The 118,633-nt window shown below is 31.9% G+C and overlaps 8 protein-coding genes and 1 long non-coding RNA gene across 21 annotated transcripts; 3 read left to right on the top strand and 6 right to left on the bottom strand.

Annotated features, from left to right (window-relative positions):
- Positions 1-24,468: 24,468 nt before the first annotated feature.
- LOC129284800 (cysteine protease RD19A-like) lies at positions 24,469-26,559 on the top strand. Its single transcript, XM_054920272.1, has 4 exons — positions 24,469-25,073; positions 25,202-25,321; positions 25,705-25,951; positions 26,058-26,559. The coding sequence occupies exons 1-4, from the start codon at positions 24,612-24,614 to the stop codon at positions 26,333-26,335; spliced, it is 1,107 nt and encodes a 368-aa protein (XP_054776247.1). The 5' UTR covers positions 24,469-24,611; the 3' UTR covers positions 26,336-26,559.
- Positions 26,560-27,503: 944 nt separating this feature from the next.
- LOC129285943 (DNA replication licensing factor MCM4) lies at positions 27,504-33,915 on the bottom strand. The gene is made up of 18 exons (XM_054921939.1): positions 33,791-33,915; positions 33,038-33,709; positions 32,811-32,939; positions 32,645-32,726; positions 31,749-31,881; positions 31,596-31,667; positions 31,352-31,477; positions 31,161-31,274; positions 30,833-31,045; positions 30,648-30,746; positions 30,373-30,533; positions 29,318-29,414; positions 29,069-29,230; positions 28,701-28,781; positions 28,536-28,614; positions 28,306-28,442; positions 28,168-28,218; positions 27,504-28,060 (listed from the first exon to the last, which is right to left on the bottom strand). The coding sequence occupies exons 1-18, from the start codon at positions 33,825-33,827 to the stop codon at positions 27,986-27,988; spliced, it is 2,520 nt and encodes an 839-aa protein (XP_054777914.1). The 5' UTR covers positions 33,828-33,915; the 3' UTR covers positions 27,504-27,985.
- A 3,175-nt stretch (positions 33,916-37,090) lies between these two features.
- On the bottom strand, positions 37,091-38,743 carry LOC129285032 (protein SHI RELATED SEQUENCE 3-like). The gene is made up of 2 exons (XM_054920578.1): positions 38,411-38,743; positions 37,091-37,743 (listed from the first exon to the last, which is right to left on the bottom strand). The coding sequence occupies exons 1-2, from the start codon at positions 38,616-38,618 to the stop codon at positions 37,364-37,366; spliced, it is 588 nt and encodes a 195-aa protein (XP_054776553.1). The 5' UTR covers positions 38,619-38,743; the 3' UTR covers positions 37,091-37,363.
- Positions 38,744-42,892: 4,149 nt separating this feature from the next.
- Positions 42,893-48,685, bottom strand: LOC129285896 (coatomer subunit alpha-2-like). Of its 3 annotated transcripts, none has more exons than XM_054921857.1 (4): positions 48,553-48,685; positions 47,830-48,069; positions 46,581-47,075; positions 42,893-46,283 (listed from the first exon to the last, which is right to left on the bottom strand). In XM_054921857.1, exons 2-4 carry the CDS (start codon positions 48,035-48,037, stop codon positions 43,333-43,335), a joined length of 3,654 nt encoding a protein of 1,217 aa, XP_054777832.1. In that variant the 5' UTR covers positions 48,038-48,069; positions 48,553-48,685; the 3' UTR covers positions 42,893-43,332. The 3 variants fall into 3 exon arrangements, with proteins under 3 accessions (XP_054777832.1, XP_054777834.1, XP_054777833.1); XM_054921859.1 differs by having other exon boundaries at positions 47,830-48,082; positions 48,553-48,647; XM_054921858.1 differs by lacking the exon at positions 48,553-48,685 and adding an exon at positions 48,382-48,541.
- A 1,285-nt stretch (positions 48,686-49,970) lies between these two features.
- On the top strand, positions 49,971-55,011 carry LOC129285427 (uncharacterized). 8 transcript variants are annotated; one of them, XR_008587204.1, is made up of 3 exons: positions 49,971-51,437; positions 51,536-51,593; positions 52,607-55,011. It is a non-coding gene; the product is annotated as an uncharacterized LOC129285427 (long non-coding RNA). The 8 variants fall into 8 exon arrangements; XR_008587203.1 differs by having other exon boundaries at positions 51,536-51,766; XR_008587207.1 differs by having other exon boundaries at positions 51,536-52,836; positions 53,631-55,011.
- Positions 55,012-57,138: 2,127 nt separating this feature from the next.
- LOC129285425 (coatomer subunit alpha-1-like) lies at positions 57,139-62,756 on the bottom strand. The gene is made up of 3 exons (XM_054921132.1): positions 62,151-62,756; positions 61,013-61,501; positions 57,139-60,649 (listed from the first exon to the last, which is right to left on the bottom strand). The coding sequence occupies exons 1-3, from the start codon at positions 62,356-62,358 to the stop codon at positions 57,708-57,710; spliced, it is 3,639 nt and encodes a 1,212-aa protein (XP_054777107.1). The 5' UTR covers positions 62,359-62,756; the 3' UTR covers positions 57,139-57,707.
- A 5,226-nt stretch (positions 62,757-67,982) lies between these two features.
- LOC129285426 (uncharacterized) lies at positions 67,983-74,080 on the bottom strand. Of its 3 annotated transcripts, XM_054921133.1 has the most exons (11): positions 73,883-74,075; positions 73,541-73,617; positions 71,448-71,553; positions 70,857-70,955; positions 70,696-70,761; positions 70,486-70,602; positions 70,040-70,114; positions 69,612-69,714; positions 69,060-69,107; positions 68,493-68,614; positions 67,983-68,387 (listed from the first exon to the last, which is right to left on the bottom strand). In XM_054921133.1, the coding sequence occupies exons 1-11, from the start codon at positions 73,970-73,972 to the stop codon at positions 68,286-68,288; spliced, it is 1,005 nt and encodes a 334-aa protein (XP_054777108.1). In that variant the 5' UTR covers positions 73,973-74,075; the 3' UTR covers positions 67,983-68,285. The 3 variants fall into 3 exon arrangements, 2 of the variants coding, with proteins under 2 accessions (XP_054777108.1, XP_054777109.1); XM_054921134.1 differs by lacking the exon at positions 69,060-69,107 and having other exon boundaries at positions 73,883-74,077; XR_008587200.1 differs by lacking the exon at positions 67,983-68,387 and having other exon boundaries at positions 68,487-68,614; positions 68,770-69,107; positions 73,883-74,080.
- Positions 74,081-79,634: 5,554 nt separating this feature from the next.
- On the top strand, positions 79,635-81,149 carry LOC129284945 (B-box zinc finger protein 20-like). 2 transcript variants are annotated; one of them, XM_054920468.1, is made up of 3 exons: positions 79,635-79,948; positions 80,139-80,543; positions 80,784-81,149. In XM_054920468.1, the coding sequence occupies exons 1-2, from the start codon at positions 79,763-79,765 to the stop codon at positions 80,541-80,543; spliced, it is 591 nt and encodes a 196-aa protein (XP_054776443.1). In that variant the 5' UTR covers positions 79,635-79,762; the 3' UTR covers positions 80,784-81,149. The 2 variants fall into 2 exon arrangements, with proteins under 2 accessions (XP_054776443.1, XP_054776441.1); XM_054920466.1 differs by having other exon boundaries at positions 80,139-81,149.
- A 6,940-nt stretch (positions 81,150-88,089) lies between these two features.
- Positions 88,090-99,725, bottom strand: LOC129285680 (kinesin-like protein KIN-7D, mitochondrial). The gene is given in 26 exon segments (XM_054921455.1): positions 88,090-88,345; positions 88,430-88,519; positions 88,626-88,755; positions 88,879-89,610; positions 90,047-90,193; positions 90,353-90,400; positions 90,578-90,628; positions 90,751-90,870; positions 91,298-91,438; positions 92,651-92,854; positions 93,546-93,728; positions 93,836-93,967; positions 94,088-94,195; positions 94,445-94,549; positions 94,972-95,076; positions 95,175-95,231; positions 95,522-95,589; positions 95,698-95,776; positions 96,083-96,142; positions 96,420-96,473; positions 97,212-97,277; positions 98,400-98,452; positions 98,578-98,667; positions 98,840-98,937; positions 99,075-99,321; positions 99,324-99,725. Coding segments are annotated over 25 exon segments (3,240 nt in total). The 5' UTR covers positions 99,400-99,725; the 3' UTR covers positions 88,090-88,345; positions 88,430-88,433.
- Between the last annotated feature and the right edge of the window lie 18,908 nt (positions 99,726-118,633).

Genomic DNA, 118,633 nt, shown 5'->3' with positions numbered 1-118,633 from the left:
TATATTTTTTAATAATAAATAAATGATATGAGGGTGACTGGCTGAGAGAGAGTTGACTTTGGAGTCCTGTGTATCCACGAAGACTTGTATGAGTATGAATCATGAATCATGATTCGTTTTCATGACGTGTAACGAGAGTATGTTTTGACCGACGGCACTTTTTTCTCTAAAAAAAACTGATTTAGGAGGAGTTTTCTCAGGCAAACGTATTATAATTGATGCCATATGCCGTATTTAATTTCCAACAAAGTTTTCATTACCATCATATTTTCAATTATAAGGGTTTGAATGTAACCATTCTTTATTAGCAAATCAAGTGATCAGGGCATCAGGCCTGCCATATTAATAATTGATAAGTTATAATAAAATGCATTTCCTAGTAACAAGATGCATTCGCCAGGTTAAAAACGGAAAAAAAAAAAAAAACTCCCCTTCTATGAAAAATGAATGGGGATGACAAATAGCAATTAGTATATTTCAACGCAATTGTTATTGCAATCTTGCAATTATTTTGATTTGATTTCAAATTCAACTTTTTGGGTGTGCTTAATAAAAAAAAACTAAAAAATATGATTAGTAACTTTAAGCTAAGATCATTTATACTATAATATTCTGTCATGTGGGATTTTATAATATATGGTTTTTAATATAAATCATTTTTAATTTATTCTAAATATAATTATTTAAATTGAAATAATTAAGTTTTACTATTAATTTCCTGTGATTAAAATTATCTAGGAATTAATTAAGACTTACCTTCAAGAACAAACAACAATTAATGTGCTCCTCAGGCTAAAAATAAACAATAAAAGGAAAAATAATAATAAAATTTCTTGAATTATATAAATAGCAACTCTCAAAATATCATAATTTTACCGAAGTATAGGTACTTATATGTCGATAAATTTTAAATTGAAAAATATTATTTTACCTTTTTAATAAGTTATGATTTCTTATTCAATTTTTGAAATTCTTTGAATGAAAGTTGTTATTCTTTAAACAAAAGTTATGATTAGGGTTTATTATTTTAAAAACTTATTTTTCAATAATAAAAATTACATTTAGTAAGTTATGATTTTTTATTCAACTCTTGCAATTCACAAAATAAAAGTGTTATTGTTTAAATAAAAGTTATAATTGAGACTTGTTATTTTGAGACAAAAATTATACTTGACAAGTTATAATTTTTTGTTTATTTTTTACAATTTACAGAATAAAAATTATTATTCTTTAATCAAAAGTTATGATTAAGGCTTGTTATTTTTAATAAAGTAAAATAATTTTTTTATTTTAAAATTTATTCACACAGAAGCCTCTGAAGATTTCAGTAAAATTATGGCATTTTAAAGAACTAAATTATTATTATATAATTAGGGAGAATTTTATTATTATTTTTCTAAAATAAAAAGCCCATGTGCTCCTACCTCCAATTGAAGAGCACATGGTTTTCTAATTAAAATTGACGTAGGACTACTTTCTTATTATAAGCCAAAAAAGATGATAATGGCTAGGATGAATGGAATTCAAGCTTCTACAACATACCTAAGATCAAGATTCTTGATAAATTTAAAGTTAGCTATAAGATGAGTTGGAAGAAATCCAGAAATGTGAGGAGTTGAAATAGTCCTAAAAGTATCGTTGTTAATGGGTGCATGAGGTGGATAAAAATACTCGTTATTGCCACCTGAAAACTAACATAAGAAAGAGGAAGAACAGGGTTAAAGCATTGAAGAATGGGGGAGGTTTTGAAAGTCTGCCTAAAAGAAAGGTTAATTGGGTTTTATAAAAAATTGCTAATAAAATTAAAAAGATGAGATTAGAAGATGGAGGGAAAGGAAGAGAAGCTAGTATGGATATTTACCCTAATTTAGCTCTAACCACTTAAGTTTATGTCCAGTTTTCAAGCAATAGTTAATATTTTCTTCACTAAATCCACTAAGATTAATATGGGCTCTTGGTAGCCTCAATACAATCTTAGACTTATACTAAAGTCTGAATTACTTCTCTTTACAAAGGTAATGATTTATCCCACTTAAATTCCTTGAGTTTAAGATACTCTATTTCAATAAAGAAAAATTGAGACAAACAGAGTTGATTCAAGCATGAACCACTACTGTCAAACACTCTCCCTTAGAGTTGATATGTAGTTAATGAAGCTCACTTTTAATCAATATAAACTCAAAAAGTTGGTAAACAATAAATGAAAATAACTCTTGTTTGTCTGTGTTAGTTCTTTATATTTTGTCTTCATAAATGATCATATTTATAACTTGACTTCAAAATTGATCTATTACACTTAAGAAAATTGCCCTTAAACTCATCATTTGTCTTTCTTTTGAGTAATATGAGCATTCTCCTAAACAAGGCCATGTAATAGTACTTTTCAACAGAGTTAGTCTTTAAAACACGGCAAATAAGGAAAATAACGTCTCTCTTAAGGTAGGCAAGAGACTCCTTCAAAATAATCAAACTATTTAGGAATAAGAAATTTATGAATCAGATTAAAGTAAGATCAAATTATCCCAAGAAAGTGTTTACAATGATTCTAGAAAGATTATATTACTAACAAAGCACACAAAACATGAAGGGAAATGATTCAAAAGAAATTACGAAGGACCCTTATTTTTCTCGCGTGAAATAGAGCAAGAGTATTCAAGTTTATTTTAGAACAATGAAGCTATTTTGAAATAGTGAAGAAGATCACAACAATGAGACAAAGAGACCTATTTTGAAGTCTAAAAAATATATCAAAAGAAGTTTTATGATGCATTGAACTGAGGTTCTTTATTTAGGAATAAGTTAAGCTATTCCCAAATAAGATATCCTTAAAGAGAAGTTATTTGGAAAGAGCACAAAGAAATGCACATTGTTTCAAAACAAGGGAGCTTCTTTCAAAATAACATGAGGCTATTTTGAAATAAAGAGACATGTTGAGAAATAAGCCAATCTCATGCACGATATTAGTTCAAAGTGAAGAGAGTGTTATTTCAAAGTAGGAAGGACTCTTTTAAAATAAATGCATTATTTCAAAATAGGAGAGTCTTATTCGCAATAGGCTATTTTAGGCTAATAAGTTTGGAGTCTAGAGCATAAAGCCATAAATGCATTTAAAGGACAAAACAACGTCATTTTCACCTCCATAAAGAACTATGGAAAAATTTCATTAAAGACCCTTAAACCATATTTAATGAAAAAGAGAACCCTTAAATTTATGAAACTTCACTGCAAGTCTAGGGCACTGAATTGAGATTAAAATTCTTTAAAAAATGGCAAGATTGTCCTTATTAAAAGAGAAAAGAAATTTAATCAAGAAAAAATGAACTATAAATATGTAGGGCTATAAATAAGTGAAGTAGGGTAATAAACAATAGTATAAAAGGTAACAAACAACATATAGCAGGGTCACAAACAAATCATGCTAACATGAAAGCAACACTTGAAATTAATTCCAGTGAAAGTGTTGTAATGAATAAGTGGAGTAGGACAATAAATAACAATTTGAAGGACAATGAACCACATATAATAGGGACACGAACAAGTTATGCTAACAAGAAAGCAACATTTGGAATTAATTCTAATGAAAGTGTTTTAATGAACAAGTAAAGTAGGATAATGAATAATAATTCGAATGAACAACATATGTAGGAAGATGAACAAGTCATGTTAGAGAATTTTAATAAAGACAATTTTATTATTTCTTAGAGAATTTTAATTTCAATTCAATACTCTAAACTTGCAGTGAAATTTTAGAAATACAAGGGTTTTCATTTTTATTATCTTTGGTCAAGGGATATGCAATGAAATTTTTCCATAAACCATGCTGAGCTAGCATGAAGCTCTTGATTTTTCTCTCCTTGTCCCTATCCTCTTTCTTTTGTTTGTTTAATTATTTGAATCTTGAAAGAGAAACCAAATTGTTGATAAAAAGAAGAAAGAAAAACTAAAGGAAAAATTTCAGGTAAGGATCCTTGACCCAAGATAATGAAAAAGAGGACCCTAAAATTTTTGAAATTTCACTGAAGGATCCGTACAGAATTTGTAACAGAAATGACAAAATTGCCCTCATTTAAATAAATAACATAAATGACTTGTTCATTCCTATACTGTCTGTTGTTCGTTTCCCTACTTCACTTGTTTATAGCTTGAGTTTCACTTGATTTCATTTCAAGTATTGATTTCATGATAAAATGACTTGTTCATTTCCATATTGTATGTTGTTCATCTACTTATAGAATATTGTTCGTTTTCATACTTCACTTATTTACAGTTCTTGGAATGAAATTAAGTGAAAGCAGGATTACAAACAAATAAAATAGGAAAACGAACAATATTTCATAAGTAAATGAATAACACATGATATGAGAACGAACAAGTCGTTTATATTGTTCATTTAAATGAGGGTAATTTTTTTATTTCTATCACAAATTTAAACAAAATTTTGCATGAGTCCTTCAGTAAAATTTTAATAATTTTTAGGTCCTTTTTTTTATTATTTTTGGTCAAGGTTCCCCATTTAAAATTTTTCCAAAGCTAAATAGAGTCATATGGGATTGAATCCACTGTTTCAATGTCAGCCCTATACCTGCGAGGGTAATGTTTGCTGCTAGAACCATCCACCATGTGCTATCGGAGCCGCCATAGTCCTACATTCAGGATTCAAATCCTCCTAGAAGCTCCTTCCCTCAATGTCCCTTAGTGTCTCTAATTTCAACCCTCCAATAAAGATCTAATATCTCATAATTTGCCACATCATCTAATATAAAAATAATTTTACTTTAAAAATTAATTCTTTCATGAAATTGATTTGTTATTTCATTTTCTATTTTTAAAACTTCTTCTAAAAGATTTTCACAAAAGAACTTATAATTTGGCTTATTCAAACCTTAACTTGACTTATTTAATAAAAACTTGTTTAAAAAAAATTACAGAGTAAGTTAAACTTTAAGCAAATATTTACAATCTAGCATATTCAAACTTTGACGTGATCTATTTAATAAAATTCCATTTAAAAAATTTACATAATAAATTAGATTGTTATTAAATATTTATAGTCAGGTTTATTCAAACTCTAACCTGATCTATTTAATAAAAAATTATTTAGAAAATTTTTAGAATAAATTAAGAGAATTAATTTTTAAAATAAAATTATTTTTATATTAGATGATGAGGCGAATTATGAGACACTATATTTTTATTGGAGGGCTTAGATTAGAGACGCTGAGGGATGCTGAGGGGAGGAGCTTTTGAGAGGATATGAATCCCCTACATTCATGCGCCTTGATATTTCTCACGTTCACACAGGTAGTGCCTTTATTCAATCTACCTATTAAAAAAAATTTATCTTACATACATATATACAATATTAAATAAATTAATTATAACATTAATGATAGTAGAGAAAAAAAATACAATAAATTAAACATACATTCTGTTATAAGAATGAAAGTACTTAAAATAAAATCGCATAAAATTTTAGTCAGATTATTTGAGATATTTTAATTTAATTATATTGGACAGACCATAAATAATGTAATAAACCCCGTTCTATTTAAGAATTTTTCAAAAAATAATTGAAAGAAATCATATTGCTCAATGTTCAATACCATTGTTGTCAAATTCTCAAGTCAATTGTTTGAGTTTATTGTTTTTATCTTTATAGCTTACAAAATCTTATTAACTTGCTTATAAATTTGAAATAGATACAAATTCAATTAAACACTCAAGTTAACTCTCCAAATTTACAATTTTTATGTTTTTTGCTAACACAATTATGTTAACTCGCTCATAAATTTGGATTAGATGTGAGCTTTTTAAACTCATTAATTTTTTACCAGGTCAAGCGAATTAGATATATATTTTGTAGAACTCAATTCATAGAAGCAGTAAAATCCAATTCAAATAAAAATAAAACTCAAAAATAAAAAATTAATATTAATAAAAAAAATAAGAAATACTAAAAATAAGGGCCAGTTTGTTTTCAGTTTTTTAAAAACAATTTTTTCTTTTCTAAAATACAAAAGTTTAAAAACTTGTTTGTATTAGTGTTTTTGATTTAATTGTTTTTAAAACTATTTTCATTTTTTGTTTTAAAAAACAAAAAAATGGAAACAACCTCAAGTTATTTTCATTTTATTTTTCTTATTTTTAAAATATAATTTATTTGATTATTGAACATTACAGCTACATTTATCAATTTCTATCATAAATTATCGCTATTAATTATCTATAACCATTACTATTAGTCTATTTTTAATTTTAAAAATATTTTTAAAAGGTTAATGGTAAAAATAACTTGGATCATTTTTCTTTAGGGGCATATGGCATCATAAACCTTTTTTTAAAATATTTTTGCCTTAGAAGTTAACAAAAAAGTATTTTTGCCCTATTGTTAAATATGATAAATGTTGACTGTTAACTAAACTTTGACTAGGATATCTTATGATTTTACCTTCCTTTATTTCTGTATTTTTTGATCTTTTTTTCATTTGTTGGAAGAAGAAAAGTTAAAAAATTCATTGAAGAACAAAATCGGAGACTAAACACAAAAAGAAAGGAAAAAATACAAAAATATCTTTGATTAAATTTCAATTTAACAATCAACATTTCCAATTTTTAATAGTGAGGTGAAAATGCTCTCTTTTTAAAACTTCTGAGGCAAAAATGATCTAAAAAAGTTTAGAATGCTACATGCTCCTAAAAAAAATTTGGAGCATTTTTGCCCTTTAACCCATTTTTAAATTAACATAGCCAAATGAATTTCCATTTTGTTTTGTTTTTAAAAATAATTTTAGAAACTACATTACAAAATGGTTTTTGAACACAAAAAATGACAACAGAAATCAAACAGACTAATTTACCTAATTTTAAAATTTTTATATTGAGTATGATAATCTATCAATGTAGATTGATTTAATTTCAATGATCTATATTTAAAATATATTTAAATTAAATTGAAGTTATATTTAAAATTATGTTAACTCGTTCATGAACTTGGATTAGATACGAACTCTTTAAACTTATTAATTTTTTACCAAGTCAAGTGAGTTAGATATATATTGTGTAGAGCTCGGTTCATAGAAGTAGTAAAACCCGATTCAAATAAAAATAAAACTCAAAAATAAAAAATTAATACTAATAAAAAAAGAAAAACAAGAAATACTAAAAATAAGGGCCTGTTTGTTTTTAGTTTTTAAAAACTGTTTTTTCTTTTTTAAAATACAAAAGTTTAAAAAAGTTGTTTGTATTAGTGTTTTTGATTTAATTATTTTTAAAACTATTTTCATTTTTTATTTTTAAAAACAAAAATATAGAAACAATTTCAAGTTATTTTCATTTTATTTTTCTTATTTTTAAAATATAATTTATTTGATTATTGAAAATTACAGCTACCTTTATCAATTTTTATCATAAATTACCACCATTAATCATTTATAACCATTATTATTGGTCTATTTTTAATTCTAAAACTATTTTTAAAAGGTTAAATGGAAAAAAATGTCCTGGACATTTTTTTTTAAGGGTGTCTAACATCTTAAATCTTTTTCAGAGCATTTTTGCCTTAAAAGTTTCAAATAAAAAGAGTATTTTTGCCCTACCTTAAATATGAAAAATGTTGACCATTAATTAAAATTTGACCAAGATATTTTATAATTTTACCTTCCTTCATTTTCACATTTTTTTGTCTTTATTTTCATTCGTTAAAAAAGAAGTTAAAGAATTCATTAGAGAATAAAATTGGAGACTAAACATAAAAAAAAGGGGGTTTAATGTTTTTAATTTTTAATGGTGGGATAAAAATGCTCTAATTTTAAAACTTATGAAGCAAAAATATTGTAAAAAAGTTTAGAATACTATATGCTTTTGGAAAAAAAAATTTCAAGACATTTTTGCCATTTTACCTATTTTTAAATTAATATAGCCAAACCAATTTTCATTTTATTTTGTTTTTAAAAATACTTTTTGAAACTATATTACAAAATAGTTTTTTAACACAAAAAATAACAACAGAAATCAAACAAACTAAGTTGCCTAATTTTAAAATTTATATATTGAGTATGATAATCTATCAATGTAGATTGATTTAATTTTAATGATCTATATTTAAAATATATTTAAATCAAATGATAGTTATATTTTATATTTTAACCATATTTAATTATATTTTTTAATAGTTATTTATTAATAAAGGTAAATTCATGAGTTTACAATTTGATTTTACATACTCTTCACATATTTTTTCCCTGACCAACAAAGGAACATACCATATCATTAAACAAAGAGAAGGAGCAAGGCCTTACAAACAGAACATAAAACAAGTCATAAGCCCAAAGGCAAAGACTTAAGAACTAACAAAACATGAAGGAAGCCGCAGAAATTAGCCGATACCTTCTCTGTCCTCGTTGGTCATTAGAGATGCATAATCATTGGTAATGGATCTGAAATCATCAGAAAGAATGCTACTCATAAGGAGTGCAGGTTTAGTCATCCAACCTTTAAAATAACCACCCCCTTCAGATATAATGCTGCTAAATAGTAATCAACAGCAAAAATCGTCCTCTCATTTTACTCATCATAAATTTATTTAAACTCGTGAATTTAATAACTTATTTAATAAGACTCACATATCTAATGTTTTCCTTTTCGTTTATAATCCGAAGTCTTTTTCAGAGATTATGCCAACCTTTTCATTTTATTAATTAATTGACCGATTAATGGATGAATGGATGAAAGATGGGCTCGAGGATTGCTGGGACCAGATGCTCATTACTCATTAGTCATAATTTTTCCCCCGTTAAGAAAGCCAGTCACTTTTGATGGTACTCCCCTTATCCACTTTTATTCACATCCATTCGTGGGATGTATCATGTTCTTTTTCAAAGGTGCATTGATGGAGCAATTATGATTTGATTTCATTGCTTTAGTCTAGATTGATTCGAGTTGAAACTTTTAACAGAGATAATTAAATTAGATTACATCTTTGCGAGTGCATCAAATTGACTGGCCTGGTAATTTGTTTTTTTTTTTTAACAATTCATTCTATAAATATTTATACAAGATCTTGAGGCCAAAACAATTACATAACATTTATTTTGTAAATATAAAATATAGCTTATAAAGTTTTTGATTTTATTAACGATTTTTATTTTATGAAATGATTTTGCGCCATTGTTTTTTGAATTTTTTTCCTTGAAATGATGTTGCTAATCGAGCTAGATACACCCAACCCAATGCCTACAGACATATTTTTGTGTCCTTAGACGTTTCAATGCTCTGAATTTGTTGAATTGGATTAAAATGTAATTTTATTTTAAATTTTTTTTTGAAAGAGTTCATTTGTGTTTTTAAGAAAATTATGGAGTAACGTATTATATAGTCTTTTAAAATGGATGCGCAATATGTCGCTTTTTATAAACATCAATGTTAAGTAACAATTTTTTATGCAAGCTTGGAAACAATTTTTTAACCCGCCATTGACTAACAAACAAACACAAATAATTGAACAACGAAAATGGCATCCCCAAAAGTCGGAATCTAGCTAGCTGTGTTTAGAGAAACTAAGTGCATATTTGATTTTTTGTTAGTCAAAAATTTATTTAATAAAAATCAATTGTTATAATAAAATTTATATTTAAACATATTTTTTAAATATTAGTTTAGCAAACTAAAAATTATTTAGATTATATATAATAAAATGTACTTTTGAATATATAATTATAAAAAATTACATTGTTTATGATAATTTGTAAATTTTGTTATATAAATTAATATATGAGTGATGTTTAAAAATGTGATAAAATTTATAAGTCACATAAAATTTGATATGTTTGAGAATGAAAATTACTTTGCATATACAGAGCATTACACACACACAAATGACAATTATTTTACTCCAATAAATCATTATTTTAATTGTTAAAATATTTGAGTTATGACATTTTAGAAAGAATCAACAGCTGAACATGAAGAAGAAATTAAGGAACAGGAATTTGTCATCCTATGTGGTATATGTTTTTCATAGGGGTATCATAGGAAAATAATAGGATAGTTAAATTTCATCTACAAAGTTAGTTTGAAGAGTTGGGAAAATTATATTGGCTAGATGTGGATTCAATAATATTCTCAAAATACTTTTAGGATCCCTTCTCATATCTAGTAAATTTTTTTTCAAACAATTTTTAACTTTTATAAAATGCCAAAAGTACTTTCTTAAAATTAAAAGCTTTTATACTTAAAGATAATATAATTTATTTTCTTTTGCATGGACTTCTTTTAACCTCATGTTTTAAAAAAAATGAACATAGTTTCTACTATTATAAAAAAGCTTATACTTAAACAGTTTTTTTTTCCTATTATTTAATGTATTCTAACCATCAATCTTATATCTAAAAGTTGGTAAACCATGAATAGTATTTGAATAGTGCATTGCCAAAAGCGCCTTCCAATTTCGTCTCTTCATGTGGTCACCTAAAGGACTTGCACAATAAAATACCAAAAATGGCCTCCACTTGTCAATGATTTTCTTCCTTCTTGCATTTTTGCCGTTTTCTTCCTCGTTAATGTTTCATTGACACTACGACAGGTCTTGTCTTCCGTCCCCGACACATGTCCCACAGGTTCAATTCACTCTCACCCTCTTGCCTCCACTTTTAGTTTCCTCTCTCTCTCTCTCTCTCTCCCCCCTCTCATTTTTCTTTCTTATTCTCTAAGTTTTGTGTTCTCAGACTACCTGGGTGTGGGTACCCTGGTTAAGGTTCTTTGTCTTGGCGTTCATGTTTGGTGAGCCTGATGGGGTTCCAATTTCTTTTCTCGCCTTGCCTTCTTTCTTGAGCCATCCCATTTGTGTGGTGAGCAGGGCTAGGGATCCATTGGCGTGCAATTGAGCTAATTACTTTTCATCTCTATTGCTCCACATGTTTCAATTGGCACAGAGCTTGCTTGAAAGTCTGTTATCTCGAGCCATTTGTCATCGTTTATAACTTCTAACGTGTGCAGTTTTCATTCGACCAACTTTTGCCCCTCCTCTTTTGTCTTCCCTATTGCAGAATTCAATTCTAATGTCTGCCCCAATCAGTTTGTCTTCTAGCTAAAAGTTTGAGAAGCTTGAATTAGAGACTCACAAATAAAAGACTTCACCTTGTAATTCTTTGCAATACCGTTGCACACCTTAACCCCCCTTATATGATGAAAAGCACTGTTAACTAACTTATTTTGTGTTGTTGGAATTGCCTGAACATTTTCTTCTTCTTATGGTGGTGCGTTGCGAATAGGTACAGGTTTGTAGGTTTGGGTGTATTTTAGTTCAATAATTATTGTTTGTAATGTGATGTCTGGTGGGTGAATAGTTAGTGGGGTAGTATTGTGGCTTAAGCATGTTTGCAGCTATTGAGGGGAATAGAGATAGATGATTCAGCCAGTTTTGCCTTGGAACTTTTTCATTTTATACTTCTTCCTATGATTTTCCATAACATAATAAGTTGATTGTTGAGAGGAGGTATTACCTTGATCTCTTATTTTGACTAATAGGTTCATGAGTACAATAAATCATCTTTGTAAATTTATTTAGGGCGTGACAATTTGCCAACTTTTTCTTGTCATATTTTGCTGTTGAGTACTACCTTTGCCACCTATCCTGGGAAAAAAGAAATAAATGAAGGTCTTGGAATTACTATTACTATTATTAAAAAAAAAACCTGTTAGTTTTATTTAGTTATGGCAATTATTGAGATGCGATGAGCAAGTAGTGCTCACCAAGTTATCTGCATTATTATGTATGTTATATTTTAATGAAAAGTTCTCTTTCATCTACTCTCACGAGCTCATCTGGTTTACCTATCTATATGTGAGAGCTCTATATAATAGAACCCTCTTCAATCCCATTGATAGATGAGTTATGAAACTATTTTCTAGGAGATATGGTGTTGAAAATTATTATAATTTTCAAATAATGTTCCAATTAGAATGATGATCAATTCATCTTCGCTTTTCTTTTTAAATTCATATGTTTGAGCATTCTAATTAATATAAATATTTAATCAATAAACATTTTTTTTGGCTACCTAAGGATAAATTTATAGGTTCCTGGATCTAGTATGGCCTAAAAACAAATTCTCTCAAGATGAATCACAACCCAACAATATGATTGTAATATATACTTCTAAACTCACTTGTCATTAGTTTTCACCTACATTGACATTATATATGTAAATGACAATAAAAGCAGTCACTTTAGCATAAATGTTTTTTTTTTCATACATCTCCAAAGCTTTGGATACATAATTCAATTATAACTGCAATTGAATATACTAGACATAAGCCCGTTGATTATAATCCCACATTCTTTTTGCTGGAGTACTAGGCAATAGGCATTCCCATGTTTTGAGAATTATGTATCGGAAGCTCTGCTAATGTTTGACAAAAAAAAAAACATGTAAGCACTATGAGTGTTTTTAATGACTTTTGGAAAAATAGCAACTTCTTGTGATAATTATATATAGCATAAATTTGATTTAAAATAGCAATTAACCATTCCTCTAATGTATATTTATCATGGCACCTTAGTTTGCACATTTATTATGGAGGGGGCAAGAAAGCTGTTCTTCTAATGAAGAGATCAATTGTACGATTAAATAGCATACAAGTAACCATGTGAATATCAATTTACACAATTGTAACAAATTGAAACAATTTTTATAATTGAGTTTTAAAAATACATGTGATAATATTTGTATATGTTGAAGTTATTCATGAGCAACTACATTTTTTATTATGAAATAGACAACAAATTTGCTATGACTAGAGCTACTTAAAAATATGTGTGATAATATATGTATATGCTATAGGTTATGGTGTTTGTTTTTCTACCGCTCCCCAATTCAATTTGAAGTTCTATGGCTTGGAACATTAATTTGCCTTGGATCGTCATTGGTTTCCACCTTTAGGTAGCCAAGTTTCTCTACCCTCAACTCTAATCATCTCTAAATTTGTCTTTTCTTTAGAGGAATTTGACTAAAATAAGTAGAATATATGTTATAATACCCATATGACAATTATATAGTCATATGGGTATTATAACAACTATCAAATACTTCTATATTCCTTGATTAAGTGTCCTTCTAAATAAATAATATTTGAAGATCTATATGTGAGAGCAACATATCATAGAAACTTCTTCAATCCCATTGCTAGATAAGTTATGAACTATAAATTTGTGCAATAAGGCTTGATAACACATTTCTTGGGCTTCACTTCCATGTTATGATTGTTGATTTGCTCTTCTAAGGTTATTAAATGAGAATCCCTAACAAAACTATTTTCTTCTTCAAAGGCTATTAAATTCATTCAGAATGTAACCTGAATTTTTTTCCTAATGTTTTCTTTCACTTTATTTATTTATTCTTAACATTTGGTACTTTATGTTTGATAGTCATTAATCTTTCTCTACCTCCCATGTTTCATCTACACTCTTTAGATCTTCTATGTAATTGAAAGAGATTGGAAAGATACATGGTGTCCATTTCCTTACACACACATGGAAAGAATGGAGCAGTAAAATACCCAAGATTTGGTATCCTAATGATGCTGAGGTTGCAATAAACATCCTATCTCTGATATAAAATAAAGAATTAGTATAAAACATGTTAGTTCAAAACTTCTTCTAAGGTTATTAAATTCAATAAACGCCAATTTATTTTCTAATGTTTTCTTTCTCTTTATTTATTTATTCTTAACATTTGGTACTTTATGTTTGATAGTTGTTAATCTTTTTCTACCTCCAATGTTCAATCCATACACTTTGGATCTTCCACGTGATGGTGATTTCATAACTTAGGGATATTGTCTTCAAATCCTATATTTTTACATGGGATGATTCTTATATATGCAGGGACATTTAAGGTTTCAGCTTAGCGGAGAACATTGGATGAGATGCACAAGTCTGATGCAAAGTAGTTGAAGAAAATTGTGAGGTTCTAATATGATTGAGCAAAATATTTTCTTTTGTATCTATAATGGAATTCAACTGTTTTGTTTCATATTATAGATTTAAACTACTTGATGTCTTATCTATATTGTATTGTGAAGAGTAATATGTGATTTTTGGTTATGGCACATCCAACTAAAATTCTTATTTAATATTGAAAGTCATTTAAACATTTTAAATTAAGTAAACTCATTAGCTGACTAAAAACTACCATGGATATGGCAAGTATTTGGGTTTTAGATATATTTCAAGACTAATCAGTTACAGAGTATGGTTTTCATGACCTGAGGATTTTTCAAAAAAGATTTATATGAATGGATAGGTGCTAAGGTTAGTTGAATTCAAAATCACATCTAAATATTGATACATTAAAATGGTTTAGGGATGGGGATTGGTGCAAATTGTTGTAATACACTTGTATGATGTCAATTTGATGGTTTAACAAACTGAGATCTATCAATAATGAGTTTCTAGATTAAAGTTTGAAGCAAGTTAGATATGGCAAATTTCTTGTTATTTTAATAACATGATGACATGTCTACATTATTGATTTTTCCCTTAAAAAGAAGTTTGAAAACATATGGCTTAGATGTATACAATGACTAACATATCTAACATGTAATAGGTTTGTGTGCTCAGTGTTGTCACTTTGATATTTTCTTTTGATTTTTAGTCCAGGTTGTATTATAGCACTATAATAAGATTATTTTTTTGATGTAACAATTGGAACTCCAAAATTTTCTTTTCTAGGATATTATGATATTGTTTCCTAAAAAAGTCTTCACACAACATAATTTTACATATAACTTTCATAAGTTTTTCAATACAAAATTATTGCGAGATAGTTGAGGGGTGGTTCAGTTTACCTTAAAGGAAATAAAAGGGGAAATGATAGTAAGAGTGAAAGAATGAAAGCAACTAGACATTCAAAGTCAAACACCATGGATAAATTTAATAATCAAAATTTGATAGACTTGATATTAAATCCTTGTTTGTTTAATAGGTTGGATAAAATCAACATCCTAGATTTCAAAAATGTGAAAACCTTTTTGGTTGGATAAAATCAACATCCTAGAGACATATTTAGGGAATTTTGCATGTATATGGTAGTGAAACTTCTTAAGAATATTATAGATTATGTTTTAGGTTGGTTTTGATTATAGTCTACTTAATTTGTTGATATGCCTTATTAAAAATATTTTTGTTTGTCATTACATGTTATTTATTTACTCTCTTCGTTAAAAAATGGAAGGTATTTTTTGAGGGATTAAATATTCAAAATGTAAGTATTTTTAGTCTTTCAAGATATAATCATTGCTTTTTGTTGTTGCAAAAGTTTTCCTATTGAATAAATCACTTTATATTTATTTTAAGATGAAATACCCTATTAAATAGAAATAAATATGAAAAGATATGGTTAATTTGAAGATAAATAACTACTTTATTGGGAGTATAATTTAGTTAAAAATACCTTATATTTTTTAGTGGAGGGGGTAATCTTTTTTCATGTTGAATGTATGTTAATATAAATTGATATAATCATGAGTTTTCTTATAATTTCAGTTAACAACAACAAGTTCGCTGCTTCACAATATGACCTTCTTGTATTAAGACATGATGTTCTTATATCATAATCATTTATTAATTTTTTTAATATTATAAAACAAATAATGATCTTTATTCTTAAATATTTGCATTTCACTCTATGCATGAAAGGGCTTTAAAAATTTTGTCAATTCCACCTTGTTCTTACATCATGGTTTCTAACTTTTTCATTCTCATTTTATTATTCCTTTTAAGATATTTATATTTATTAAATACAAGTAGAAGTTTTATTTTTAGCATTTAGATTTTCACTAAATTCTGCATTACTACCCTGAACATTAATTTTTTACACATAACTTAAAGTTTAGGGGATTATCAGTATGTCAATCAAAGTTTAAGGGCTTAAATACACACAAAAATAAAATTTAAAGGGGTATATAATTAAAGACTAGGGGTTATTTGCATAAACCTAAAAGCTTAAGCAAATTTATTATTAAGTTTTAAAGGTTAACGAGGTTATTTGTACATGGTTTAAAGTATAAGGGAGTTGTGTGTCATTTAGCCTTGAATTTTTACTCCTTGATTTTTTTTTTTTGGATTCCTTTTAAGGCTTATTTTTAGTATTTATTAATGCTTGCAATGACTCATTTAAACCCATAGTTGGTGTAGCACATGTTGTGTCATTCATGCAACCTTATGGTCTATTTGATGTTACTGTTGTTTCACTGGGTAATTCCTTAACTCTCTTTTCATACATTGGTAGTGTATTTGACAAACTAGATTTTATAGGCATAAACTACTGTAGGTAATAATAACATTAATAAATGCACTATCTGTATTAGGCTCATACTTATGTAACTGTTCTAATATTTAGGAAGTTGTTTCTGGTGTGGGGATGAAACATGCGGAGACAGATAAGTACAAATCTGGTTATAGGGTATATCCTAATGGCTTGTATTGCATGTTGCTTCAGTTCCATGAAAGATACAAACATCTAAATGTTCCATGCATCATTACTGAAAATGGGGTATATAATGAGACAAATCTAATTCAAGGTCCATATTTGTTGGAACATTTTTTTGCTATATATGCAGCCATGACAATGGTTTAGACTCTGAATTTACCATTGATTAGTTTTAAATCATGCAATTTTTTATATTTATTGATATCATGTCTGGCCTTCCTTTTTTGGTTTTATAAGGTGTGCTTATGCTTGGTTAGCTATTTTGGACCATTTATGATAACTGGGAGTGGACTGATGGATATGATCCTAAGTTTAGACTTGTAGCATTTGACTGAGCTAATAATCTTGCAAGCAATTGATGCCCTTCTTACCACCTATTTTTGAAAGTCAGAACTCTTTCTATGGTTGTTTTACTTGACACTATCTTTCTTTGAATAGACACCTTTAATATATCCTTAATTCCAGATTGTGAACATAGGTAAAGTCACACGTGAAGATAGTAACAGAGCATGGAATGCACTCCAAAGAGCTACCAATGAAAAGAAAACAAGACCACTTTATTAGGCTATAGATAAGTATGGATTTATATATGCAAGTATCTATTGAGAATTTGAGTTTGTATTATTTTTGGATTTTGATTCAATTTTCTACCAAAAGAAGATGGTTGTTGTTGCCTTAACAGAATAATGTTTTGAAAATCAAAAAAAGAAGTGCAACAAAAGAAAAGAAGAGAGAGAGAGTGTGTAGAATATTTTTAAATCCAAATTATAATAGAGCATAGACAAGAGAGAGAAAGAATTTCAAGATTAGTATATCACTACTATTATTATTAGCAATAGCAGGAGCGACAGTGACAACAGCAACAGCAAGAATAAGAGAAGCAATAGCAATAGTGGTTTTCTTTTTTGGTTTGTATAAGGTTCCTTTTATATTTTATACTTCAGAGTGTAGTTGGCTATTGAGCACATGTTTTTTATTTATGTTTGAAAATTAACTATTATTAATTTTCAAGTCTACAAAACAGACTTCATTGTACACTTCTTTTTAAGATGGGTATATGATTACTCAAATAATTCTTATACCATGTAAGATTTTAAAAAAGAAAGGGGAGTTACAAAATCCTAAAAAGAATAATGGCGCTAGCTATATCTACTTTTGCATTATTATTGTAAATTTAAATTTCTTATTTTTTTAAATAGTTACAACTTAAAATTGGCATCCATTTATGATTAGAGGCTCTCAAAATTCATCTAGTCACATTTAGTGAGAATACATGTAAATTAATATACTGTGATGATATTAGGTAGGATGTTAGTTAAGTATAAAAATGTTATATGAAAAGAGATAACTTACTTGATGTTAATAACTATCAAATTAGGTCTCCCTTATTTGACAATTAATAATTGTTATTAAAAAAAATCATGCATGGTTTGCTTTACTAAAGGTCATGGCTATTGTTTTAGAAATCAGACTAATTATTGAATCAGTCGAAGCACCAGTTCACAATTCATTGGTCAGATCATAGTTAAATCATGGTCAACTTAGTTATAATTAAAATAATATATTTTAATAAAGTATTGATAGTTTAATATTAAAATAATAATATAAGAATAAAATTTCAAATAGTAATAAAATAAATTAAAAAGTCAAAAAGATTTTGATTTTTGTCAAATTAAATTTCTATTATCTAACTCTTATTTTGAGAAGAAAATTTCTATTATTTAAATTAAACATCATTTTAGAAAACTAATAATTATTTAAGGTAGATTTTATTTTTTTATTAAATCTTAACATTTATTTTAATAAAATAAATAAATCATAACTAATGTAATCCCACTTCCCACATTCTTAGCATTGATAATTTACGCTATCCAAAGCAACTTTTCCCCATCTCTTCACATTTTTCTGATGGCTTTGCAATGGAACCTATTTGCATATTTTAAAATTTTAATAGCTCTACAAGGCCTGGTCTAGTTCTTCAAGATTTCAAATGCTCCATTATTTTCGATGGGTCACAATGCTCCTCCAGTTCTGCCTTCTCCTCCATCTTCATCTTCAATCATGTTTGTCCTTCTCCACCATTTTTCTTCTCTACTGTAGTCTTTATAGATTTCTCCTCTATCAATCCATCATCTTGTTGTTGCCATTTGCTGGAGAAGAAAAGGTATATTACCTCTTTCTCCAATATTTTCATTTGTTTCATCTTGATTTATTGTGTTTTCTGAGCTACTTATTACCTCTCTCATTCTTCTCTCCTTTCTTCTTTTTCTCATTCTTATTCTCAATAACAGGAAGAAAATGCAACCTGTTTAGTTTACATGCACCTCCTCCAGGTTTCGGCTCAGCATCTGGTTTAAAGCGGTTCAATCCTGGTCAACCATCTAAATAGCCTGAATCTGCAAACAGAACTGCTATGTTGGACAGTTGGAGGCTGGACAAGTTGGATTATTTGGCTCAGTTCGAATTTCAAAATGATGGTCACGACAAACATAAATTTAAGGGAAAATTTTATCAAAATATTAGAAATGTGACTTAATTATTAATGAATTTTAAAAAAAATTAAAAATTTAGTTCAGTTTAGAAGGACATAAGTAAAAATAATTTCAATAATAAAAAAACTAAAGTACTCTTTATTTTTTAATTTTGTTCAAAATGTAGAATCATTAGTTGTTATTTTTTCCACTTCACTTATTAATTTCTCAATATGAGTTGTAAATTACATAATTTGACCTCTCAATAACCATACAAGATTTAAATATCAATTGTTCAATTAGTTTGTCAGACAAGCACCGAGATTTGTTGTTAATTTTGCTAACTTTAGAAGTTAGAAAATTAATAATTGATGTTGCTGCTTGTCTAACAAACTGATTGAACAACTAAATGTTCAAGTAATGTTCAAATTATGTAATTTATAACTCATATTAATAAATTAACAAATGAAATAAGAAAATTTAACAACTAATAATTCTTCATTTCAAACAAAATTAACAAGTAAAGGATAATTTAATCCTTTTAATATTAAAATTATTTTCACTTCAGTCATTTTAGACTAAACTAAAGTTTTAAAATTTTTTGACACCTGTTGATAATTAAGTTACATCTCTTATTCTTAATTAAAATTCTCCCTAAATTTAATCAATTTTTTTTAAAAAAGGTTATGTACTGTCTATAATCAATTCCATATCAATTATAGTATCAAAATATCATATACAACTTACAAAAAGTCACAATATTAATAAATCATGAAAAATACAACTCATTTAACATTTTTAGTTCCATGTAATGTATAAAAATACATGCCTGACTATGAATAAATAAAAATTAAATAGCTAGTGGCCTTGTGTCATAATGGTTTTAAATAAACAGATCTATTAAGTGTTTCTTAAGTGTAAGATTGGGGTGGGTTTGACCCTCCATAAACTTGGCCTATGAGTGAATTCTTTTGGCAAAATCACTATAATGTCCATACAGTCATTTTAAAAAACCCAAAAGCCCAATGAAATCACCAAATGCAATTACCAATTTGCCCTCTATTTAAAATACAAGAAAAATATAATTATCAATTTTCCCTCTATTTAAAATATGCTTATTTGATGATTTCATGCGACTTCTGGTATTTTGCATGCTTGTATGGGATTTGATAGTGATTTTCCCAATTCTATTCTCTGATTAAATGATGGAAACAAAATAAACAAAGAAAGCACGGTAGGCCTGTAAGAGCAGTTAAGGCCGAGCTTGCAAATCACATTTCTGGATCAGAATCCTATATTTCAGGCCATTACTTTAGCCCACTAACATGGGAGGCTGAGGTGGACTAGGCCAGTCCAATAGGCCTAAGAATTATAAAACGCCGATGATAAATAAGGATGTGTTGTTTAGGAGACGTGTCATTCATATTCCTTTTAGATAGATTGTAGGTTGTGTTGTACACTAAAAATAAAGTGAATAACATTATTCATAATTTATAGATATTATGGTTTCTTATAAATACTATATTATATATAGAATATAGATAGTTGCCTTTTTTCGTACGCATGAAATTTTAAGGGAGTTCATTCTGTGTTGGATCATTTCAGTCCAATAGGCCTAAGAATTATAAAACGCCGATGATAAATAAGGATGTGTTGTTTAGGAGACGTGTCATTCATATTCCTTTTAGATAGATTGTAGGTTGTGTTGTACACTAAAAATAAAGTGAATAACATTATTCATAATTTATAGATATTATGGTTTCTTATAAATACTATATTATATATAGAATATAGATAGTTGCCTTTTTTCGTACGCATGAAATTTTAAGGGAGTTCATTCTGTGTTGGATCATTTTAATCACGTGAAAATTATATCTATCATCACTAATAAATTATTATTTTAATCGCACGGTACAATAAGCATTACCTCCAAACGAACAAGACTTTTATTTATGTCGTGTGGTTAAGTACACTATTAATTTGGAGTTGATATTTTTTTTTTTTATATCATATTTAACTCAGACTTGATAGCATTTTTAGAGCCAGGTGAATAGAATACTATACTTCAGAGTATAAATGGCTTAAAGTAGGAGTAGAAGTTAGAGCCAAGAGAAACTTAAAGATTAAGTCTTGGACTCTTGGTTTGCTTTACCTCGACGTCAAGCCAATGATGTCAGAGCACAGGCATGCATTTAACTTGTTCAATACCCCTTTTTTGGGGGCCTTTTGTCTGCACTCGAAAGTCAGCATATATCTTCGCCGACCACAACATATATCATTATTAATTAATTCATGATTTGCAAAAAATATTAATTAAAATCTTAATTTAAAAAAAATTCTACATCTTTTCATTATTCTCATTTTAAGAGGTTTTAGTAACATATGCATGTTTAAATATAAAATATTTAAAGACAAGGAATAAAAAAAGCAAAGGTATAACTTAAAAAACATAAAATTTAGCCAATATCCTATATTTTAAATTGAAGAGTATTTTTAAAAAATAACTTGTATTATAATTTATAAGAAGTATAACTTTGGAATGCCGATAGATAAGCAAAATATTTGAAAATTAATTTTAAAATTAAGAAGGTTCTTATAGATATGGGTATTTTTGTACTTATATGTGCACTATGAATATGGACATTGTTATAGATATTTTCTTAAAAAATTAAGAAGATTCATATTGTTATACTTATATTATTTTTAATGTGTAAATATCTCAAAATAATCTTAAAAATGTATTTTAATATTGATTATAAAATTTTAAGATCCACAATTTTTCTTTAAAAAAAATACAAAACTTTACTTGGATGGAATGAGACATCTTAACATTAAAAAAGAGAGCTTACTTTTGATTAATGATAATGTAAAAATTTTATTAACTCAAATGATATTAAATTAAAGGAAAAATTAATTACTTGATCCTTTAACTTTTAACTTGATAATAACCTAATTTTTTAATTTTAACATGTCGCTCTCAACTTTAGTCAATCTAAAACATTTATGCTTACCGTTGGTGAATCAATATAAACCATGTTTATGTGTCACTAATTGAGTTAATTCCATTAATTTTTGCTTATGTGGCCTGTACATTTACACAAATTTAAATTTAAGACTTTATGTTGAAGTGACTAAATAACCCATTTCAATAGAACCAACGCTTATTAGTGGAATTGATAATTTTTAATATCTCAATTATATAATATATTTTTACAAAATTTACTGTTTAATGATTATAAACATTGTATAATATTTAATCTTTTATTTATTTTTAGCTAGTATAAAATAAAAACATACCCTATACATCGCATGAGTGTATTGCTAGTTATAGTTTATAAGAAGTATAACTTTGGAATCCCAATAGATAAGCAAAATATTTGCAACATGTATTAGTGAATTATACGCACCAAACAATAATTGAATTGTATCCTCATAATTAATCATCATCAATGTAAAATATAAGAGTCATGCTAAACAACACTATTCATAAGTCGAGTAATTTATTGTATCCATACACTTATAGGTAAATAAATCTAACTATTTGAATAAAAGTTTTATTTTCAGAAATATATTACAAACAATAAACTAATTTACTATAAACAATAATAAAGAAAAATATTTACTAAAAAAAGTTACTAACCATAATATATTGTATTTTCTAATAGTAAAGCACCCATGTAGTGCATGGGTCATATACAATAATTTTTTATTTTTATAAATAACATATCTATCATTTATAATAAATTTTTTACATCAAAATATTTTATGGATACATTCTCTATATTGTACGATCTGTATGTATTAGGAATGTTTAGCTATCATTAATAATAGGTTTTATTGTTTAAGATTAAAAAGTAAGCAATTTTTAGATATTTTAGAGATCTTATAAAAATATATATTTTCAAAGAATCTTATAAAAATTGACATTATTTTTTGTTTGGTTACAATGATAAAAAAATAATTATTAATTTATTGTTTTTAAATTTTATGATATCTTCTTTGATTTCTATTTTATAAAAATAATTTATTATTTAGTTATTTTAAAATTTTATGATATTTTTGTATATCATGCACATTTTTAAAATATTCTAAATGGGCTCATTATGTGAATTATGTGTGAGTAGTAAGTAGAGCACAACAAAATGATAAAATTATATGTTGTAAATGGATAAAATGTGAAGTAAATTATGAAAAATTTATTATTTTATATTGAATTATCCAAGACTTCACTATAAATAACATTTGAAATTCTAACGGTAAAGAGCAACCATATATTCTCATCAATAATTAATATTTTTAAATATTCCATGCTTTGAACACCAAAAAATAACAACATATAATTAATTGTGAGTGAAAAGATGATAAAGTAAGTATAATTTAACATGACACAAATTTTGACCCTAGTTTTATTAATGGTCATGGAAAAGGCAACATGATGAAAAATTACCTCCTCGTGGCAACATGGAATTAAATGAACATATAACAATATGAGGTATTCATATTTTCATTCCTTTATCTGATCTAAACATCTCTTGAGCCACAAAAATATATTTTTCAATTCATATAACTTTTAGATATATGGCATTACACAACTCTATAAACTTATCAATTTTTTATATTAAAATAATTGAGACACCCATTTGAAGCCTTATTTTATGATTTGGGAGGCTTGATGTTGAACTATAATTTAGAAAATCTATAGGGTAAAAGTCTTCATGTGAATTCACATTTCCATCATCTTTCATGTTACTATTAGAGCTCAAAAATATAACATTCATGATACTATTAAAGTTCAAATATATATATATATATATATATCAATTATCTCTTTATTTTATTATATTCCACTATAGCAATTAATGAGAGCATTTTAAATAAATAAAATATCAAATATCATATTAATTATTCAAGAATATAATTAAAAAGATGTGAAATTTTTAAAAAATTAGGATTTAATCTATTTTTTTTAAGAAACATCCATTAGTTAACAAAGACTTACTCCCTCGAGTTTCTATTATAAAAAGTTTTCAACTATCTTAATAAAATTAAGAAATGATAGTTAATTTATTAAATATGTCTTAAAATAAAAAAAATTCTAACCTTATTCTTGTTAAAAATAAGAAGAAAGTGATACAAAGCATATAATAAACTATAAAATTAAATTTATAACAGGAGTAAAATTAAAAAGTAATAATAAATAATTTTTTATATATTTTATATTAAGAACTAATTTTTTTTTAAATATGCTAAGGGGAAACGCAAGAAAGTATGCAAATTAATTAAAATATTTTAAAAAGGAGCAGGTAAACAACCACCTACCAGATTGGCCAAAGAGAAGGGAAAACAACGAACCACCATTCAACTCTGACATTCAAGTAAGACACCAGTCCTCATATATTTTGGGTTAAATTGCCCTCACGCTTCCCCCAATAGTAGATAAGGCAGAATCGCTGGTGTAATCAGATGGGGCACTTCATAAAACTACCAATCAATGCTGTCCACCAGATAGGTGGTTATACCTTTTAAACGGTTTAAACTTGCAGGACCATCATACTTAGTTGGGCGAGATCACATGCTTAAACACAGTCTGATAGTATAAAGCGTCCGCGAAGCAACCCTTCTGTCCGGTCCAGCGATTCTCATTCAAGCCAATATGGATAGGAGTCTTTCTCTCCTCGTTGTTTTCTTTTTCATATCGGTTTCCACGATCTCGTCAGAGACAGAGGATTTGGCGGCCGCGAGTGATACAGAGCCGTTAATCCGGCAGGTGGTCGACGGCGGAGACCTTCGATTGGGCGCAGAGCATCACTTCTCTTTGTTCAAGAACAGGTTTGAGAAGTCGTACTCCTCTAAGGAAGAGCATGATTACAGGTTCAAGGTATTTAAGGCGAACTTGCGCCGAGCTCAACGGCACCAGAAGCTGGATCCGTCGGCAGTTCATGGCGTGACTCAGTTCTCGGATTTGACTCCGTCCGAGTTTCGGAAGAAATTTCTAGGTCTCAGAGGTCTCAGGTTGCCTGAAAATGCACACAAGGCTCCCATATTACCGACTGATAATCTTCCGAGTGACTTTGATTGGAGAGAGCATGGTGCTGTTACCCCTGTCAAGAATCAGGTTTTTTTTTTCCCCTTTTGAAATGTTGTCTCTTTCGTTTCCTGCGTGTTAAAAAGTACGTCATGATATATTCTTTTGTTAAATTTCATTGGTGATTTGTTATTCTAATTTATTGATCGGGAAATCAGGGTTCATGTGGTTCATGTTGGAGTTTTAGCGCAACTGGGGCCCTGGAAGGTGCTCACTTCCTCGCTACAGGACAACTTGTCAGCCTTAGCGAACAGCAACTTGTGGACTGCGATCATGAGGTTTGACTTTCTTTTATAGTCTAAGTTTTAGTGTGCTTTTTTATTTTTTTGGGAAACTGTTATTCATATGGATTGGTTTGTTATTTTCACTTTTTATTAGGATGAATTATAGTGTGAAATTTCGAGAGGTTTAATAGAGGTTTAATCTGATATATGTCCTGAATGATCATTGCTATTGATTATTGCATATGCGAAATTTGGTTATGTCTATTGACCCTTTGTCTATTCTACATTTACCACGCCTATAGATATGTTGAAGTATATTATTAATTAACTTAGATATATAACATATCATATTCAAAGTCTTAGGATTGATCGGAGAATTTATTAACTATTAGATGTTTCCGCATGCATTTCTAAATTGAACGTATGCCAATGTGCAGTGTGATCCAGAAGAACCCGGTTCTTGCGACTCTGGATGCAATGGCGGACTGATGAATAGTGCTTTTGAATACATCCTTAAAGCTGGAGGGATAATGCGGGAGGATGACTATCCTTATACTGGTACAGATCGTGGGGCCTGCAAATTTGACAAGACCAAGATCGCGGCATCAGTGGCAAACTTCAGTGTTGTCTCGCTTGACGAGGATCAGATTGCTGCTAATCTTGTGAAAAATGGCCCTCTTGCTGGTAAGTTGGTCGATCATTGTGTGAATTAGTCGCGGCTTCTTTTTCCTGTCTCTCTTCTTCAGATAATGATGTCTGAAATGCTGTAACTTTGTATGGATAAACGCAGTGGCCATCAATGCAGTATATATGCAGACATATGTGGGAGGAGTATCATGCCCTTACATATGTTCAAAGCGGCTAGACCACGGGGTGTTGCTGGTGGGATTTGGTTCAGCTGGCTATGCTCCCATTCGGCTGAAAGAGAAACCATATTGGATCATTAAGAATTCATGGGGAGAGAATTGGGGAGAAAATGGTTATTATAAGATTTGCCGGGGACGCAATATCTGCGGTGTGGACTCAATGGTATCCACCGTGGCTTCCATTCACGCAAATTCTGAGTAGTCTGTTAGTTCTCCTCAACTACAGCTATCAACTTTCATTTGTGTACATAATGTATCTCGACATTATACCAGGGATACAATATCATGATTAAGGTGTAACTTACAGGATATTTGCTCGAAAAAGCATTTAACTATCCTCTAATAACATCGCAACAATTTGTCAGCTTCTTCACAAACAGTGAATATTTAAATTGATTTTATGCAAGGGTTGGAGTGTTTCAATTCTGACTTATGTCTCAGAAATGATGCAATTATGTTCTCAAATTTTCAGTCACAATCATATCATCCATACCTGCAATTTAGACGCGTAGAAAATTGAGCAGGCTCCTTGATATGAGCCTAACTAGCTCATTATAAAAAGTCCAACTAGGCCAAACTAGCTCATGACCAAAATTAGAAGTCAAGTATTCATACCCTTTTAATATAATTATAATAAACCAAGCTCTTCATCAAAATCATGCAAATTAAATAACCATTATGAAGTTAATTGTATACAAACTCTCGGTAGCTTGTTGATTTCAATCTGCATAGGTTTAGGGGCAAATGTTCTGATAGTGATTATATTTTCCGAGATGAATAATTATAGTAACGGTAGCTATTCGAGTAGCACTTTCAACTCCATGACATCTTAAAATTTTTAATTTGATCTACAGTTATCAGTACAACAATGTAGATGTACATAATTATTTTTAATCTCCTAACAAATAAAACATTTATAATTAACACACAAGCCTTGAATAACAAATGCATATTCTAAATCTAGACAATCAACGGTCCAACTTCGCCATTAGCTTGGTGTTTTAATTTGAAAATACTGTGTGTTTTTATATACAAAAAAAATGTCACAATTTAAAAAAATTAGTTAATTATAATAATTATATTTAAAAATAAAAAAAATGAACTAATGCCCTATATAAATAAGCATGTATTAATTATTTTTTATTAATGTAAATTATAAAGGGCAATTTAGAAAATATATAATAAATACTTATTGAAATAAATAATTTTATTTATATAAAAAACAAGTAAAAAGTGAGAAATATGTCCTTAATCAAAAATTGAAGATTCGGGATAATATTACCCTTTTTATTGTGGATTGTGTAACTGAGGTGAGGAATATAAACGGCAACACTTGTGCACACTGCTTCGGCTTCGGCCAGCATATGAAGTTCAGGTAATTAACAATTTGACAACCTAACAGTCGGCAAAGATACAGCCACTTTGGTCTTAGCTCTCAACATTTAATGCATTCTGTTTAAAATTATAGATTTGCGTCAGGCTATCGAAATATGGAAATCAGCTACCACGCTGGTTTGTGACAGTCATAAATCAACGTTTATAAATAATTTCGCAACTCTTCATAACAGGTGCTAGTTAAGAAAAGAACACATTCAAATATACTTCAGCAGCTATTTTGTTGTCGAAGTTGTGCCGTTTTACTCGTATTCCATCCTTTCAACCACCCAAGATAGCCTTGAGTCGCACTTGGCGGCTATAAGAAAAAGGACAGCGATGAAAAGCCTAACAATGCAACCATTTACAGGGCGCCGTACTACTTTCCTCAGCACTCGGCTTGTGACGTCTAAAAGAACTGCATCAACTAGTGGCTTCTTAAAATATAAATCAAAGGGTCATATGGTACGCCATTGTATCACGATCTTTTAATACTGTCACCATGCAGAGAAACAAATCCTTCGCTGGCCAGAGTAGCAACTGCATTTCTTAGCTGCATTAACATGTATTTGCCTAATTAATAATGAGATATTCCAAATGGGAGTATGCAAACAAAACAGAAAACATTATTTTGGGAGGGGGAAGGGAGGGCAGCCTTACATCACTGAGGTGGAGTTCGCTGGCGTTCTGTTTCTTCAACTCTTCAAGTAACTAAATGATCATATGTAAACATAAACGTCATTGCACGCTCAGATAATCGGCAGGATACCTCAAAACATATAGAGTAAGCTAGCATACCTCCAATAATCTCATTGATGGCCCCCCAATTTGCATCTTCTCCATAACTATGTTGCGAGTTGCTTGTACCAGACTTTCTCGTCTCATCCTTTCACTTGCAGAAACTCCAGTAGTAATAAGATCCATGTCAATGGTTCCTGGGAGTAACAAAGGACGTCAAAAGTAAGGACATTTTGATCTAGTTTGTCTGTTACATATAAAAGAACAAGGTTCATCATTTGGAAAGCTACCAGTGGAGTGATCTGTGGCTGACTGCTGCATTGCAACTTCCAGAAGCCGAAATGCCTCCATTACATCCCGCTTTTCCACCTGTGCGCATCAGGTATTTTATGAGGACGGCAAAGACTTCCTTACTTGTGTTTAATTAGGAAAGGAGCTAAGCAAAGATAACTAACCCATTCTGAGAAGCGAATCCGAGCCAGGGCTTCACTAAGCCGTATCAGACTCTCAATCTGCCTTGGTGTTGCTGTTATCACCTGCTTAATCCATTCAAAAGATTGGCATCCACAGCAGAGGGTTGAAAAGCTTTTAAAATTGCAATATTAGGGAACAATCTTATAATCATTATAGAATCAGAGATGATAATTTCCCGGATATAGGGTTTTCACAAAAAATATAATAAATGGTGATGTCAAAATGGAAGAACATATTTATCCTCTAGAATTTTCATTTCTATTTGTGTGGAATCATTCATTTTAGTTTCATGTCACAAGTTCATGTATGGTCAGAATCTTGCCAGTTAAACGAATGTAAAATACTTTACCTTCTTGCTACTCCCTGGAAAATTTCCTCTTCTCCTTATCTCAACATAACCTCTAGTTAATTCTTCAGCAGCTTCGTCAGATAGTTGTGGGTGTATATGCTTTCGAGCATAGCTCACATAAGTAGTTAATGTAGGAAGATCCAACACATCTTGCTCTAAGCTCTACAAATAGACATATAACTTTATTAGTAAGCCAAAACAATGAACATTGGACCTTAAACCTTGAATGGGAGGATGTCAAGATTAGACCTCAGGATTCTCAAAGTGTAAGGAAACAATATGCTTGGCAAGTCGTCTATCTGTCTGTTCATCAGCCTTGTCAAGAATTAAGTAGATCAAATCAAACCTGAGCAAGAACAGATCACCTCAGTTCAGTTCACAACTACTACATCATTTTCAAAAATACTGTTAATCTGTTATCTTCTCAGCCCTCACCATGCCTTGAATTAATCATCAATGCTTAGAGGGTAGAAGCAGTTAGGGACTAGCAGTGACCTACTTGCTTCATAATGACTCACGAACACCATAAAGGCCAGGCTGAAGTTTGCGACTGCTAAATGTTTATTATTTTACTTAAGCTGTCGAGATACTGAAAATTGCATGACAGGGCAGCAAGTCTGAAATTTGTCTATCAACAGTAAAGTAATTTTTAGTCCTCTAACTTGACACTAAGTTTCACTTTAGTCAATTTTATAATATTTTTTTAATCCTTTAATTTTGTAAATATAGTCAAAATTTTCCTCTTTAACATCTTTTTGACAGGATCATCTTCTTTAACATTATTAATTTACTTTATGGAAAAAGACTTACACAGAAATAAACTAATTTACCCATCGTTATTCGAACTTCCTCATTATGCCAACAAAGTTAATAAAATGTATTAATTCTTTTTTCTCTCAGCTATGATAAGAATTTTAGCTTTTGTTTTTTTTAAATAAGCCTCAAATTTGCTAATGTCCAAATCTAGCGGCACCAGGGGATATTTTGGAAAATACCAAATCTGCTTTTTCTTATGAAAAATTTGAGGTTAAAAAATAAACATTATTTTTTATTTGCTTTGCTTCCATGGTGAAGTGATTAAAATTATTATAGATAAGTTAACTGAATAAGCACTTTTTGTTATAAAAAAATTAACTATGTTCAAGAAAATATTTTTTTTGTTATGTCGAGAGAATTTGAAGCTTAGAAAGAAAACAAATTTCTGCTATATTTATAAAGAATGAAAAGAGCAAATAGAAACCCACGGTAAAATCAAATTTTTATCTTTTAACAATTATTATAGTTAATATTGATCAGCGACCTACCTGGACAGAAGTGTAGGAGGAAGTTGTATGTTGTCAATGACGGACAAGCGAGGGTTGTATCGCGACCCGCTGGGATTTGCGCAAGCCAACACTGAAGTCCTGGCATTGAGAGACGCAATAATACCCGCCTTTGCTATTGAAACAGTTTGTTGTTCCATCACCTGAAATAAATCAAAACTCAGGGCTATAGACATTTAAAATGCAGAGCTAAAAAAATCATGACACCAGAAATGCTTCAGTTACAAGTACAAGGAACGAGAAAACATGCGACCAACCTCATGCAACATGCTCCTGGCATTCTCGGACATTTTGTCAAATTCATCTATACAGCAGATGCCCCTGTCACTTAAAACTAGAGCACCACTCTCTAGAACCTGAAAATGGAGCAAAAATGTTTAGGGTCGTCTATGTTTCTTAAACAAAAGATGATATAGTCGTATCATGTGAATATAGTTTATACAGTTTCGCCTGTTTCAGGATCTTTGGTAACATAAGCAGTCAGTCCAACTGCAGAGCTCCCCCTTCCACTTGTGTAAATGCCACGTGGAGAAAGTTTATGTATGTATTGGAGCAGCTGGGACTTACTGGTTCCAGGATCACCAACTAATAAAATATTAAGGTCTCCACGGAAGTTAGCACCAGATGCCAACTTCAAAGCATTTCCACCAAAAAGCTGTAATGAAGGCAGTTACACGCCATCAGTCCAAGTACCAAAAAGAGAGAGCGTAAACAAACTAAAAGCAAATCAGTGAAACAAGCTATCATTCTGCAAACAGAAAATGCCTAACCTGGCAAAGAAGACCTTTCTTCACATCATCTAGCTCCCAGATGTTTGGAGCCAACGACTTTGTCAGTCTTTCGTATATATCTGGCTGTTTTGAGAGCTCTTTTAGTTGAGCCACCTGCAACTCAGACAAGCATGTGACTAATATGCATAAAAACAAGCAATAGATTTCATGATAAATAAAAACAACTTCACCTTCTCTTCATCAAAATGAATTTCTCCTGTATTTCTGTTGCCCAGGCTAGTTTCAACATCCATTGCATCCTCTGAAAGCATTCTTGACTTATCAGTCTTCTTAATATGAAGACAATCGATATAAGTCTAAAATATGAAGGGGCAAAAAAAAAAAAAACTCTAGTTAGACAATATTGATAATTTGATGATGAACTAAGAAACTACAAATATAATTAAATTAAGGATTTAAAGCCATTATACATGCCTTGAACAGTGATTTAACAGTTCTTTGAGTTGGTCCAACCCTGACACTCATGGCCCTATATATACCAGTCACCTAACGAAGGAGAAAAAGATCAATGACACCAATAAACCAAGGCAGTTATTTGAAACAAAGCATACCAGGGTATGGTCTGACCTCAACTCTGTCACCCGGCTTTCCAGCATCCACCAGCTTGTCATGCATCAGCAAGCTTACTGTGTGTGGTGTTCCCCCTTCAGGTATCTCATCAGGTGTCTCCTGGAGCCTCACAATTTGCTTGTCTGTGAATCTGATTTTGGGGCAAAGAACTATTAAATTCCATGGTTTGCAGAACTAAACCCTAATCTCAAATGAGGAGTACCTATGAAATAAAATAAATACAATATAAACAGGGGTTTTAGATGCAATCCTCATTCCTTTTATTTTGTATCTATAGTTGTATTCAACCCACATATTTCATTTGTGAAAACTGTAGAGACGTAAGCCTAACATCAAGCAATGCATGTATGTTAAAATTCAAGAAATTAGTCTAAATGACAAGACATCTGAGATTTTATTTTCAAGCTTCAGCTGGATTACTGCACTAGACTTCGAAGCAGTTAACATTCATCTGGACTGAAGATAGGAAATTCTTGGGTATCATCACAGAAAAGGTTAAACTCTTTTCACTAGAATAATGATCCGTTACTATAAGAATTCCACGCATAGGATTTTTTTAAGTTCTTAATTTCAGAACATGTACAGCCGTAGAATCACTTATAAGTCAAAGGACATAGACAGTTATGAATTACCAGTTATATGCTTATTTTTTAGTTCTTCACCTAACCCAGAATCCTTTCAATTGTGCCCCTGATATTGATTGGAAGTTAATATCAAAAGAAACCTGACTGGCATTCATACATTAGAAGAGCTAAAATGTAATTTTCTGTTGTTATAGACTTCGAAATCCAACTCCTTCTTGATTAGACTTATTTATCCAACAGCAGTAATAAACTCTTTCAAATATCAAATGACGAGTTCTTTTCCCACAAGCAAGCCATTAGTTGCATTACCTGCATCGGTTGTGAACCAGTGTCATGGAGTTTCTGGCTTGACACTCTTCCCTCAAACATTTAGTAGGTTCAGATATTCGCCCTAAAAAAGTCATCAAATTATGACGACGTAAAATGGCATAGATTGCTCGTCAAAGCACTATGGAGAAATGTCCACTAGAATTACCTCTCTCGACAGCAACGGGTTCTGAGCAGTATCCACACACGAGGCATCTGAATATAGCTTCCCTGATTTCCGGTATAATTGAGCTACATCGAATAATCATTCCCTTCAATGATACCATCCTCTCAATATCTAAGGAAAAAGGTAGCATTGTTAACTTACCATTCGTAATATCATACAAGCACCACAATAAAGTTAGAAAAAAAGAGTGAATGATAAACCAAACTCACCAGATGGATTCAAATTTCTCATAGAAGTTGAGGATTTTAGATTAAAAATTCGAGTTTGAATGTGCTTCTCGAACAACGGGTTGATTCTACTAACCATATTCATCAGAACCAAATCAAAAATTGCAAGAACCTCGAGTGGGTATCTGACCATTTTTGTGTACAAGTCCGGATCATAATCAAATACATCGTGAGCATCAACGTCTAGTGAATCCCCCTCAATTTCAATGACTTGTTTGATAGCCGTCTCGTATTTCCCCTCCATGTGCAGCCCATCACTCTGAGATGAATGCTCTCTGAAGTGCTTTAAAAACCTCTGAATCGCCTCATTCACGTCTTCGACGCTTATATTAGTACCCCAGACGAAGGTAGGCCTAACATCGTCCGCACTGTAGCCCTCACCTCCTTCTGATGACAAAGGCACGTCATCCGTGGATGTGGGCGTGGCTGCAACAGGGGTGGACATGGACCCTCTCCGACCACCTCCCCTTTGCCTTGACCTCGATGGAGTTGGGGTAGCATCGGATGAGGCGAATCGAGATCGATTAGACGGAGGAGTTGCGAACGCAGACGGTGTTGAAGAACGCCCGCGCCCTCTGTGGCGAGCAGCATCACCGGGAGAGGATAATGTGTTGCCAATTGGGCTGGAAAACGAATCATCGGGAGAGGAAGGACCTGCATAATTTGGCCGAAGTCGTAAGCACGCAAACGAAAATGAAATCCTAAGAAGAAAGTCGAAGGAGGTTGGATGCTAACCGTTATTGAAATTCGTCGGAGAAGAGTCAGAAGCCATGACTATCTGTGAAAGCAACAAGCACACCAGCAGAGAAAAAGGAGGGAAAGTGCTAAGTGGAGCTCCGAAGGCGTTCTGCAGCCAGATATGGCGGGAGGAAGACATGATTTTCCCGCCAGAAAAGTTGGGTCAACTTTGTTTGAACGTGGGCTTTTAAATTGGAATAGTAAGAGACTGGAGAAAGGCCGGGTACTTGTTATGGACCAATAGAAGCCTGTACTCATAAAGTTGGGCCGACTTTGTTTTCGCTCTCTCGTGTATTTCTATTTAATTTATTTAGTCTGGGCTTTGCCCACTCTTTTCATCAGGAAAAAAAGAAAAGAGAGAACGAGGGGTTCACCAAAAATAATAATAATAATAATAATAATAATGGATACGGTATTAAAAAAAATAAAATCTAATTAGTGAAGGATTTTTAAACAGTCATTCAGTATTTAATATTTCCAGCCAGTTCAAATTTAATATGTCGTCTTTATATATTTATGTTGCAATTTCTGTTTAAATATCTTACATTACGCACGTTTATTTTTTATGAACGTAGAAAATTGGAATTAGGCAGTTAGCATTACAGCAACTGCAGCGTCTACACATGCTTTATTATCTAGCTTTGCTACTTCTTCCTCTTGTAAAAAATCCAATGACACCTTCTAAAAATTATTTATACCATGTTTTATTTATTGTACGTGATTTGGGCTGAGTTATAGCATTGACAGCATCAGTAAGCCCTGTGGTTTGTTACACAGTGATATTTAATTAATTGAATATGCTTCTTAAAATATTTGATAGCAAGCGTATTCTAAAAAAATTGTTGGTGTGATTCCAAATGGATGCATTTATGGTCTATTTGTACTAGCAAGGGCCCACGAGGCTTAAGTTTGGCATGCAGGGGTCCACATTTTAAGTAAAATTAGGGATATATTCTTAATAAGACTGTGTGTCATAATTGAGAGGGTATCAATCAATTCCTTGTAGAAAAGTGAGACTAAAAGTTAACAGAGCGCACACAGTTTATATGATGCTTTACCCTAAAAGCTAACCTGAACTCATTCCCACTTCCCACAAGATGCTTAACCTTGCATTCCCATTTCTCTTCTTTTCTTTTCTCCCATTCTATGCATGTCTGTTATTCGTGTGGTTCCCACTAGCTACTCATGCAATGCTATATCTCCCATTCACAGTGTCTGTTAATGCATTCCATTAAAATGTGTAGCTTTTTAAGGCCTCATCAGTTGCTCTTTTTCATGCAGAACAGAGTTTTGATATGAATATGAAATTTGCGTGGTTCGGTGCTTCCCCAAAAGGTTAGGATAGAGATGTTATATTTCCCTTTTCAAACGTTTTTAAGCATAAATTTTTAGTCCGCCTGAATCATATTATTGGCAAAAAAATTCATAACAAAATATTTCATATATCAATATATAAATTTATGTGTGTGTATATACCAAATCTATAATGTGTTGAGAAAATTAGACGCACACATGAAGTTATAATTATAATGTTTTTTGTTGCTTACAGATATATTTTTTATTATAGGTAATTTTGTTTCAAATATGGTTAAACACTAAATGTGTGAATACATCTTTTAGTAAAGATTCAGTTCAGTTCATCATGTTATGAAAATTTAGCTCATTTTGGTAAATTCAACCTATCAATAGTCATAATTATAATTTTAGTAAAAAGTAATATAGAAATATATTTTCTCTTGTCTTATTTATAGATCACTCCCAATATATTTTATGAAAATTGAGAAAAATCTTATATCTTATTAACTTTATCTTAAAAATTAATAAGTTTTCACTTTTATCTTTAATAAACATTTTTAAATTTTATTATTGATATTTTTATTTAAAATATTTAATAAAAGTAAAAATATAAAGATGAGTATTAAAAATTAATAAATATCTTATAAATAAAATTTTACAAATAAAATTAGAGGAGTAAATAATAGGATGTTGCGAGTATCCAAATCTCCCTGTACCGACGCGAAAACTGTTATGAGTACTAGTACTTGAACTACTTCCTGATGTGTTTGAGTGGCCATGCATCTTTATTCTTTAGCAAACTAGCCGGGTTCGAACAACATCTAGCTCTCCAAACAGAACATTAACTTTTAATTATATTATGATCATATATCGTCGTTGAGGCACCTGGGAACTTCAGGGTTCGAGGCCGAAGCGATACAGAACTGACAATTTAATGATACTAAATTAGCAGTCCTTCGCAACTTTTATTTGCCCAGTAAGCTGCCAAAGTACGCACCATAAAAGAACGGGGACAAATTTAGAAGTGACACGAAGTTCGGTAAGGGCATCATGATCATGATATGACAAACACCTAAAAGAGACAAATTAAACTGCGAAACCAGCTTCATTCACATTGTATGGGACACAAATGCCAGATTACCTGTCAGGAAAAAAAAAAAAGAAAAGAAAAACAAAAAACCGATTACATTACTCATATGACTATGACTGTCCAAAACCTTTTCTTGTGTAGTCTAAATATGTTACTGTATAAATTAATATATAATGCATATCTATGTTTCAAGTGACATTACAGATTTTACAAAGCATTGATTATTATTTCTTTCCAATAACGTCCTTTTATTGAAATACTTTACAATTATCTCCTTCCAATATAACATAATGTGAGGAGATAGATTATGAAAGTAATACAAATATTGATAGCGTTTAATAATTGTATATATAGTTTTGAAAAACTGTTTTTATTTTTTATGACAAAATTAATTAATACCATTGACCAATTTTAACCAACTTTCTCAACAAATGTGAATTATTATTAAAAGTGACTCAATAGAAACTAGAGGGAGTACTCATGAAGTATCAGTATCTTTTGTAAAAATGAATTATCACAAGACTTTAAAATAAATTGCTGCTCGCCTCTTCTTCTTTTTTTTTTTTTTATGTAAGATACTGTTACTTTGCAATGGAGCATGAGCGCATGTCCATTTATTTCGTGTGCATGTACTACACATATACACATAATTGAAAGACAGTCAAATGGTTATACAGAGATTTGGACGAACTTGTAATCTCATGTGTTAGGATTTGAATTTTCTTTCTTTCTTGAAAATGCTTATCCAGGAATATAATCAATATCAACGTTGATTGTGCACTCCTCCAAGATTGTAAACACGTTTAGCCACTAAGTTGAAGTTGACTTATTCTCAATTACGATGTCATCCCACTCATAGAAACAACAAAATTTATTATATCAAATCCGTAGGTCATTGGTTTTCAGCCTTTCACAGGTAAAGTACTTGAATCATATGTATTTATATGGGTGTGATCAGCCTACTCAAGAAAAATCCTCCAGGGATAGCCGTATAGCTGTAACAACAGGTGGATCATATATCGGCTTAATGAGAGACAAAGTAACTATTAATGTCTCCAAAAGAAGGACTAATTAACTACATAAATTATCCACCAATTATTGAATACTTCCTGGGGGTACTCTAAGATTGATGATGCCATCAACGTCTCTCTCTTTGTCGGCTTGAGTTGAGAGAGAAATGATGCTTAAGGGTGGGGGCTCGAGAAATAAGGCATAGAAGGAAAGGGAAAAGAATATGTTGGATGAATGGCAGAGTCACGAGCAGAAGACGATGATAATGGAGGAGCCACTATTGTTGCAGCATCAATATGGGTGTCTGCTGGCACGTTGATTGGATTGTTATGTTGAAGAATAAGAGGGACTGATGAGGAAGTCTCACCAACAACACCACCATGATCTTGAGAAGGTCCTTGATCATATACAAGACCACAGAACACACGTCCTCCAATCGTCACCGACGTATGGTACGCATATTCATTCACCCAATCATCCCTTGATCTCACTTGTACGCACCGAAACATAGCTGTCATGCTCAACCAACCTGGAAACTTCAACACCTTTTTGTCTGAAACAAACCACACAGACTTACTCAAGTTAGATTTATCATTCTTTTATGAGTCCCAACACATTGGGGGTCTCACAAGATAGAAGTTTATAAGTTAAAAGGCTCTCATATCCAATAAGGTTAGTAATCTTTAATTTTGGGAAAAGTTTTCTTTTAAAATTGTGCTTGTAATATTAATGTTTTTATTGAAAGGCCAATGTCCATGAAAAATATTACTCACAGCAAGTTCTGGCTAGTCAGGAGCGGAGTGAAGCATATCAAGAAAGTTTACAAAATAAGTGGGGGGCTTATAAGTCTTATGCGGTTGTCCCACCCAAATTACTAGTCTTTTGGATGGACATGCTCTCTTTTTAAACTTATAACATATGTTTAATTAATCATCATTAACCCAGAACCTCACTATATTACCAATCCAAAAATTTCGAATTCGATCATCATCGTTCTTCCGGTTCTTTCAGCTAATTAATTAAATTTCGGAGTCCAGTAGGCATATTTATCAGATCATGTAGTAAGGAGGAGGAAGAAAGCAAGCTCAGATCAGTCTATCCTAGGTCATAATCAAGCAGAACTGAGAGATACGGGTTCGAATTATTCTAGTTCTAGCCAAGTTAAGAAACCAAAATGAAACTGAAGACTGATGAGAAAGTGAGAGTAAGCTAGGGCAAACCTGGATAGGGGTTGTTGTGGTTGTGCCTTGTATGGCGTCTTCTCCGATCCACAGGAACCCAAGTGCTGTGAACATGTGTTTCGCACTCGAAGCCTTTGTTGTTGCAGCAAGTTCTGCATCTCTTGTATTCACAGCCTTTCTTCGCTTGGTTCCCACAGTCTTGGCACTTATTCCCACTCCTCGCTAGTCGTACTTCTCCCCCTTCCATTTCGTATGATCAATTATTTCAGGATATTAATTTCCTAGGGCCACTCTTTCAACTCCAGGTCTCATCTTCACCTTTAATCTCTGTGGTGGTGGTGGTGGTGATGATGGGTCTAATTAAAAGGAAGCAAGAAAACTTTCTTCTTTTCGCGTTTCAAAGAATTGTATATTAATATATTGTCACAAGCACTACTTGTATTCAGTTCACGAACACAATTACATTTTCACCATTATTGCAAAGCTATTCACACCAGCAGAATCAATTCTAATACGTATCAAATTAATGTCCAATGTGTGTTCTGCATAACAAGCAATATATTGATTTATTGTGATTCTAATTAGAATGATGGGAGGATTTAGCGTGTGATATATACAATACAACTCTTGATCTGCAATTCTAATAACAGTTGATGTGTGTGGAAGTACTTTCATAGTACTCCTACGTAAAAACATCATTAATATTAAGAACTCACCGCACCAACAGAAGTCCATTAGATAGTGAGAATCGAAGCTACACACACACACACGAAACTTTATTTTACTTCAAATTCCACTTAAATATTATGCATTTTTGTCACATCAAGCTAGATGGCTTTTATACGCTTTCATGGTTATGTTAAGTACAGTATTTCCGTTTATTTGGAACAATCTTTTGAAGAAGTGGTCATTTATATATAGACATAATGGAAAAATGTAAAAGTACTCAATTATTTGGTACATGATAATCAAATATTCTAAAGAATTAACTCTTAGCTCCTTCTCTCAAATAAGAGAAGTATGCAAATGTGTCATCCTCTCCCCTAAAATGGGTCCCATTTGCCAAACATAACCCAAGGGGAAATAAACGAGGTAGGCAGACAATTGTACAATATGGTCCTCTTCCTATTCTCAAAAGGGGAAATTATTAAATTACTGTTATAGTATTGAAGCATATTTTCTAATGGAGAGATAAATGGACTCAGGACAAGAAATTGAAAGATGCTTCAGCTGTGTTGTCAGCACACGGAATAAACAAACACTTGCAGCATAAATTGACTTTCCACAATGATCATATATTTTAGCATGATAAATATATGGTATTTTATTGTATGCTCTGATTGTAGGCTTGTTTTTATAAATTATAGATGTCTCGTGTCTCTTGATGCTACAACACTAACATATTTTAACATATGGGCATAAAAATCAAATCAACACCGACCTGACGAAGACAGTGCTTTCCGACTTCGGAGCAAATTACGTCTCATGACAACATTATTCGGATTTAGTGCTGTTTTTTGAGGGGGAAAAATGTGCTGTTTAGGTTTAGTTTGGCTAAATTTTATATTTTTATTAAATCAAGGTGTTATTTTCAGAAACTGCCAATTAAAAATTATTTTATTTCATATCTATAATTTACTTGCCCTAATTTGACAAAATATACAAATCAATTGGAATAAAAAAAAGGTGAAATATCAATTTAGGACAACTGGAGGTATTTCTTATCAAACTCAAGATTCTGATTTTTCATTGCACTTCCTTGGTCCTTAGTTGAAAATAATTTTTTTATAGAAAATGACTTAATTGCCTCTCTTAATGAAAGAAAAATGAATAAATAAGAATTGTTGTTAACGTCTAAATATGTTATTGTCAATCATGAATTAGTTATTATCAAAACCCGAATTGCTTATTATTTATGTAGGGTGAATACTTATTCTATTAAATCTATATTGTCAATTTTTTAATCTTATGTTAAAATTCAAATGTGTTGTTGTGAATCACAAATTGATTATTACTAAAGTCGGAATGGCTTGTTATTGATGCAAAGAGAACATTTGTTCTATCAAAATCATGCTATTATTTTTTCAATCTTATTAAATTCTAAATGTGTTATTGTTAATCATAAATTGATTATCATCAAAACCTGAATGACTTGTTGTTTATGTAAAGTAAACACTTATTCTATTAAATGTGTGCTATCTGTTTTTCAATCTAGTTAAATTACAAATATATCATTGTCAACTGCGAATTTGTTGTTGTTAAAATCCAAATGGCTTGTTGTTTTATGCAAAATGAACACTTCTATTAAATTTGTGTTGTCAATTTTTTAATCTTATTAAGTTTTAAATGTGTTATTGTTAATCATAAATTAATTGTTATAAAAAATCAAATGACTTGTTCTTCATGTAGGGTGACGCTTGTTATTTTAAACTTTAGAGGTAATTTCATCATTTATCATAAAACTTATTTTTAGCTAAGGATGAAGGGGGTGCATTAAAAAACCAAAATCTTAAGATCCTTTGGTGATATAAAATACCTCTAGTGGTCCTTTGATGATATTTTCCTAATAAAAATGTTGGCAGAATGTAATAATTTTTGTTAAGAAAATTAATCATTTGATCCTTATAGTATTGGTCTAATTATAACTTAGTTCCTAAATTTTGATTCATTGTAACTCAATCCTTATAGTTTTAACTCAATTGTAACTTAATCTCTTATAATTTAGTTTTTATAGTTTCAACCACTTAAATATTAGTCTCTATATTTTAAAAAATAAAATTATAAAAATTTAAAATATTTTGAACCTTTAGTATTTATATTATTTAAAAATTAAAATATTAAAATTATAATATTCTAACCTTTTAATATTTATAATATTTATGATATTAGTAATAAAATTATAAAGATTAAAATTATGTTAAAATTTATTACTAATATTTTAAATTATTAAATCCTTTTATCTTTATAAATATTATAAATAATAAAGGTTCAAAATATTTTTAATCTTTAAAAATTTATTTTTTAAAATATAGATACCAGTGTTTAAGTAGTTAAAATTATAAGGACTAAATTGTAAGAGAAAAAGTTCAAGAACTCAATTACAACCAAGTTAAAATTATAAAGATTGAGTTATAATGAATTAAAATTTAAGAATTGAGTTACAATTGGGCTAAAACTATAGGGACTAAATGATTAGTTTTCTTTCTCTATTTTTTCTTCCAAATTTGCACTCTATTTAATGTCACACTATCTTAAATTTTAATTACTTTCATAGATTTTTAAAAAGTATTATTAAAAATAAGTCATTATTATAATATTTAAAATTTGAAACAGTAAAAGTAGTTAGGAACAAAATGAAAAAGCAAAAAGACCAATTGAGAAAAACTATAACTATATACTCTCTTTATTTTAAATTATAAGATACTTTTAAGAAAAATTTACTATCTCAAACTATAAGACACTTGGAGAAGATTAAAATTTTATTAAATAAACTTATTTTAATATGATCATTTCTCTCTTTATTTAATACTAATTAAGTATAGATTTAATAATATTATTTTTTTGACCAAAATAGATTTAATATTATTAATTAAATAAAAAATATTTTTTAAAGTTTATATTTTTATTTTAAAAAAATAAGATTGTTAAATATATTTAGTAAAATTTATTGACATATAAAATTTTATTAAAAAGTATTTTATAATATGATATGAAAGCATAATATGTGTAAAATTGAGTCAATGGCATTGTCGGTGAAATTGAATCATTTGCACCTCACGCATGAATAATTGGGTCTCAGTCGATAGTATTCATAGAACGATCTTTTTCGTTATGAATTTAAAAGCTGACACGAAATTATGAAAAAAGCATTTGTAGCTACAGTTGGCAAGACATTAAAGATGGAATGACATCTTGATAATGCAGTCGGAGTTCTTATGATGGCGTTGGGTAGCCTGCCAATGTTTTACGGGGCAATAAAGCCGTTACTCATTTCCCATCAGATCCTTATATATAAAATATTTTTAATTAAATTATATAAATTAATAAAAATTATTTATTTAATTAAAAGTACAATAATATTTCAATGTTATCCCTGATGATTATAAATAAAAAAATAATTTTTTTAAGTAAATTAATAATAATACTTTTTTATTTTTTTAATTCAATAACAGTATAATGGTCTATTTATTAAAAAAATATGTTAATAAATTTTTATATTTAATGATAAAAAATATTTTAAAATTTTTTTTATATATAAAGATGGATAGAGTATATTATATTGAACGGAGACACCTATATAAAAACTGCTTGTAATAAAGCAATACTAGTTAGAATTCTGAAATTTCAGCACGCAGATAGAAACTCCAAGTCCGACAAGTTTCTATGTGAAATAAAATTCAAATCCTGACATTTAGTCAGATCCATTGATGAATGATCATGCGTAACACACACACACGAGATTACAATTAAATTATTAATCATAGAGGACGGATGATCAATGAACTGGCACTGACGATCAAATAAAGAATAGGGAGTTATTTAATTATGATAGAGGAAGCAATGTCTTACAACTAAAGGAATGTAACCTCGACTAGAAACAAATGAAATGCATTTCGCCGAATAAATCTGCAAGAACCGCAACTCAAGCAAGTTTTGTACCCGAGAACCCATCATCGCATCAAAGTGCGGCCCCTCACCCTTCTGTACGGAAAACTAACCCAACCAACAGTGTGACAGTTTTGTTACAATGAGAAAATTTTCAATTTAATAAAAAGGGGAAGTAAAAGGAGGAAATTAAAAAAAAAACAAAAAGGGCATGAAGAAATTCATTCAAACAGAATTTCTTCCGGGACTATATCTAATTCCTACCAGGACATATTACTTGACCAATGGGCTTGCACCTTTAGCAGAAGCCTAGCCAGAAATGAATTGAAAAATGCTCCTATAGACCAACAGAGCAATCATCTTACTTGGGAAGGTGAACAAAGTAATCCAGAAGCATCAGCACCTACCACCGCAACATCACACACAGCACAAAGCTGCCCTTCCTGGCTTGGCACAAAACGGGACATACAATATGGGCATGAGGCGTCCTTCTGTCCTCGATAGATTGGCACATAGGTTGCACCACAGGTCACAAATGGGTTTCGGAAATCATAGTTCAGTTGTGTGGCATCAGTCATATTCCTTTCTGCAGCTGCCAGTACTTGTCTAGCTGTCTTAGCCTGGTTTTCAATAGTAGGATTAGTCTCGAGGAGCCTCCTGGCAAAGTTAGCAGCTGTGGCAAGGTTCTTTGCCTTGTAGCAGACAGACATTGCATTCAGCAAAGCCAGCCTCAAGTGAGGGGCCTGGAGGTTGCAATGGGTGAAATATGCTGCAAGTTCCTGCTGACGTGCGGGGTCATCCTTAATTTCCCTCCTCTTCAGCTCTATTTTCAGACCCAAAACATACTCCTTGACTACGACAATCAATTCCTTCACATCATCGACATCTCTCCTTGACTCAACAACGATCAAAGGGATTGTATAAAGGATATTAATGAATGACCGTAGAGCTTCAGTGAATTTCCCGGCCGTTGTTAACTTATAACCAGCTTTGAGCTTTTCATCCAACTGGGACAATTTGAAAGGAAGAGCTGGTGGGCCTCTTACATTAGGACTAGATGAGTCAGTCCAACCTCTTTCAACTGCAAGTGTTATTATCGGAGCAGATGAAAATCCAAGCAGATAGGAATGACTGCTGGTATAAAGATCAAGAAACATGGATCTCAATGGGGCAAAATTTTTTATGCCAAGTTGTCGGTTCAATAGCCGCATTGCAGTATCAAAATTTCCAGCAGCAGCATGATCAGCTGCAAGAGATGACCTCTGTATCCATATCTGGCTAACTGGCATGCCAGGTTGTGGGGCAATAAAAACTGAAGATCGCATACCAGAGGAAGCTTTTGGAGTGTTAGCGTCAGGAGGCAGCTCTAAATCTTCCATCTCCCATCCACCCTCTTCATCATTATCTTCACGCACTTCTCCATCCTCCAAAATTGCGGCAACATCTCCATTTTGTAAACCATCCACATCAACCATGTCAAGCTCCTCCCCCCAATCCCCCTCAGCAGCCTCATACTCTTCATCAGCAGAAGCCTGACCAATATTGTCAAGGCCCCCTTCAAATATGCCTCGCATGACCCTTAGAAGTGGCCAATCACCACCACACATGACAGGTGATGGTGGAATCAAAAGGGACGGCGTTTTTTCAGCAGGCAAAGGTGGGACATTCTCCCCAAGTTCAGTTGCAATATGTTCAGCAACGTCATGTAGCCCATGGATTGATGCAGTGACATAAGCAAGAGGCAGGTGGCCCACCGATTCCAAAATCTTAACACGCTCGTAGACATCACCCAGATACAAGGCATTGTGAAACTGACCCATCACATCATTTTTAACTTCAGCGATTTTCAGCATCTTGGAAAGTTTTTCCATGTTACCGGTGATGAGATAAAGGAAAGACAGTCTCTCAAAATTTTTGGTCCTCTGGTATGCATACTCTACTATACCTGCATTTCCTTGACGAAGTGCCTCAACCCCCAAACGATACCAATGATCTTTCTCATCAATTGCTGTAGCCGATGCAACTGCAGTTTGAATGTTCCCACTCTCTAAAGCCAAATTAAACCGAGTTCTCTCATCTTTCACGAAATGGAGGGCAACCTCAGGAAATCCTTTCTGTTGTAGATAAGCAATCATAGCCTGCCCGCAAAGCTGTGAATTCCTTATCACACTCATGACAAGGTCATATCTTTTCTTTAACAGAGAGAGTTTAAAAATATATTCAGTTGCATCAATGACAACAGATTTGGTTTTACCATCCCGATCCAAGCAGAATATTGTGTTCCCAGAAACCTTCGTAATATAAATTGGGACATCAAGTGTTTTAATTATTCCACTATCTCCATTAGCAAGACAGTATTTTAAGTGATTTAATGTTGTGTAAATAAATACGCCATTGTCATCCCAGCCTCCACTTTTTACACGAATTGTTTCATGGAGTGTGCACTGGTGAACAAGCTTCTTGCTTGCAATAATAATGGCATGTTTGCTGAGCAAGGCAACATTTTCCATATCATTAGACCAGATGACATACTTAATAAAAGGGGTTTGAAGATCACCAGCAATAATCCTCTGCTGAAGATCAAATATAACAACCCTGTCTTCTGACCTACACAGCAAGTTCCCTGTTCCTGCATAGAAAACAGCATCGGTGGGAATTGGGAGAGCACTTTTTTTAACGAGCTCATTCTTCAAATTCTTTACTAGGACTTGGTTGCTGCTTTTGTCAAGCACAGCAAATCTGTTTCGAGCCACAAAGACAGCAGATCCTCCAAGTCCTCTCCTTGCTTCTTGCATATCACCCCTGCCCAAACTATCCTTGGATATAGAGTACAACTCATAAGATCCACCATCAACATCTGAACATAGAAGAACTGCATTTTCAGTTGGGCTGTAAGAAAGAGTCTTTGGGCTTTGATTGAGGTTTAAAGAACCAGGTCGTCGAATTGGGAGTACTTGTGTCTCTCTGTGTGTTGAAAATTCATGAAAACGCAAGAACCTATCTTTCGTGAAGAACAGAGAGTCACCACTAACTGCAAAAGCTGGCCTTTCTCTCTCCAGCTTAAAGACAATCATGCCACTGTCATGACCAGCAGCCAACAGATTCATTTCAGGATGTGCTGCAAGTATCCAAAATCGGTCATGCTCACGGCGGAATGTTTGAATTCCAGTCCGCTTTGTTGCATCCCATACCCGAATGCTTTTATCCTCAGAATTTGACACAATGATATCATGTCTGGCATGGAACATAACGCATGAAACATTATTCATGTGCCCTCTCAACGTGTCAACTTCCCATGCTTTAGTGTCTGAAAAAGAAAAAATATATTTTATTATAAACATAGAAAAGGTTACTTCAGATTTTCAACTGCACAACGCCCTTTTATGGTAAAACAAAGCCTATGAATTTTAATTCATGTAATAACTGCCTTGGACCTGCAATTTATGCAAGTTCCTCAAAACTAATCCAAATAATCAGACTAGCATCAATCGCTTGGTAAGATTGTAGCCTGCTCAAAATTTAGAATAAAAAAATGAAAAGGCCACGTATGTTTCCATTTAGTAATTATTCAGGACTAAAGTAGATAACTAAGTTTTATACCTACCATTCATCCTCCAGAGTTTCACTTGCCGGTCATCAGCTCCTGAGACAATGAGAGGCAAAGTAGGATGAAATGAAGCCCAATTGACACCACGATCATGACCTTCCAAGACATACTTAACAACCGCATCAACGCCACCAAAGAGATCTGTGTTCATTTGACTCAGTCGCAGTACGTCATCTGCCGGAGACCCTGACTTCCTCTTGAGGGTACCAATATCCCATACACGAACGGTCTGATCCAACGAGGCTGACACGACAAGATCCTCTTTTGGGTGGAACAAAGCGCACATAACGTAATGGTTGTGCCCAGTTAAAACAGAAATACAGGCACGTGACTGCCAGTTCCAAATGCGAATGGTCTGGTCATCACTAGCACTCACAATCCATGGGTTTTCGTGATGAAATTGCACTGTACGAATATAATCAAGGTGTCCTAAAAGAGTAAACAAACATCTGTGCAACTTGTAGTTCCAAACCTTAATCTTGTAATCATCCCCTGTCCACAAGAAAAAATATTAATCATTGAGAAGTGAAATCCCTCCTTGCCACATGCACACAATAAGAAATGAAAATATTCCCCACCCTAAGCAACAAAAAACAAAACAAAACAAACAAACATAAAAAAATCCAAACATCAGGGCAACATTTAACGTATAAATGTTTTGTCTACGCCTAAATTGATATGAGTTAAATAGCTTCCGGTCAACATAAATTATGGCCCAAGTACATCCCATCCATTAAAGACAGCTCAAATAGATCTTGACAGTCTATAAAGCTCATTCCATCTCCTTATTGCTCTTGGTATTTATTACTTGTTGCTCAATCCTGGGGCAAGTATAAGACAAAGGAAGAGTGGAACGGAAAAAGATGGGGCAGAAAAAGTTAAATTGACATGGCAAATTATTCCATGGAGGACAAATGAATAGGAGGCATCTTGTACGTAATTTTTCTAATCCTATATTGTTAAGAACTAAAGAAAGCAAATAATTCTGCTCTAACTTCCTCCCCTTTCTTCTCTGATACGTCAATAGTGGATATTGATGTTGACGCAGCATGCTATCATATATTCTCCTTTATGCAGCTCAACATAGAAATACAAAAGAGGGAAGCGAAAGCAAGGACAACCATTTATTCTTCATCTGATAATCACTCAGATTTAGAATCAATGGATCAGATACGAAGCAGTCTGCGAAGCTAGTCATCAAACATACAGAAAGCACAGTAACACAGTGGCGCTGTAAAAGAGGTACCTCCAGAAACAAAGAGAGGCTGAGATTTATGGAAATGAACACCTCGAACAGGCCCGTCATGCTCATCGAATCTGTCAATCAGGGTCCCCATTCGGTAGTCCCATAGCTGGATCACGCCACTGTGAAGACTCGCAAGGATCCACGGTCTCTTGCTGTGGAAACTAAGTCCCTTCACTCTATTACTTTTGGTCTCGAACTTCGTCAACATCTTCCTCAATCACCGTACCACAAGCACAGTCTCTGCACAATCCAACTGCATTAGAATTCCCATTCCATCATAATCAAAACCAGATCAAGCAGAATTCCAAACGCAAACGGAATTCACACGTAAGATCATCAATAAGGTTTATGTTGAATTACAAAAAGAACTCTGTGAAGTCAAATGAAATCTCGGGATATAAAATTTCCAATATAAGAATCAAAATTGTCCAGCATTTTCCCACATGTAACAACTAATGAGACAGGGGAGGGGTGGGGAAAAAAAAACCCACCGCATGGAATCACCCAATTGATGTCAATCCCAATGTAAATATGACAACTAAGAATCTTTACCTCAGATCTAATTACTGTAAAGAAATCACGTTCAACAAACAACTTAACGCATCTATAATCAAGTTCATCAACAGACCCGCATTAACATGCATATATAAAAATAGAAGTTGCATAGATTAGCAAAATAGGAGAATTGGATCGAAAGCGGAGAGAGGAGATGGATTTTTAGACCTCTCTTGATATGAGATCTGGGTCCGGCTTGTGTAGTGTCTGTTAGTTTTGGCGGAGAATGGGAAGGAAGGTGGGGGAGAGAGATTGGAATATTGTAACTTCAGAACAGCACACATGGAAATTTCGAAACGCTTTTTTATTTGCAAAGTTCCATTTCAACCTGTCTTGTTCTCACTATTGTTTTTTTGTTTTTTTGTTTTTTAACTTTTCATTTTACTGTGACTTGGGGAACGATGAGGGATGAATAGACATTTAACGCCATGATTTTTCGGGTTGTTTTGTTTAGCTTACTTTTTAAGTATGGTATGTATGATGAAGAAATTGGTACAAGATTAAAATAAAAATATTCAGTGGAAAGAAATTGGTGCAGGCAAAGTACCGAACCCGAAGAAACCAAGAAAACCTGAAGAATACAAAAGCAGGCAAAACTTTTTTGTTTAAAAAAAATAAATTAGGGACACTTTGCAGTTTGCATAAATATTAAAAGAGGGAAATAATAAATTTTATAAACAACAGGGTGTATTTATCTAATAACAAATTTTTTAACATTTTCCTACTAGTTTAAATTCTATTAAAAGATGTACTTATATTTAGTATTCAATATGTTTTGAATGATCATTTTTAATAAAAATATATATGTATTGCGCATGCTTGATAAAAAAAATACATTTCCCATGATTTAAAAAAAAAACACATTTTATTTATTAGAAAACACGCACGCTTATGACCAAGCAATCTAAACACAGTAAAATTTCAAAAAACAATTTGCCTTTTCTCGATCAAAAGCATTATCTGCTTTATAAGAGAGACAGGTAAAAATATGCTTTTTCATCGATTCTTTTATAGCACTCCTCCTGTATTTACAAGGAAGGGAAGAGAGAGGAGAACTATGTATAAATTGTGTTATTAAATTTTATATCATAATTTTTTTGACCTACTTGAAATGTATCGGGAAAAAAAGTCTGTTCTTGAAATATATTCAGCAAGTATTAAAGTTAAAAATTTATTAAACTTGAATTAACAAGTTTCAAAAATTTTCTCAAATCCTATAAAAATATGTTATAACTTAGAAAATATTTATAAATAAGAATATTCACTTTGTTTTCAAGATAAAAAAATATTCTATTTATTTTAAGGATTAAAGGATAAAAATACTCTGAAATTTTTTCTTTCGAAATGTCTAGCACCTTAATTTTTTTTTGAAGCGCTTTCACCTTTAAGATTTTAAAAACAAAGCATTTTTATCCCATTTGATATTAAGAAAGTTGATTTTAAGTTGTAATTTTAATCTCAAAAATTGCCACCTGGCATTTTATTTTTGATTTTCATTAACAAGTAAGCATTAGCAATTGATCCACGTGTCTTAGCTTGTCTTAGATGTAAAAACAGAGAAGAATTTGAGGGGTCGGACTCTTGATTTGGGATTGAGCCATATGGTTAGAGTTAGGGTTCGAGAAGTGAGGATGTGGAAAGCTCTAAGTGTTCAACTTGACCCATCAGGTGCGACATTAGGTTCGAAGACAAGACGCAAAGCCTTTAAGGGTGCGAGTCATGGTTTGAAGAGGGTCTAAGTTCGAGGCTTCAAAAAGTGTGCGAGTCATGGTTTGGAGAGAAATTAAGTCATGGTGAGCATATGAGCAATTGAATATTTAGGGTTTCGTCAAGAGTACATCATAGTAAATCGCCGGCTTTTATAGGTAAGGAATAATCTCACCGTCTCAAGGATTTTATTAGCACAGTGATTGTCCCTTAAAGCCCCTATCTTTTTCCATTTTAGCATTACCTATTGAGATGGCTGATAAAAGGGAAGGGGGTATCGAATAGAACATAAATAGATACTTTGAGGCAATTGATAGTATTACCCAAGTATGGTTTGAGGTGAGAGATCAACTTCGAGAAGGGTATGACTCAGTAGTTGATGACATTTTAGTTGATGCCAATAGAAAGAGTAAGGGAAATGAAGGTGAAGGCAGTAGAGGTAATCAAAAGATTGTTGAAACTGGTGAGTGTTCTCAAGGTAAACAGAAAGTGGGAGACGTTGAAAATGTCTTTGTTGACTGTGATGAGGGACGAATTTCTTATGACTATGAGGATTGTGCTAATGAGGATGAGGAGACAAATGTCGTTGACAATGTTGAAGGGAGGGTCGAGGTGACTAATTTGTTTAATAATAATAGATGAATCAAGAAATGAGGATGAGGATTTCATTTGGGGAAAAGAAAATGAGGACTCGTATGTTGAATATTCAAACAATGGTTATGAGAAAGATAAGCTGGATAGTGAAATAGGCCTAGATGATGATTATAGGCCTACGGAAGAAGAACGAAGGCCTGTAGATGAGTTTGGATATGATTCTAGGCCCATTTTCATGGTGGGTCAAACATTTGTAGACAAGGATAAGGCATATAGGGCTGTTAATAGGTATGCAATTAGGGAGGGGGTGCATTTGAAGATGAAGAAAAGTGAGCACTTTAGATTAAAGGTATGTGTCAAAAGATGGATTAAACCCCGGAATGATGGTAAAGACACTATGTTTGAAGCATATGTATAATAGGGTTTATAAGAACCTAACGGCATCAACAAAAGTGGTTAGCTTCATACTTCAAGAACAAGGTGCAAGAGAGGACTTGATACAAGATCTCAAATATGAAGAAGGATATGGAGGATGAATTGAAACTACATGTCAGCTTACACAAATGCAAGCGTGCTACAAGGATAGTCATAGAGGAAATGAAGGGAAAATATAGGGATGAGTTAGAAGCTTATTGTATGAGGTTAAATCTTCTAACCTAGGTTCAGATCTTAGTGTTAAAGTCAGCAAAGAGTATTTGTAGAATGTCAAAAGGGATTTTAATAAACTATACTTGTGCTTTGATGCTTTAAAGGTAAGATTACTTCACACGCACATTGGTTATGTATTTTGTATGATTTTTTCATTAATTAAGACTTAGATTTGACTATTATTTCATTTTTATTGTTCAAGGTTGGTTGTTGACCAATTATTTGTCTTGATAGGACTTTCCTCAAAGGCCATGCTCGAGGTATTCTGCTCACTAGCACTAGAATAGATGATGATGATGGTTTGTTCCCTATTGTATTCATTCTAACTCAAAAACAAAATACTGTGAACTGGATCTAGTTCATACAATGGTTCTAAAAGTCATTAGACCTTGGGGATGGGCTTAAGGTTATTATAATGTCAGACATCTTAAAGGTATTTTTTTTGTATTGTTTTGGGCTTTATTTTTTCCTTGCATTTTATTTTCTATATTAATTAATGAACTGGAACACTATTTTACAATTCTACATCTTAGTTTTTAAGAATAAGAATGCCCTATTTTGTGGAAAAAATTTGATTACCTGCTATACTCTATTTGAAGTTCCCTTCCTGTTTTACGAAGAGGAAGCTTTTGGAGTAAATTTCTCTATTAATTACACAAGTGTTTAATTACACTTTCTCCCCAAAAGTCGTTGTTCTTTTAGAACCAAGATGATGATATTATAGTTTTCACTCGTGTGACCTACCTACTTTCATTAGCATTCATTCATTTTTACAGAACTGTCCTTAGTGCAGTTGCTCTTTTTGGGTGGGAAGAAACTTATCATTTTAGATGCATCTCATTTTAAGTAATAAATAATTAACTTGAATTAATGAAAAATTAGGATATAGAATTTCATATATAGTTTCAATAGCCTGTGGTGCTAATTCCATATTATTGCTGAATTACCTAGTTGAAAATTGCATAGCAGCCAGTGATACATCCTGTTTATGTTTTTCTAACTGCTTGTATGACAAAATTGCATATATCTACTTGAAAATTTTGACTACATAAAATTACTATAACCTTTTATATTATTTAATAGCCCTTCTAACCACCTCTTTATTTTCCGTAACCATATTATTCTAGTCCATCAATTTATAGATAAATAGGCTTGATAATCACCCATCACAAAATCTAAACGCTCACATTCTCTTTGTCTTGTTAAATTAATCATTATTTGTATTGCATATTCTGTCCTGTATTGATCTAATTTTAGTGTTGATTTATTCAAGGCTTGATAGATACTGTTTAGAGTATACCTCCAAAGGTCGAGTATAGACTATGTGCTAGGCATATCTATGCCAATTGGATCAAGAGATGGAAAGGCAATAACTTGAAGAAGAAGTTTTTCACTTGTGTATGGAATACGTTTGAGGAGAAATTTAAGGACAATTTGAAAGCATTGGGCAGCTTAAGTGAGCAAGTAGTTGAGGTAGCATTTCCTTATTCTCCAAACAGTTAGGTAAGAGCATGCTTTAGTACTAGATGTTTATCGTGAAATGTTGACAACAATGTTAGTGAAAGCCTCAATGCATGGATAAATGACATTAGGCATTTGTTTGTCCTTAGAATGTTAGATGGAATTAGGATTAAAATAGTAGGGAAATAGGCTGAGGCTGCAAATAGAAAAGTAAAATGGAAATTTTAGCCCTGAATGTGTGGGAATGTTTGAAACAAACAATCATCTAGCAGCAACTTGTAGGGTCTCTTTTAATGGTGATAAAGGTTATGAGGTCACCGAGGGTTCTGATAGATATACAGTGTTTCTAAACACTAAGAAGTGCACTTGTAGAATTTGGGATCTCACAAGAATACCTTGTTAACATGTCATTTGTGCACTTTGAGATGCAAAGCTAGATCCAAGCACTTAAATCTCTCATTACTATAACAAAAGCACATGTGTTGCTAATTAGAGGAGTAAGCTACAACCTGTAACAGGAAAGCAATTTTGAAAGGCAGATCAATTTGATCTTATGGAACCACCATCATTGGTTAAAATGCCTGGCCGACCTAAGATAAAAAAGATTGAGGATTGGAGAACAAATAAGAAGGGTCATTAGTGCTAGCCAGCAGACAGAGGCATCATATTCCCTTGCCATCCCTAAGAAATTAAGTAAGAAAGGCAAGCGTATAACATGCACCATTTGTAAAGGAGTTGGCTATAATAGAGCAACATATACAAAAGTATGTGTCATAGCATTTATTGTCTTAATTTATTTTACTGGTTATGATTGATTCATTTAATTGGTTATGCAGAAACATATATGAGTTCACAAGGTAGAGGAAGTGTTACCTCCTTGTCATCTCAAGCAGGCAATGAAACAGCCCAAAAATTTGCACCACGTTGAGAGGGCATTTTATAAGACTAGAAATGACAGTGGTATGGGAATAAGAGTAGATTGGACACTGGGAGGACTGTTTACAATGTATGTTTATGTGTTAAGTTAGTTTTGGTCATTGGAGTAGATTTGCTGCTCATCATGTGTTAACTTTGATTGATTTATGTTTCCTTGCAACTTGGGATGCGTTCAGAGGTAGTTATTAAAGAGGGCACATGGCAGGAGTATCTGCAAAATTATGCTGATCCTGAGACACACTTTCCCATCCCTCATAAGAGAGAAATGAGAAGACACACAGTGCAAGGTAGTACAATTGAGAAAAGCTCTAGAAAGATTAGATTCAGCAATGACAAGAGTCCTTCACAGTTTCCTTTTAATCCACCAAAGCTAACGTGGAGAAGACATCCCAGTGTTACAACCTCCCATCTTATGGCTCAGAGAGGGGAAAAAAAAAGAATTGGACAATTGAGATTTAGGTCTACCTGTGGCAGCATTTGATATGGCAACTTAGAATCCCAGTAGTAGTATCTAATTAGGATCTTTTGCTTTATTAACATTTGTAGTATGACTTTTGTTAACTTTATGCAAGACTGTCATAATTTATAATTTTGGATTATAAAATTGTTGCCATTTTAGGGCTATGTGAATAGCTCTAGTATGAACTTTAGGCTATAATTTTGGATTGTCAAAACTAACTTACCTTTTAGATGGTGGCTATGTGGTGCCAACTTGGAATGTTAATGGAATGTCTCGTCAGTATGTTACCTAACATCCTTTAACCTTAATATGTAGAAGTAGAAATTATAATTAATGATAGAAAGACTAGTTCCTTTAAACATGTCAGTTTTGGTGTGAGAACCTCGATATTATATTGTTTCTCCCTACATCCAGTTGCACCAGTTGCTAAATTTATAGATTAGTCTTATAGGTTATGACTTGTTCCTCCTTAGGTTCATCTACATGTAAGATTGTATTTATTGCTCTTTTTGTTGGAATTGAAGACAGTTACATGATGCTCCTAGCACAAAGATAGCATGCATTGCTAATAGCCATCGATTTCTAAGATTGCTTGTTATTTTCATTTTTTCTGACTGGAGTTTAGTATTGTCTTTCCTAGGCATGCTCATTACTAGACAAGAATTACACCATTAGCTTTGGTTTATAGTGGTGAAAAATGTAGTCAATATGTTATTGACACAAATAATGAAGGACAAGTTCCAAGCCAACAGCAAGTGTTGTCAAAAGTTTCCTTTTATTACTACTTATTCTTTCAATGAATATTCTTTTATGGATCCTTAGCTCTTGTGTGATTGAGCTGTGTATGTGTATGAATAGTTATGATTGTGCCTTCTGAAGTGAGTATATGTCAATGTTTTTAATCGGTTATTTGGTTTTGTTTTCTTCATTTTTATTGCAACCATATATTCTCTTTCAAAGTTGAATTTGAAAGCCAAAGCACACAATTACTGCTGCAACATCATCAATGCAAAAGACACACTATATTTGTTTTGTTGAGATGAACCCTTTGTGTTCTTGGCATAAACAGTTTGAGAAAGTAGAATAGAAATCTTATGTGCATGTGAGAAAACATTATTCTGATCCAACAAGCCATGAGTTGGGAACTTGATTGTGATGAGTTAAATTAATTTGAAACTAACCGAAACTCCAAAGTCAATGTGCACGTGGCTCTAAAATACTCATTTGTTTTCTCATAGGACCTCGTGAAGGTGAAAAGTATGCATATGATATATTGAAACTTGCTTAATCACTTGTGTTTAGTTTATAAACTAGGTGGATTTGGAGCTACAAGAAGATGGGAAACTAACTACAAGATAAGTTAGTTTTGATATTTGCTTAATTGGTTGTGCTTGGTTTTCTAAGCCTTTGAATTTGGCACAGTACTCATGACAGAAAGAAAAAGCCGAGGCGTCATCTTCAACTCATAACATAGCATCAATGTCAGCATCATTGTGACTACCTCTGACATGCCTTCCATGTCCATTATGCTCACCAGGCATACGTTCCATATATTGAAGCAATTCATTAATTACTTTTTTCGCCCTCTCCCCCATTTCACCATTGTGCCAAGCAAAAAAACCACACCCTCCCTATTAAAATAGACAGCAAACCTATTTAAAGAAGATGAAGAACACATTGAAAAAGATCAAGAAGATGAAAAAAAATATAAAAATACTCAAGCCTGTCAATAGTTGGGGCACTCATAAAATCTTTTTCCTAGATTTTCCTCACTCCAAGAAGTCCATCGTGGAGCCACCATACCATAATGACAATACCTTGTCGAACTATTGTAGGTCACCTCTCCTTGGTGTCGCCTCAGTGTAGCTAGCCTTCATTGAGTTCCAATGCTTGTAGAGGACGTTGATTTGGCCATGGCTTCACGCAACTTCCTTGTTCTCCTATGTGACTTTGCTTTTTCCTATTCGATATGGGTTGAAACTATTCGATAAGGTTAGCGAGGAAATTTAATGGATAGTTAATGAATTTCACCAAAATCAGTTAATGAATTTTCATATGGACAACACACATGGTAGTTCACATATGAGAAAAAAATTCTAAGTGGTAATTTTAGAGATCAAAATTACAATTTAACAATTAATATTTCCAATATTAAATAGTGGGATAAAAATGTTTTGTTTTTGAAACCTTTAGAGCAAAAACACTATAAAAAAAGATTTACGGTGTCAGGCATATTTAGAAAAAAAGTTTCATAACATTTTTACCCTTTAACTCTCATTTTAAAATATAGATCTTTTTATAAGAAAAGTTTTATTTTATTTTACATGTTTTTTTAAAAATTCAACATCACATCATACCTATATTTATAACGTCAATGCATTATTTATAAATACTCTAGTTCCTTTCTTTTCTTTTAGTTAGTTATAAAATGAATTAAGGGAAAATTGCTGCATGTTACCCTAGAAAGAGAGAGAGATTTGCCATTAAAAACCCACGTTTGTTGTTAAACAATAGAATTTACTACATTTATTTTTTAAAAAATTAGAAAAATACACACACAGCATGGCTAGGTTAATTTTATGTGCAAAGACTTGAACCAAAAGGGGGAAGAAAAAAAAAATTAAACCAATTGAACCAATAATCTGACCAGTTTTCTTAATTAAACAGTTCCGTAAAGTGTGACTGATTCTGGCAAAGATTCACCGGTTTTTAATCGATTTTGATTGGAAAAAACTACAATTGCTGACAACAGTCCATAGCCAATTCATTTCTAGCTTATTTGCCAACTCCAACATATAAACTCCTAATAATTGTTCAGTCCCATTGGAAACTCATTTCCGACTTATCAAGCAGACAACCTACCTCCGAACCTACAACGATTTTCCCGCCCTACCACATTTCTGGGCCCTCCTTCTTTGTCAACACCCACCAGCAAATTGTAATGCTAATTTCAGCAAAACATTCGCCATCACCAAATTTATTGAACAATATGCAAAGCATATATCAAAGTGGAAATTATACAAAAGTTATCACTGCTGACATAGCGTCGCTCACATACAGCTCTGATAAACTGCCATCAATAATAACACTGAGCTTCCGGTAACTTCTCAAACCAAGGTATTTCTTTCACAGCCAATCAATTGAAACATTGATTTGTTAGAGAAAAATAAGAAACATTGCCCAATGGCATCTGCTTGTATTCACAAGTTTGCCTCCCTATATGAAACATAATTTAAAAAAAAAAGGGAGAGAGCATTCTCGTCTTTGAACAACAAACAAAAATTACCAAAGGTTGAATTACCAAAATGTGCTTATTGCCTTATTATATTAAAAACCATTATCAGCTAAATAAAAGCAAGAAGATAGACATAAAAAGGGGATGAACAAGACACGGGGAACTTGTTTGCCATTGCTATCAGTTACCTTCATATGCTAAGAGTCGGATCAAACAATCTCATCCCTTCTAAATAGCGACCTGAAACTATGGTTGACGTATGGTCCTTGTCCACTACTTTAATCACCGTATCTGCGAAGAAGAACATAGTAAACCAGAAGCATCTGCACCTACAACTGCAAGGTCACAAACAGTACAAAGCTGCCCCTCCTGACTAGGCACAAACCGAGAACTACAATATGGGCAGGAAACATCCTTCTGGCCTCGATAAATTGGCACATGGGTTGCACCACAAATCACAAATGGGTTCCGGAAATCATAGTTCAATTCAGTGGCATCTGTCATATTCTTTTCTGCAGCCGTTAGCACTTGTCTCGCCATCTTAGCTTGGTTTTCAATGGTGGGATTAGTCTCAAGTAGCCTTCTGGCAAAATTAGCAGCAGTGGCAAGGTTCCTTGCCTTATAGCAGACAGTCATTGCATTTAGCAAGGCTAGCCTCAGGTGAGGCATTTGAAGGTTGCAGTGAGTGAAATATGCTGCAAGCTCTTGCTGGCGTATTGGATTATCCTTCATCTCCCTTCTCTTCAGCTCCATTTGCAGACCCAAGACATACTCTTTAACAATGATAACTAACTCCTTCACTTCATCAACTTCCCTTCTTGACTCAACAACAATAACGGGAATTGTATGAAGAATGCTAGTGAAAAGCCGAAGAGCCTCCGTGAATTTCCCAGATGTTGTTGCCCTATAACCAGCTTTAAGCTTCTCTTCTAATTGAGAAAAACTGAACACAAGTGCTGGTGGACCCCTCACATTTGGGCTAGCAGACTCACTCCATCCTCTTTCTACTGCCAGTGAAACCACTGGAACTGCTGGAAATGCACGCAGATATGAATGGCTACCAGTATGAAGATCAAGGAACAGAGATTTAAAGGGAGCAAAATTTTTAATGCCAAGTTGCCTATTAAGCAACCGCATTGCAGTGTCGAAGTTGCCAGCAGCAGCCTGCTCAGCTGCAAGAGATGATTTCTGGATCCATATCTGGTTCACTGGCATGCCAAATGTTGGAGTAACAAACACCGTGGAATGGCTATTTACAGAAGTTTTAGGGGTATCTAATTCAGGAGGAAGTTCAAGATCTTCAAGATCCCATCCTCCTCCTTCTTTTTCTTCAGCTGCATCTCCATCCTCCTCCAGAATGCTCGTAACCTCCCCATTTTGTAAGCCATCTTCACCATCCACGTCTAGCCTCTCACCCCAATCACCATCAGCAGCTTCATCCTCTTCGCCAATCCCATCCTGACCAATATTGTTGAGTGCACCTTCAAATATGCCTCGCATAACCCGAAGAAGAGGCCAATCACCAGCAGACAAAACAGGGGGTGGGGGCATCAGGAGTGTTGGTACTTTTCCCTCCGGCAAAGAAGGAATATTGTCCCCCAGTTCAGCTGCAAGCCGTTCAGCAACATCATTCAGCCCATGAACTGATGCAGTGATGTAAGCAAGAGGCAGATGGCCTGCATTTTCCAAGATCTTAATGCGTTCACTAACATCACCCAAATATAAGGCATTGTGAAACTGACCCATCACATCATTCTTGACTTCAGCAATCTTCAACATTTTGGAAAGTTTTTCCATGTTTCCAGTTATAAGATAAAGGAATGACAATCTCTCCAAATTTTTGGTCCTCTGGTATGCATACTCCACTATACCAGCATTACCCTGGCGAAGAGCCTCAACTCCTAGTCGATACCAGTTATCTTTCTCATCAATTGCTGTAGCTGATGCAACTGCTATTTGAATGTTCCCACTCTCTAGAGCCAAATTGAACCGAGTTCTCTCATCCTTAACAAAATGAAGTGCAACCTCAGGGAAACCCTTCTGTTGTAGGTAAGCAATCATAGCCAAACCACAGAGTTGTGAGTTTCTTATCATGTTCATAACAAAATCATACTTTTTCCTCAGCAGAGAAAGTTTGAATAAATACTCGGCAGCATCAATAACTATGGCTCTGCTTTTCCCATCTCGATCCAAGCAGAAGATTGTATTTCCAGAAATCTTAGCAATGTAAATTGGGAAATCAAGTGTTTTTATTATGCCACTATCTCCATTTGGAAGACAGTATTTTATGTGATTTAAAGTCGTGTAAATAAAGACACCATTTTCATCCCAGCCTCCACTTTTTACACGGATTGTCTCATGCAAAGTACATTGATGCACAAGCTTCTTGCTAGCAATGACAATGGCATGTTTGCTCAGCAAGGCAATGCGTTCCATATCATTAGACCAAACAACATACTTGACAGAGGGAGTCTGAAGATCACCAAGAACAATCCTCTGCTGAAGATCAAATATAACCACCCTATCCTCTGCCCTGCATAATAAGTTACCTGTTCCTGCATAGAAGAGAGCATCTGTGGCAATTGGCAGTGCACTCTTCTTAACAATCTCATTTTTCAAATTCTTCAATAAAACTTGGTTGCTACTTTTGTCAAGCACAGCAAACCTGTTCCTAGCTACAAAAAGAGCTGATCCTCCTGCTCCTTTCTTTGCATCTTGCATATCACCCCTACCAATGGCATCCTTGGATATGATATATAACTCATAAGATCCCCCATCTACATCTGAACAAAGGAGGACAGCATTTTCAGTTGGACTGTAGGAAAGAGTTTTTGGACTTTGATTGAGACCAGGTCGTCGAATTGAAACCACTTGTGTATCATGTTGTGTTGAAAACTCATAGAGTCTCAAAAACCGGTCCTTAGCATAAAGTAAAGAGTCTCCACTAACTGCAAAGGCTGGTCGTTCTCTCTCCAGTTTAAAGACAATCATGCCACTATCATGACCAGCTGCCAACAGATTCATTTCAGGGTGTGCAGCAAGAATCCAAAAACGGTCATGCTCCCGTCGAAAAGTTTGAATTCCAGTCCTCTTTGTTGCATCCCATACTCGAATACTTTTATCCTCGGAATTAGAGACAATTATGTCTTGTTTTAAATGGAACATAACACATGATACATTATTCATGTGCCCCCTTAAAGTATCCACTTCCCAAGCCTTTGTCTCTGAACAAAATAAGAAGCTGTTCTGTTACTCTTGTTTTAAGATAATGGCATGCTTTACAATAACAACAACAACAATAATAATGGCAGGCAAAACAGATAAACAAAGGAGTTAATATATTATTGCTAAAAACAGGAAACAGAATTTGAATGTGCTTACTTCACCCAAAAATCTCAGCAACAATATCCTTATAACACTCTTTTTTACAGGACTTAAAACCCTCATATTCATCATAAATTGAGTAAATGGCCACAGGAGTAGAAAAAAGGAAACTATTAACAAGGATCCAAGAAAAGATCCAATAGCAAAGCTGAGATAGAAGATACACAGCAGTTACATAGATTTTTCTTGTTTTTGAGGCTTACCATTCATTCTCCAAATTTTAACCTGCCTATCATCTGCTCCTGAGACAATGAGAGGGAGCGTGGGATGGAACGCAGCCCAATTGACTCCTCTATCATGACCTTCCAAAACATACTTGACAACAGCATCAATACCACCAAAAAGATCTGGACTAAATCTCAACAAGTCATCTGAAGGAAAAGGAGTCTGCTTTTTTTTAAGAGAACTAATATCCCAAACCCGAACAGTCTGATCCAATGAGGCAGAAACAACGAGATCCTCTTTAGGGTGGAAAGATGCACACATTACATAATGATTGTGGCCAGTCAAGACAGATATACAGTTACGTGATTGCCAATTCCAAATACGAATAGTCTGGTCATCACTGGCACTCACAATCCATGGGAACTCATGATGAAACTGCACAGTGCGGATATAATCCAGGTGCCCCAAAAGAGTAAACAGACACCTATGCATCTTGTAGTTCCAAACCTTTATCTTGTAGTCATCCCCTGACAAAAGAGAACAAAAAGAACTTCCCATAATCATTAAATTATGATTGATGAGAAGAGATTAACTCTTATCAATAAAAAACATTTCATTCTACAGCATTACCAGCAGAGAAACTTCCATCTCCTAGCTTTCTTTAAGTAATCATTGGGTCGACATTAATAGTGAAACAAAACTAAAACCATTTACAATGTAAACATCACGAGGCACATCAATCAAAAATATTTATTCTGAAGTGATCCAACCAAACAAGGAAAACTGAAATAACAAGTAAAATATATTATGCTCTGATATATACATACAAAGATATAGGAAGTTGATAACGATCTCAACTTTGTCATCAGACAACGACACACTAGGTCTAGTATTGTCATCTCGACCTGAACCTCGATCTCATGGTAGTTGGAGGTGTATGTTAACGTTCAAATATTACATATTAGATATTTTTTTTTTAAAAAAAAAAGGGCCGTAATCACAATAACTAAGCTAGATCTACACGTCTTCGACTAATCTAACTAATATGAGCTCCAATTTTTCCTCCAATATCAATAAGATTAGCGCTACTACCAAAGCAGCATATTTACAAGTTTAAATGATCGGACTCGCAATAACAAGTTCAAAGAAAAGGGAAATGAAAAGTAAATCAGATACCTCCAGAGACAAACAGCGGCTGAGATTTGTGAAAGTGGACACCTCGTACAGGTCCATCGTGCTCGTCAAATCTGTCAATGAGAGTGCCCATGCGATAGTCCCATAACTGGATCACACCACTGTGAAGACTTGCCAGGATCCACGGTCTTTTACCGTGGAAACTCAGTCCCTTTACTCTATTACTCTTGGTTTCGAACTTCGTCAACATCTTCAAGGATCACCTCGTCCCAAGATCAGTTTCCGCGGTACCCAAGTCAATCAGACACCCTGAAGAATCCAGCAAATCACACGAGCCCCACTCAGCTAAATCAAACCAAATCGAACTCAACAAGAAACGCTAACCACTGATTCGACGTTGAACAGCAAAGCCGTCAGACAGAGAGCTCTACATTAAACTTCCAAAGCTACGCGATGATTCAAAGACAAAAGCAGAATATAAATCTATTAGCTTGAGAAAGCCCCAACAGGAGACGAAGCTCAAACAGAGGATTATGGAAAGTTGGAGGATTTGCTGGCACCTCCTAGATCTGAGTGTTTTCATAGATTGTGTCCTAATTTTAGAGGGAGAAAGCAAGAAGATGAAGGAGAGGAATTATTGAAGGCAATTTCCGAGGGTGTTGGATTAAAATGCCTTGAAGTTTGTCAGAATTGCACTGATTAAGGCCGTTGGATTCCATCTCAGGGGTCATGATCTACTCCATCGATCTGAACAATTAAATAAAATGTCGGGTAATTTTTTTCATGGGACAAAGAATTCATTCAATTATCAATTAATAGAAAGAATTTGGACAATTTTTCATGACAATGCGCAAATTTTTATTTTTAAATCATATTGCGCTTCTGAACTTTTTTGTCGATTTTTATTTTTTTAGCAAATTGTCGATTTTTAATTAATCTGATGAAATTTCAAGGAAAAATGAATAAACAACGATTGAGCTATATTGGTACTGTAATTCCTGGCCTAAACGATTAAAGAATCAGTCGTATTGATCTTAAGATGCTTAGAATCATGTTGGCTAAAGCCGAAGTTTGGTTTTGATAGAAAATATCTTCAAAATACTTTTATAAAATTGTGATTTTAAGTTTTAATTTTTTTGATAAATAAGAAACAATCAAAACAAACAGCAAATAAAAACTAAAACTCCTCCATGAATGAAGGAATAGAGTCACCAGCTATTACGTGAAAACCCACGAGGAGAGATAAGGCACGTTTCGCTAAGGAATCAGCTTCTGAGTTGAACTCTCTTCCAATGCATCTCATATCAACCTGCCAGTCTCTTTGAAGTATTTGTTGAATTTCAGCAATAAGCTCTCGATCTTCATAAAGGTCGTAATTATTGGCTCTTAACAGAGATAGTGCTTCATGACAATCACTATGGATTCTTACATGCTTGGTTTTGATATCCCAAGCACGCTTTAGACCCATATAACAAGCCCATAATTCTACCGTCAGATTATCCCCCTTCTCTAAACGAAGCATGAAAACTTCAATGATATTCCTTTTGATATCCTTAACTAGACCTCCACAACCCTTAGAATTAGTAGCAACCGCAAAAGCCCCATCAACATAAACAAAGAGCTCATCAGTAGCTAAGATAGTCATATCCACCTGATTATTAGGACGAATGCCAGCAATAGATGTATTTTGTAAATGACAGTTAGCCACGTTCATGCAGTTAAGGATAACAGTAGCTTGTGCGATGACACTCACTGTAACATCCTGATTTTTATATAATAAAGAAATTGTGGAATTTAGGTTTTGAGGGAAAAAAAATGATAATAATAGAAATTTATATTATTTGAGGTTATTTAGAAATGATATTATGGTTAGGTATTTAATTATAAATTTAAAAATTTAAATTTAAAATTACATAAGCAATATTTAGTTAAGATATAATACATAAATAATTTTTTTTATGTGTGTGTTAAAAAAAAGAGAAGGTAGAAAGAACAAAAAAAAAGGGGGTGAAAGGTTGTTGTTTTTAAGTCCCACATTGGTTAGATAAGGGAAGAGAAGAGGTGCCTTCATGTATAAAAAGGAGGGGGTGTGTGCATTAGGAAGCATGAGAAGCTAAGATGCAATTTAGAGGAAATTGCAACTTTTGACCCAAAGGTTTGAATAATTAAATTCAAACCTATAATTTTTTTTAATATAATTTTGGGACTCACAATCCCATTTTTATATTATTTTTCTCTCTTCCTCTCACGTTGCTCGGCGTTTTCTCATAAGGGGGGATTATTTTCTTTTTCTTCAGGTATGTTCTAACTTTCCTGTTTAGATTAGCATTTAAAAAATTTATTTAATTACAAAATTAATTTTATAGTTATTTTCTAAATAATATTAGCTTTTTAGTGATATGATTATTTTGTAGGATAGAGTAAATATTCTGATTAGGATTTTTTTATAGGATAGTTAATCTGATGATATGATGGATTAAAAATATAGGTTAAAACTCTTAGGGATATAATAAATATTATAGAATATTTTCTTGAGGTTAAAACTCATGTTTAAGAATTTTTGAGTTAAAATCTAGATCTATATGGTTGAATTTATGTGGAATCTGAGGTGTAGAGATAAACCTCTGATTATTAAATATTTATTTAAGTATGAATAGGTATTTTTGAGGTTATAGAAAGGTGATTTGAGGTTTCAGGATAATTTTAAAATTTTTAATTTATTTTTGGACGAATTTTTAGAACATAGAAGGATGAAATTGTGATATTAGAAGTGATTTGAGGATAAAAAAAATAGTTTATTAGGGTACGAGAATTTTAGAAAAAGAATTTGAGAAGTTAAATGAGGCATAAATCTTAAATTAGAATTAATATGGATTATAGATCTAAGACTTTTTAATTCTTTAAATTAGAGTTATTTATTTTAATGTAAAATTAATATATAGTATTGTGAAATAATTATGTAGATTATATTGACAAAGATAGTGATGAAAAAGGAGTTGTGAAGGGGAACTTGTTATTCAAGACACAAGGTAACCATTATTAATGTGTTGTGATGAGTGTGTTTGTGAATGGTTATGTGTTGACTTGTTGTTTGGAAAAACTATGAATTATTGAAAATAAATACTGTTATATACTTGTTTGAAATTATTGCCAAGTGGGTTAAAAAATTTATTTTTGTTTATCATGATGAGATATTATTGTTCGGATATATTCTTATTTGGATATTTGAATTATGCATGACTTGTCAGGGTATTTGATGTATGGTGTTAATGGGAATTTCTGTTCGGTTAATTATTACCACGTGGTAAGCCCTCATTGGACCCAATGAGTGGCGTGTCGCTTGGTCCAACTCACCTTTGGCCGGGTGATTTGGCGTCCGAGCATGGCGAAAGAAGGATATAAGGTGCAGTCATGCAAATTAAATACTTGTTCGGTTTGTTTGAAAATATTGTTCGGTTAAATGTTTTGTGTGCCCACTTAGCAATCGCATGATTAGTTACAATCGCATGCATCATTACATATTAATTTTTGGTTACTGGGACTTTTAAGTCTCATTCCCCGTGGTTAATATTTTTACAGGAGCGAGTCCGGTCGAGAAAGCACCAGAGGTGTAACTATGGTGTATGAAACACCATCTTTTACGTTGCCTCTCATTTTGTATTATGCAATGTATCTTGTGCCAACCTAGGACATTTCTTATTTTGACAACATGTAAACTCTAATCCTTTTTATTAAATACAATTATATGACCAAGAGGATTATGTTTGTCCCTATTGATTCATGACCTGATTTAAATATCATGCCATGAGGATCATGTCTGTCCCTCATGGTTCTAATTGTTTTTTTGAGATATTTTAAGACCTGTGGTATATTGTTTTGGATTCTACCATGATAAGAGTATGATAAGGGTTCAATGAAAAAAAAATAATTTGTTAAATTAATAATTTGTGAAAAATCGGTTTGTAAATTTTGAGGGTGTTACACTCACTGTAGTCAATCTTCATCCCTCAAAAACTCTCTCATTCCTACGTTTTCATATTGCCCAACACAAAATAGCAAACAAATCACACTACTTGAAATTATTAACTGTTACCTGAATCTTGAGATTCATCTTGCACCATTCACGTAAGTCTGTGGTAAAGAAAGCTTGTCTTTGAGAAGGGCCTAATAATTTTATCCACACTTTCTTAGCTTCAGGGCACCATTCACGTAATAATTTTAAGTTTTAATTTCACGCTAACGTAATTTCGAATATATTTTTAATCTTTTTTTTGGGGTCAATCAGGTAAAAAAAAAAAACTGGAGTAGAAGTGTAAAACAAGCTCGCTGCCACTTGTATTACATGTATTCCTTTACATTTAAAACAAAAAAATGTATTCCTTTACAGCTTTAAGGTGCTAATTTGAAGGAAATAATCATATATCGTTCCGGCCAAGGGTGAGTAAAATTGAATCAAAATTAAAAATTAAATTAAATTAAATTTTATCTATTTAATTTGGTCTATTCAGTTTTTTAATTCGATTTGATTTTTTTAATGAAAATTTTGGTTAATTACTTTGATTTGGTCTAAAAATTCAAGAATCAAATAAATCGAATTGAACGAATTATCTATATTTTTTCTTTCATATCTTTAAAAATGTGAATAAAATTTCATTTAAGTGAGTAAAAAACATCTTTCTACTACTTGCAGTAATAGTATTTTTTTTGGTTTAATATAATATTTTAATTTTTTATTTTTATAATTTAGTTTTTAGTGTAATAATACTGAATCTTATTAATTTTTTTATAAGTTATGATATAAGATTGTTATTTTTTTGTTGGGCCTTCAACATCAAGGGAAAAAAATTGGATAAAAGAATATATGAACAATTAAATTTTATAAGTTCAAATTAAAGCCCATAAATTGAATAGACCGATCGAACCGAATCATTAAAATTCAATTCGATTATGTATTTTAATTCAATTCGATCTAAATTTTTTATATAATTTAATCGATCAATTTTAAAAAAATTAAAATTGAACCATCTGAATCAATCGAATGCTCACCCCTACTTGCGGCAGTGGACCTCACTTTGCCAGAAAACAATCTATTACAACATGCATGCCACTCTCTTGCAATCGCAAGAAAAGACAGTTTACTATGTTCTCAAGTCTTTTTGAATGTAAAATGAATGTATCATTAACTCAAAAGTACAAGGCAACAACAGGCTATCAGCAAAGAAGTCTTTTTTTTTTTTTTTTTGGCCAGGTCAGCAAAGGAGTCAGGAAACTGGAAAAGCAAAGAACCAAAAACAAAAGAAGTTAATTCAAATTGTCATCAATCTCCACCATTGAACAAGGTGGTGATTTATCTTGAGTCTCCTTTTACAAGAATTTCTTGTGATTTGATTTCATTTGTTGGCAGAGAACAAATAGAATCATAGAATGCATATACAATTGTGGTCTTAAATATATATTAATTTGCCTGAGTTTTTGAAGTAATAAACGTTTTTTAAAATACGGTTTTTGTTGCAAACTTCAAGTAAATTTATAGGGAGAATATTTTTTATGTTTAAATAATTGTTAAAAGGCGAAGACAAAAGCTTCTTTAATCTCAAGGTTGTTTTAACAAGTTAATTATTTTTTCAGTTCCAGACAGCCAGTAAAGTAATTAGAAATAACCAACATTCTGGATAAAAAGGAAAAAGTTAATGATTTTTTTTTTCACCCATGGTTGAATAAAAGCTTGTTTATTTAAAATTTAAAAATAAGTTATTTCGATATTGTTAGTTAGCAGGACATGAACTCGTGTTCTCATAAAATGAGTCAATTCCTTAAACCAACTTTTGATACCTATATATTCTAAAACAGAGAAATAATAGATTGAGGATCATGTAGACAAACATTTCCCTCAACTTAGAATTGCATTCCACTCAAACAGATTAAGATCCAGATCCATGCGCCAAGTATACAAGAAGAATAATTTATCGCCAGATTCCAACAGGAGATATAGTTTAACCCCTAGCCTAGCCTATTGTATACATTACAAGCTAAAAGTGACCAGGTTTAAACTTCTCCACGCGCGCCAAGTGTTGATTCGCTTTATATCGTCCACAAAAGAGAGAATTACCTCTTGCATCAAGCAGAAACTTGCCATGATAAATGGCATCGAATTGATCTTCAGGTATGTAAAAAATGCTATTGCTGTTTCCCCCGAAAAGCTTGAACAATGTCCTCAGCTCTAGATTCGATGCCTTTCAGATATTCCGTCAGAATGCGCTGCTGGTAAGAACCTCCCTCCTTTGTTTTTCATGGACAAATCAAGGGAGTGGCATCAGCTTAAGAGGAAGAGAAAAATACAAAGAATAATTAAATCTCCAGCCATGAAGCAGGCTTTTGTCTCACCGTTCTAATCAAAGTGCGCTCAATTCGTTTCTTTAATACAGCATCGAGTTCCTCAGGTGAAACTTCCCCCGCGCCAATTGTCAACCCTTTGATCAAAATATTGTTCCATTCTTCTTCAGGGGCTGCAAGAAACCAATAATTGGTCAATGGGACAAATGTAACTGCATATGCAGATAAAAACGGGCTCGTTATCAATCTAGATACTCCGCTCATAGCGATGAAATTTGTGATCATCGAGAGGCTATAACTAGAAGCTTGCAGGAAACAGCAGATATACCAATTTGATGTCTTTAATAGATTAGTCTCCGATGAAGCCTTTGCACAAGTCTTTCATCTAACCAGAAATCAACTCTCAATCACAGGCACAGTCAGGAGACTCTCCAAACTGTGCCTGCCATTCTTTTCATAATATCATATTGATTTTACCTTGCAAATTTATCAACTTAAATGAAATTCAAATACATCAAAGGATATTCTTTATAAATGAACTCCAGCCTGGGAACCTTCACTTGAGCACATAAATAAGATCATTTCCTAAGACATGACATTCTGCGGTGATGAAGACACCTTGGATTATAGTTTCAAGGAACTGCTCGGCCTTCAAAACTTCCTCCCCTGCAACAAGAGCACACAGAGCTTCTAGATAACTAGATTAAATATTTATGCTAACTGCAAGGACATGCTGCGGTTAGATGGTCAATCACATGAATAGATTAGATTAAAATTCGAGCTTTGCACTGAAGAACGGCAGATACCAAAGAGAGGGAGAGAGAGAGGAGAATTAGGAGAAAATAAATTCTCAACCTGAACCAAATATCAATAGACGATTATTCAAACATGGCAAGCAATGAAAATCTTTGTGACCCACTTACGTCCCTCCCGTTCACTTAGGTCAACATATGTTTCCCAGGGAAGAGTATTAAAGAACGCGATACATTAGATATTTTCATATTATTTACCTAATTCTTCTGAATATAAATCATGTCACCATTAAAATCCTGTAATAAGCTACATACGTGCCAAGTTCTCAAGTAGGTCCACGATTCCAAAGGCAAATACGCATCTCGTTAGACATAAATTTCCTGTGGTAAACGTGATGCATCAGCAAATAGAACATACCTTTCTTGGCATAACTACGTTTTGACAGAACCTTGGAAGCATAGAGCTGCAAAACCTTTTGCAGCATAGCCTCAAGCCCTGGCTTATCTCCATCTTCTTTTGCCTGCACATTGCAGGGAAGATAATAGCAATACTAAAGAATATTGAACACATCATATGTTGCTGCATTTACACAATGAACTTACAAGGGTTATTTTAATAAAACTTGAAATTCTAAGAAAACCAAGCAATAACATGCGAGAAACTGAAAAAGACACTAAAGCAGTTTAACCCCCTCCCCTTTTGTCACTGATACTTCATACATGTTATATTTTTAACATACAAGTGATTAACATAATAACATTATTCTCAAGAATTTTAAGGGTATCATGAACCAGCGATTGAAATCATTACTGGTTGAAAAAAAAAAAACAGTAGAAGAGATTTACCTGTCGTAGTTGTGCACTAACTTCTGAAAGAAACCCCTCATCCAGTTGCCCTTCTTGCTCCCTTTGACTTATTTCCTAAGTATTTGAGATTATAAATTGGGAAATTGATAGGACTTGTTGAAAGAATATATGCTTGATGCAACTGATTAACATATATGCTCTTACTTCATTTAGATTAGAAAACCTCAACACAAACTATACTCATTTGCATAAAGTGTGATCACTTTTGCCTTTAGAAAAGACCAGATGATGCAAGATTCATTTATGTTAGTAGGCAACTATGTTTAGACTTTAGATCACTCTGCCGTTCCTTATTATGGCTAACTACTTTCAGTCCTCATCAAATTCAGTTTCCCCGAAAAATTGCAGCCTTTTGAGGGGTATAAGATGTCCCATTGTGCAATAAAACATGTCACTCTCAAAACAGAGAGAAAGTGAAAACTTACTTTTTCCATCAACGTGAGGGCTTGACGATCTCTGGGAGGCCAGGGAATCTCTTCAACATCATCAACTACAGGTTTTAGTACTCCCTTGAGGACATCTGTAGCAGATTCTATTTTTTCCTGAGTCAAATTATATAAAGGATTCTTATCAAAAGAAGCATTGATGGGAATAAAACAAGCACGGCGACAAGGTTAACAGAGGTAAGAAAATACTTTGGTCTTATGAACCAATTGATCCACTATGCTCATCACAATTAAAGCCAGCTCCTCATAATCTTTCTGCATATTCACAATAAATGAAAGCTACTTTTACGTAATGGCATGACTATGAAGGGACTGAGTAAAGAATCATTCTAAGGGATTAAAAACCCTGCTTTATCATTCTCAGATTTGCAAGTATCAGTTCTTGCTGCAAGGCGGATCCAAAAGCTTGGATTGAAGGCAAGGATATTTTCAACAACGAGTTTCTGAAGCTGTTTGCAGAGGAAAATAAAAAATAAAAATATGTCAATTTAAAAGAATTATGAAGTAAACTCAGTAAAAATGCTCATGCTTTTGAGTGAAAAGAATAAGTTCATATATAACCCCATTCACATATGAACACAAGATTGCATTGGCAATTTGATGCAAAGAACAAAGAGTAAACTTTACATGAAACCCCAGCATTTCAACAAGAGAAATTCAGATCAGATCATTTTGTTGTCTAATACGGAAAATATTACATCTAAATTCTGTATGGTAAACAAACTAACTATCCTTCCATGAATGCTAAGTAAAAGCATTAAATTTGATAGCCAGGTAATGAATAAGGTGTATTATGTCAAGGGGGGAAATTATAACAGCACCACAGACAACTTAAAGACAAAACCACAGTTTGATATCAATGTGATTAAATACAAATACTGAAAGTAAGGACAATATGAAAAGGAAGGATGGGGTAGGGGGAACGATATCTATATCCTTACGTCAGGAGGATTTGAATCCCTCAGCATATCTATGAGCCTATCAATTTCCACAGTCTTCTTGAATGCTTCCTCAGCATCTTGATCGACTGCACATATCAAAGTTCTCCTGTTTTAGATCCAAAAATGTAAATTTACTAATGATCCCATTATCAATATGAGAACTGTACAACGAAACACTAGAAATTAAAATAAACCATACATGAGGCTCATTTGATTTAGTAACTCAAGCGCAATAAGAGCAGGATGTCACGGCTTTGGAACTCCCTTGTCCTTTAACCATGCTAGCCTTAGCTTGATCTTTGCTAAGTTAGCCAAACCCTCAGATTGTAGGCAAAGAAACTAAGATACTCAAACACAAGAGAGAAGAGAGCTTGGATGAAAGAACTTAAAAGCTTTATTGATTTCCTTGCTTTGTTTGTTTGCTTCTTGTTAGTTACAAATGAGAGGTGTAGGGGTATTTATAAGCCTCCCCTTTCTTCCAAAAGATTCCCACCTTCTTATTAGATAGTAGAGATCAATCCAATCCTACGATTTACATTCATTCTCTAAAGTATTGAATAAAAATATCTACAAGAAATTTCTAGAGACTTTCTTCAAGATATTTGTGGAACATTCTAGAACATCCTAAAATATTCTAAATATCTCCATGTTCCTCCATAAGTTTCTAGAATTTTCTAAAATCTTCTAGATTTTTTTTTCAAATATTTCTAGATTGTTCCAGATGCTTCTAGAACATACTAGATTCTTCTCAAACATTTTGGATTCTTCTGGAATTCTCGTCCTGGACATTTCCGAAAACACCCTAACGTTGTAAGTTCTTCTCTTTCTGGACACATGTTGTAACATTATCCCCCACCTAGTCTAATGATGCACTCGTCACTGACTTGATTCATGTATCAAGGATTTCTCTTGCAAGGATCCTTATTCTTCTTTGTCATAAGGCCATTATTCTCTCCTCAAAAAGTTAGCTCATCAAAGTGCGGCGCAAACCTCTCTCCCCTTCTATCCAGGGGGGCCATATCATTCCATCCACAGGAGGTCCAAGTATCATTACCTTCTCTCCTACAAGTTGGCTTAATGGGGTGTGCAGCGCACCCGCTTATATAGCCAGGATCCTCCCCTAGCCCCTCCAATGTGGGATGTAATAGCTCCCCCAGCCAATCTGTGATGCCCCCATCATAGGTGGCCTACCAGAAGAGCCCACCGACTCGACAAACTCAGGTCTGACTTAGACCTTCAACACAACCCTTTACCCCTTCAAGTTTTCTAAGAGTATGATCTTCCAATATACTCATATCATTTTCAATCTTCTCAACCTTACTAGTTCTTTAAAAGGCATCGATTTTATCTGATAAAATAGCAAGGTCCTTGATGCACACTGTACTGGTTCCTCGTGCCTTCTTTCCACCATGGTGTGAAGGTTGAGATTCCCCTCTCCTCTCTTCTACGTTAACAAGAGTCTCCTCAATTATATCCAACATCCTTGTCTACAAGTATGAATTTGAACCGCGGCTCCCTCAAACCTTAGCTATGATAACACATTATCACGACCTTGGAACTCCCTTGTCCTTGAACCATGCTAGCCTTGGTTTAATCAACCTCTTGATCTTTACTAAGTCAGCCAAATCCTCAAATTGTAGGCAAAAAACTAGAGAACTCAAATACAAGAGAGAAGAGAACATGGATGAAAGAACTTGAAAGCTTTATTGATTTCCTTGCTTTGTTTGTTTGCTTCTTGGTGGTTACAAATTAGAGGTGTGAGGGTATTTATAGGCCTCCCCCTTCCTCTAAAACATGCCCACCTCCTTAAGGGACAGTGGAGATTAATCAAATCCTACAGTTTATGTTTATTCTCTAGAGTATTCTATAAAACTATCTACAAGAAATATCTAAATATTTATAAAGATATTTCTAGAAACTTTTTTCAAGATATTTGTGGAACATTCTAGAACATCATAGAACCTTCTAGAAAGTTTCCAAAAACACCTTAACCTCATAGGTTCTCCTCTTTCTGGACACATGTTATGACAGGGAGCTGGCAAGTAAACAAGTCAAATTATTACCGGGACTAAGTGTCGAGCCAGGAATATTACCTCTTCCTCCAATTCAAAGGAAACAGTCTCTGCCTCTTCATCCAGAAAATAGCATGGCAACGTGGAGCCAGAAAACCCTGAATTTGGAGAAGAAAATATGATTAAGCAGGATTACTTGAAAGGTTCTGTCAGAATCAAGAAAGAAAAAGCCTCAAAATGTAGTGAACATCAAATAAATACACGATATGGGTGAGGAATCCGTATATATGAACTCTGCTCACATCAACTGCTTGGTCTCAACGACCAAGAATCAAAGAAAAGCATATATTGCATAAAATTAGGTTTTTATCCTTATCAAGTGCAGAACATGATAAAAACCAGACGCAATTGATGATGAAGTACCTGTAGATGTGAAGAAAGCGAAGGAGTCGGGACGCAACGTCGTCGAAGAAGATACGGAGAAGCAGAAGTGGTGACAGAGAATGCAGCCATTGCGGAAGTTAGAGCACTAAGCACTGTGACTCTTTGGCGGGAGACCCTCTAATGGCCGTTCAAGCCCGTGCAACCAAATCTCCACGATACGCCTTCATCTGAAAGTTTGTTCATACATTTTTTTTTTAACGTTTTCTTTTTTTTTTTCCTTCCGATGATAATAAAATTTTTCTTTTACATTTATAAATAATAATTTACTTTTTTAAAATATTATAATTTTTTAAAAAAAATTATTATCAATAAATCTATATAAATTATTAAATTATTCTTATTAAAAATAAATTATTTATAAATTTTATCTAAATATTCATAACATTTATTTAAATAAAATTATCATTTACTTTTAATAAAAATAATGTAATAATTTATATATAAATTTATTAACGATAAAAAATTTAAAAAAATTATAATATTTTAATAAAGTTAAATTATTTTTTAAAGGATTTTATTATTATTTATTATCTTTTTCTTTTGGAGGTATCTGTTGGACTTTGTCGGGAGGCCCAATAGTGAAAACTTCAGGCCCAACATGGCAAACAATAAAAGTCTTGTGAAAAAATGGTGAATCAGAAGCCGACATTTTGGCCCGAAAGTAGAAAAGCCCATACTTAACAGTTTCCTACACTTTTCTATCTTTATCCATCTATATAACTAACGAGGATTGAGTATAATAAAAAGTGTCCACATTCAATGGAACAAGATTATCCTAAATAAGAAGATTCATGGATGCAACAGGAAAAATATATATATATATATTATCCGTCTGTATGAACTAGAAGACATTAAAGGAACAATACACGCAAACATCCTCGAGTATTGTGTCATCATTAAAAACAACAAATACCAATAAAATGATTGAAGATATAAGTTATCAAATACATTCGAATATGAAACTTGAATAATCCATATTTTTCTAAGAACATGAAAAATTTCACATCAGAGTGAGGTTGCATTCCATGCACTTGTGCCCATGTGAAGTATGCACGCGGAATTAGTAAATAGAATACAAACATGTTTCTTGCCCTGGAAGCTCTTCAAACAGAATAAGATGGGGACTTGACGGACAGACATCACATTCATGCCCATTGACTACTTTTACCTCTCCCAGCCTTCACAGTCCACAAATGGGGATATGAAAAGCGAAAACAGTTCACAGTGCTGGGAAGATAAAACTTAACTCTTATGAACATTATTGATTTTTTGTCATGAATTCTCTCATTCAATTCTTATAAAATTGATACTTTCTGTTTGACTAATTATAATCGCATATATTTTCAATTCATTCGTGCCAAATATAATAATTATAGATAATCTCGTTATATCAACATGTTGTGCGAGAAATAACAAATCAGAATTCTTTTTTCTTTTCTTTTTGCACAATAAGTCAGAGTTCGAATACGCAGGAATCAAGGACCAAAAGAGATAATTAATGCGATGGTTGGCCAAAATACAGTTAATGCAATGACATGTACAAAACATTTAGTAGACTACTACTGTTTTTTTAAGAAAATGTTGATATTGATATTTAAAATATCATAAATTCATTTAACAAGTAAAAAATTTAACTGAGTTGTGTTCCGATTGCTCATTAGAATTAATATGGAAAAAATTTATATACTTAAATTTATATATTTAATGTATTTGTATTCAATAAAATCAAGATATGTGAATTTTTTTAGATTATTTTTATAATAAATTTTTGTTATTAATTAAATTAATACATTAAGATCCATATGTTATAATTTGATTTAATATAAGTATATTAAGTATATAAGGTTAAGAATATAATTCTTACCCGATTAATATAGATATTAATAAGTTTAAAAAATACTTATAAAAATATTTACAAATTATTCATCTTCGAAGTTTACATATCTTTTTTTTTTTTATTTGAATAATTTTTCATGTTGACAATAAAATTCAATTCTAATACTCATGAAACGTACTAAATCACATATTTGTCAATTGAATCAATTTTTGTTAGAAAATTATTATTAAGACCAGAGCACGATAAATGTTTCATAAATGTTACTACTTTTTCGGACGTAAAATAAATATTTGCCACTCTGAATCTTAATATCCAATGTAAAACGCACATATCATGCACCAACCTTGCAACTAATTTGGTGCTTGCCCAATTAAATGCCCCTTTCAACTGTTATGTCCTTAAATTTCCATGATAACTCGGTCCTTCCACAGCGTTCACCTTTTGTTGATGTTACCACTCACAAGAAGTGGCGTGCCAGAACCACATGGTTGTGAAATTATGAGCGAGACAGACACCCATGAAAAAGTTCACATAATTCGTCGTTCAAAAGCCTCATTCATGTGGGTGTATATGACATTTATATAATAAAAAATAGGTTTTAATGTTCAATGTACCTTTCTTATCTTCTGTGCTGACCTTGTCCATGCTGCCAACTTGCAAAATCTCACCCAAATATTTCCTTCAAGATTCTGCCGACGCGCCAAAACACACGCACACGTTTGTAACGTGACTCGCTCTGAAAAAGTATTTACCTGTCGCCTTGTATATGTGATCAATTTTGTGATGCCAATAAGGGCGAATTATGCAAAAACCTCGTTTAAAGAATTAGAAGACAAAATTTTTTTCCACTAAAAAAAATTAGAAGACAAAAGGGCAGGAAAATGAGGAGAACTATTAGCTAGTAAAACTAAAAAAAAAATTCTGCACTTCATTGTTTGGGTCTTTCATAGAATACGCGAGGAACAGAAAACCTTTAAAATTACGTCCCGAATCAATAGAGAATCCCAGTCATGAATTGAACCTGGACTTCTCACATACATCGAGTGCAATAGCAGATCAACTCTTTTTTCCCTTAAAGTTATTAATCGCTCTTCTAACTCTATTGATATGCAATTAATAATATTTGGTAATACGAAATATTGATTTATAAATGCTATTAATTCACGAAATAAGGTTGTTTACGTTGAGATCAAATTTCAACCAAAAGCCTTCGTGAAAATGCAAAAGGTAGGTGTCAATGTGTTTTGCCTGAAGCAGCAGATAATATTTTGTTTTAATGAATAATATATACTCCCTTTATTAAAAAATATAAAACATTTTTTGAGAAATTAAATATTAAAAAATGTAAGGTATTTTTAATCTTTTGAGATGTAATCATTATTTTTTTAAAAAGTGCCCCTATTAATAAATGATTTTATATTTATTATAAAAAATTCAACAAAAATAAATATAAAAAAATAGGATTAGTTTGAAAGTAGGTATTTACTTTATTAAGGAATAAGATTCTATTAAAAATGTCTTATATTTTTTTAACAAAGGAAGTATATATATGTAATATTCTTTTGGCTTGAAAATTATACATAGTACTGGGGGTGTGTGTTCAATATATGATCCTCTTAAGCATCACTTTATTTTAGTTTTGTATATAAAAACACAAATGCTTTTTTGTTAAAAAAAATTTCTTGGTAAAATTTCATTAGTATTAGTTAAGAGACACCCATTATATATTAGGAGTAATCGTAGAAGAGTAGCATGAATACTCGAAATAATGATTATAAATAATTAATTAATTAAACTAGTTTTTCTTAATTTTAATGAATTATTGCTTAAAAAATACTATATTTAATACCGGAATGCTACTACGACTATTATTATTTACTAGAATTACTACTAATTTAGTAAATAATATACTCTTGTATTATTAATTTCGATATACTCCTATATATAAAATTTGAAATCATTAATTTAGTTATAAATGTAGCTTGACACAACACCCACACTCGGAGTCTGTGGATGCTTCTTTTCTGGTTCGATTTAGATAATGCTCAATTTTTTTATTTGTTGATAAAAGGACATCGCATTGAAGAAAATAGAATAAAAGAGGACATCATCGTCCTTACTGGCAAAATAAATACAATTGTGATAAAAATAAATAAATAAATGACCTTAGGACGCCTGGGTCCCACAAGTTAGACATGGCCCTCATCGACCCCGCCTCTCAGGATTCATATTTAATTTATCTGCAAAACTTTTGAAGCGCTTTAAAGTTTGAATTAATATATGTGAAGATAAATGCAAGCCATGCATCTCCCAACCCAAGTTCAAAATCAGAGCTCCGACATCACTCTCCGGATTCAGACACACTCAGAAATGAGAGTAAAAGTTTTTCCTCTAGAACTAGACCCCAAGGTCCAAACACTCCACTTGCAATCTCCCACTTTAAATATACTCAGAAGAGAAATACACACACAGACTAAATATATTTGAATTAAACTAGATTATAAGTATATGAGTAATTTTGTTTTACTCTGGCGCCTTAAATCTCCAATAAAATAATAATGTATGTGCTAATTTGTTTCTTCTCAAAAATCAACGGAGGAAAAGCTTAATTGATCTTTTAAAAAGTTTCCCTGAATTCTAATAGAGATACCATCGATAGTTTAGCTATATATTAATATGCACCACAAGGAAGTGGTTTCTCATGAGTGAAGTGTTGTTAGAAGAGAAGAGAAAGGAATTAAGAATATCAACATGTCTGCAAAAATGTAACATCACAGTATAAAAAATAAAAGGTATTACTTTCATTCATAAATGTAAAATATTTTTTAAAAAATTAAATATTAAAAAATATAAAGTATTTTTAGTTTTTTAAATTATAATCATTGTCTTTTTTTAAATATCCCTATTAAATAAATTAATTTATATTTATTTTAAAATAAAATATCATATTAAATATGAGTAAATATAAAAATATATTATTAATTAAAGATAATTAATTATTTTATTAAGAAGTGAGATTCAATTAAAAATATTTTATATTTTTTAATTAAGTGAGTAAAGATTGGCAAAGTTCAAAAGTCATGAAAAAACAGTACAATTCAAGTAGCAAACATGAGCCTCTCTAATTAATATTCCCTCCATTTTTTATTATGACATAAACTAATACATAATTTATTATTATTTTAAGAGAGACTACAAATTTCAAGGTAAAAAACATTTATTACACACACTTTCTCAAATTGCCGCTCGTGAATGAACGATATCATTAAAGTAGATAAAAAAGTAAACATCATTTACAATAACATTTTATTTTAAATATTTTAATTTTAAATATAATTATTATAATTAATCAATTTTTTAAAATATTTAAATTGGTTAAAATTTACTTATATTTTAAAAGGGATGGAGTGATTACTTACTTTTGAAGAGCAAAAGACTGTGGGAACTATGAATAAAAGATGTGAAATTTAAATTATACAGAAAAAATATAACTTTTTGGTTCTAAAATTTTTCTCAATTACTGATTAAGTTTCTAATCTTTAATTCAGAAAAAAAAATAATTTCTTATCACAAAACAACCCAGTTTATATAATTTATTGATTTGATATAACTCAATTTCTATAATTTTTTAATTGAATAAATTAAAGGATTAAATTGAGTTGAATCAAATTTCAAATACTAAATCAATAATTAAATGGAAGTTTAGTGACTAAAATTATTTTAATTGTATAAGTGAAAAACAATAGGAAAGTCATGTTATATAGAGAAAACGAGGAATGCATGGATTCGTCCATAGTTTTGATAGGGTCAGAAAAAGTTAATGATAATGAAGAGGCCTAGCAGTTCTCGCTGGACCCCTAATGCGTAATGAGCATCCATAATTCTTTTGTCTTCACTCTTCAGTCCCTGTTTCGCTTGCCCTGCTTCTCAGACTCAGATCAATCAAAAACAAAAACCCATTACCCATCTCTCCCTCTTTCTCTTTCTCAAGGACAGAGAGTGAGAGGGATTCGCAGACAAGAATGAAGATACTTTGTGACGTGTGTGACAGAGCTGAGGCCTCTCTGTTCTGTCCCTCCGACGAAGCTGCTCTCTGCTACGCCTGTGATCGCACCATCCACCATGCCAACAAGCTCTCTCGCAAACATTATCGCTTCTCTCTTCACCATCCTTCCTCTAATTTCTCTCCTCTCTGCGATATCTGTCAAGTATGCCACTCTTTCTTTCTCATTCTCTGACTCTGCCCTTTAATTTATCCACAAAAACAGAGTCAGATCATACAGAAATGGTGCTGGGTGCTTGTTGTTTGTATCTTCTTAGAAACACCGAATTTTGAAGGAGAAAAAAATGCTTTGATTCGAGAATCTCATGTTATGGTGATTGTGCTTTTTGATGCAGGAGAGGAGAGCGTATCTGTTCTGCAAAGAGGACAGAGCAATACTGTGCAGAGAATGTGACATTCCTATCCACAGAGCCAGCGAGCATACTCGGAAACATAACAGGTTTCTTCTCACTGGTGTGAAGATCTCTGCTTCAACCTCAAGCTCTGATTCGCAATCCAACGTGAAGAGACACAGATCATCATTTTCTAGCGAGAATGCTTATTCTTCAATGGTGGTGAATAGTTCTCTATTGGCCTCAGCGACTGGCAATGGCAGCGTTGAAGACCAGTGCATAATTAGTAAAACCAGTTCAGTTTTGACAAGCAGCATTTCTGAATACTTGATCGAGAAGATACCTGGTTATTGCTTTGAAGATCTTCTTGATGCTTCTTCATTCCCTCCACCTAATGGTTTCTGTTAGGTTTGCCATAAACCCTATATCAACTGAACTATTATTATGCATTGATCTTGGATTAAGATGTACTCAGCAATTTCTTTCTAGTATCGCTCACTAGCTCACACACACCAGCATTACTTTTTCTTCTTCTTCTCATTTTGTGTTTGCACCTAGCGAACACATTAGAGGGAGATATGTTTATTTTTCATATGGTATTGTTCTTAATAACTCTTTGTGTGGTTTTGCTGTATAATATTGCACAAGTATGAGAACCTGTCAGCATTTGAGGAGCATGATGTTGAAGCAAGCATGTATTTGTTCAGAAGCTTCAGACGAATCTCATCCACTTTAATCTGTGCTTCTCGAATCTTCCTCATATTGGCAATTCGCTGGTTGGATTTCAGGAAATGACTAAAGAAAACTTCGCCTAATTGTTCATAAAACCAATCCTTTATTAACGAGACAGCGTTAGAAGCTCTCGTTGATTAATTAACAATTTGTAAAATCAGTTAGAGGATATCATCTGTTTAGTTATTTGCATTTCCTTTCTTCTTTCTGCTTTTTTTTTTGGCAATCTTCTCAGCTTTCAATATGCGTTTAAAATTCCAATTTTCCTTCTTTTGGAATTAGGTGAGAGGAGTACTTTTCATTAGTGTGGGCTGTGGAGGTCAATAAGAAACCTACGGCTCTTTGAAGTCAACTAGATGATTGGGGGAAAAAAAAAGATATTTATTAGTTTTTTTTAATTATTATTCAACCATTTTTACGTTGATATGACTACCTCCCATTTTCTACCCTGAAATTCAACTAATTCCGTGTTGGCATTTGACGATGGCGTTCGTTCAAAGCTTTCTGCTTGCAATTCAGTGGATGTAAGGAACTTCCGAAATCTCTAATAGGCAATGAGATCATTGAAAGAAAGAATGGCATTTATGTGCCTTACAAGCGAATGTGATGATTAATAACACACACGCGCGCGCGCGCGCGCGCACACACACACACAAGTTAAATGCTAAACTTGAGCTGCACTTTGAGAGTTGTTTAAGCTTAAGAACTAAAAAAAAATGACCTAGTAATAGTATATAAACATGAAACTATCATTTCTAAAAAAAAATTTAATATATAATCCAAAATGCAGTACTAGTTAATTAGATTCAAACATTCTGAAGCTCAATTAAAAGTTGCTCTTTTAAGAATGCATGACTCAAGGCTTATAAATGATAGGGTACATTCTATATAAAGATGATATGCAGGGCTTATAAGTAATATAATTTTTAAAAATAAACATATTAATATTGTTATGTAATCACTAGTTTTATGGATCACTATTTATACTATTTTGAATTATATAAATATTTTCGAATTGTTATTATTTCAAATAAAATCATCTTTATAAGATAAATGACTAACTTTTAATTTCAAGGGATATAAATGGTAATTTCAAAAATCAGTTAAAATATGTTATTCTCTAAATTTTGTAAGAGGTCTTAATTTTTAAAATATTTAATTATAAATTATAGATCTCCAAATGTTCCAAGATGCAATTTTAGTTGTTTTCATGTCAAAATATTTCCTCTGTTTTATGTATTAGTTACCTTTTAAAATAAATTATTGTTCTTTTTTATAAGTTAATTTACATAAAAATTGACAACTAATCTTTTCACAATTTTTATTACTAGAATAACTGGTTGCATATGAAAGAAAAAATTCTTTTAAAGAAAAAATTGGTGAAAAGGGCTTTGTTTGAAGGGAATTTGGTCCTAAATACAATTGAAAATCAAGACTAATATTTTATTCATTAAACAATATAATCAAATGATTGAAATACTCCTCTATTTAAATCAATAAAATTGAAAAAAAAAAACAAAAACTACCTGTTCAACTATGCCCCTCAAGCCAGAAGTCTTACGTCCCAAACCAAAAACCTTACACCAAACGAAAAGTCTTACATTTTAAGTCAAAAGTCTTACACCTAAGGTTTTTAGGTTTTTAGGTTTAAGACTTTTGATTTAGAATGCATGTGTTGAATAGAAAATTTTTTTTTTTAATTTTATTGGTTTAAATAAAAGGATATTTCAATCATTTATTTATATTATTTAATAAACAAAATATTAGTCTTAGTTCTTGAATTACATTTGGTTTTTGAGATTAACTTTCTTTCCAACACGTTTCTTTTTACTAATTTTTCCTTCTTTTTAAGATAGATATTTAACAAAGATAAATTAAAAAAATTCATACGCCAAGAACTTTTTTTTCTACGACTAGGTCTAGGCATAAACTTATTTGATGCAATTATTGAATAAAACTGTAGTCGTAAAAAAAAAAAAAAGCAAAGGAAAAAAAGAGTGTAAATTTTCTTCTCACGAGTCCAAATTTCCGTCTATCTTCAATTGAATCAATCGTGTGGTAGTTGGCGTTCGAAGCCGTGAATACCACTAGGCAACAAACAATACCATTGCTTTGAGCCTCCAAAATGTTTACTTATACTTTATATAATCAGTTATTATTTTACTAAGTAAATATCAATATTAGTTGCATATTTTCATAAAAAAATTTGTTGCTTGCTTACATATTTTCAATAAGCATTAATGTTAATTACATCTTCTCATTAAGAATTTATTAACTCACATTTCATTGCACCTATACTCCCTCTTTGGTCTTATTTATAAGATAGAGAAAGAATAATTTTTTTAGTCACATTATTATTTTTTTTCATAAATTTTTTTATCCTTTATTAAATATTAAAAAAAATATGTTAGTGAAGGATATATATTTAATAAAGGTAAAATTTAAAACTTATTAAATTTTAACATAATATTAAAAATTTTAAAATTTTTCTTAATAAAATATATTAAAAATAATTTATAAATAAAATTAGAAGAGTAATTTTTATTCCCAATATCAATTAACCATTCTCTCATTAAAAAGGATGACGTTGATAATATGATATTAAAAAATTAGGCTCTTTTTTAATTGCATTTATTTTTTGTTGAATTTTAAAGGCAGGCGCAACGCCCAAAGAGGCACCGGATCGAACCTCGAACACAGTGCGTCAGTGCCATAAAGGCAAAATTTGGTACCACTAGGCCCAAGAGTCTTGGATCTTTTCAATTACATGTATTGATTGTAGAATATTATGAATAATACCAATAAGTAAATAATAGTTGCTACTATTAAATGAAAATTTTTAAAATTAAAATTATTTAAATTTTATTTAAAATCAATCATATTACAAAATAAATTAAGAGCTCGTTTTTATTTTAATTGGATATAATTAATTAAAAAATTAATTAATTAATATAATTTATTTTAATTATAATTAATTATATTATAACACAGTATGTTTGAATACTATTTTTTAAAATTAATTTTAATAAAATTAAAAATATTTAAATAATTTAATTAAAATTAATTTTAACATTACAAATTACTATAAAGAATATTATTTTTTAAAATTAAATTATTAATAAATTTATATTTAATATTATTAAATTTGTTAAATTTTATTTAAGAAGTAAAATATATCATTTAAATTATATATCTGATTAATTATAAAAAAATTATAATAATTAATGAAGATGATAATATATAAGTTAATCTCTAATGACATCATATATATTGTAATGTCTATCTTGATGTTACAAGGACAACATTCACGTATCGTTATGATAATTAAGATTTAATAAAATTCTCTAAAAAAGTTATCACAACTCAAAGGTTTGAAGATAATTAGTTAAAATATTGGGATCTCAAAAAAATCTTTTTTAATATATTGTTTGAGCTCAAACTATGGTTAAAAATCAGTTAAGAACAAATATGGAAGCATGAAAATCAATTCACTTCGAAACAGACTAAAACAAGTCATTATGCCCTTATTTGGTATGTTCAGCGCGGTGCAAGCCACACCAGCCATGGCGGATGGCACAGAGAGATGAATCCCTCAAGGACCTCTTGCGCCGCGACACGCACCTGCTGTCATGGTTTCTCTCTGAACTTTCAAAGCGCACCGTTTCACTATCTGACATCTGATTTGAGCGATTCAAATGTTCACACGAAATTCTTTAAGTCCTCTAGCTAATGGTATCACATCTATTTAAAAGATAGACATCCAAATTCAAAATAATTCATTTTCATAGCCAAAACACATACTATAGTGTTTAACTTAAAATACCAAATGTTATTAGCCCTAACGACACCTTGACCACCTCAAATGAACCACATATCACATAACAATTCAATTATAACACACAAATGAGTAATCACACTCAAAATGATCACCAAACCCTCAAATGACAATAACACAACGGGGTGGATGAAATTTAACAAATAAATCAATTGATCATTTTTGACACTCAAAACACTTGACATACATCACATGTAAGCAACTTGGCCAAGCACACACTTAATTCATAACATCATTCTTGGATCAAGATATACATACTTATCACAAATTCATACAAGTGATATCCAAATAATGTCATGTTCCTAAATTGGTAATATTTAGTGACAATATTCGTTACAAAATAAAAAAAGAGAAAGGAAAGAACTATACTATAATACTTTTCACTCTTCAGACGCTTCTTCCTTCCCCTTGCCTCTACTGAAGCCCTCACCTGTAAAATTTAACTACGAGGTAAAATAAATATCTCAGTAATCAATATAGTTCGTCAAATGTTTATTACCACAAATAACCATGAAAAAATATCAAAACCATAGTAATAACAAGCATATCATAATTATGAAATAAGTGCATCTTTTCTCAACAAAACATATAGTTTTACACTAGCATGATCGTTTAATCACCGAACCTCCTATACTCCCTAACATGAAACCATAGACTCTCCTAAATCAATCACTTGTTATCCCGAGCATACTTTCGGTGGTAGAAATACTCGACCAAAGGTAATCTAACCCGCCTATGAACTATGATTTTTCTCTCTTTATACACTTGTGATAGAAGCATTATTGACTCCTAACCACACCCTAATGAATATCAGGGAGTTACCAGACTACTCGAATGTCTCATGGTAACAGTTTCATATAATGCTACTCCGGATGTCCCATGGTGTCAGCCCAATCATATGAATTTTTTACTCATATATCTCCACACACATATTTTCACATATCTTGGATGAATTCCTATCCCCTATGATCATGCTCTTTCACAAATTTTATCACTTTTCATCACATTCCTACATCACAATCTTATACATATCGAATATATATATATATATATATATATAAAACTAAAATCGATAATCTTTCACAGATCAATTTTTTCATGCTAAAATCATTTACAATGTCATATTGTGCACAAAACTCTTCGAAACCACAACTTTATCATTTATAATTACTTCTACACAATTATAATAGTTAATAAATATAATAAACTATATGATTACCTCAACCCTTGTGTCATACAAAAAGGATTACCGTGACTCAACGTTAGCTCCACACGTTCTATATGCATGATATGGCATGAGTAATGTAACATCCCTCACCTCACCCCACCGGAGGTCTTTTGAACTGGGCCCACCCACATCACTGTAGCAGAGGCCGGCTTTCCCCAATGTGGTACTTGGTTTATTCTCACCCCATCAAAAAAGTCTTTTGGAGCCTTCCCAAACTCGAATCCCCAACCTCTACCACCTTAATGAAGTTGATGTTAAGTTTGGTACCATTGAATTAATAAACCTAATTAAATACACTCAATAACCTTATCTTTTCAAAATAAAAATATAAACTTTTAAAAATATTTATTATTTAATATATTAAAAAAGAAAGGATGAAAATTAATTAAAAAAATGTGATGTTAAATTTTTTACATTTAATTAAATTTTAATCTATTTAAAATATTTTATATTTTAAGATAAATTTTTTTTAAAAAAATGCTTTATAATTTTAGACAAGACTAGCAATATGTTGCCCGAAATTTCCTCGCAATGCCGCGTTCGCGGTGCGTCGGTGAACGCGGAAAAAGTTTGAAACGAATCACGAGGAATCTTGTTTTCTCTGCTCCTTGTCAATAACATGAGCCAAATTTGTCCCAGAGCCGGTCCCTCCGCACAAACGGACAAGGTGGACCTTTTATTTCAAAAATAAACCACCTGTGAACACTTTTTTATTAGATTTACCTTCTCCATGAGGAGCTGATTGAGGGTTCGTGAGTTGAAAATTGAAGCGATCAATAGTCCTGGAGATTAACCTGAAGTTCAATTCGCATAGTTTGAAATAACAGTCTTATTTAAATCACAAATTAACTTCTTACCTAAAATCTAGCTAATAAAGTGATTAATGATAATAACTGTTTTATTTATCAAATGATTAATGATTAATCTTTATTTTTATCTTTATATCTGGCAAAAGGTGCCGTCTGCAATGCTCACCAAATTTGTTTTAAAAAATTATTATAAAAAGGAAATTTTATGATAATGTATTTTGAAATAAAATTAAAATGTTTTATTATAATTTTTGGCATTATAACTTTTTTAAAAAATTATTTTTTAAATAAGATATTTTTATAAACAGCATATTAATATGTTTTTATTACCATATATGTTAGTTTAACGGTCCATTGGAGCAATGTTGTTCTAGGATGCATTTGTTATATTAACAAATATTATTTATTTCCATTTTCTACCCACTAAAATCATCCCCAATGCACAAAAAGTTAAATATATATATATATATAGTTATTTATTTTTTATTTTTCAAGATAACCCTATATCCTAACAGCCAGCAGTCATAATATAAATTTTTTAAAAAATCTGGACATTATTTAAAGAGTTATCATCTCCAAAGCAATAAGCTTTATATACATCTCGAGAAATCAAAATCCAGAATGATAGGGTTTTTTTTTTGGGTGAGATAGAATGATAGGTTATATCCATAAATTTATAATTATTTAGACAATTCTATTTTATGCCTTCTGAATACTATTTTTATACTACAATTATCAATTTTAATATTTATTCCATATTCATCTTTTATTAATTTTTAATATGTTCATTTTAATTTTCTCATAAAATCTTGTTTTCATAAAGCCTTATAAAGAATCTATATTTTCTCAAGTTTTAAGAGAATTTATAATTAAGTCAACTTATTTGTATCATTTAAATTATCAGAATTTTGTGTTTCATATTTACTAAGAATGTATTTTCATGCAAAATTATTTTCATATAATATTTGTCAATTGTATTGATTGTAACAATAAGTGAAAGTTTATAATTGAGAAAATATATAGAGATCATTTCAGCTGATTTCCAATGTGGTCGTAAGCAGTCCGTTAATGTAATTTCGAATCTTACAATCATGGAGAAATCAATAGATAAAATCAAATTTATATGAAACCACATGATTCACCAGCCATGTGGAAAAACATGTTTGACTATATTATAAACATCAATTTCTTTTACATATGTATATCTCTCCAAAGCTTCAGTGAAGAACTATCAGAAAGATCGAGTATCCTGGTACGCTACACTAGCAGTAACAATGTTTGATACGGCAATCATATTCATATTCCAAGGAGGAAAAAGGAACCTAACTGCCGGTCTAAAGTACCAGAGTATGAAAGGCGAACAAACAAAATTATGATGTGTATTGCATAAAACATTGTTCATGCGTGTCATTTAGCAGTGCTTCTTACACCCATTCCTTTTCCTTTTTACATTTTTTTCCCACCCCTTTGTCTTCCCGTATTATACAGTTGCGCAGGGAATAGAGTAAGAGAAGGAAGATATTTGATATACCTTTACATATAAGCAAACTAATGAAAGAATCGCACTCACTGCCGCATGGAAAATATCAACTCAACGAGGCCAGCCCTGCAAAAATTGTCAAATTTTATACTTGTAGACGTTGTACAGAATTAAATATGGTCCATAAAGTAATGAAAAATTATTCAAGACCTTTTCAAGAGGCAAAAGCGAAAAGCCTATCTGTTATACTTGTGCGGCAGATTGGACACTCATGACAAGCTAGGGAACAAGATTTACACACTGCAAAGTTACACAACAGGGTCGTGAGTGGTACAATCAAGTATAGCTGAAGGAAACGACCAGACATCATGAAGTAAATAGGTCTAGACGAATTAAGAAGACTCACAGCAGAAGTGTCGGCATGGGAGAAGAATTGCAGCGGTCGGTAATTCAAAGCATACTTTACAAACATGGGAATTGGCATCCCCATTCCCAAGACTCTTGAGTTCTTTATCCTTCATCTCTTGCATGCGAGCCTGAGATCATAACGTACAGATTAAAAAATCGCATCCAAACCATTTTTAATGTAAAGATTATATTGAAGATCAGTTCAAGTTTTCTATGTTAGAAACGTTTTAGTGACTGCAGATGCTTTTTACCTTGAGACGAACGACTAGGGGTTCTTCGGTGGAAACTTCATTATCTGGTTTTGCTACATCAAAAACCTGTTCTTTAGGAATATTGTTAATCTCGATGCCATTTGTTTTCCCATCATTTATTTGTTCTGTCCCATCACCTTTCTGATCAATGTTAGATTCTGGCACAGCAACCCCTTCTTTCTTTAACTTTGCAACAAGGACCCACATATTTGCCAAGTCATTCTCCAAAGCTTCTTCCCTTTTCTTGGCCTCTTGAATTTTTTTCCTGAACTCCTCTTCTATAAACTCCTTCTCAGCTAATGCTGCCTCCAGCGATGCCTCTCGTTGTTTCCTAGCTTGTAGTTCCATCTTCAAGTCATCTGCATCTAGACTCCATGAATCAAAGTCGTCTAAAGCAGCTCCTGACATTTCATTAGCACGGCTCGAAATCCTTCCCTTCCTACCAGATCTTGCATCATTGTACCTGCGGTTAACACCATTAACAGTTTGCAGGACAGCACCTCTGGAGTTGGCCAGGTCACGAGCAGCTATCAATTCTTTTTCAAATTTTGAGTTTTGCAATGAAAGGTTGGTCACTTCGTTAGCCAAATTCTTCAACTCCACTGCAGCAGCAGAGGCCAGTTCTTTGGCATAAGAAGCTTCTTCAGAGAGTTTCTGATTCTGTACACGCAGCCCACTGTTTTCTTCTGAAAGCTGAACTTGCTCTAGCTTTAGTTTTTCATTTTCAATCTCCTGTGAATGAGGGTGAAGAAATGTCATTTACTAAGGAAGTTGGATGGAGGGGGGAAACTGTTAATTGGACTAGAAAAGTAGTTATATTTCTGTACATATAGTTTCATATTCCACACAGAATAGTATTCCCAATACAGTGTTTCATTCATAAAAGCCAATAGTGAGGTGAGGTGTATGACTATCAGAGATTAGGAAATCATATTTTTAAATAACACATTGCGTTTGGAGTAGTAAGATCATATATTTGGTGGAGCTTCTTTTAGCAAAGAAAGTTTTCAAACAAAGTTAAAATTTGTAACGTCTCGAAAACATTAAAATAGAAACTTTATACCGAGAGCACTTGTTAAGAAGCTTTTGAAGAAAAAGCCCATCCAGTCTGGCACATGATCCGTAAAGGAATGCAACCATAAATTAAAAAAAAAAAATTCTAACTTACCTGGGACTGAATTTTCTTTTTCAACTCATCTATGTGTTCGCCAGATACAAAATGTTCAGATGACACTGATAAGCCGCCACTGGCAGCTGCAGCCAGTTGCTGCTCTAGCAGCTTCACTTTTTGTTGCAATTCATTATTCTCAGAACACTGACAACAAAATACATGGAAGGAGGATGCCAATTATCAGTAGAAACAATTAATTAAAAAAAGATTTCTTCATTGCCTTTGCGGCTTTGTCTGAAATAAGCTTTAAAAATTAAGGAAAAAGGAAAAAGGTGAGTCAGCATCGGAAAAGGCAATTCATACCTTATTATTAAGTTGTTCCTGGAGGACACGGTTGTCAGCAGATTTTAACTAAAAAAATTGTAAAGGAAGTCATTAAAATAGAATGAGGAAAACCAATAACCATAATAAAAATTTCCAGACATGGAAAATGTTATCCGCAAATGTTAATGCCGAAAAATTCAGCACGGTCAGAAATATGTATTGATGACTCTAGAAGCACCCAAATATAGCTAAAACGGTACCTACCTCCAGCTCAAAGGCCTTTTCGTTACACTGAGTCATTAATCTTGTGATCGTCTGTTCCAATATACCCACACATCAAATGAAATAAAATAAATGACTTTATCCAACCATTTGCAAGAATATGCAACCTTCATAACTAAAAGAATACATGAGAACATAAATGCAAGCATTGATACCTGTTGCATTTCGACCAGTGAAGCATTAGACATTGCAGCTTCACTACTCTCAGTTATTCTTTGTTCTAACACCCTCATTTGCTTCCTTTTTTCTAGGATGTCATGTTCCAGGTTCTCAACCTGTAATTAAAATTCATATTTTCAACATAAGGCTACAAAGCACATACGAACAGATGTCGACAACACTAGCACTTCTACAAGAGTTTAAGATGGTTTTTTTGTTCAAATATTAACCACAATAATTGCCCAGAAGATGTCGAAAGAAAATCAGAGTAAATGACTCTAGTATGTTGGCTGTCCATTAACATGGCACACCTGTGCTCCATAAAATTGTATTAAATAATGTCTATCATTAGTAATCACATCAAGCAGAATTTATCAAAGATCGCTAGACGAAAAAGAAAAAAGAAGAATGAATAAAGCTACCAAGAAACCAATAAATTGTGTTTAATGGCCAGACTTAGGATCATAAACAAATATAATTCGTATGCACTCTATACCTACATAATGCATGAGTGCAGCATAATTGGAAAGCAAGACAGAATACCTGGGTTTTGTAGCTTTCAGGATCATTTACAGACTGCTCCGTCAAGCGCCTCAGAGTGCTGGTACTGAAAGCAATATCTCCAGCAAGCATCTTGACTTGCTCTACTAGAAGATCCATCTGATCAGACATTGTCATGCCTCCCTACAATTGCGTAAGTAGTAAACATAAGAGATTTTAAATTATTAATAGATCTTAGAGTAACCAGCCACCGAAAGTGCAAAACTGAAATGAAATACAATTATGCCAATGTAGTGCCAAGGATACTGTATTAGAAACATTAGACCAACTTCAGTGCAATGTATGTGGAATTCTTGAAGTAACAATTGATAAATGATGCAGAAGGATGGCGCGTTATTATTTCTACCAATGCATATTTTATTCAGAGATAAAAGTAACAATACAGGCCAGGAGATAGAACAAACCCATGATAACTCTTAAAACAAAACGCTCCAGTTGTATCATGCAAACTACTTCCCTTGGATAGAGCTAACAATTTAGACCAACCCGAACCCGCCCGAAAAAATTTAGGGCCGGCTTAGCAAAATAATAATTTTTGATATTTGGGGTTTGGGCTTGCCCCAAATATCCAAATACAAAAATCATATTTTTATAAATATGTAAAATATAATAATTATTAATTAATTATTTAATTTTTATGTCATTTTATACCAAAGTAATATATTTGAGTGCACTACTATAGATATCTTTTTAAAATATTTATACTTTCATATTTTTATTATTTTTAATCTATAAGATATCTCTAAATAATATTTAAAATATATTTTACTGCTGATTTTTAGATTTTAAGACCCACATAGTTTTTCAAAAAAAAATTTGAGTCCTATACATCATTTAGGTATCCAAAAAATATATTTTTTTTATTTTTTATACAATAAAATAATTAATTTTAAAGTAAAAAAATTAATTAAAATACTTTTAGAAATACAATAATGGCAGCCCAAATTCCTTCTTGACTATTCAAACTTTTCAGGGAGTTGAGCTTATTCGGGTTAGGTCCACCCGAATTCCCGACTCTACCTCTGGACCATAATATTTGTCATTATTAACTAATTCACAAGTTACAAAAAATATTAGTTGAAACCTTGATTTACTAAAAATGTCCATGTCTTTCCATTTACACTATTTCATGAGTTTCTAATAACACATGCATGGTCTTTAAATGGAGCATTTAAAGACAAGGAATAAAAAAACAAGGGTATAAGTGAAAAAAATATAAAATTTACTCAATGTCCTACATTTTAAACTAAGGAATGCTTTTTGGAAAGTGACTTATATTGTGGTCCGAAGGAAATAGGTAATAAGACAGCAGAAATGAATAAATCATGAATTTACCACAGGAAGCTTTGTTCCGCTGATTAGTTCCCCAGCTTGTGTTGCTTCAGTAACAATACTACTTGCTGAGGAGAGCTCTTCATTCCATCTGCTTGATGATCTTCTATGTCTACCGTCATGAGATAGATCTGATGACATTCCAGATGCATCTTTCTGACACTCACTTTCAATCAACAGAGACCCATCACGTTGGACATCATATTTCTGCGGGGGAAAAGGGGGGAAAAAAATACTTACATGTTTCAACACTATCCTGAAAATGATCATGCTAGCACTAGTCAAGGATGGATAATGAGTATCTTTGATCATCCCCCATCTTATTGTCTTAAGGTGGTGGATAATGATAGGTTATATACCCTAGCTTTAGACTAGACCGCTTGTATCTTCTTTGATACTTTGTTCCCCTTCTACTCCCAAAAAAAAAAAAAAAGTGATGGCTACACCACAAAAGGCTCATTAAGTATAAAATTCTTAGTCCTAGCCCTGGTGAGGATCCAGTACCCAACTCAACTAAACTTTTTTTCAATAAAAAAAGAAGTATAAAACTCTTATAAATGAAGGATATTGTAAATCAGAGAAAGCTAGAAAAATTAAAAGACCATACCCAACTCAACTAAACTTTTTTTCAACAAAAAAAAAAAGTAAAAACTCCCATAAATGAAGGATACTGTAAACCAGAGAAAGCTAGAAAAATTAAAAGACCAAAATCCATGCAATAGCCGAAACAATCACTACTTAGCTGTAATTAAAAGGAGCCAAGCAGTGAGCAGAAGAAAAACTTAGTCTGTTGGCAATGGAAACTTGCAAAGTAGCACTTAAAGCGTCAAAATTCTGAATAACAGTGGAGTTTTCACTGGAACAGAATCCACAATTTGATATTGAAGGGAGCACTAACATCATCCTCGCCAGCAGATAGACTTCGTTGGTGGCCGGGAATATCAGGTAGATATCCAGGAATCGTATTCTTTGAAGAAACAAGAATGAGCTTCGTTAGCCTTTGGATCCTACTCATAAGGGCAGCCTTGGCGTCTTCTTCCTCCTCCAATCTTGATTGCATTTTCACTTGACCTTCTTCCAGCTACTCATGTAAAGGCACAGCATGAGAACAGGTGTAGTCTGGTTTTACACCCACAAATGCCAGTACAACAATCAGAATATAAAGTAGAATTCAGGAAAGCTAAAAACCTTCTGCTTTAAGCTCAGTATCTCCTCATGGTTAACGCCAGCTAGCATGCCCTTCCTTAGTTGATCAAGTTCTTGCTTGAGAATTGAAATTTCCCTTTGGTATTTCTTAATCAGAGATTTTTCATCAATAATCTGTTCAAGAAAAAATTTCAGAGAGAATCCGGGACCTCAAGTGCATGCTCTTGGAATTGCCACTATTTATCTAATTAATAGTTTTCTTTACAACAGGCTAATTAATAGTATTAAGCAAACCTTATTACGCGAGGCATAGATTTCTACTCGCTTAGCCCGGCTAGCAAACTTCAAAGTATTATGAGTTTCCTCCATGTTACTGGATGCTGGAGTGACTGTACATATAAGCTGAAATTTTTACGTCAGAAAATATGTTAATAAGGTACTCAAGCTGGCAGTCTATAACTCATTGTTCCATTATATCCGCATAGAGGTAGGAAAAAAAGGAAAACACTTTGAAAAGTCACTGTCGCATTTAATCAACACACTTCAATTGCATGGGATACCAAATTTTGGCCATTTTATTTGGCTCATGAACGAAATTGACAGTTGGATTTTGACAATAAAAATGCACTTAAAGTGGATTCACAAACTCACCGAAACATGGCCATGTCCACTAAGTGAAGACTGCAAGAGGCGGGTAAGCTTCGAATCTCGATATGGAACATGTGATGCCTTGCCCTCACTCAGTTTACCAATAACCTTCACAACAAAACCATAAAATAAAGGCATAAATTCAATTTTGTCCCTCTTCCCCAGAAAACATTTCAACTAAGGCGTGCATATTCTTTCCACTCCAACGAAAATAATGGGAAGGTTTTTGCACCACAGAGCAAGAGTGTTCCTGGATAGTTGCTTTGGTGAGACAAATTGTTATTTCATTGACAATTAATAGACTTAAATCCACCAAGTTCTTTGTTTCTGGCTGCTACCTTCCGAAAAAAAAAAAAACGCATCACAAAATGCGTCAACTTCCTTTCTAAGCATGTGGTTCATCTATTGCCCCCTCCCCAAAAAAAATAAATAAATAAACTGCAAAATGTCCATATTGAACATCTGGTGTCCAAACAAAATGCTGCAACACAATTTCCATCTAGCCAAAAATATGTAAATTGTAAACTTACAGTTCCAAGTGTCAGAAGACTTTTGTTTATGTAAGATCCTTCTTTTCTTCTTAGTCCAGTTGTTTCAGTTTTTGAGCTCTCAGATCCAGCCAAATCAATTAAGTTCTAAGAGAAGGAAACAAGCAAAAAACAAAAAAATTAGAAGCTTCTTATATGTATAAATATAACAATTTCAGGAAGACAAGAAATAATTTTCACCATACCAGCTGAGAAAATATCACTCCATCATAATCATCACCATGGGCACTGCTTTCAATCATCTACAAATGCATTAGAAAACCAACGTTAGAAAGTGTCGCTCCAGAGAGCAAACGTAAAACATTTGGCCACACACACACACACACACAAATTAACTTCAAGCCAAGAAACAGCAAGTCAACTTGTAGACAAGTTAGCACAAGCACAAGCTCACATGCAATTTATTCATTCAAAAACTAAAGAAGACCTCTTGGGCTGAGACTTGAATAATTTTTTTCTGAAGTAACATGAAAGATGGCACAGAAAAAGATTGGACACCAACTTTTAATGCTACTAAATCAAGAAAGTTTACCAGAGTAAAAATTGTGTGACTTCGGCTGCTAAAGAGATTAAAATTGTTAGATCCAACATGACGATGCTCTGCATTAAACAAAAAGGTCAACAAATTATGATAACCCAACAGGCACCAAGTACTCATGACCTCTATATCAAAAGGGGGGGATATGAATACTATCTATAAGCAGACACCTTCTCCAGCAGCAATAAAGGAAAGTGCATGCCCTGGAGATAAAACAACTTCTTCCTTTATTCCTTCAACATAAGTGCCCTGAAATAAAAGCAAAACATAAATAATTGATTGTGTCTTGAATGGTTTATAAAGCAAAATAAGGGAACTTCTCTAAAGAATTAACAGTTCAAATCAAAATAATTTCCTAGATTCTCCTCAAGTAACAAGATTTATAATTGTGTGTTTGGAATTCTAAAACAATGAGTACCATCCACGAACAAAATTTATCGGGGTAAAATGATAAGGGTGTAAGAAAGAGAGAATCTAACACAATTGATCAGTGACCAATTAATTATCTATGTAGGATTTTGAGGAGACCAATGAAAATAAAATAAAGTTAGGAACCTGTGCATCTTCTCTAACACGCAAATTCTGGCCAGTTGGATCAAGCAAATCATTTATCACCTGATTCCAAGCAGAAATGGCAGCGTGAGTTTAAATGTATTTATTAAAACAAGAAAAAGTTAAAATAAATAAATACAACAAAATCTAGCAGGCACGATGTGATAATCAGTGCTGTAAAGTTGCAGGGGCTCAATATTAGTAGTGAGAATACCAAACTCTACATAGTATGACGGAAAAAGCCACATTGAAAGTATGGATCTCAGTCACATTTAATATATATACACATGAATCAAAGCAGTGAAAGCATAAAGATGATGTAACAAGTTTCTGCGTTTACCTCATTGTAGATTTCTAAATAGGATACACGGAGAAGAAACTCTCTTCCTGGAGTCTACAGCATAATCTCAGTCAGCTATTGCAAGAAATTTACTTAAGCATGCATTTAATCAAAAAGAATGGGGTTACTTCCACAATCATTTTAAGTTGAAGGAGTGACTATAAATAAATCTCAGATAATTACAAAGATTTCTTAACAATCAAGACATGTAGCTCCAGTAACAACCTAAATTGAGCATCAAGACCAAACAAGGGGAAAAAAGAAACAGAACTGTATCCAAGACAATCAAAAGGGGAATAGCACAGTGAAGTGCAGCAAAACTATCAATGGCCAATTCAACCCAAAACCTGCGGTTTTGAAAACCTCTAAATCATTTCATTATAATCTCCAACACTCATCAACACAAACTGTTGGGCCTGTAGATAAAGCATAGGCCCATTATACCTTGTGCTGAAACTTAATTTTGATTAAGATAATGGAGAGCATCACAAATTAAACTCTTCACGGATTGACTATGGAGGCTCTAACATCATGTAAGGAACCAATTCAATTTAAAAGCTTAACATGTCAAGTGAAAACTGATGAATAGCTTATTATATTCAATGCCAAGGACAATTACAAAGACATTGTATAGGATTCGTTATACTTGCAATTCAATTGAAAGAATATAGATAGTTTGTTATACTTGCACATCAGACAATGATATAAAGAACAATGCTACACATGCACTTGGAGATAAGCATCACAAGTAAACAACGCAATTGACATTACCAAGTCGGAAAGAACACTTACATCTTGGATGATGCTGAATACATCTTTTATAGCCAATGGTATGATACCAGGAGAATGTTGATCTCCCTGCATATATTGTATTAAAATTGCAAATAAAAAAACACAAATAAAAATAACATATCATATGCACATATTGTTTACAAGAAGGAAGCAAGAGATGTTAAGAATTGGAAGTCCACCAAAATTTTGCATGCGAAAGCATGATATTATCATCAGACGTAAGGCTTCAGCCTAAGATTACTAAAACAAAAACTTGGCCCTTCCTTCACAACCCACGTATTGTCGTACAAATGCCAACCATAATCTGAGTAGTGCCATTGTCCCAAGAGGATTTCCTATCGCTGATAGTTATGCAAACAGACACCATAGAACATGGTACCACTAAGTGCATTTGGTAGAGATTGAGCAAATTCATAGCCTCGTACTAAATATATGATTGACCAAAGAAAAAAAAAATGAAAACTGTTAATACTGCGAGCGAAACGACATGTACCAGAAACTGAACATGCTTCACTAAAAAAGATAAAACGTGCCTGCTAGATTAATGTTCAAGCTATGGTTCCAATTTCAAAAATGTCAGCCCAAGCACGTAATTCTGCAGCCGAAGCTTATTGACAATCGAGTACATAGCCTTTGTTTATATAATAAAATGACACCATCTGGTGTTTTTTTCTAGATTGTACTAGCACTAGGGCTCTACATAAGTCGTCAAGTCCCTTCCAATTTTTCAGTTCTCCAACACGAGGAAGTTTGTGCTAATTCTTTAATACACAACCTCTGTCACAAGAAACGACTATAATCAGCCTCAATAGATCGTAAGACTGGAACTACATCCAGAACTAATCTTCTGAAGTTATCCTCAGAGTCAACGAGTGTGGGAAGATACCCTATTATTTGCAAAGTAACAAAAATTGACGCTTACATGTTCCAGGAAGTAATAGCGTGGGCTATGCGCTGCCGTGTTAGAAGAAATTGTGAAAATCCGCACAAAATAAATAACTCGATGGCACAAACATCAGTTGAATAGCTCTCAAATGCGTTTGGCCTGTAGCTAAATTGAGTGTAATCTAAATGACAAATTTACATTGAAATGCAATAATAGTGCGATACTCAACACTTCCATATTCAGTATAAAACTACAACAAAAAGGATAGGAAGATTTGCATCAAGCTAGCAAACGACACTTACATGCATAGTATGTGTTTTACCGCTACTCGTCACACCGTAAGCAAACACAGTTCCTGCGATGTTCGGGGTAAATTATATTTCGAATTCAACTAGCTCCATCAACTACGAGTACTAAATTTGACTTTGTCCACACGTTAATGGTAGTTTCGGGTGCAGTCCAGAGACAAACACTACATACCGTTGACGCCTTCCATGGCAGCCTTTACTACGGGTTTGGCCGCTACTTCATACACCTCATCTGAAGTCGTATGCGGTCCAAAAACTCTATCTGCCACAGTAAACCATTTCAAAATCCCAAATCAATGTTCCATATTTCTACAGGTAATGCAAATTGATCGTAAATTTGCCAGTAGATATCTAATTGCCTCTGTGAATGTACCACAAAATTACTGCATAGAGAAACAGTCAGACAACGAAATGAGTAGCATGAAGAACAATACCGAATGCATAAAAAGTAGCTGGATTGTACTCATTCCTCACTATCTTATCACCATCTGCATACCACGCGATCTCGTCCCCTCTTTGATACTCCCTCTCACTGCAACCAAATGCCCCAAAATCGAACTGCTCGATCACATTTATATCAAATAACATAATTCTAAAATCAAAAGATTCAATCTCCCCTTATCCCACTGCCAATGGATCTGATACTGCAACCTCAGATCTAAGCATTACCTCAATGGTCTGAACCGAATCGTCACCGAAATGCTATCCCCCGACCTCGGCGTATCGACGGGCTCCATAATCAGTTCTTCCGTTCCGAACCCAACAGGAGAATGACTACCATAACCGCGCGGACCACAATACATTGACTCACTACGACCACGACTTGGAGTCATGGATCGGCCAGAGTTCAAAAACGACGATGCAGAAGAAGAGCAGGAGCGAGGCATTAACCTTCCACTCATGAAAGACGAAGATGAGAAGTGGAAGAGTAAGGAGTCGATGATTTCCGGTACGAAAATGGAGAGCTGCTCCTAGCTCGTGAGGATGAGGCCATCTAATTTGCTCACTGAGGTGGTGACTCAGCTGAAACCAGCAGGAGTGAGAGGAAGATGAGAGGGAAAAAGGGACGAAGAGGGAGAGAATGTGTCAGAACGCTCACATGGCTATACAAACAAAAGCGAAGAACATTTGGCACCCTCTCGTTTTTCTTGCTTCCTTCCTTCCTAGCTTCCTTTGACTCTTTTAAGATATTATTCTGTGAGGCAAACTGAGAGAAAAACGAGAGGAGACGAGAGAGTGAGATTGTTTCGTCTTCTTTAAGACAAAGACAGTTGCTGAGTGAAGAAGAAGATCAATAACTGGTGAGAGACAGGGCGATAGAATGGAGAAGATGGTCTGAATTTAAATTTGTCTTCAATTTTCAAGTAATTTATCATTTACCATTTTGTCGGGGGAACGTTGAAATCTCAGCCGTGAATATTTTGTTATTTCAATCAATGAATACAGTTTTATTTAAAGTTTAGCTGACCGAAATTTTACATTAGTGTAACTGTCCAGTCACTTTCTACAAACATAATCTAATCTATTTTATAAATCATTAATTAATAAAATTATTTTAAATTAAAATTTTAAATTATCTTTATAAAATAAAAAATAATATTATATTATTTTTATGTTTTTTATTTGAAAGTTATATATAAAATTTTACTTATTTTTATTTTTTATATTTTTATTATATTAGTATTGATATAAAATTAATAGAAATGTTTACGAATATAATTGAAGAGAGCATGTCTGAATATTAAAAATATCAAATATGAAAGATTAATTATTTACCACGATTTTATGGATGATGACATGGCGGGGGAGGAGCGGAACGCGGAGATGTTTGATTTGAACTGGGAAAGCCCCCGCTCAGTTGATGATAATGGAGAGAAAAGTCTTCGAAAAAAACATGTTTGAGCGGGAATACCGCGGCGGCCGCCGATCCGGACAAACTAAAAATTTAAAATTAAAAATTGCAGCACAGGACAAAAACCGGTTCTGGAAAAAATTGATCAGGGCTGTGGACTGCCACGACGCCAACTCGCCGTGTGGAGGAGAGCGAGAACTACTCGCGGTAAGAGAGCGACAGCTGGTGAACCGGGGCATTTTGGTCATTCAGTTGTGAGTTTAATAAGTTGAAATGACGGTGAGACTAGGAGAGTATAACCTGTGCTGGTTGAAGGATTTTGAAGAGGAGTTTTTCTCCCATCATTTGATTAAAAAAAAAATGTCAGAGAGAGGAGTTAAAATAACCCTTCCGTCCTCCCCTCATGTTATTTCCCTTTAAATTAAAGTCCTTTAGAGGGGAGTTAATTTTTTTAATTATTTTATCTTATTTATTTTTTAATATTTTAAGTATACCCATATTTAAAAAATTTTCATTTATATCAAATTATATTTCACCCCTCAGACCTCAAGTAACCTTGTTAGATTTTTTAAAAAATTACATGTTATCATATTTTATTATATATTTAAGGAAATTACTTCCTCCATTTAAAAATTTAAGATATTTTTAATTAAATTTTATTATCAATAAAGTAATTACTTATCTTTAAAGTAACTCTATCTTTTTATTTTTATCTTTATTTAATACGGTATTTCACCCTGAAATAATATAGGGGCACTTTAAAAAAGATAATAATTATACTTTAAAAAATTAAAAATATCTTATAATTTTTAATATTTAATTCTTTAAAAAAATATTATATTTATGAATGGAGAAAGTATTTATTTTTTATAAAAAATTATTATCATTATAATTATTGGTTTAATTTTATTCACATATTGATAATATGATAAGATGAGAGTGAATTTTTAAAAATTATGCAATTTAAATTGAGGTGTTAAATTATTTTTTATAAGAAACCAATTAAAAAAATTTAAACTAATATAGAAAACATAATAATAAATTAATTATTATCTTTCCTTCTCTTATAAATTAAATAAAAAATTATTAAAAATCCTTAATCTCTCCTTTTATTTTTTTCTCTTGCCCACCAACCACCCCCCAGGGAGGGCGGGAAGTGAGACGGATCGAAAAGGTAGCCAAGTGTAAGGAACCTGCATCGGTTAGATTGGAGAACTGACCACGTCGTTCTGGGAGAGTTGGAGGTCATGTCAAGTCCTCTATTATACGTAACATGGGCCGCAGAAAAACGCCATGAGTGTGCATCTTGTCATCTTGAAGCATAGCCTGAACTTCAATCAAAACTCTATGACACTGTGTGAAATTTCTTTTATATTTGGGACAATGATATTTAATGCCTCTCAAAAGAATCTATCAGAACGAGATTTTATACGTTTTCCCATTATAATGTGAAAATAAATGTTATTGACTTATCATTCTTAAAAGTTAAACTTTAATTTATATTTTTTTATTAAAGTTTCTTTATAAATTTAATAAGTTAATATTCAGCTTTTAACAATAACACATACTCCATCTATTTAAAAATATAAAATATTTTTTAAAAAGTTAGATATTAAAAAATGTAAGGTATTTTTAATTTTTTAAAATGCAATCATCATTTTTAAAAAAAATATATACCTCTATTGATGAATGACTTTATATTTATTAGTGGTATTTAATAGAGATAAATATAAAAAAATATAATTAGTTTAAAAGTAGGTAACTACTTTGTTAAAGATGAAATTCAGTTAAAAATACTTTACATTTTTTAATAAAAAAACTCATGGACCTTTGCTGGAATAAATTTCTTTTTATAGGGCCTTAAATGTTTATTCTTTCTTTGTATTTCTATATATGGATATCCAAGAGCCAGTGCACCATACTTTAATTTAAAAATTAACGAATTTTTAAAACTAATAATTTAATAAGAAAAAACTGCAATATAATTCGTGAAATTTTTTATATATTGTCGTGATCATTAAATAATTCATAAATCTAAAAAGCCTTTGAATTCAAATATTCAAATATTATTTTAATCAATTCGTTCAAAAAAATATTATTTTAATCAAATGTAAAATATGAGCAGTGGTGGTTAAGATCGCAAATTTTTATGTGTCCTGTCTGTAACATGTCCCGGAGTTTTTGCACCCCTCGCTCATCGATATACCGTGATAACATCGCTTGGCCAGTGTGTAAATGCAAGCTAGATTGTGTGCCTGTACATTATTCACTTTCAAGATAAATCACATTATTCATATCGCGTATGATGTATAAATTATAGGGAAAATTACTATCAGGTCCCATGCAATCATTTTAAATACTCAAAATTCTCCCCAATTCCACAAATAATTCTCAGGTCCCATGGGACTCAATTGGTTGCATGGGATCTAATAGTGATTTTTCCTGAATTATATTATACATCACAAATAGGTTTCAAGGAACATTTCAATTAAGGATCATGAATGTGAGTTAATTATTAGTGAGTTTTAAAAAACTTTGAAACTTCAATTCAATATAGGGGAATTAAAATATAAATTATTTTAATGGTAAAAAGATTAAAATACCATTCACCTGTCATACAGAATTAGTTATTAATTTTTTTATTTTTTTTGTTAATTTATTAATATGAGTTATAACTTACATTAATTGATATGTTAATAATTATACAAAGCTTAACATTAGTTATTCAATTACAAACAACAATATCAGTTGTTAAGTTGTTAACTTTACTTGTTAATTTACTAACATCAGTTATGTAATTTATAATTAATGTTAGTGAATCAACAAGTAAAGTTAACAAATTAATAACTGATGTTAGGTGCTTATCTAATAAAAGAGTGTAATTTATAACTCATGTTAATTACTTAACAAGTAAAGTAAGAAGATAAACAGCTAATGATTATACATGACAAGTAAATGGTACTTTAGTCTTTTCATTATTAAATTATTTTCATTTCAATCCTCTTAAACTGAACTGAAATTTTAAATTCTTTAAAACCTACTAGTAATTAAATTACATCCATGATCCTAAGTTTAAATTCTCCTTAGATTTTATTCAAGTGTAATATGAAATAGATCACAGAGCATATTTCTATGGAGAAACTATTTTGTGAGTCCTTATAAGTTGCCTCAGTTTTGAATCAGGTCCTATAGTCTGATTTGTTAGAATTAGATATTTTTCGGCAAAGCTTGTTAATCCTCATGTCATTAGTGCTGTTTAAATTCACTGACAGTGTTTTTATTATTGCTAGCTGGATTAAATTATAACATCTGGGATGGGTGATCTCTCCTACCAAAGTGTCCTCGGTGCCATCTTCATTGAAGGCTTGATCTTCTCGCTCGTCTTCACAATTGGGTTCACCACAATTGAACTCTTCCTCTCGCTTAGAGACCCAAAGGGAGGTTAGGGAAAGCACCCATTATGATGCAGCAAATAAGGGAGGAGGCGGCCGTGGCGACGATAAAGTCTTTGATCATGCTATTTGAAATATGGATGATGGGGTATAAACAGAGAGGGACGCAGACGAAAATAGAGCAAGCTCCACCCAAGTCGACGAGGATGGAGGCATTGATTGCTAAGTTGTAAGCCATAGCAAGGAAGTTGGTGGCGGTGGCTTAAAGTTTAACGGTGAGGACAGGGTTGCACTCGGTGAGCCTTAACCATTTACCCACTCTTAACATTCACTGAGACAGAGGCTTGGGATGAGAGTCTAACAGGAGTAAAGCTAATAATCCGGGTAAGCTTGATGGGTTAGCTCGAACCCACTTGAAACAGGTTAGAACCGAACTTGATTATATTAGCTTTTTTAAAAAAAATAGAATACTTTAAACTTAATTTGAAAAAGCTCGGCTTAAATTGAAGACAAGCACTAGAATTTTTAGCTTTATATATATATATATAGAGAGAGAGTGTGTGTGAGTTAGTAATTTTAATCAAGCTCAACAAGTCAATCCAAATTTGATTGAAAAAAATTAGAATCAAGTTTAACTATATAAGCTTTTTTAAGAAGTTAGGATATTTTAAGTTTAATCTAAATAAGGTTAATTTGTTTAAATTATTGGTTTTAAGTAGGAGTGGTGGCAACACCTCCATTCCCATGAAGTCCAAATCCTAAAGCACTCCATTCCTATGATGTCCAAGTCCTAAAGCACGAATTGATTTTCTAGTGTGTGTGTGTTGTTCTGTCTTGTTCCGCACAGAGATTCCTTTTGTTCCTCTTCCTCCGGTCCATCGTGTCAAAAATAATAATCTGGCCGAACCAATCGTGTTAAAGTAACGGCGTTAAATGATTGTTAGGCATTTAAACGGTGTTTGATGTAAAAGGATTAATGAAACTAACAGTTAAAAATATAAGGGTCCATAAAACAAATAAAACTATAAGGACTTGCTTCAAAATTAAGATAAATTATAAGGTCTTACAAATATATTTTCCCCATTTTTATTCTTCTAATTCTGTTCGCATATATCTAATTTAAAGTTATATTATTTTCTACGTTCAATTATGTGAACCTCTTTGTGTAAATGTATTGGAAATTGTTTCATAAAAAAAATGCATTGGAAATTGCCTTTTGAGTGTGGTCGAATGAACTAAGCTCTTAACAAAACCCAATTCCGAAATTGTTTTAGTATTGTCCGGAAATTTTTAGGCCGAAAGCAATGCAAAAATAAGTTCTGCTTAAAAATTTTAAATTCGTTAAGAATCGAACAAGTCATTAACATGCGCTCGGCGCTGCAAAACACCACCTTCAAATGAGAGAGTATTCTCTCATCTTCCTTTCCATCCTCTTCCCCTTTGTTTTTTAATTTTTAACCATTAGATCAAGATTTTAAATAGTCTAAACTTGATTTCTTTCAAGATATTTCATTTTACTTTACTTTCATTGTATTTTTAAATTGTTGCTATTAAATTTTAGTTGTTTGAATTTTATTATTTATATTTTTTATTATTTAATATTTAAAAAATAATTTCATTGAAGATTAAATCTGAAACATTTAAATCTCAATCTAATAACTTGTAAGGGAAAAGAATGGAAGAGGATGGAAAGGAAGAGGAGAGAATCCACTGCCCTTTAAAACACAGTATGTTAAATCCTATTTCATCCCACTCACACGAGGTTTATGAGACCGAAATTTTGAAGGCGAATGCAGCTCATGTTCAGAACATTTTCAAAGTAAAATGATATGCCTCTTGCTTGTTTGATATGCATACGTGATAGAGTGATTGATGGGAATCTCCGTGTATTATATATGTATTGGGATGTCTTCCATCATGTCAAACGGACATAAGATACAACAAAATGAAATGTGTCATTGTCAATATATCACATTTCACGTTACTTTAATTGGAGAATTTTAATAAAGTTTTTTTAAATTTGATATAATTTCAATCATGTTATAAAAAATTTTAAAATTTTACTGCAAGGGAGGGTATTAAAATAAAATAAATTTTCTTGAATGACAAGAATATCTTTCAATTATAATTAATATTATTAAAAATAAATTAAGTTATGATTTTTATAAATAACATTACTAGAATAGCAAGTCAAATCATGATTTTTATAAGCAACATTATTATAATAATAAATCAATTTATGATTCTTACAAATAATATTATTGAAACAACAAATCAAGTTACAATGTTTATAGGTAATATTAATAAAATAATATGGCAAATTACATTTTTTTATGAATTACATTGCTATAATAATAAGTTAAGTTATGATTCTTACAACTAATATGAGCAAGATAATAAGTTATAGTTTTTACAAATAATATTACAAAAATAATAAAAAGTTATATATATTTTATTAATGTTACTTATGAAACATATAACTTGACTTGTTATTCTATTAAAATTGCTTGTAGAAAATCATAAGTTGACTTGTTATGTCGATTGTGCTAATTATAATTAAAAGATATTTTAATTATTCAAGCAAGAGAATTTATTTCATTTCAATACTTTAAATCTGCAATAAAATTTTAAATTTTTTTAAAACTCAATTAAAATCACGTCACATCCAAAGAACTTTAATAAAATTCTCCCTATTTTAATTATTATTGGAAAGTTGACATGGTCACAATTTTCAAATGGCTGTAAGAAATATAAATATGAATTTGGTGGGATGCCAATAGCTTCAATACAATAGTCGTAGAATCGGGCATACAGTTTTTGTATTGGGCTGCATTATTTATTCGTACACATTTTTAAAAATATATTTTTTTTAATATATGGCCACAACAAGCAAGCTATGTAAAAAAATTAAAATCTAATTATGTTAAGAGCCAAGAGGCTTCTACAAACATGCAAAGAGACATCAAATATTATAGTATTGAAATTACTGTGAGATATCTGGTGAGTTAAGTAATTAATACATTTATTTGTATCTCTATCAACATGATCGAACGTGATTACCCAATCCTCTATTGTGAAATTTCTGATTTTTAAAATACTTTTTATTGTGTTGAACCATTTTACTGACTACTCCTCTTAACTGTTTGTTTTAGTTTTGCCTCTCTGGGAAGTTAGATGCTTTTTTATTCCTATTTTTGTCTATTGTAAAGTTGATTTAAATTTTTTAATGAATTATATTTTAGTAGAAAATGTTTATTTTATTGGTTATTGTAACTTATCACGTTAATGAATCTTGCACTTATTAAATTACATTATTAGCTAGTGTTCACTAAGACGCTCCCATAACACATGAATCGGCAGTCTACTATTTGAATTATCACCGATACATCAAATTCTTCGAACAAACTGATTGGGTCGAGTTGATCAGATTATCACAAGAAAACGGCTTTATGGATTAGTTTTACACCGCCTTGCCATGCTACCTAAGAAATATGCCGAGAGTGGGAAAATCATTTTTCGTTTTTTTTTTATTTTTATGATTTATGAATGGCAACTCAACCCATCATGCTTTTCAACCACTTCACAATGACTACAAAATAAATACGGTCATGATAAATTTTGCCTCGCTGTATTGATAATTATTTATATATTTATTTACACTGCAAAAAAATAATAAAGATTCCCTCTCATTAGAGCCGGGATTTAAGCCAGAAAATAACAAGAGCTAAGCTGTTAATTTAAGATGAAAAATGGCAATTTGAGACTAAAAAGGATATCCCTTTTAAACCCTATTATTTCTTTAATTTTAATTTAAAAAATAAAAGACTATAATGAAATTGAAAAGTGAAGGAAAACCGTAGACTTATAGTGCGTGTTTAATTTTTAATTTATTAAAAGTTTATTTAATAAAAATCAGTTATTGAAATAAAATTTATATTTAAATACATTTTTTTAAAAGTCAGTTTAACAAATTAAAAATTATTTAGATTAATGATAATTTGTATTCTTGAAATTTAATTTTGACTATGCAATAATTAAAAAGAACATTAATTTATAATAAATTATAATTTTTATTATACACATATAATATATTAGAAATGTTTAAAAAATATGAAAGAAATTAAAATAACATAAAATTTAAGATGTTAAATAATAAGAATAAAAAATATATAGTTTAACATTGGAAAAAAATTATGTAATAAATAATTCAACATCATTAATATTGAATAGTTACATGATTAACAGTTTGATTTATAATATATAATCTGATCTCTAATAAAATCACAAACTTTATTCATCTTTTACTTGAAATTGACAATGAAAAAGCATGCTCATCATTATTATTATGAGTGTTAATTATATTTTCATCCTCAAATCAATTGCAAACTTTCTTCTAATAAAATTATGTGTAGCTATTGTTGCACCAACTATACAAACTTGCGTCACAAATAGATAACTAGGCATGTGTCGTGAGATTATGAATATGTTTTTCCAAACTCCAAAAATCCTTTTAATTGTGGTTCTTAAACTTAATTGATAATAATTAAAAATCTCATTATTATTTGTAAATCTGGATAAATGCCTGAAATCTAAAAGGTGATACCTATAAAATTTATAGGGACCTAAATATTCATGTAATATTAGATAGTCAACATCCACTAAATAATATTTGTCTGCCATAAAAAATAAAAATTATAGGAATTAATTAAATGTTGAAACAAATTATTTAAAATTAGATAAATATGAAATATGCGGAAGGGTATCATCATCATCTAAAAAATTAGATACACAATTATTTCTCTTATAATTGCTCCCAACTCTCACTTGAAATCTACCAAAAAGTAAAGTTTTAAAATTTACATTTCAAACCCATTTCAACTCACTTTTTAAAAGTTATTTTGCTCTTTAAAAAACTATCCAAACAACTTTTAACATTTTAAAAGTTTAAAAGTCCATTTCAAATGTTAAATATATGAAAATCAAATGGACCTTTAGTTATATGGCAGTATTTTAAAGTCTTGTTTGTATAATGACATCGTGTAGTCTATATAATCGATTTCATCTATAAAACAAGACTTGTTATTTGTTATTTTAAAATCATATTTAGTTCTAAATATAGGACAAAGATGCAATGAGTAATTTTTTCTCCAATATATCACACATTTTATCATAATAATTAATTTCAGTGGGAAGCCAAATGTAAAAGCCAAATATTTTTCCAAGTTTAAGGACATTAATCATATTTGTTTTTTTGATCAAACATTGATTATATTTGTTAAGAACGTGAAATTGATTAACTTTATTTTATAATTAGAAGAGAACGCATGAACCGTGGATACTAGTTATTAATATTGGACGATGATCTCTTTTAGCTAAATTCGACGCACGTGTACGGTGATAAGTTAGGAATGTGCAATGGGACAGCATCGCGGGCTTAGAGACTGAAAAGGTTTGAAAGATTCGATATCATTAATAAAAAACTCGTTCAAAGTATTTAATTGAAAATTCGAAAACCATAGCCAAAGTCCTATTACAGCAGATGACCGGGGCCTCTTGCTCATTTACCCTTAAAGGTCGCTATTTATTTTTGTTAACTTTATTCCATTAAATGCATGTCTTGGACTCTCGGTTTCACGGTAATACTGAACGTGATTCAATCCGTGTCACTGTAGAATAGAGCTCGCAACATTGCTGAACGGACGGAACATTTGTTAACAAAAAAATAATAACAGTAATAATAATAAAAGCTTAAGTCAATAGCCTATAGCCTAGTGGTGTTGTAAACTCTCTTGTAAACGACAGGTTGTTGTTGGTCAAAAATATGAACGAGAGGTTGTGGGTTTAATCATATTTATGATTATAATTTCATAACTTTAGGCAATTAATGCCTTACCCCTCTACTTCCCCCCCCCCAAAAGGTTTAATACATTTAAGTGGCGATCAATCAACATTGCAATTGACATATATTAAATGATTTTTCATTTTCATTTTTTACCTCATTATTTTTCATTATTTAAAATATGTGTTATGTATAATTTTGCAAATTTTGGCAGCATGAAATTAAAAATATTGTTTGTAAAACCGGAACAAACAGATAGGTCAAATTGGAGAACCAACAAATCACTTCTGCGTCCAGTTCAGTTTCTATGCCTTCCTTGAGTGCCTGCCAACCCCGGTTAACCTGAGTCGCACAATCCCATAAATTAGGCGGGTTATCTAAGATTGAGTAATAAGAGATAGAGCAAAACACAGGTTGAGACCTGAGATTAAGATAGTAATCAAGGAAGATGATACAACTCACGAGAGATCTGAGATTATGAGTGGCTGAGACTGAGGGAGCAGTTGAAGTTGGCTTGAGATAGAGGGGCTAGCGATAGGCGAGAGGAGAGACAGAGCAAGTACGACATGGTGAGACAGACAGAGACTTGAGACTATGAGGCCAACGCTGAGGAAAAGCAAGAGATGAGTACGAAGATGTAAGACTTGAGATTGCAAGCAGTGGCGGCGAGGTGTTTGAACTTAGACTTGAGACAGTGAGTAGGCCCGTGAGTGATGCTTTGAGGTTGAGGGTGATAGCAATTCTATGACAACGGAAGATGAAGTTTGATGAGATGATAAGGCAGCGGGTGTCAAAATCTATTAGGGATTTTAGGTTACTTTAATTTTTTCACTCCTCCCCTCCCAGTTTTTTTTGTCAATTTTTTATCATTCCTATTGTCTCTTTGTTTACAGCAATAAACGGTGCTTTAATTTTAATTTGAGTAGATTTTCATATCTTTTATGTAAAATATATTATTTTATTATTGTTAGGATTTACTGATTTTGGAATTTGTTGCCATTATCCCATGATCTCATTTGTTAGATAACCGTTGCCGTGATCTCATTTGCATGATCTCCACCATTTGTTGGTGCACGATCGGGCAATTTTTAACTATTTTATTTTATTTTATTTATTTTATGATATAACTTGCCTATTTAAGGCTGTTTAAATATTTATGATATAATTTTAAGCATTCTCCAACTTTTTTCTCTATTTTTCTTATTTTATATTTAACAATTATGACTAGTCTGACTTCAATTTAACCCTAATTAAACCCTTAACTTTAAAATTTTAATATAAATTGATTTAATGATTGATTTAATCTTTAATACCTTAACTAAAATTGTCATTAAGGCTTGATAATGACTTCGTATAATTATTTTTTTATCATAATCGATGTACAGAATGCTGCATTTATGCCTTGATGAGTGATGGGTCCAAAATGCACAGGACTCAATACTATCCCACTGTCCCGGTCCACTTGAGCTGCCTTCATTTGTTGGACGTGGAATTTCCATGTATTAATAAATAATACTAACATTGATTAACCAACACTTAATTGAATAATTAAATATACAATATTAATGTATTACCAAAAAATACAATATAAATAATATTATTATTAGGAGAAATTATACCTAAATTTCACAGAAGAGATTTAATTTTTTAATTATTAAAAAGTCATATAAAATGTACAAAATATTCTCAAATTTCAAATTCCGCACATTTAAAAGTTAGCATAAGGTATTTATAACTTGTAAAGAAAAATAATAATTTATAATAGTAAGTTGTAAATACATGTTACCCAACTGTAAATACCCTTGACAAGTTGCAAAAGTATAAGATTTGAGAGTATTTTATATATTTTATAAATTTTTTTAGTTATTAAATCTCTTTTGTGCGATCTAAATATAATTCTTCCATATTATTATAGCCTTTCCAAATGAAGAATCCTCTTTGCACTCTATATTTCTCGTAGATACCTTTGGAAATCAGTCTCGCACTCTCGCAATTTCAAGTTACAGTGAAAGAAAAAGTAGAAGAGTGAAAACTTAGGATCTGTTTGAAAATTTATTCTGAAAATAGTTTTCTATTCTTCAAAATAAAAGAATAAAAAAATCTGTTTGGTAACATGTTTTTAAAAAATATTTTGAAAAACAAGAAATTATTCTGGAGAACAGAAAAATAGAAACAACTTTTAAATGTTTTGTGATTATTGTTCTGGAGAATAAGAAAGAATAAAAAAATACCTATTTTTTTATTTTTTTATTCTCAAACTATGTTTTACAAAATACCAATTCTTAAAATAATAAAATAAAAATAGTTCCAAACAACTCCTTATATTCTGATTTTTTTTAAAAAAAAAACTTATATTAAAGAGAGAAAAAACAAAAAGTGAAAAACTCACCCACACAAGTAGCAGGAGGGCAAAACTTACATGACATCACTCGAAAGTAAATATAAGCCCACAAGGCTAATTGAATGGGACTGACATTTTTTTAAAGTTGAAATTTGAGGATTTTAATGAATTTTTAAGTATTTTTTCATTTTTTTATGAAATGTAATTTTTTAGAAAAAGATAAACTTCACATAAATTTATAGATCCCAATTTCAAATAATTTAAATCCAATTGAATGTCCACTAATCACAAATCACAATTCCCGTCGTGCATTACGTACAACGGTGTACTTATAATACTTGAAGTATGATTTTTAAAAATTTTTTTAAATGAAAAATATAACACAAGAATTAACAATATCATATACTTATTCAGCTCTCTTTATAAGTCATTTCTATCAATTTCATCAATATTAACACAAAAAAATAAGAAATAAAAGTGTATAAAATTTTAAATATATTCCTATAAAACAAATCTAATAAGTGATGTCATGTTATTTTTTTTCTTTTACAAAAGATAATTTTAAAAATATATTTTGAATATTACGTAAAAATTTATACTGTGATTTATAAATGGGATTAAAAAGAATTTTTAAAATATGTCTTGTGAATGGGACAGAAGGAAGTACTTAATACTTGTTTCGTTTATTTTGGTGACTCCTTTTTTAACATTTTGAAATTGCCGTGTGTATTTTCTCCCCTTTCACAAGATAGTCACTAAAAGAGTATAGTCGGTATACATAGCTTCTTTTGAGAAAGGAGACTTTAGCCTTTTAATATTTTATTAGGTCTTATTTTAAAAGAGTCATTTTTTCCTGCATTATAAAGGGCGGAAAGGTTTCTCGAAAGATGATGTTACAAAGCTCTGATCATTTTTAGTTTGAGATTCGCGACCAAAGAAGTAGTATTCCTCTTTCCCTCTCGCGAGACCAGATTTATTTAAAATCCCTATTCTGGTCTTCACGACTTCACCGTCTTCACCCGCCTGCCTTTCCACATTAGAAAACCGCGATGTGATTGAAATTTGATGTTATTCACATCACTAGGGCTTACCTTGTTTTACCAAGTGCGTTTTTCCAGTGTTTCGCTCTACATATCCAGCTGGCAAGAATCTAGTGATCCATAATCAAAATCACCTTGAGAATTTTTTTTTTTAAATAGATGAGTTAAATGACAATATTCATTACAGTCGATCCATGCTTTACCTTTCAAAAAACATGTAGCAAGACCCCCATCTCCGTAAAATATGTGGATTAAGGTTTAAGTTATTTATCGAGGTCAAATTTTGTATATCATCCTCATAATAGTAGGGAGGAGTGTTCAACATACCTGTCCCAATTAGTTTGATTTTGTCCTACTCATGTTAGGGAAGGTCTTTTCCTAGCCAAAAAAAGCAAGACAAGACTTTTCAAAATAAGACAAAACATGATATAAGGTTACTCTCAAGACATCTCATACTGTCCCATATTATATATATATATATATATATATTGTTGTCAAGAACAATAAATTACTAAGTGTTTTAGAGAAGTTGAGTCTCAATCGATGACAAAGAATTCCTGAGCTCTCTTATCAAAGTTTACCTAGATGTAAAAGATATGTAAAAGACATGTAACAATTGGTAGAACAAGTGTTTGATTAATACTAAAAATTATAAAGCGTAAATGGTTATAGGTTTAGAATGAAATAAAACTAAACTGATAAACCTAACAACTATGGGTGCAAAGTGCAAGTCTTTGGAGTGATCTTCATATCCCTTTTTTGTGATTTGGTGCTTTATTTATAATGATAGAGCAATAGTAGTCTCTCTCTTAAAATCTGGAACATTCTTACGAATAATTAGGAAATCCTTACGATGATCTGCGAAATTCATGACATGATCTTTTATCATTGTGTTCCATTTTTGAGCAACCAGCCCGTTTCTCTGAGATACTTGGGCATAATGATTATGTTTCAGCGAGATCCAAGATCGTTTGAGATTGTGACTTTATATATCAATAGTTTAAAGAGTGAGTTTACAACTGACATAATTTTGATGTGCTTATCCAACTGAGTCTTTCTATTGAGATTGGGTTAGCCTTTTTGTTTAGATTGTTGATTAGGCATGACTCTTCAATTGCTTAGCCTATATGACTTTATGGCCTATTTGAATGCTTTGGCAGGCGACGTTTCATATTTAGCCCAAACATATATTGTTGCTCACCGCAAATGCACGGGTCGTAGCAAGTAATATAAAATGAGTAGAGTATTGTTCCCTCAAGAATTTGTTTAAAAAACTATAATTAAGCAAAAGACTAAGTAAATTTGATCAAGTTGAGCTACACAAAGTTAGGTGAAATGATTTTGCAGATGAAACTAACATTAAAAAATAAAGAAAAGTGAGTGATTCACAAACTTCCAACATAATTTAGGACCTAGGATTATTTATCCCCCTTGCATTTCATAACACAAAAATTACCTCCTCTCATAAATGCTTTTAGTGAAAATAAGTACTAACCTAGGGTTCTAAAAATACTTAGACAAGCTCTCTCAAGTCATGAACAAGTGTTTAGTTAAATTAATTGCTCAATCTCTTGTTACAATTAATAAAACTCAATTTTAAACAACAACCCTAATGTGGCTATGTAAGGCTAGCAAGTATATCTCTTTCTTATTAGCAAAACCATCCATTCAACATGCAAATATTAAGTTCTTACACAATTTTACCTAAGTTTTACACTCAACCTAGCCCTCTCAAGCATCAATTAAGTGAACCCAACATTTAAATGGTGGCCAATCAAGTAAAAGCATTAAGGAAAGAGTAAAATAAAAACACACACACACACACACATATATCATTAATCACAAAAAGAGAGGAGAAATATAGTGTTAATCCATACAAGGGTTCTAAATAATCCTAGAATAAAGGGTTTAGCTACTCATAATCATTCACAAGCTACAAATATATAAAATAAGTGGACCCATTTTAGATTACAAGAGAGGAAAGGGAAGAGGAATAGAAAAACTGAAGAAAATGAGCTTCAAATGTCTTCAAAGCTTCAATCTCTTGATCCCAACTCTTCCAATGCCCAAACCCTAGTACAATCAAGCTCCAAAAGTGTCTAAAAGTCTAAATAATGCGTTCTGGGTTGAGCTCTCAGCTTATATGTGTCCTAGCCAACTAATTTCTGATAAATAAAATGCAGTATTTTTCTGATAGCGACAAAAGTAGCGAACTAAAGTCACGATTTTGAGACGACTTTGACAGTTTTGCACTGTTTTTATAGCTAACGAAAATCATTCCTTTTGCTCTTGATTTCTTCATCCTCCAAGAGCCTTTCAAAAACATCCACAAAGTTCCAGAAATACTTCTAATCAAAATAATATGAAATTAGGTGAAAAATATCAAATTAAAGTCAAGAACACAAGCCCAAAACAAAATACACATTTTTCTAATTCTGGCAATAAAAACATATACAATTGAACCAAAATGGATTAGAATTTAAGAAAAATGTGATAAAATAACATGAACTTCTAAAGGTTAACATATATATATATATATATATATTATTTTTAAAAAATAAATGTTAAATATATTAATTATATTAATACTCCCTTTATTAAAAAATGTAAGGTATTTTTAATCGAATTTCACTTCAATAAAGTAATTACTTTTTTTTTTCACATTTACCCCTACTAAAGAGGTTGTTTCACCCTAAAATAAATATAAATGATTTATTCATAGGGGCATTTAAAAAAAGGTAATAATTATACCTTAAAAAGTTAAAAATGCATTATATTTTTGAATATTCAATTCTTTAAAAAATATCTTATATTATATTTTTAAACGGAGGGAGTATAATTTATTCTCATATTAATATATATTATTCTTAATATTAATATAATAATAATTATATTAATTATAATTTTAATATTTGCAATCCATATCAAAAACTAAAAAGTCTTGATACTTACAATTTTAATGACAAGAAATAAACAGTGCAAGATTATCTCTTTTTTCAACATATTAATTATATTTATATAATTTATTTGTATATTTATATATTTAATAATTATTATTTATATCGTATTTTTTTCTTTTTCTTAAAGTCAATAGTTTTAAATATTTCAATTAAAAAAGAAAAATAATGACTTAATGTTATATTTGGCTTGTTTTTTTTTATTTTTGTAGCTTGGAGGTCATTTGTAATTATTGTTATGATGTGTTATGTTTTGTGTACTCAACTTTCACAACATATTTGAGAGTATATGATGGAACGAAAAGGAATGATTATTAATGGAATGGTATGGAACGTTCCATTATTTGGGAGCTTTATTAACGGAATAAATAATTTTACTTAAGCATTATTTAAGAATAATTTTAAAATTAATAGATTTAAGAAAAAATATAACTTTTAGTCACTACACTTTGCTCAAATTTTACTATAGGTTCCTACACTTTTATTTTTTATTGTTCTAGGTCCCTACAAGGTTTTCACACTTTGTTCATTTAGGAACCTAGAACACCAAAAAAATAAAAATGTAGGAACTTAGAATATTTAAAAAAAGTGTAAGGATCTATGACAAAACACGAAAAAAGTGCAACAACCAAGAATTATATTTTTTTCTTAATTTAAATTAGATATAATTATATTTTTCAGTTTTATAATAGGGAGAGTGAAAGTGAGAAAGGATGAGAAGTATGGAGGTAATTTTATAATAATATTATTTGTATTTCCATCCTTGACTCTTCAAATTGAGGGTTAAGGAAAATAAATTTATAATGGCAAGTGATGGCTTGTAGGACGACCCAAAGTCATTCCAACCTTTTTTAAAAAATTCTCCCAAATAATGATATAAGGCCTTTAGCTATCTCATTTCATTTCATCTTAAAAAAAATTCCAAACATTACCTAGGTTGTGGACTTGTACTTTGTAATTGATGTAATTGAATAATTGACTTTAAGTTGTGACTTATGTACTTGTATTATTTTGGCTTAAAACTTAACAAGTTATGTGATTTAACATTTCAATAAATATCATCATCTACATCTTTCTTCCTCATTGTCTACTTTACCTGGATGTTTTAATCTCATCTTGGTCTCATTTCGATTTTTAATGGGACGGGATAATTTTTAAAATAGGATAAGACATGAGACAAAAATATAATCCCAGTCACTTTTTAGGATGGAATATGAGACAAGGGTTTCTCGATCCTATCCAATACTATAAACACCCTTATTAGCAAAAAGGTTTTAAGTGATATGATTAACATTGTAGAATCTGTCATGAAACTTTTTTTTTAACAAATTATTACCATAGTTTCAAAAAATATATTCATATTTAGCCCAAACATATATATATTTAAATTTTTTTGGTACAAAAATTTAAAAAATTAAGTTTCAATAAGAGTGTCATACCGTTGGTCTTCTACAGTTAACGATGTATCACACTTTCTGGCTCTTATTCTGCAGAAAAGGGGGAAGGATCCAAGGATATTATATGAAAATATATAGGAGCCCAGTATTTGGTTAGTACCGTTCAGCACTTCAAGCTCCAACGCATTCAGATTTTCTTCTGACTACAGAGCATAATATTAAAGTGTATAATACACAGATATTTTGATTTTATAAAATATATCAATGCAATCAACTCCTCGGTTAAAATATAATATTGAGCATGGGAGTATTTATTAGTATTGATTGTGAGGATGTAGGAAATATATAATACTTATCAATTTTCATATAATGTCCACTGCAAGTACTAAAAATGACTAGTTTCTTGCGCTCGACTTGAAGAACCACCCCTCCATCCACTCCCGCTGGCACGACCAGTGATGTTGATCTGATTGCTAATCTTGTAAGAATTCAAGAAACAAACTAAAACGCAGTCCACGAATGGAAACAAATCATCCGTTGCCAATTACAATTTAATTAAAATCTTTCAGAAATTTCAAGTTGGATTCGCCGGTCTTCCGGCTAACTTGCAATCTTTTTTATTTCCAAGCATGACTCTAACCAAACAAGGCTTAATCTTTGCGTAACAGCTCCCTTGTTGAAGCAGCGATGAGGTCTCAGGTCTGCCTACTTATGCAAGAAATGGAGACGACCGAAGTGAAGGGAAAGATAGAGCTAGGTAGACTTCATTGGCATCTTAAATTAGGGCCTTTTATTTCATTAAATAAATAGATATCTATAAAAATAAAGCTATATATGCTCTTAACCCTTTTTGTGATTTTCTTGTTTTTATTATAAGCATTTCATTTGAGTCGAAAGACATTGAAGTTATGGAGGAGAGATTAATTGTAAATTTAAATTATAGAAAAGGATATTAGAGTCAAAAAATTTTTGTTTGAATAGAAGTAAGATGAAATATTTATATTATAAATTTAGTAAGAGACTAGTCAACAGTTATTTGAAAGTAAAATTAGGAAATTAAATTATATCTTAAGTGAAAAAGTTTAGATATTTGAGAGCCATTATTCAAAATAATGGCGAAATTAGGAGGGATATTTTACATGGGATTCAAGCTAAGTGGTTGAATTGGAGAAAAACTAAAGAAATTATCTGCGATCGTAAGATGCTTAATAAACTTAAAGGAAAGTTTTATCGTACTGCTATCAAACCAGCTATGTTATATAGTAGTAAATGTTGGGCTCTAACGGGATAGTAACAGCATAAAGTTGGAGTAATATAGATAAAAATATTACGATGGATGTGTGGACATACATGTAAAGATAAAATTCAAAATGAATATGTACGCGAAAAAGTAAGAGTAGCATTTATTGA

This window comes from Prosopis cineraria, unplaced genomic scaffold, assembly GCF_029017545.1.
Source record: "Prosopis cineraria cultivar Desert tree isolate PC_DT_omini unplaced genomic scaffold, ASM2901754v1 PC11, whole genome shotgun sequence".
NCBI classification, from domain to species: domain Eukaryota; kingdom Viridiplantae; phylum Streptophyta; class Magnoliopsida; order Fabales; family Fabaceae; genus Prosopis; species Prosopis cineraria.
Note: the sequence above shows the minus strand (reverse complement) of the source record. Positions and strands in the feature narration are given on the sequence as shown.

Coding starts and splice junctions, on each gene's coding strand:
- LOC129284945 (XM_054920468.1), top strand. CDS start 79,763: ATGAAGATACTTTGTGACGTGTGTGACAGAGCTGAGGCCTCTCTGTTC. Junction 79,949..80,138: donor CTCTCTGCGATATCTGTCAA/GTATGCCACTCT, acceptor TTTTTGATGCAG/GAGAGGAGAGCGTATCTGTT.
- LOC129285425 (XM_054921132.1), bottom strand. CDS start 62,358: ATGTTGACGAAGTTCGAAACCAAGAGTAATAGAGTAAAGGGACTGAGT. Junction 61,502..62,150: donor GCCGCTGTTTGTCTCTGGAG/GTATCTGATTTA, acceptor CTCTTTTGTCAG/GGGATGACTACAAGATAAAG. Junction 60,650..61,012: donor TAAAATTTGGAGAATGAATG/GTAAGCCTCAAA, acceptor TATTTTGTTCAG/AGACAAAGGCTTGGGAAGTG.
- LOC129285426 (XM_054921133.1), bottom strand. CDS start 73,972: ATGGCTGCATTCTCTGTCACCACTTCTGCTTCTCCGTATCTTCTTCGA. Junction 70,603..70,695: donor AATTGGTTCATAAGACCAAA/GTATTTTCTTAC, acceptor AATTTGACTCAG/GAAAAAATAGAATCTGCTAC. Junction 68,615..69,059: donor CCTTGAAACTATAATCCAAG/GTGTCTTCATCA, acceptor GGTTTCTTGCAG/CCCCTGAAGAAGAATGGAAC.
- LOC129285896 (XM_054921857.1), bottom strand. CDS start 48,037: ATGTTGACGAAGTTCGAGACCAAAAGTAATAGAGTGAAGGGACTTAGT. Junction 47,076..47,829: donor GCCTCTCTTTGTTTCTGGAG/GTACCTCTTTTA, acceptor TCTTGTGGACAG/GGGATGATTACAAGATTAAG. Junction 46,284..46,580: donor GAAACTCTGGAGGATGAATG/GTAGGTATAAAA, acceptor TTTCTTTTTCAG/ACACTAAAGCATGGGAAGTT.
- LOC129285032 (XM_054920578.1), bottom strand. CDS start 38,618: ATGGAAGGGGGAGAAGTACGACTAGCGAGGAGTGGGAATAAGTGCCAA. Junction 37,744..38,410: donor CCACAACAACCCCTATCCAG/GTTTGCCCTAGC, acceptor GGTTTGTTTCAG/ACAAAAAGGTGTTGAAGTTT.
- LOC129284800 (XM_054920272.1), top strand. CDS start 24,612: ATGGATAGGAGTCTTTCTCTCCTCGTTGTTTTCTTTTTCATATCGGTT. Junction 25,322..25,704: donor TTGTGGACTGCGATCATGAG/GTTTGACTTTCT, acceptor GCCAATGTGCAG/TGTGATCCAGAAGAACCCGG. Junction 25,952..26,057: donor GAAAAATGGCCCTCTTGCTG/GTAAGTTGGTCG, acceptor GGATAAACGCAG/TGGCCATCAATGCAGTATAT.
- LOC129285943 (XM_054921939.1), bottom strand. CDS start 33,827: ATGGCTTCTGACTCTTCTCCGACGAATTTCAATAACG. Junction 31,046..31,160: donor AGAAAGGTCTTCTTTGCCAG/GTTAGGCATTTT, acceptor CCTTCATTACAG/CTTTTTGGTGGAAATGCTTT. Junction 28,061..28,167: donor GCGAACTCCACCTCAGTGAT/GTAAGGCTGCCC, acceptor ATGTTAATGCAG/CTAAGAAATGCAGTTGCTAC.